The 111368-nt window shown below is 39.0% G+C and overlaps 2 protein-coding genes across 2 annotated transcripts; one reads left to right on the top strand and one right to left on the bottom strand.

Moving 5' to 3' along the window:
- The first annotated feature begins 9413 nt into the window (after nucleotides 1-9413).
- On the top strand, nucleotides 9414-71280 carry LRRK2 (leucine rich repeat kinase 2). The gene is made up of 51 exons (XM_059472360.1): nucleotides 9414-9759; nucleotides 9849-9934; nucleotides 13888-13994; nucleotides 16279-16367; nucleotides 16765-16899; nucleotides 18528-18662; nucleotides 22086-22217; nucleotides 24647-24766; nucleotides 25899-26023; nucleotides 26585-26664; nucleotides 27412-27518; nucleotides 29150-29279; nucleotides 29837-29961; nucleotides 31621-31754; nucleotides 33288-33432; nucleotides 33723-33862; nucleotides 35204-35332; nucleotides 35419-35589; nucleotides 36829-37084; nucleotides 37316-37504; nucleotides 38907-39028; nucleotides 39773-39842; nucleotides 40291-40511; nucleotides 41041-41291; nucleotides 42442-42590; nucleotides 43346-43439; nucleotides 44480-44666; nucleotides 45051-45232; nucleotides 45750-45979; nucleotides 46986-47113; nucleotides 48161-48379; nucleotides 50445-50646; nucleotides 51263-51351; nucleotides 51920-52107; nucleotides 53038-53192; nucleotides 54028-54174; nucleotides 54328-54519; nucleotides 55265-55411; nucleotides 55750-55850; nucleotides 56022-56212; nucleotides 56864-57024; nucleotides 57841-58011; nucleotides 59357-59457; nucleotides 59940-60134; nucleotides 61121-61314; nucleotides 61603-61675; nucleotides 62498-62682; nucleotides 63427-63579; nucleotides 64285-64493; nucleotides 67594-67668; nucleotides 69563-71280. Exons 1-51 carry the CDS (start codon nucleotides 9600-9602, stop codon nucleotides 69682-69684), a joined length of 7599 nt encoding a protein of 2532 aa, XP_059328343.1. The 5' UTR covers nucleotides 9414-9599; the 3' UTR covers nucleotides 69685-71280.
- Nucleotides 71281-79283: 8003 nt separating this feature from the next.
- On the bottom strand, nucleotides 79284-99804 carry ERGIC2 (ERGIC and golgi 2). The gene is made up of 14 exons (XM_059472129.1): nucleotides 99623-99804; nucleotides 97357-97502; nucleotides 94508-94616; nucleotides 93009-93055; nucleotides 91924-91994; nucleotides 91318-91358; nucleotides 90511-90612; nucleotides 88969-89064; nucleotides 88168-88223; nucleotides 87168-87266; nucleotides 85964-86061; nucleotides 82454-82616; nucleotides 81515-81594; nucleotides 79284-80753 (listed from the first exon to the last, which is right to left on the bottom strand). Exons 2-14 carry the CDS (start codon nucleotides 97460-97462, stop codon nucleotides 80688-80690), a joined length of 1134 nt encoding a protein of 377 aa, XP_059328112.1. The 5' UTR covers nucleotides 97463-97502; nucleotides 99623-99804; the 3' UTR covers nucleotides 79284-80687.
- Between the last annotated feature and the right edge of the window lie 11564 nt (nucleotides 99805-111368).

The raw sequence follows: 111368 nt of genomic DNA, 5'->3' as shown, positions 1-111368 counted from the left end.
TGGGGCATCATTGCTTATGTGGACAGGGCAATGACCAACACAAGTGAAGACTCATTTTCCCTTCTATTTAAGAACTCATCTGGAAAAAAGCTTATTAAAATTAATATTTTTCCATAGTGAACATCTGGCTATTTTTTTTTCTCCTTTAACAACATGACTGGAAAAAGGGCCCTTCATTTATTGCAAATAAATATTTTGGTCCCTGTGATCATGCAGAGCCTATTGCACAGTTCCCTTTTTAGTAGGTCCTACTAGAAGCTGGTAGACAGACCCACTACCGCTGTAGGTAACCAGTTCCTGATATGCCTTAGAGGACTGTTCGGTGGCTGAAGTGAATGCCAAATCAATTCTGAGAGAGGCTTAATTACACTGCAATACTGACTAAAATAATAAGGACTCTTGTTAACAGACTGCAAGGGAAAGAAATGAAATTGTGCCCTTTCATTTCCAGAGTTGGAACATCACCCATGGATGTGGTAGGAAGCCTGCCGGGAAGCCAACCACAGCCAATACTGAAAACACCAAGATAAATGCACATTACAGCAAGCAGCTGTGCCACTGGGTGCTGCACCCCTGGTGCCACAGGCTCAGTTGCCTTTCTCATGGGCACTTTGATACACATACCTTCTTTGGAAAGAGGCAAAAGCGTGGAGGACTCGGCACACTTGCAATGAACATTAACTGAGATATTTGACTTTGTTGTGGCTCATGGTTTTTATCTTACTGCTGAGATAAGAACAGCCAGTGTAAGCAGACTTTGTAGTCTATCACCACAAGTACAGGAACTACCTAAGTGTGCTCTGTTTACATGCTCAGTGTCAGTGACAGCATTCTCAGTATCAGAATATACTGTTCACATAGCAATGCTTTTACTGAAGTGATTGAAGTAGTTTTCTAGCAATTGCAATGCAATTTCCATACTGCAATCATTTACACACAGTAGATGGAACTGTACCATTAGGAAGTTTATACACCTTAATGCTTTTCAAATCAATTCAATAATGCTATATCAGAGTATTTGACAGTGCCATAATATTTCTTGTATCAGCATTGTGTAAGATCCAAGATAATCACTATCAGGAGTAGCAACAGGGATGGCAAGGACTGTGCCAAGCAGGAAAAGGAGGAGACTGATGCTGCAGCCAGATGTGGCAGTAGGGCTTGACCATCTTGCCACATGGATGCCTGGCAAGAGTCCTGGAAATGGGGCAGGCACCACTTGTGCCTGCAGCAGTCTGGTGAAGGACCACAGGAAACAAACATGCCAAAGTCAAGGAAAGTCCTCTGAGGGACTAGAATAGGAGTAGAGAACAAACATGGGAGAATCTGCCAGAAGTTGGACTGAGAATATGCAGAGTATTTCTTTGAAGAAAAGAGGGATGCTAACATACCCTTGCAAAAATATGAACCAGGGTTAAACCAGAGGACTATACCCTTCCAGTCCTGTTATTTGCTTCACCCTTGATTTGCTACTGGTGATAGACATTAAGAATTACTGTGAAATTAGAATAATGATATTGCTTAATCTGAGCAGCATGCTGGTACACAAAACCTTGCAAAAATAATTATTGTATTTGATACAGTAGGTAATTTGTCAAAAGATTCATGCAGTTAAAGTTATTTGTACTAAAGCTGTTCCAATTATGAAGAGAGAAAATATTGATTAGAAGCCTCTTGCAGTGACAAGCAACAAGTTTGAAGCACTTAAATTCTCAGTTTCTCAAGAAAATTAATAAAGCCAACATTAGCCCTGCTATTTTAACTGAGGAAATAATGAGGACAGGCCTTGCCACTGTCATTGTTTACAAAGGCTAAACCAATTTTAATATTTTCATAAAAGTACATGGCTAACTGAGAGCATTATCAGCTAGTACTCCTTTATGTTGCTTTGAGAATGTTAGTAGATTGGAATTTTTTTCTAGTTTGAAAAAGGCAATAAATAGATAAACAACTAATTCAGAAAAATGTCTGAATTTGTCTGCTTGGTAACAGGAATGGGAAGTTTTATGCTCTTTCAGTGATAAGCTAGGACTTGCTATAGGATAGCTGAGCTATCATGTATCAGTTACTTGATACAGCACCAGAAGGCTTGAACAGACACAAGAAAACTGATTGTCCAATTGTCAATCAATTTAGCTACTTGCAAATCCAGTGAGTGCTACTTAGAATAAATTTTACATTTAAACTAATGAAATCATAGAATCAGAGAATGTCTTGGGTTGGAAAGGGACCTTAAAGACCACCTAATTTCAACCTCTCTGCTGTGGGACACCTTTCACTAGATCAGGTTCTCAGAGCCCCATCCAACCCAGCCTTGAACATTTCCAGGGATGGGGCAGCTAAAGCTTCTCTGGGTAACCTGTTTCTGTGCCTCACCACACTCACAGTAAAAAATTTCCTCCTAATATCTAATTTAAATGTTTTCAGCCATTCCCCCTTGCCCTGTCAACACATACTCTTCTAAAAATCTCTTTCCCACTTTTTTGTAGGCTCCTCTCAGGTACTGGAAGGCTACAATTAGGTCACCCTGAAGCCTTCTCTTCATTCTTATAAAGAAAATTATTTTCATTCATAACCAGAGCAAAAACATGTACTGGGCAACAATGACTTCTCTGGAAGAACTAAAAACATCTAACAAACCTAAAAAGCTTTGTAGGAATTAGAAAGTTTCTATTTTATCACTGCAAACTCAATAAGAATTTGTTTCTATAAATTGCCAAAGTAAATAATTAACCATATGAATAACAGTCCATATAAGAGCCAAGAACCTTCCTCCTTACTAAAACCAGTGTGATCAATCCACTAATAACTGAACAGACAGAGAGGGCAAAAAAATATATTGCTGGATTATGATTTACCTCAGTGCCACATTCTTTAATTCTGCTTCAGGGATTTACACTCATTTGCATCCCCATCTTTATTTGTACTCTTTCTAAAAGCTGATGACAGATAGACACTATGGTACAATCAAAGAGACCCATAAAAATTAAATTAGAAAAGATATACAAAACCCTAGACATAAGCAAAATGCCTCATACATGGCCCTGTAAACCCACTGGTGCTGTATAGTAATAGCTGCAGTTATTAAGAAAATACTTTAAAATTAAATAAGAAGCAAAATAATCCCAAGATGAGCAGTGCTGCCCAGGTCAGATACAGTGCTGGCCTCTATCTGGTGAGCAAATTCACTTCTGTAGGCATTGTAGTGTCTGTGCTATAAGGAAGTAGCATGAGTAGAGGCAGCACTTTCTAGAAGACCTAGCCTTATGAAGTTCACCATATTTCATAAACCAATGGCTTTATATGTCCTATTATATCCAAGGTCGATATGTTTCAGCCACTCTGAAAGGGATGATTGTTTCATACTCTTTTTTCCAAGCAGTCAGTGCTGTTTTATGCTCAGCTATGGAAGTCTCCTTTTTAAACCTATATCACTTTAGTAGTGTCATGGCCAAGTGCTGCATACTCTGGACCAGGTGGCTCCTAACCCTCCTCCTCACAGCTCTCTTTAACATAACCTTGAAGCCAGTGATCCAGAAATTTAGGCTTTCTATTACACCCTCTTAGAGACCAGCCACAAGTCCACTTTATAATTTTTCAGTGGAGGAGTTTTTTCCCCCTTAAAGGCCAGATCAGGAAAGTAAACACCAGCTCTTCAAGAAACTCATCAGTACAATCCCCTTGGAATCTTTCTTCAGGGTCAAGGGAACAGGACACAGCTGGCACATTTTTAAAGACATCTTCATGGAGCACACAAATTAGTGATCCCCAGACACAAGAAATTTGGCAAGGAAGGCAGAAGATGGGAATCACTGAGTCTGCACCTGCTGGTGAAGCTAAAGGGCAAAAAGTATGTGCAGAGGCAAAGGAGGCAAGAGCAGGTAACCTGGGAAGAGTATAGGGATACAGTCCAGTTGTACAGGGATGGGAGGGAGGCCAAGGTGAAACTGGAGCTGGACTTGGCAAGGGATGCAAAGAATAGGAAGGGGTTCTACAGGTGTGTAGGGACTTTTTACAAGAGCATGTAGTGACAGAACAAGGGGGAATAGCTTCAAACTGAAAGAGGGCAGGTTTAGATTAGATATTAGGAAGAAATTCTTTCCTATGAGGCACTGGAGCAGGGTGCCCAGAGAAGCTGTGGATGCCACATCCCTGGAAGTGTGCAAGTTGAATAGGGCCCTGAGCAACCTGGTCTAGTGGAAGGTGTCCCTGCCCATGGCTGGGGGGTCAGAACTTGATGGTGTTTCAGGTTTCTTCCAAAGCAAACCGTTCCATGATTCTGTGAAGTGAAAGCTTCATGGAAGCTGTCCCTTTAACAGAAGCTGTTTAATCAGCTGGATACTGGCAGAAAACATCCTGAACATCTCCTTCAGTTTCTAATTTAGAATCACAAAGTGCATCATCAGCTATTCAGCAGGAAACAGCAGGAAAGCTTACTTGGGCTCTGAAGTACTCATCTGCTCTGTTAACATACAGACCATATTGAGTATACAGCAATGCAGTGTACCCCAAATGATGATGAGAGGAGAAAAGCAGGCAGAGGGAAGATGATTTTCAGAAAGATCAAGGGCAGGAAATCCAGGGACAGCCATTCTTTTGAGGAAATCCAGGTTTCTCTGGCCTCCTCTAAGAACAGCATAGTTTTAAGCTGCCTTTGTCTAACTTAAAATACACACAGAACCAAAGGAACCATAGGCCACGTACTACTGCATTAGAAGTGTTCCCACCACTAGGTGTCAGCCCAATTTAACATATGCACAAATTTCTTTAAATTAACTTTTATTTTTCTTATACTTAAATACTTGAAAATGAAAATATTTTTGAAAGGCAAGTAGATTACCTGCTTTCAGAAAGGTACATTTCATAGAATCATTTAGAGTGAAAAAGTCTTTTAAAACTATCGAGTTCAATCATTAACCCAGCCCTGCCAAGTCCACCATTAACCATGACCCTAAGGGCCACATCAACATGTCTTTTAAATATCCCCAGGGATGGTGAATTAACCACTTCCCTGGATTGCCCATTCCAGGGCTTGGACAACCCCTTCAGGGAAGAAATTTTTCTCAATTTCCCATCTAAACCTCCCCTCACACAACTTGAGGACATTTCCTCTTGTTCTATCACTTGCTGCTGGGGAGAAGACATTGACCCCCACTTGGCTACAGCCTCCTTTCGGGCAGTTGTAGAGATCAACAAGGTCTCCCCTGAGCTCCCTTTTCACCAGGCTGAACAGCCCCAGCTCCCTCAGCTGCTCCTCATAAGACTTGTGCTCCAGACTCTCCACCAGCTTCACTGCCATTCTCTGGACTTGCTCCAGCACCTCAGAGTCTTTCTTGCAGTGAGAGGCCCAAAACTGAACACAGGATTTGAGGTGCAGCCTCACCAGTGCCGAGTACAGGGTGACAATCATTGCCCTGGTCCTGCTGGTGTATTTCTGATCAAGGCCAGGATGCCATTTGCCTTCTTGGCCATACACAGGCTCATGTTCAGCTGCTGTTGGCCAGTACCTCCAGATCTTCCACTGGGTAGATCTCCAAACACTCAGCTCCAGCCTTCAGCACTCCATTGTTGAAGGGTTGTTGAGACCAAGGTGCAGCACTCAGCACTTCACCTTGTGGAACCTCACACAATTGCTCTTGGCCCATCAATCCTGTCCAGCCTGTGCAGTGTCCTCTGCAGAGTCTTCCCACCCTCCAGCAGATCAGCATTTCCACTTTGGTGCCAACTTGTCACAAACTTACAGGAAGCACTTGATCCCCTTGTGCAGATCATTGATAAAGGTATTAGACAGGGCTGATCCAAATACTGACCCCTGGGGAGCTTCACTTGTGAGCAGCCACCCCCTGGATGTATCACCATGCACCACCACTCTCTGGGCCCAGCCATCAGCCAGTTCCCTACCCAGCAAAGAGAGTGCCTGTTCAAGCCCATCCATTTGGAAGCTGTGAAGATGATGGACCTTCACTTACAGAGAGCAATGAACAAGTATGGGCCTATTCACAGTACTTAATCTTTTTAAAATTTAAATCCCTGATAGCTAAAATGAGAGCTTAAAAGGTTGAGGTAGAATACCTGCTCTGCCACTGTTTTCTGAAGCAATGAATTCATTAACACCACAGAGACCCTGCTGGTTACAACATAAAAACAGAGGGACCATTTATCAGCATTTTGTCCAGGGGTGAATCAAATAACTGTCATATCACTTCTGAACAGGCTCTGTATGAGCACTTTCTGTCATTCAAATTAACACCACCCCCTCTCCAGCTGCAGGGTTAAAACACACAGTGTGGGGATGCAACAATGAAAAGAATATTTATTCAGAGTATTATGCCTTCAGTGATAAATATGCATGGGCTCTTCAAAGCAGATTTCAAAACCAAAAAAAGGTGGTTATAAAGTCTTGTGTAATTAAATTTTCATTCTCCTCTCTGGGGGAAGTATGATGAGACAAAACTGAATGTGAAAAAATGGACCTGACTGACATTGCTCTCTGTCAGAAATGGCTTGCAAAGGAGAGTCCCCAGGCAATAGCTAACACAGCTCCTGCAGGCTCACCAGGTGATGTAAAGCACTGCAAATAAAATAATGGAAGAGCAGGAAGAAGGAGAAAAAAACCAACAAAAGACAAACAACAACAAAAAAAACTCAGGAAAAAACAACCAAACAAAAAAACATTCAGAACCTCCCCCACAAAATCCCAAACTCACTCTCACATATGTTCCTTCCCACAAAACCAAACAGAAAGAAAATCCAAAGAGAGTTCAGCCCTGAAAAAGCCCAACTGAACTAGCAATGATCCAAGGAAAAGAACTGTTCCAGAAAAACACCTTCCTTCCCAGCAATGCAGAAACAACAGCCTACAGTCTTTCCTTGCACACAGCCTCCCTCTCCTGTCAAAAATATGAAGTTTCAGTTCTGAAAAATACTTGTATCACACTGCAACATACAGTCCTTTCACAGCTGACCCAGAATCCCTCTCTGCATCCTGATATCTGACCCTATTAGCACCATAGCCCCTTAACAACTCAAATCAACCTGGAGCTCCAACCTGGATTTCATTTCTAAAACAAATCTTAGGAACGGGATGAGACTTAGGCTCAGACATGGGCCATAACTCAGACAAAAAGTTCCTGAGGGTCTTCTAGCGTGTTCTCTAGCAGCTTGCCCTTTCCTTTGGAGTCCCCTTTTCAGCCTTATACCAACAGAAGCTCCTATCCCAATCAACTTCTACATGGACCTAAAACAAAATACAGTTTTGTTACAGCCAAATCTAACATTGTGGTCACTTAGAAATTTCTCTAACTGTCAATGCATCCTCTACTCACATATGACACTGATTTCAAGAAAATATAACAATATGCATTATACATTGGATGATGAGGCCATGGAAATTGCTAAATCAAACCAGAAGACTGTATGATGTGGAATTTCACCCTGTTGCCAAAAAGAAATGGAGTCCCTGTCCTTGGAGGTGTTTAAAATAAAAAGATGTGACACTTAGTGCCATGGTCTAGTTGAAAAGGTGGTGTTAGTCATAGGTTGGACTCAATGATCTCAAAGATCTTCTCCAACCCAGTTAATTCTGTAACTCTGTACGGTCTTTTCAAACTATGTGCATAAAACAACACAGCATGCTATAGGTGATAGAGAACAGAAGATGTGGAATGAACACACCGAGACCCAACAAAAAAAGAAGAAATTGTTTAAATTAGTTAAAGAACTGGTCATCATGTAAGCCATCCATACTCAATGATGGAACATTAGAAAGAGGTCAGAAATATATGAAACTTCCAGAGCAGAAACATATTTAAGAGGTGCTCCAGAGATAAAAGTCTTTTGCCCTTTCCTCATGCTAAGAATGACATTCAGACAACTACATCCCTTTACTATCAGACCTCAATTTTCCTGCCAGACAACAACACAAGATAGCTCAGTCACAATCTCTAACCACTTCTACAGATTGTACAATGGTTTGGGTTGGAAGGGGACTTTGAAGACTATCTCATTCCAACTTTCCTTCTGTGGGCTGGGATACTCTCCACTAGACCAGGTTGCTCAGAGCCCCATCCAACCTGGCTTTAAGCATCCCCAGGGATAGGACATCCATTACTTCCCCAGGCAGCCTGTTAAGAGTGCCTCACCACCCACACAATAAAGACTTTTTTCCCTAGTATTCAACCTAAACCTTCTGCTTTTGAATTCTCCCCATTCATTCTGGTGAAGATACATTAATATCTTCACTGGATTTTCCCAGAAAAATCCTGGAAAACTACAACGGAGATGCTTACCAAGATTACCTCATTCTTTCCATTCTCCTCTTATCTAAGTAATTAATATGCTTCAGAAGACTTTTGCCAAACTCTACCAGACCTCCAGAGACTTAGCAGAAGCTGGCATCGTCTCCAACCAGCACTCCAGGGAACTGCTACCTGCAGAGGAATGAACCTTGGGAGACATGTTGGAAGATCAGGGTTTGAGACACCTGATCTCTAGAAGTTAGTTCCTGTATTTCTTCAGGAACCTCAGAAACACTAGCACAGTTTTTTATTCTTTGCCAACATAAGTGGAAAGAAGAGGAAACAATAACTCAGGCTCAAGCTGTCTAGCTCAGGAATCTATAATTGCAACAAGTTATTTACTGAAGGAACTAAGAGTGATCCAGGACTTTGAGCCAGCTGTGAGCTGGAACAAGCAGAGAGACTTCAACTACACAATAGTTACTATCAAGGTTCACAGAAGATACACACTGAAGATTTCAGGCATCTCTGGGGTCAGGCAAGAGCAATGTGGTGGGGGCCAAAAAGGACTGTGGTGAGTTGACCTCACTGGGCACCAGCTTCTCAGCAAAACCACTCGCTAATTCACGTTCTTATCTAGAGGAGGAAGAGAAAACATTGTAAAAGGCTCACGGGTCAAGATAAGGACAGGAAGAGATCACTCACCAATCACCATTACAGGCAAAACAGACTCAGCTGGGGGAAATTAGTTTATTGCCAAACAAATTAGAGTAGGGCGATTAAAGATGGAAATGAAGTCTTAAAACACCTTCACCTCACCCCTCCCTTCTTCCCAGGCTGCGCTCCACACCCTTCCACAGGGTAGAGCCTTTCAGGAACAGACTGCCCCAGTGAAGGACCACAAATCCTTTCCCCCACCAAAGCTCACCCAACCTAGAAACCAAACCCACCCGTTCCACAGCGCCCCTCGGCCGGTGTTTACAGCGCGGGGCTGCTGGGCGGACCCGGTCCGGCTCGGCAGCTCCATTGGGCGGCTCTCTCGTCAATCACTGTGAGGGGGAGCTGCCCGCGGGTCCGTTCTGCTTGCCGGGCGCTTGCGCGGGGCCCTCGGGCGTTTCCCAGAGGTTACCGGGGGCCGCCCGCCCGCCCGCGGGGCCGGTCCTTGGCCGTGTCCATGGAGCGGCGCCGTGGGAGGGGCCGGAGGCCGCGGCAGGGGCGGCTCGGCAGGGCCGGGTGACGGCGGCCGGGCGGCGGCACTGCGGGGCTGCAGCAGCGGGACGGGCCCGCACCGCCCAGCCCAGCCCAGCCCTGCGCTCGTCCCGCCGACCGGCGGATGGGCACAGCGAGGGCAGCGGCTCGGCCATGGCCAGCGGCGGCCCCGAGGAGGGAGAGGCGGTGGCGGGGGAGGAACAAGCCCTGAGGAAGCTGGTCGTCCGGCTCCAGAACGTCCAGGAGAGGAAGCGGCTGGAGACGCTGGTGCAGACCCTGAGCGACCTGCTGGAGCTGGCGGCCCGGCAGAGCGGTGAGCGCCCTGCCCTGCCCTGCCTTGCCCCGTCCCGCCCGCTGCCGGTCGCTAACGCGGTCTCTCTGTCGCTCTCTGTCCCCTCACAGCTCCCCGGCTCTTCAGCGGCAAAAACGTCCACGTGCCCCTGCTGCTGGTGGTGGATCTGTACCCGGGAGCGGCCGGCGTGCAGCAGGTCAGGGGCCGGGGCCGGGGCCGCTGCCCCGCTCCGGCTGCGCTCCGCGGGATGAGCGAGCGCCGGGCCCTTCCCGGGATAAAAGTTCTTGTTCCGCTTGTTGATTTCTCCTTATCTTGCCGTGTGTCTCCTGGGCCGCTTCGTGAAGTGCTCTGAGCTGTAGAAGGGCGGCTGTCACCGCTGGCATTTAAAGGGACCAAGCGTTCCAACTTATTGCAGACGCCACTGGCTGCGTCTCTGTTTTTACCGGCAGAAGGAGGCGAAATAGGAAATAAGAATTAAGCCATGTGAATGCTGTGTAATGTAGGGTTCTAAATTACCAGTGTTATCTAATATAATTTTGACGTGTGCATATTGAATCTTGCCATGGTTAGACAAACTTCTGCAAAGCATGATTTTATTCTCTGAATTTGTATATATGTAGCCATGTCCTTGAGACTTGTGCTAGCACACGTTTTTAAAGGCGGGAGGGAATATTTTAGCTAAGAGTAAGTTCTGCAATTTAAGGTTCTGCCTACCTGCTCCTGTAATTTAACATTGGCCCATTTGGACTAGGTGTGGCACTTGGACAATTTGATGTTATACTTATGGTACAGCTGCCAGACTTGTCAAACAAACCAGCTTCTTCCTGGCAGGCATATATTAATATCTGACTATACTATGCATAGAGGATGTTTATAAGCTCCAGATTTCTGTGCAACTCACTTGATGCTTTTTTTTAATTGTTAAGCAGTATGAATATGAAGCTGCAGTTTTTTTCAAGATAAAGCTCATTAGTTTAGAAAACCTCTGCCCAGAAGCCTAAACTTGGAAGTAAAACATCAATCATAACAAGAAGTAGATGTGAAATGATAGCACAAGACTCTCATAATTGCATAAAGAAGACACTGATTAACTTTCATTTTAACTCTCTTAAAATACTTTATTCTAATGAATAATTTTAAAATTAATTTTAATCTTCTACCTGCCTACATTTGCAGTCATACAGTGTTTCAGTTCAGAAGTTCTGGACCTCCTTTGCATTACTATGTTGTGTTGCAGTGGGAAATTCATAGCCAGTGCAAAGCTCAAATCCCATTCCTCATAAAATGTCTTGGGCAGCTCTTCTTTCACATTCAGTTCTGATGTTTACAAACATTAACACTATGTAAGTAGATCTCTGTCTTCTTGCTTCATTCACTGCTATTTCTTTGTAATCTTTGTGAATAAATTCTCACTTTACAGCAGTGGTGAAGTAATGAGGTCCTGATTTCAGTGCAGTCTCTTTGCACTTCTAATGATATTTTATTGAATGAATAATTAATCATCCTTCTTTTACTTTTGGTATTTAAAAAAAATAGACTCACACAAGAGAATAAACACAGTCAGAGACATACCTGAAGTGAGAATTTTCTTCACTCCCCTCCTTAACAGGTTACAAAGCATTGTGGGTTGATGTTGGAACCCTGGATGCTGTTCCACTAACTTGTACAGGGTTAATTTAGTACATCAATATTGCAAGTCTGGCCCAGGTCAGACTGCAGGCATAAACCCTGCAAGCTCCTTCAGCAACAGGAAGATACTGGTGTGGAAAGCCAGTAGCTCCTGTAAGTAAAATATATATCTTTAAGTAAATAGGATAGTTTTCTGCAGTTTCTCTGGCAATGATTGGAGCAGCTTAGAAACTCTAGAGCAAAATATGAGTGCACTTGAGTAAAGAGCAGTCAGCAGTGCTTTATTCTCTTACATGGGTGGTACCCAATGTAATATAAATTAATTGCATGCTAACAACAAAAAGGGTCAGATTTAAAAATAATGAGTCTCATTGCTGCTACCAACTGTTTCTGTACATAAGGACCTGTTTAAGTCTTTATAAGGACATCTTCTTTTGCTTTATTTCCCTTCCTTGTAACCTTTAGGGTTTCTGTTTTTTAAAAGACCCTTGCTTTCTTAGTTAATCCTCAAACAGCTAAAAAGCTCTGTTACCTCAGGTTGTGATTTTAATGTTGTAAAATAGACCACATATCAGCAGGTCAGATGTTTCCATTGGTCTTCTCTGGATCCACAGTTCTGACAAATGTTGTCAATACTTGGAGTCCTGACAATCCAAATAAAAATATTCAATGGGAATATAAAATTCATCAGAAACAGTTAATACAGAAAGGAATTTCCTAAAGTTATTAAGCAAGTTTTCATCAGATTTTAAATTTTATGGGAACAATTAGCATGCTCTTATAAAGTGGGACTTGAAAAATAAAATGTTTTCTAAGGAATAAGCAATTTATCAATTGATAGTTACCTCTACAAAGTTTTTGAAATTTGTACCTGATTGACTGTCACCAATAAACTCTGTTTTGCTTGCAATATGGAAAATTAAGGAATTTTATATCTTCATCTTGGACCGATGGTTACTAAGACCTACATTTTGTACCTGCAGTTAGTTAGGACTCAGTTATACAGACCACTCTGAATGTCCACAGTAAGTGATTTGTAGTCTCATGGAGGGCAGCTTGCTGTCCAAGGAAAAATGTATGGAAACTGGCTCATAGTCAAGCTCAGTCTGCAAACATTGAGGTTGTATTTGGCTTAAAATGTTTGTTTCTTCAAATCTCAACTGAAACAGAAACAAAAGTACTGCAGATTTGGGCTGTGCTAACACTGCAACCAAGTATGTGAAAGACAAAAGTGGAATTCTGGTCCCCAGGGAGCTGCCTCACCTTTGCACACTCTACAAAGCTGTCAGGAAAGATCTCTAAATTCAAGCTTATGCTGTTCCTGTGGGTGACTCTACACTACCAGGCTTGTAATTCCATGTCTCTAATCTTACTGATTGCAGGGTTAGGGATTGTGCACTTTATATGAACTTTGCAGTTAAACTCTTTGGAGGTAGCCATTTACATTCCTGTTGTTGCCTGTCCCATCTTGACCTCTTTGCTTTATATAACTCTTCTGTGAAAAAGTGATCCAGTTTTGTATAGAGTCTTTGTGACATATTATCTTCTGCCTTGACTCTATTCTTAAAGCACAGAGGCCTGCTTCCACCTTTTTATTTACTTATAGGCTCAAGGAAACTCACATGCCTTATTCAAATTCCTTTCTGTAAAATCTGCCTCATCTTGACTTTTGACATTTCACAGTTCACTACTTTTCTTTCAATACAGAGGGATTTTCTTTCATCAGTTGTTTCTTTGTACAGATTTTGCTTAGTGCTTCCTCACTGCAGCCTATTCAGTCATATGAGCCTGTAAAAATTCATAGGAGAGCAGATTTCTCCAATACAGAAGATCAAAGAGGAGCATTTTTAGCTTTTGGCATTATTTACAGATATTTGAAAGTCAAAGAATTTGCATTGGATGAAATAGGTAGATATTAAGAACAAATACATTGGGTTTAGTTGTCTTTCACTGCTTATGATCTTAAAACTTCTACTGCCTTCATTACAGTTTGAAAGCACACACTACTGAGGGTTGATGGCAAGAATATGAAATGTGTAGTAATTGTTTATGCATCTCATCCCCATTTAAAGGATTGAATGCCTTTAAAAACCTATACTTTATCCTTACAATTTGCAATTAAATTGCAAGTTCTTACGAAAACACACATTTTTTATTAAAATACACCTGAAGTCGTGCAGGGGTTTTCCCTGACCAATGATAAAATGCTATGGATCACATCACATCATATCTTTCTGTCTGTCAGCAACTCATTTAACTGTATGCCCTTTATCCTCAAGCAGTGCTGAAGCAGATTGAGAGTGATGTGTTCCTGCAAGCAATGCAATCAGAATCATTAGCATATGTTTTACTTCCCTCTTTTAACTTTCCATGCCATTTGTTTTGTGTTAATTAGTTTTCCCTTACTGATTTAGCTAGGTAACAGAACAGCTGTCTTGCAAAAGCTAAGGATATTAGAATACAATGTAGAAGTTCCAAGCAGAATATTTATTCTAAAATAGCTGCATTTTTATTTTACAGATGGGCTGGTCACTTCTTTGTAAATTAATAGAAATTTGTCCAAGTACTCTACAAAACATAGCTCCTAAGGATGTTGGGAAGGACTGGGAAGTACTGGGTGTTCACCAGTAAGTATTTTGTATGCAGAGTCTGCCAGAATGCTTGGTCATTTTGGCATCATATATGTGCAATGAAATATATAAAGTTATTACATCAGCTTTTTTGGTGCATTTGCAAAAGTGATTTGGGTTGTTTTTCATGAGCAAGAAATAACTGAGCTGAAGCTGCACATGCTGACTACAATTTCTTTGGCTTGTTAATTGACTGAAAGTTATCCTGAGAGCTGGAGATACTCTGCTCATTCTCAGGTCCCAGAAAAATTACTTTCTGGGACTGATCTTTCCTACAGCCTCCTCAGCACCCACACAGTGTGTGCAGTTAACAAAGCATCCGTTTCAAACTCAAACTTCACTGAAGATCTGATGATAGCACTGCTGTACATGATTCTTTCTCAGTACCATCATTTTAGCCAACTGTGTATCCCTGTCTGACATGTTGACAGTTTTCCTTGCTGTGGAGAGGCTGAGTGGGGGAGTGGACCCAGGCATTTCTGTTAGTGCCAAAGGCAGAACAAGCCAGCTAAATTATGTCTCATGTTCCTTGAGCATGGTTTGGACTGTGGGAATCAACACCATAACCAATACATGCTGTTTACAGCAAGGCAGGAAATAGTTACAATAGAGAAGAAAAGGTCATTTTTTTATCAGGAGATTTTCCCTTTTGTGTGTGTAGTTATTTTGGGAGAATGGGAGTATTAAACTAGAAAAAGCATTTCTTTCTTTTGTCTTTCAGCTATGATCCAACTTGACTTCACCACAGTTATGTTTACAAATGGTAGTTTGCTATTGATTTAGGTGTTTTTGACAGACAGTGTAATGAATAATTAAATAGTTGCTGTCACTGTGAAAGAAAGAGAATTTCCTTCAGTGTATTTGCCTTCTTTCCATTAGCTTAAATAGACTTCTTGAGATGCTTTGTAATCTCTTATGTGGAACTTTTCCTACAGCAGAAAAAATTTAGAAAGGTTTACATCCTTCTAGGTTATATTTGAAATGGGAGGATACATGGGAGGGAATTTTCTGAAAGTAAATTTGGAAAATGGATGTTATGCCTGTAACTGATGTTATACCTCTCATCAGATTTTGCCTCCCATGTCTACTTTGGTCATCATAGCTACAACACTAGTGCTACAACAGAGGAAACTGGCAGCATCATAGTATGAAGGGAAAACAGTGATTCATTCCCCCTTAGAAATTTAGACTTCAGCAAGGCAAACAACATCACTGCCAGAGCTGGAGTATGAAATTTGGATGAAACTTCAACTGCTGCTTATGTTTTTCAAGACAGGTCAAGAATATCAACTGAAGTATTACAAACTACTGCATAGTCTATTTTTAATATTAGATATTATATATGCAAAGATTCACATTTGAATATTAGTAAAATTGCTGAATCAAGCTCTCTAAAATAAGGAAAAGTAAAAAAAAAAAGTTTCTTTAGATTTTTGTGTGTAAGTCTATACCTTTTAATTTAGTTTTTAATTACAGTTCCCCCCTGCCCCTGATTTTGATATAGGCTTCATTTAGTGTGATATCAATGCTTTTAATTTATTTTTTAAGAGGTGTTACAGATTTTTAGTCATTATTTTACAGATTGTTATTTGAGTAAAGTATGTTGAAAATATCTACTGATTGTTCTGTGCCCAGTTTGATACATGACCTGAATTTTACAGTACTTGGCATTGTTTGGCTCTCTGTTTAACAAGTCAGAGCAGATTACAGAAGGTACACAGAGTGCAACTGGCAGTCTAGGAAATGTTTCTTTTTAGTGGTTTGTCCAGCATCATGTAAGTGCTGTAGGGCTGAAACATAGGATAGAATGCATCAAGATGCTGTTCAAGTTCTTCAGCTGGGAAGCTGCTGCCTTGGTTGTTCAGTGTAACTGAGCTCTTGCTGCAGGCAGAGCAGTGCTGTGCTGTCATCAGTCTGTAGTGAATATTAGAGAGCACTCTAATAATCTGCACTCAGACTGGTGCTCTGCAGGGTAACCACCTCCTAAATGTCCCTGCAGAATTAATTCATATAACTGACTAAAAAGTAAATTGGATGAGTTATACATCAGTATTTTAATGAACTATGATAATAGTTGAAGTTCTAATATTACTTCATCAGTAACTTGAAAAAATATAAACTGAAATAAAAGTTTTTTTAAAAATTATTTGAGAGCTTTTTAATGTTTTGCTGATTTTTATAACTACTTCTGTTTTCAAAGTAAATGTTTGATAAAAAATTGTATCAGTATTTCTTTAGCTATAACTCTTTTTCCTTTTTTTTTTTTGTCTTTAATTTTTAGGCAGATTCTTAAAATGCTTACAGTCCACAAAGGAAATGTAAATCTTTCAGTTATAGGACTAAAAGCATTAAATCTACTCCTCATGTCAGGTATTGTGTACTTTACCTTCCTATTTCATCTAAGCCTTTAAAACACAGAGCTGATTTGAAGTGTGTGATTGTCCATGGCAGACTGGACTTTTTTCTCTGTTTTACTCCATGAAGTCACTTGTCATTTGTACTTGTATACAAAATAATAAGAGTACTATTTTGAACCTTTTTTTAACCAGGTAGGTATGAACTGTCTATAGGTGGTAAAGTTTTAGAACATCAGTACTATTGTAAAATACTGCCTTAAGAGAAATCTTTGTCATGAGTTACACAAAACTGGATTTGAACTGTCAGAGTAAGCTTTAAGGACAATATTAAAGAATTTTGGATTTTATGGTGTTTCAATGAAAATATTGAGAAATAATTAGTGCAATATGTAATCTCTTCTGCTGTTCAGACATAATTGCTTTCCTGCTCTTGGAAGAAGAGGTGGATGTGTTTTCCTTGGTGTTTAATGCCATGCACACCTTCCCTAAAAATGAAGAGATCCAGCAGCATGGATGTAAAGCGTTACACAAACTTTTTGAGAAAGGTATTTTATGATGTTAGAAAAATGTATAGATTGGGAGGGATTACAGATTTTAATTTAAAGGCAATAAATGAATTTATGCATTCCAGATTGGTTTGTGAATTATGGCTGTTCTTAAATGAGCTATCACAAAGCAGACTTTCCAAGAAATTTCACAAATTCTATAAATTAGAGCAATGAATATGACATCTTTTAAAAAATAAAAATGTCCCTTCATTTCTAAGTCCAAAATTAACTGAAAAGATGGGATTTAATGTTAGTCAGTAACTGCAATAAAGAAAAGTGCCATTTGATTTTAATTCTTAAAAACAGGATTGTGTATTTAAGACTGGTAAATTTTAGTAATGTGAACAGTTCTAAAATCAAACAAAATGTTTGTACTTTAGAAAAATACTTTTTTTCTGCTTTTTACCCTGTCAATGCTAAAAAGTGATCATGTGTCAATACAATATTCCCATTTATTCTGAAAAATGAACTCACCATGTATTGAATTTTTGCAGAAACCTCAGGAATTGTGCAGGTTACAGCCAGAAGTCCCCTTGTTGTAGTCCCCTTGCTTTGAATTGAGTTTCTTGATTCAAAATGAATATTGAGAAATGCTATCACTCTGCTGTACTCCTCTGCTTCAAAGATAATCTTCAGTTCTTCAGATTGGCTCTTTTTGGCACCATTCTCTCTTGATTTTTTAAGTCTTTCTCTCACACGTGTGCTTGGAATTATCTTCTCTGTTCCTTTTCCTCTTCCTGTCCCTAAATACTTTTGCCCTACTGTATTTTCTCTTCAGTCTCCACAGCAGTCTGAACTTCTTATGTTTTTTGTAAGTGCCAGATTTTCACAGATCTAGCTGCAGGTACAGACCTGCATACCTTCTTCTTGATGGCAACACCAATGTGACAAGTTCCTAGGATGCTCCTGCCTTGTTTTCTCTACCTCTGAGGCACCTTGTCAGTTTTTGTTATGTGGATCTTTGCATAACCTCATCTTTAACAAGATTCAGAAAACAATTCTGCTTGTGAAATTTAAGAGGTGCTCTTTCTCATCCTGGGTCAGTTCCCTTACCTGTGTCATTGCACAGCCACACAGTTATGTCAGTGTGAATAACAGAGGCCAGGAAGGGAAAAAACTTTAAGCCATTAAGGTAGGATTTTATTAAATGTGGTTTTATGGAAAAAAAGTCCATTATAAAAAAAATTAAAAGAAAAAGAAAAATTAAATCAATTCAGAGTATGCAAAATGGCATTCCCTAAATTTTTTTTCCTATTGTATGCTTAGCTTTTCCCTCACTTGTAAACTGTCTTGGTTTGGACTGTCTGTGGAAACTTGATTTGGACTAGCATTCTGTGAAAAAGGCTAAAAGACTTCTAAAATACAGATTCACAAGGTAGCATTTAAAAGTCAGAACTCAATTACATAAAGTGTAAGCTAGAAGAAGGTGTTTATAAAGTAGCTCAGTTTTTAGTTTAAAAAGCCATAATCATGGAAGATTATGTGTATGGACAGTACTTTACTTTCTGTGAAGCATAGAGAATAAATACAAGGAAACTTGATAAAAACAGTTGTCTTTTCTCATGATGCATCAGGATAAGAATTATTTCCTCAAAACATACTGTATCTCTTGCCTTTCATTTTAGTTCCAGAAGAGCAGCTGACTGAATTTGTTGAAAGCAAAGATCATATGATCATACTGAAAGTTTTTAAAGAGTTTCCAGAGAAAGAAGAGGTGATCCTTCCTGCACTTTATTCATTACATTCCTTAGCTGGTCCACGTAAGTATTAGAAGTTATTTTTAATTCCTTTTCTCCCACAGTATGCATCAGCTCTTGCTTTCTGTAAGTGTAAAAAGTAATCTTTGTGTGATTGCAGAAAATCATTGAGAACTGGTTGGGAGTTGCCAGACAAATCATCTTCCTGTTTTCTTTGGGAAGTACCCTTTTTTTAAAATGGACTATTTTTTATATTTAACCATTGAAGCATAAATCCTTCCTAACAGAAAGATACTTCCACTTGGACTAAGCGGTAGCAAAGATGTTTATCATGGTTGTAGAGACTTAAGTTTCAAGACCCTGTCCTGTCATCTTTTGTTACTTGAAAAATAAGATACATTTATTGACTAAAAAAATCTTCTATGAGTTTGGGTCACAGGTAAAGAATATCTTGGCAAAATCTAATTGTACAAATTCAATGGCCAGGCCTGGGGAAAAATATCTGAGTTCAGACACCTGCTGTGGTCATTCAGTGGTGGCTGCAGTGGTGAGCACTGGTAGCACTGTGCATGTGGTGTCTTACAGTGTCCTCAGGTGTTGTGCAGTAAGACTGGAGGAAAATGTCTTTGTTAGCTCTTGTCTTCCAGTAGCAGCAGTCCCTGTTCTATGGAAAATCAGGTCCTGACAAATGTGTGTGATGATTTGGGTCAATTTGTTGACAGCAATCTGATCTTGTTGACACAGAGGCAGGTTTTGTCAGCTTCCTGCTGACAAATTTGGGGAAGCACAGGGCAGGGTTCTGCTCTCTGTGTCTTTCATGAGGTGCATAATGTTGTACCTCCTGCAAGTGTGTTTACTTACAAAACCTCGCTTGCACATCCTGTCTGGCTCTATAGGAACTGTGCTAGCCCCATGAATGCCCACTGAACAAGAACTAGACTGAAGTGTCCTGCATTTCATCAAACTCCAAGGTATCTAGTTCCTGTTTCTTAAAATTCTTACTCTTCCAGTTAGAATTTAAAAAGTTTAGTATCCCTTGAGTCAGAAATAATTTTACCCTAGCCCAAAAGTTACTGCTGTTGTCTAAGGAGGAGGATGCCAGATTTTAAGTCCTTTTCAAAACAGTAAATAGTTATACAAAGAGAAGGCATGAAAAAGACCTGCTCTAAAGCAGGCATTTAATATTCTCATTTCTAATATAAAAGATTGAAAACAGCCAGAAGAACAGAGACTACTTGCACATGAGTGTGCAAAGCTGGTATTCATACTCTTGGTTGGTGACATCCCTCAAGAACTCAACAAGATATATTACTTTGAGACCACTATGGAGAAGATAACTCAGTGTTAGGTACACGCTGTAACTTATCCAGTAGCAAATGTCTCCCCTTAACCTGAAGTTCAAGTCTCTATTCTGAATGAGTACCTCACTATGCCTTCTTTCATTAATACATACTTGCACTTGGGTTATAAGAAATTGTAGGATAAGGGTGTACAAGAACTCTTTAATCTCAGTAGTATTTGTGGCATGAGAAAAATGCTTTGCTGCTGACTGTCCTCCAGAGTGGAGTGGTGGATCACAGAATGTTACCCATCTGAATGGCAGGCACAGGGAGCCAGCCAGGCTTGGGCTCATTTAGTAGGGAGGAACAGTCACCTCCAGAGGAAATTTACCTAACCCTAAACCAGCTGGGATGAGTCTCCATACAGAGTGCTCAGATCTCATCATCAGTTGTTGAGAGAACCTGGATGACCAAGTTTTTGTGGTTAAGATTAAATGAGATCTGTTCCACCTTTTTCTCTACCTTGTCCTGGGACATGGTGACTTGCTGCAGATGTGCCATTGCTTGGATCTTGCAGATTTCGACATGCACTTCATTATGCCATCTCTGTGGTGATCAATTTTGGAATCATCTGACTATTTTACTATATTCATAAGTATCACCTTTGAAATCATAACTTGCTGTGGAATTATGCAATACTATTTTGTGGAATGTGTGTTTTCAGTTGAGAATGACATGATAAATGGCTATCCTATTAAAGCATTTTGAAAGGTTCCTTCCTTCACTATCAAATAGAGTGTTTCAGAAATGCTTCCCATTCAGAGCTTGTTTTTTCATCCAGTAGATTGTCATGATTTAGTATTTAGAGATGTATTATTTTAAAGCTTTGCTGCTCTTTTAAAAAGGGTGATTATCTTTAATACTACAGTTGTGAATATTTCTCTTATTTTGTAATCAGGGAAGCCAAGCTGTTGAAAGAGCAATTAAGAAAATTTATAGACCTCAGCAGAGTAATGCAAACTCCCTTGGAGCTGGTGACAGGACTCCCTTTCATTCATTTGGGCCAGGATTTTGGCCAAGATTTCTTGGGTTCATATTCTGTCTCATACCCTGGATAGAAATACTACAAGGATGCTTTCATACACTGTGTTTTAACTACTATGATGCTGTTTTGCCTGAAATCACTATATGTAGGATCGCTCTGTCCTCAGTTGGAATGGATACATTCTGTCTTTGTACAGGGTCACATGATTGTCCTATTGGTTTCTGTATCTGGCCTGAGTAATAAAACATAAACAGGGTGAGAGTGACCAAGCTCTGGCGCAGTTTTCTTGGAGGGGCTGTGAAGTTTCTATCCTTGGAAATACTCAGAAGCCATCTGGACAAGCTGCTGTAGGCAGCCCTGCTTGAACACTTGGGTTGGACACAGCGACCTTTTAGCTGTTCCTTCCAATGTCAATCTTCTGCAATTCTGTGAAATACAGGGTGTGCGATGGCTTTCAAAATATTGCAGGAACATTAGATGAAAATTTCAGTACCCTCAGGTACTGAACAACAGGTCTACGGTAGAACTAATTCATATGAGAATAATAACTTCCTAACTTGCCCCCTAAAAAAGAAGGAAAACTCAAAAATACATGATTAAATCAAATAAATTACTACAGAATAAATTTTATAGGAAAAAAATTCTAAATTTTTTCTTAATTTTATGCCCCTGGGAATATTCCTGAAATACTGTAAAATGTGTGCTTGTTCACATTTATGTTAGAAACACCATTTATAACATTGCTATAGTATTTATAAAACAGCTTGTTCACATTTAAGAAAAAAGCTACCTAAGATTAGTTTGGGAGGAGGTTTCTGTTATGTGGCCTGATACAGAATGGGAAAAAACCAGAAATGTTAATCTGAATTTTGACTGCACATTGAAAACCGTTGGCTAGATAGGAAGAAAAATCCTAGCAGTCAATTACCATTCTCTAGGTGAGAAAGCATTGTTTTAATGAATAGTTTCCAAATGTGCATCATCATTTTATAACCATATCAAGAAATAAAGCCACCTTTCTTTCAAGATGCAAGGTAAAAATTGCAGTATATTCACAGTTCCCTAAATAAATCTATTTAGCTAAAGTCTGATTTAGAATCCAGTCAGCTTTTTTTCCCCTCTGTTTTAAGAAGCAGTTTTTGTTTCTGTTTCTTTCTTCAGCCAGCAATGTTGAAGTGCTCATGTCGGGAAATGTTCGCTGCTACAATGTTATAGTGGAAATGATGAAAAGTTTCCCCAGCAGTGAACCAGTTCAGGAAGTGAGTTGCTGTTTGTTGCACAAGCTTACATTGGGTAAGTTCACAAAGTTGTTTATGTAAAGTCAGCTTACTCTGACTATGTAAGAGTTGGAGTTAACTGGGAGTGTTTACAGACAGCAACTGCTATTGCAGTAATCCTCAGGGTGGTGCATGGATCCTTGTGTCTAATGGTGACCCTGACCACAGCCAATGTGGTGTCCTTATGTGGTAAATGTAACAATGAGCAGCTGCCATAAAAGACTCAAGTTAGGGGGGAGCAATGAGACAAAAAAGGGTGAGAAGCACAATAGGAGAATGGGAAATCAGTAGGTCTGATTCTGTATAAAGTTACTATAGAAAAGAAGAAAATTACTTAGAGACTTCATTTTTTTAAGTACCAGTGGTGAATGTGTAAGAAACAACTGGTACTACAGAATTAGTTGAAAAGTATTCTGTAAAACTCTAGCTTTCCTCCTTGCAGTGCATTTATCTTCAGCGACCTGTGCTGCATTCCTGACAGTGATGATGCCTGTCTTGGGGTCCCCCTGTGCTGCAGCAGTGAATGAATCACTGGGTTCTGGACTTGCCTTGACTTGAGCAAAAGTACTTCAGTTGTCTGTGCTAAAATGGGCTGGTGTCACATCAAGAGAAATTATGTCAGTGGCAAAAAGTTGTGCCTCTTAGCAGCTCTGTTCTCACACTTGTGACTAAAAAATCCATTTGAGCACTTGCCAAGAACCACATAATAGGAAGTTCAAATGAAAATAAATATATTGTTCCCCCTGCTGCATGCAAGCCCACTGTGAGCAGCTGCCTGAGCAGCCCTCACTCCATGGCTGGTTCTTCTTCATCAAGAGTTAGACTTCCCAATTTTTGCAGGTGGTGGTGTGAGGCTACTGCAGATGCTGGTACCAGTGCATGACTCCCCATAATAAAGTTGGTCCCATCCTTTCACCATGTTTCCACTTCGTCATGCAGATTTGGTAGAAAATACAGATCAGACCTAAGTGCAACCTGGAGCAATTTCCCATTCCCCTTCAGAAAGCCAGATGAGATTTTTATGGAAATGTGGCTGCTGAGGTGGTAATTGCAGTGGTTTTTTTGGCAAGAGGTGATGCTGACCTTGAACAGTTTGCTGTGCAAGGCTAATTGAAGATAGGCAGGGAAACCAAGCACTTGTGGGAGCACAGCAGCTTGGTTGAGAGGCCTTGATCTTGCTGTGAGTGCAACCAGCCTGATTTCAATCAGATGTTTGCCATGAGTTTCTGCTGACCAACAAAAAAGAGGGGCAGAAAAGCAGCCACAAGATCAATTTCTTCTTTGAGCCCTTCATCTTAATAAAGAGCTGCTTTAGTAGAGTTATGGAAGAGGTGTTCACAGCACCACCCAATTCCGGGAACAGATATAAAATTGTTAGGTGCTCCTGGAAATAGTCTGAAAGTGTTGTTTCCCAGATTATTCTGATGGACGCTGTCTTCCTGAACCCATGTTAACTGGCAGTGAAATGGTAAAGTTAGCATGTACTAGCTTCCAAAATCAACATCATGCATTCTTGCTAATCTGGTAATGGCTATCCTGGACTGTCTTTGGAATTTTAACTGGCTTATACCTGTTTGGCCAGCCCAAGTCCAACAGAACTACTCATCACATGGCCTAGGTTTATTAATTTCTTTAGGTAAGTAATGCATTTACAGAAACATACCTTTTCCATTAAAGTATGTTAAGAAACAGGGATGCTGATATAACATGACCACACAACTGATCTTTTGCATTACTACTCTAATTCTCATTTTTGCTTGTCAAGATTTAAATGAAATTGAATATCAAAATAGAAGCCATAGCTATCAAACCATATTTGACAGACTGATGGTCTGTTATTTTCTGCATATTACTTCCAAACAAGGAAGTTATTTGGGTTTGCTTGTTTTTTGAAGAGTCCCTCCTATTCAGCCTGTAATACAAAATGCTGTACAACTTAGAATAATTGTTATGCTTTAAATATATTTATTATCGTCTTCTGTTCCAGAAGGACTCTAGTCTATATTTGTAATGCTGGCCTTGATTTATTTAATGAGGAGGGCCAAACCAGAGAGTAAACTAGGGTTAAATTACTTGTGTCAGAGGATAAATCAAATCATTGCAGGAATTTAGGACCAGGACTGAATTTGCTTCCGGGCAGGAAGTCTGCAAATGATACACCAATTGTATTTTTCTTATGTTGATGACAGTGTGTGTTTCATTTTGCATTAAACTTCTGCCTCTTGTAAAAAAAAATTCAAAAAGGCCCACAAAGAATGCAGATCCCAACTATTTTTTATCCTTAACCTCTTCTTTCCACAAATAAAATTTTGATGTCAAGCCCTGTAGTAAGAAAAACAGCATTTGTTCCAAAGTTTGTGCATTGTGTGCTGGGGAATTTATGTTAAATGCATGTAAAGCTCTAGATATATGTTTGTATTAATTTGATATCTTATCTGGTTTCAGGAAATTTTTTCAATATCCTTGTATTACATAAGGTTCCAGAAGTCATTGTGAAGGCTGTTACAACATATCCTGAAAATGCAAAGTTACAAGCTGCAGCTCTCAGTTGTTTAGCTCTTCTAAGTGAGTAAATCTTTGTCTACTTGTTAATTTTTTTCACTCTAGTAATTTCCTGTTATAATTTCGAACTCCATTTCTTTAACACAAAAGCCTCAGGCAGGACAGCTTCAACAAAGCTGGATTTCCTACATGATTGCAGTTTGCTGTTTCACTATGATAAGTCTGTGTTCATGTCATATGCCCAACATCTGCACTGTGTTCAGAGCTGGTAAGTTATGTTGACTGATCTGAACAGAGCAAACAGAGCAAACTGTTTATTCATAGACAAATTTTGGATAATTCCTTCTTAACATAAAGTCTCCAGTGATAACAACACTGATTTGACATTGTGTTTGCCAGGTATGACAGTACTTGTACTGTGGCAGTTGATAGCAAATCAGTGCTTGTGCTTGAGTTCTGAAATCAATTAAAAGATGTAAACTTTTCCTTGAATACAGTTCAGACAGAAATTAGTTAGCTAGTGGGAAAAAGTTAAGAATCTGATCTTCTTTGTCCTTTAGTAATTGTTCCATATAAAAGTCAGTAGAAATGCTGTTTAAGAGGCCCCAAAATAGCAAAGATTAGATACCAGTAGACATTCCATTATGCCTCAGATATTATGCCTCAGTGTTGGTATCTCTTTCTTTCCCTTAATTGCTGAAAATCACAGGTAGAATATTTCATTTTTCAAAATCTGTTGCACTTTCTCAGCTATTTCTCTCTTAGCAACTGCTGTTTGCATTTGTTTTAAACAGCATTGCTTCAGAGTGTAGATGGCTCTGTAATAAGTGGTTCCATGCAAATGATTCACAGTTACATTTTATGTCTGTGGTGTTCTGTACATAAATATGCAACAAAAAGAGGTACATGCAGAGGTCTTTTCAGAGCCAAAGCCTAGATTGATCTGTAACTCTGTGACATTTACTACACTGCACTTTAGTTTTTCACTCCCTTTATAACCTTGAAGACATTTTTCAAGTCTGCAAGTCTGTCTTAAAGTTTATAGCAAAAGATTTCTCCCTTCTCAGAAAAGGCTTATCTTCCCACTGATTTTCACACATTGCCAGTGCGAGTGCCTGCATGACTACAGAAAGGTTAAGACAGAGGTGTTTTGTTTTCACAGTAAGAATTTATTGTAAATATTTTATATTTCCAGCTGAAACAATATTCTTAAACCGGGACTTAGAGGAAAGAAAAGAAGAGGAGGAGGAAGAAAAGTTCTGCTGGTTGGAAGCGTGTTACAGAGCATTAGAACTGCACCGAAAAAATACAGATGTGCTGGTGAGAAATTATGGCTGATGGGAACATGAAAAGATCGTATTATGTATTGAATAAAATGTTTAGAAACATGCTTTTCTCATCTATATCCTCAGGCAAAAAAAAAGGCCTTAATGTCTGGGTTAGATTTAGAGTAAATCTTACCTTTCTTGCCTTTCTTTGTTTGTATTAAGAGGTTTTACTTTTTCAGATCAAATGTAGGTAGTTAAGATGAGGCTTATACATGAAACTTTGGCCATGCAAAGATTGTTGTTTATGTACCTCTTCTGTATCCAACAACCCATCAGCAGGAGAATTAATCTTGTCCTAAAATAGATGTCAAAAGGAAAATCAAATAATGAGACTGTCACACATTTGTATCTCAGGCCTATCTAAGCTATAAAGAATATTACTGTGTACATTTTGTTCTATTTCATAAAGTGAACATATTTCATAAATAGAACATAAAGTGCCTTGTACCTCTTTTGTGAACTGAAAAGCAGTCAAACTATTTAAGTTTTTTCGTATGTTGTTAATCTTCTAGAGGTATATTTTCTTAATCTTTTTGTTTTGGTTTATATTTAGGAGGCTGCGTGCTGGGCTTTGAAAAATCTGTTTCTGTATCAACGCAACCTTCATGAGAAGATTGGAGATGGAGATAATCAGTCAGTGTTGTCTTAAACTGGATTTTTGGAAATGAAAAAAAAAGAGTGTCTGTTGTTAAGCTATTTGATGTTTCACTTTTCAATTATGTTTAATTTTATAGTAGATGAAATGCATGATGATCAACCACACCTGGGAAAGTTTCTTCCAAAGTGTGCTAACCTTGACTCAGGAAAATCTGCTAGTGTTTTCCTAAAGGGTCAGAACACAGCCTGTTAGAGCTAATTTTTACAATTCATGAGGAATTTTGTCTTCAGTTGCAATAGGGATAAAGAATGTAAGAATTGGGAAAACAGACAAGATTAAGATAGCATGTAAGGGGCATAGAAAAGCAGTGCTCATTTTCCCACAAAACAGATGAAAAAGCATTATAGAGGGAATGCTGCCTCATTAGGGAAAATCTACTGGGCATGGATAAGACACAAATTTCCATTTTACTTAAACTGTTTCTCAGAGTTCCTTAAAATTTTGGTCACTCAATTTTTGTAAGCCTGTTCATACCCCTTCTGGACCTTAGGTCCCTTGGAAATCATGGTTCCAAGGAATTCAATGACACTCAGACTAGACACAATTGCATAGGTTAGAAAGGGTTTTCTGTCAGCTGTTGCTCTGGAAACATATTGGAGACCAAGAGCAATCACCTGAAATTTTCATTATGTTATGTAATGCCTCTTTAAGAAACTGAACTGCAGTTCTGAAGTAACTGCTGTAATACAGTCAATGTGCAGTGATTTGTTTCTCTCTGAAAGGTTCCCAATAGACAGAGCAGTGATGCTGTCCATGCTGATGCACTCCTCTTCAAAAGAAGTGTTTCAGGCAGCTGCTAGCACCTTGGCAATTTTGTCACAACAAAATGGTAAGGGACTTTAATCATCTTTTCTTTCTCGTTCAGCAGAAAGTTTTTGCAAAAATATTAAATAGAATTTAGTGTACTGTTGAGTGAATTCAGTACTCCCTGTGATTAGAATATTATGTTGTTGTGATAAGTAGGAAGTTTATTCCTTGCTTTGAAAAAGTTACTGTTGGCTAGTATCAAAAAATATGAGGAAATGAAGAGCTCTCTGCACATTGTGTTGCAATTGCTACTTTTTGGAGCAGGAGACATGAAAAAAACTTTGCTCTCTTTGTATGCTTGTTTAAATACTTATCCCATGTTTGAATTTCGTCAAGAGCAGCATTTGTTGAAAAATCACGTGAATGAGGACCACAGCCCAACAAGTATCACCTTCTTGCTTAACACAGTCCTTTTGACTTCAGTGGATCAAATTGTGTAGAAAGTTAAGCATGTGCATGACAGTTTACAAGACTGCTTTACTCCTGATTGTGTCCCTAACATGGTTTCCTAACTTTTTTCAATTTGCAGACCCCCTCAAAATTTTTCAGTGGAGATGTGGACCCCTGTGTAGAGTATTTAAGCCTACTGACAGTTGGCCTGCTTTTATTAGATAACTTTCACAGAATCCTTTGAAATGGTTATGGACCTCAAGTGGTTTGCAGACTGCACATTGAAAACCACTGGCTAGATAGGAAGAAAAATCCTAGCAGTTAATTACCATTCTCTAGGTGAGAAAGCATTGTTTTATCACCAGTTTATTGAGCCATCCAAGTACATAAAACCTAACACAGAAAAGGTTTTATAATTATTTATGAGATCAATATCTTACCTATACTGAAAAATGGATCTCATAAATGTATGCATACTATTGTCATATACCAGGTATTTTCATAACATGTTACTGACAAGTGGGCCTCTGGTTCCTTCTGGAAGTCTAAAGCAAGTTTTTCTTCTTTTTTTTTTTTTTTTTTTTTAATTATTATTATTTTTGTTTTCCCCCTGAATGGATGTGCTTACAGCATAAATGATAGACATAAAGAAGCTTAGTAAAAGCTTCTGGCATAATGCAATATTGTTTGAACTAACCATCTGAAATGGACGTACTGAACTGGTAATAACAAGATTTGGTGGTAGTTACTATGATAATTTTAATAATGTTGTAATTTTTATTAATTGCAGTTATAGCTACAATGTGTGCTTGGATATTTGAATTTGCAAGAAGTGAATTAACAAATAAATATGAGTTAATTTTTAAAGTTTCATTTTGGAAGTTAGAAGGTTTTTTTAAGTTTTAAGCTCTAGCTTTCCTACATGATCACAGAATTCAAATACAAGGAAAAAGTTTAAGAATAAACTTTGCTGGAAATATGAGTGAGGCTATACATTCTTCTTCCCATATGTTAACTTTACCTAAGTAAAAATAGCAAATGTATAGAAACTTATGAGACAGTCAGAAATTACGAGGTGTTTTATTAAACTATGCAAACATAAGTCAGCTTCAGCTCAAATTGTTTCCCATTTTAATTTATACTACAATGTCTGTTTGAAGAGGCGAAAACATTGGGGAAAAAAAAGGAGGTAAACCAGTTGTGCTTGAGAATTACACAGAAAGAAAGATTTACTTATAGGATGCTTGCTATTTTGTGTTTTAGTACATATTAGGAAGACACTACTGGCAAAAGGCATACATATGAATGTTTTGGATATAATGAGGAAACATCCACATTCTCCTGAAATGGTTGAAAGTGCCTGCAGGATTCTGAATCATGTTTTCGAAGGAAGGTAATAAAATTAGAAATGCATGTCCATTTTCATGGTGAAGAGTTTTGAGGTTCTGTGCCAAGAGTATTACATTTTGGTTGTTGGCTGGTAGTGAAATTGAGCACAGACTGACCAAATTCCCTGTTTAAGACATGAAATTTGATAAGTCCTGTAGTCAAATGCCCAAGTGGGGTGTGTGTAGGGAGCTGCATGTTCTTCCCTTCATGGTTCTTGAGCAGTGAGATTCAAATAGACAATCACTGGGTGGTCTCCCCTTCTGTTAGCTCCACAGAATTGCATTGAGAGATAAGAAATTTGCCACAAAATTACCTCTGATTATTAAAATAGCATTTTGTTAATATTAATTTCTTGTTGGCTAGGATGCAATTATTTACATAGACTGAATTAATGGAATGGCATGAAAATAGTTTGCTATGATGAAAAAAATTACTACAGTTTAATTTATGTTTCAGATTTACAGTGTTCCAAAGGCTTATCACACAGTATTAATTAAGGACAAATACATGTAAAATTTGGAAATGTATTATTTTTATTTATTTTATGAATTATATTTTCAGTTTCCCTCATCTGGATGTAATGACAGTAGCAGTATCAGAAGTTGTAAAAGCCATGAGGAAACATGAAAAATCACTCTCTGTACAACTGGAAGCACTTCGAGTCCTTTTACACTTCATGATGCCCAGTAAGTCCTCCAAAGGCATACACCAAATCAGAGAATAGAATCAGATAGCTGGGTTTTAGTCTTTCTTATCTAATGAGATAGCCTTTAATGGGACTTCAAAAAATTGCTGTTCTGTACATAGCAGAGAACAGGTGTAAGTCTTTAGGAACATACGAGATGGGAGAAAACATTTGAGGTATTGAAGGTAACAGACCAAACTGATCACTGCTGATGTCCCCTTGATTTCATCAGTGAAGAGTTAGCTCCATTCCTTCTAAGGAACTCAGGGAATGAGTGTGGAGCTATCAGTGTCATTGTGGTTTGCATCATCAATGCCCTTTAGGTGAGAGCAAATCATGATAGTGACATGAACATTGTTGTACCACAAAATGCAATTGTTTTGTTAGTGTCTCTTGGAAGGAACATAAAGACTGGACAGTGATCTGTATATTTAAAGATGTAAAATATACAGTTATATACTACTTTCTATCAAAAAGGAGAAACCAAACTGAATAGTTTAGTTATAAATTCCTTTCTGAAAAAAAAAAACTCTTTATCAGCAATCCAGAGGGTAGAAAAATAATCTTTATTAATTTTAGGGCTTTAGTAGAATTTTGGAAAAGTTTTAACTCTTTTTGTCAATGTACTGCTATAAATCTTTCTTTTTTCCTGTGATATTGAGTGTAGGAATACAGACATGGATACTGATTTTTTTTTCAGAGTAACTTTTTGTAGGTATCTCTCAGCAGTTTGAGCTGAACATTTACAAAACGAATAATTCTGAAAATAGTAACCTGATCAATATGCAGACTGATTACAGGTTTTCAGTTTCCTTCCATTATTTGAATTCTAATCCTAATACTTTCCTCTTTTTTCAATGAAGAGCAAGATTTAGATTTGATATATGTGTTCTAACATGGAGGCAAGGCACTTTGCTTGCCATTATCCTGGAAGTGAGGCCCTTCTAAAGTGTAATCAAGCACAGAGAGCACCAACTGGATGTTGGAACTTGCAGGTTAATTAGAGAATAAAAAAGTAATTCATGGGAAAAATAATAATCACAGTAAATATGTATGCTGAAGTGACTTTGAAAGGATCTCTGGGTACTTTCTGTAGTGTCACTTGACTGCAAGTGCCAAATGCTACAGTGGTTAATTTGAAAGACTGGTTTTCTCTGTTGTTTTTTTTTTTTTTTGTATATGCTCACATTCCACTTAATGTCATCTGAGTGTAAAACTTGTCCTATGGTGTGCTGCCAAGTGAGCAAGAACAAATAGTTTATAGCTTCTCTATAGTGTCTCCTTACCAGAAGGAAGAGGCATTCTGAAGTAGCTATCAGGGAACTCCATAGCTCAAAAAAGTAATAGGTTGCAGTGTACCTTAGAACAGATTCTTTGGCATGGTTTTGTATTTTCCTAGTAATCAGTGAGCAAATACATCATGAAATTTTCCTTTCAAGCACAATGTACTCGTATTGCAATGCAAATCTGGAGGGATTCCAGTCTCTGCAATACAGTGTTCTGAAAGTACCATGAGATCTGGAATATGTTCTCTGAGTCACCTCAGTGTTCATTTAAGTCACCTCAGTGTTCATTTGATTGTTAGATTGTATTATTGGGTTGATGATGGGGAGAATATGAACTCTGCTGTTCTGAGGAAGGCTGTTTTCCATTGTTGCAGGTACAAAGAATGAACACCAGAATGGTTCTTCCAGAGATGTGGGAGATGCTGCTTTTGCACTTACAGGAAAAGTCATTAAAAGCCAGTGTCTGTTGGAGGGAACTCACTCATTGGTGCTTAATGCTTTAAACAGGGTATAGTTAAAGCTTTATTCTAATGGATTTTGTCATTATTTTACACTTGAAGCAGTGAATCATTTGTACATTTTAGTTCTGCATTGATTTTCCTACTGATTTAATAGAAGTAATCTTTACTCCCAAGTTTCATGAATCTTGTAGAGTTTCTTCTTACTTTCTTTTCTGGAGTGTATTAGATGATTCTTTATACAGTAATTCCAAAGGATATTTATTAAAAAAAAAATGTAGGGTCTTTTTCAAGGATGCAGTTTATTTGGTATTTCTATTTTCTTAAAACAGACTAGTGTATATATGAGTAGTGTCCTCATGCCTACACCTCAGCTGCACATAAAACTGAGTGGACAGCTCAGTTGTCTGCATTCTTTTCACTGTTCAACTTTTTCCAACCCCTGTAAAATAGAATGATCACAGTACCTTGAAGGAGAAGCTGAAAAATGAAAGGCTGAAGCAGACTCAGTCTATGCCAAGGAAACACTGGGAACTTTGGGAACTGGGAACTTTGCACAGCAAATTAACCTCAAATCCTAGTGATTGGAAATGTTTAACTTCATGGCCTTCAGAAGAATCCAGTCTCTACAAGATTTTCAAGGTTCACATGATCACAATCAAAATGTAGCAATTCCTAGTTTTTAGAAGCCCTCTCAGGAATTTTAAGCTTGCCAAATAGATTTGGTCAAGGAAATTTATGTCTCTTACTATAGAAGTCAGAGCAAGTAATGTATCAGTGAAACAGTTCTAGAGTGTCTAAAGGACATCTTGACCTGAAGGTATCAGATAGAGAAGTTAACAAAGGAGGTAAAATAATTTTTGCTCCAGAAGGTCTTCAATATTTTGTTATCATCCTGATTGCATTTTCCAATGCAGCTGGTTTGTGGTTTGGGGTATTACAATATCAGGCAGAAGGGCTAGAAATTGACACATTTAATTAAAAACTAGAGACAGAATAAGGAGGAAGAGGTGGACATGACTCCATTGAAGTAATTTTGCAGATTTGTGATGGCTGTGACACAGATCTAGGCCCTCATCTAGGTTTCCTCCATCTCAAGGTGGGGGATGGTAAGAGATATGTTGCTTCATATCTTTTTCTTTTAATATTTTTCAGTTGCCAGCATGGTTATCACTTTTTCCAGTTATCAAAAAAAAACCCAAAAAACAAACCCTGTATTTTTTCCTTTTTAACCACAAAGGAAGTAGATTTTCTCCCTCTGCTTGCCCTAGAAAAATGGTGTAGACTTATCAATGAGAATTTGAGGGGGAAGAATCCAATTTTTCATCAGAAAAGTAGCTAGGGAATATTTTCAGAATCAAAGATTAAAATCTGGGCAAGTTATGAGCAGCTGAAACTGATGTTTGATAAGAGAATCTTTTTGGAATTGTTGATTGTTGTTATTTATTGTCACATCAGCTGTAACTTCACTTAAGATCAGCATTCACTTGTTATTACAGAGCAGCTTTAAGAACAAGCAACTCCTCTATTGCCATTGTAAGCAGGACAATCTTGATCTGATTTTATCTTCCTTTCTCCATTAGTTTATTGGAAATCCTAGCATTCAGAAGTGTGGATTAAAACTGCTTGGTTCTGTAGCTGAGTGCACTGGTGCACTGGAAATTTTAACCCAGCAAGGAGCTACTGACACTGTGCTTCACACCCTACAGATGTATCCAGATGAACAAGGTAGGGAAGGTGTTTTGTCAGCAGAATGAGAATGGCATGGTAGGAGGTTTGTACCAGATCTGCTGCTCTCTTTAGTGCTGGATGTGATTTTGGTTGCATGGCAAGAGGAGGCTGCAGTGTTGCACAGTCCTCAGATTCATCATAACTGCAGTTATGCCTGGTCCTGTAATGGCTTGTGCACTCCAGAAGTAACTTTCTGGAATGTTACTGAAAGACTATTTCAATCATGGGCTTATTCCATCAGAATGTCTGAATGATCAGTGTCTGAATAATATTTCTTTTTCTTCTAGACATACAGTGTTTGGGTTTGAGTCTTCTGCGCTCTTTGATCACACGGAGGAGTTTGTGCATTGCCACCATGCACGTCCTGTCAGCAGTTCTGGTTTCTACCCTGCGACGATTTAAAGAGGTCACTGAAATCCAGATGCATGTATGTGTCATTTCTGTCTATGAAGATGAAATCAAAACTCAAAACCATAATGAATTATTTTAATATGTCATATTTAAGTATAATTCCTTGTTTTACTTACTTGATTTTGATTTTATTGAAATTACTAGATAGTATAAACCTTTGTAATGAAACTGGGACATTGATTGTAGAGGTGGTTTTCTTGCAAGCATATATTCAATCCAGAATGTGTAAGCATAGGTTAAATGTTTATCTAAAACTTATGAGATCTGCAAACTAGAACAAATTTCTCAGTCATGATCTATCATTCTGTCAATCTGTAACCATTTCATGAAGTAGCCATCATTAGAGTACTGATTGCCCTTCTTTGAGAAGTCATAGAAGATAGCAGTTCCCAGCCTTGTCACCAGGAATAAACTTAGTGTAGGAATGTTGTATTTAAGAAAATATATTACTGGAATACTATCAGACTTTCACATCTGTATATGGAAGGAGAGTTCTTTGTCTGTAAACACACATTTAATCCTTGTGTAAAGTTTTGTTTCCTCTGCTTCAGAAGTTTTCCCTGTTTGTTACCAGTTTCATTTTTCTAGTGGGATAGAATGTGCATGTGACATCAGCTTTCTGTGAGAATTTCTATATTTCTCTTTCATATGAATATGAAAATATTGCAAATACAGTCTCCCTTCTCTGCTGCTGTTTTTTGCCCAGCCTTTCCACATTTACCTTACCAACCAAAATAGAGAGAAATAAAAACAGTATGCTGAAATAAGGAAGTTACTTTAAGTGATTTAGTTTCAATTGGGTTTGGACAGAGTCCATAATTTACCCAGTTCATCCTTCTGGGTGAACTTTACTTGCAGAATCATGGGATAATTTTGTATTTCTTCTTAGTTATTAGATGCACCTGTTAATTTTTTCATTTAGTCTAATAGTTCTTTTAAAATTCAGGGATTACAGAGCAGCACACTGGAACAGAGGATGTATCTTCATTCCATGTCGTTAGAAGGAGATTGTTTCCTCTTTACATTTTCAGGAAATCACAAGTACATTTGTCACTGCCAGGCAGGATGTTGTCAGATATAATGTTGCATATTTGACTTTTCAAAGTGTCAGTTAATATCTGTTTAAGTGGATCAGCTAAATAAGTATGAGACTACAGCTATATAAACAGAGACACCTGCTATTTCTGCCTTCTCTCCCAAACTTTTCCTATTTGTTAACTATTACATGTTTAAAAGTAAGACAAAAAAAAAATAAAGCACAAATTTTTTGGTTGAAATTTCATTTTGTTGCATGACCTGTTTTAAAGTAACACTTTTTAACACTGTACTTCTTTCAATGTTCTCATTGTGTTCTTAGGGATTTCATGCAATCTTGGCAATTCTTGGTTTGTCACCTTGTTTTGCAAAGCTGCTGGTAAATGAATCATTTGACACAGTCATTTTCTATCAGATGTCTATGTGTTTCACTGACCAGCGAGATCAACAGGTATCTTTTTCTCTGACAGTTCCACAGCTGAAAAATGTTGGTGCTTTTTTGTCCTAACTTTTATTTTTTCTTGTCTTTCCATTCAGTTTCAAAGCCTGTGTTGTAGATGTTTTGCTAAAATAGCTGAAAATGATGAGTTAAAAAATACAATGCTGGAAAAAGCATGCATGGAGTACAATAGTATTATGGCTGAATGTTTACTTTTACTGGGAGCTGATGTTAATAAGAAGACAAAGACAAACTCTTTGATCTATCAGGTAATACATGGAAATATATTTATACCATTTTATTGCTTACAAGTTCGTGCTTTTGGGTTCCTTTCTGTTGTTGTGTAAATATTTATTTGGCTGAGCACAGAGAACAGAGATGCTGCTCCCTCGTGCTCACCAGTGCTTCTTGCTAACTGTGACCACCTTTAAATTTAATTTTTTAAAGTGATTTGCATAAGCACTTCCTTATTTTGGCTCAGTGTCAAAGTTTTAAATAGTCTGAGAGAACTCCACCTATACTGCCTGGAGGGAATTAGGAAGTAGAACTTTGTGGGTGATGAAGCACAGCTGGGTTTGGAACTGCCGTCCATTCATAGAGTGTGAGGTAGGCAAATCAGTGTAGGTGTAGGAAACCACAGTGCACTTATTGATGTAACTGAAAGTATTTCTAGAAAATGTTTTTAATGTTCACAGTCAAGACTGGTCTGTGTAGCAATGCAGACTTGGAGATTGGGAGGAGCTGACTGAACCATAGAAACATAAAGGTTGGAAAAGACCTCCATGATAGTGAAGTCCAAATTTTGGCTGAAACTGCCTTGTCCACTAAGCCAGAGCACTAAATGCCACATCCAGTTGTTTCTTGGACACTTCAGGGATGGGGACTCCACCACTTAGGGTGTCAATGCTTGACCAGCCTGTCAGTGAAGATATTCTTCCTGATGTCCAGCCTGAGCAGCCCTGGAGCAGCTTGAGGCCATGTCCTCTTGTCCTGTCACTGGCTGCCCGGGGGAAGTGGCTGATCTCTACCTGGCTGCACCCTCCTTTCAGGTAGTTAAAGCCAGCAGAGCTGAGCTCAGAATCTTTAGACAAGGCTTGATGAAACTGACTATTGTTGCCTGTTCATTAAATATCCAGATGATAACCCCTAAATGCCTATTTTCCACTAAACAGATAAATAAGTGAAGTTGCAATAGGCCACATGCAATAAACAAACTAGATAAAAATTATCATTTATTCCTGCCTGAAAATTGTGTGCACTCATGACAAGAATTACAATTGCAGATCTAAAGCATTTGATACATTTGGGCAAAGCCTTCATGAAAGTTAGAGTTGGTACTCAAACACCTTAGGCAGGCATATGCTCAAAGGAGTAAGGAATTGCATAATTGAGAAAGAGACACAATTCTTAAAGTCACTCTGAATTTGAGACACACATCTTAATGCAGTCTGAGCTGTTACTTGAATGCTTCACATTCTTGGTTTGTTTTATTTGCTTTTCTGTATTAGGTTTGTGAGAAAGGAAGTAATGCTAAATTGGTGGAATTGTTATTGGCCAGCGGTGCTCGTGAGCAGGACGTTCGGAGTGCTTTGACCATCAGTATAAAGAGAGGAGACAGCCAGATCATCAGCTTGCTCTTAAAGAAACTTAGCCTTGATGTCACCAACAGCAGTATTTGTCTTGGAGGATTTGGTTTTGGCAGATTAGAGCCTTCCTGGCTCATTCCTTTGTTCCCAGATAAACTTACTCAAACAAGAAAACAGAGTGAGTATATGTAGAAATTGCTGTAAATATAGAAAATGTGTCAATATCTTCTGATGATACTATGAATGTGTTTTGGCTGAAGATTTTCAGTTGAGAATCTCTTCATAGCATTCAGCTTGCTATGAAAAGTTTGGCAAAACTTGAAAGCAAATCAAGTTATTTCTGTTATTTTTTGAAGGTACTTGGATTTCTTGGAGATTATTTTATCTTTTCCATTTCTTGTACATATAGATGCAGGTTCTGCACTGGCAAGGATGGTGCTCAAATTCCAGATGAAGAATATTTCAGAGGATAGATCAAGAGCCTCCTCTGATCCAAACTTGTCTGAAGATGGAGTGGACAGAAACTATGACTGGAATTTCATACCTGACCCGTTAGTGGACAGTATTTTTCCTTTGAGTGATGATATTGATAGTGAAGGTAATTGTTTTTATTTTCTTTTTTGCTTTTTATAATCCAAATCTAATGTACTACGGCTAGACTATAGCCATAAATCAGTTATTTAGTTGTATTTGAGATTTAACATCTCCCATGAAGAAAAAAACTTCTATCTAAAATTTTGTTTGAGGTAGCATTGGAAAATAGTTTGTGGTGAGTATGTGCTTCATGTACAAAACTAAGACCTTGAAGAATTTTACAGTTATACATTTAGAATTAGTTTGTCATGCATTCAGTTTCTTGTAGAGAGAAAGAGTAAGATTCTTGCAACTGAATTTCGATTTTGACTTTTTCTGTCTTTTTCTGAGCTGCCTTTATAGTCTATGACAAAAAGCAAGAGCTTCAAGAGCCCAGTTTGTCTCATCATGAAGTCAGTCATGTATTGTGATCTAGAAACTCCTCTGTTCCTTGGGTAGTCTGTAAATAAAGTTCATACAACCCGATCTGCCATAGAGGACTATGTTATTAACAAGTAGGTGAAACAAGCTCATCTCAAAGATAACTAATTGATCTGAAAGTGTAAATGACAGGTTTATGTTCAGCCCAACACCATTCTTTGTAACCAGGACATTTGAATGCCTTTAACTTATAGAAAGGCAGCATTTGTGTCTATAATACCAGCAACTTAATGATGAAAGTAGCCTTAATTTTTAACGTATCTTTTTTGTTGTTCAAATGTTGCTCTTGTTTTAAACCAGCTGGCTACTTAAAATCAACACAGGTGAAGAATTTGAATTTTGGAATTAGAGAATCCTAAGGAACATTTTTTTATTCTGCTTTGTTGTTTTCCTTATATCATTCAGCACCACTTTTAATTTCTGTAGGTCTATTTGTTGCTCCATGTAGAAAAGTTGTTATCATTAAAAAATTCAGGAGTGATTTGGGGAGTTTTAAAAGTAGCTTTGAGAAGCGGAACAATCAAATATCTCCAGATAATGACACCAAATGTCTCTTGATTCACCAAATTCAGAGTGGCATTTGATGTTTCATTCTCAATAAGTGTGGGAGTGCAAATTTATCTATTGAAATACAACTCTTTTCAATTTAAAAAGTTGTTTACACTGAAGTAGCAGAAACATGTGCTATGAAACATGCATAATAATCCCAACCCAATGGAAATTTTGTATCATAAATTATCAGTGCAGGTCCTGCAATCACCTGTAGGTCCTACTTGAAGAATGTCAAGTGAGTCTGGCCCCTCTGCTCTAAAACACACAGACAACATTCTTGGCCTATTGCACACAGAATTGGCCAGTGAGATCCTGCCAGTATTGATGCTTTTGAAATGCATCTCTTCTTTGTATGTCAGCATCTATAGCACAGTTGAATTCTGAGCCTCATCTTTAAATACATTTTCTTACCTATTTCTGTTCTTGTGTTCAAGGAAGTGAATGCTCACTTTTTACAAAAAAGAAGTCCAATTCCATTGCAGTTGCTGATTTATATTGTAGGGAAATGGCATGTCAGAGAGGTTCTCCTATTTTGATGCGACATTCCTACTCTGTGGTAAGTCAGATCCATGCTCATTCCAGGTTTTTAAGTCCATCTGCGTAGCCTGCTCCAAAATTGTTAATAATCAAGTGATAGGAAAGGTCATGTAACCATATGGGCTTTGTCTCACTGTTGCCATTCAGTGTTTCCTTCTGCTGTGGTGCACTGTGTGGATGATTTTGTCAGCAAAAATTTACGATCACTAAAGAGTAGACACCCTTTTGAAGTGTTCAGATTTCCAGTCTGGTGTTCAAATGGAAATACAGGGATCATGGGCCCAGTCACAAAAAATTAACTTCCCCTTAATGAAGCTGATCTTCAGTAATGATCAATGGAGAGAGACTGATTCCCTAAGGAGACATAAGAGGACAAATTGGTGGAATAGAGGTCATGTTCCTTTGGAAGGACCTTGTCTCTTTCCATTAACTGTAAAGGTAAACTGGAGAGACTGGCTTTCCTAGAGAAAGTTTTGTTCTGTAATACTCTGCTCCATCCTATTACTGCACCCTAGTGAAAGTCATTCTGGGTTGCCAGAAATGCACGACTTCCATTGCACTTTAAATCTACCATCCTTTCATATTTCATGGATAAATATATTTTTTAAAGATGTGACCTGTTGTTATTTTGAGTTCAAGTGTATAGTTGTTTTGTCTTCTCCCTATAAGCTCTGATAAAAAGAAATCACAATAAAAAGAGTTTTACTGAATTTGGATGATTTCAGAACATGTTCCTAAATGCTTTTTCTCTTGGATCTTGCAGGGACCTGGTTCAGATTATGAACCATTAATGAAACAAAGACGAAAATTCTTGCTCTCAGATGAATCCTCCAGTAAGTAAACTGTACAATTATATAACAGATTTTGCAGCCTTAATGCTTTCACAAGCATTGCATGCAAAGATTTGAGACACAATATGTATTTGTTTAAGAGGAGGCTACATTTTGGAAATACTACAGTAAAGTACAAATAATGCATGTATGGAGATTTTTATTTCTTGGACTCCACAAATAATTTATGTAGCAATGAAATTTAATGAGTGCCCTTATTAGCTTTCACAAGCTCCTTCTGTTGTGCAGTGCATAAACATTCACCTCTTCCCCTTCCCTACTGTCTTAAAAATTTCTGTCTTAATAGAATTCTTCATGGATCTGGATGTTAACCAATATCCAAACATTAACTCTTTTCTGCATCTTTAGATCCCAAGCTAAATGATTGTAATTTTACCTAAGTGATAGTGATAAATTAAATAATGTTATTTTCACTTTTTTGTTTTAATAGAAGGCATCTCAAAATTGTCATCACATATAAGATCATCAGACAGTCTTTCTTCATTGATCTCAGAGAAAGAGTATATTAAATCACTAGATCTTTCATCAAATGAGCTGGAGAACATTGATGCCATCAGCCAGAACAGCTGCTTAATAAGTCATCTGGAACACCTTGAGAAACTGGAGCTCCACCAAAATGCTCTTACAAACATTCCAGAACAACTGTGTGAAGTAATTCTGCGTAATTTTATGTAACACTAGTTGAAATTAGTTAAAATAAAGTGTTGTTCTCTAATAATGTAATCCATATATATTGTAATAATGTATCCATAGCAATATTACTCAAGAATATGGGTGTATATTTTGGTATGCCTCATACATTTACTCAACTTCCATTCAGTGGATTCGTGTTCATTAGAAAAAAAAGTGTTTTAATGGGATTGTTTTAAGTAATTTACTGCAGAGAACTGCTGTAAGATGTGTGATATTAAGTAGCATAATAATGGCAATGGAACTGCAGGCAATTAATATCTTAAATTTTATTAAATGGAGCTAATTGTTTTTGAATAATGCCCTATACTTTATTTTTTTGTAGAAACATTATAGGTTACATTGGTACGATTGCTATTTTCTCCTACTTTTCCATAGTGAGATAAATATAAATAAATTAATAATTTGTATAAAAATATAACTCAATTGCAAACACATAAATTCATCTTTTCTTTTAACTTTTTTCAAACAAATGATCCTTTTCTTTCAGAACTTGAAATGCCTGACTTACCTGGACTTGCACAGTAACCGATTCACGGCTTTCCCGCCGTACTTACTGAGGATGAATTGTATCACAAACCTCGACATCTCACGAAATGACATCGGCCCTTCCTTTGCTCTGGATCCCAGCCTCAGATGTCCAACTCTAAAGCAACTCAACCTTTCATACAATCAGCTGGTGTGCACTCCTGAATTTCTTACAAGTGTTGCTGAAAATCTGGAACAGCTCTCGCTGGAAGGGTGAGTAGCATGAGTAAACAGACTGCAGCATAATAAACATAATAGGAAATAATAGATTTGTCATGCATAATGATGACTCTTCATACCATGTAAAGAAAGGATTGTTTAGTCACCGGTGGAACACTGCCATTGTCTTCCACATGTGTAAATTGCTACAGTTTTTGGAGTTGGATTGCAAAGTACAAGGCATGGGAATGACTTTGGACCTTGTTGGAATCTAGATTCTGTTGGAATCTGATGAAACAGCATTGCTGTTCCATTACCATACTAAATAAGTTGTAGTTCAGTTTCTTTCTGCTCCATCCTATTAATCCACAGGGCTGTGTAGTCTGACATATTCAACTAGGTTTTCTGTATACACAGTACAGTTTCCACGGTATTTCACATGCATAAAAGCTTTTCTGGAAGTAGTAGTAGTAATATAATTTTAGGTATTGGTATGAATATGTTTTAAGCCACAGAAACAGGTTAAAACATGTAGCTTTTTGTTTGCCAGCACTTATTACCATATTTCTTAGTAAGGTAATTCATACCCATGTGGAATTCTTAAGAATGCAATTGGTGATAGCACTGTAAACTGCAGAGACTGTCTCATTCATTTCCTACAGCTCATGCTAAATCAGATGGTGAACTTTGTTAGTAATAGTACCCTGGCATAACAGTGGATGGATCTTTTATCTCTGTATTTTCGGGATCTTTCTCTTCCCCTTTCTAGTGTTTTTCTCCCTAGAATACATTGTGTAAAATTATATACTCATCCTGAATTGCATTCCATACAGGAATTTTTTTTTTAAATTTTGTCGGTTGTTAGTAATTCTGTAATATTGCAAACACATAATTTTAGTACACAAAACCTCTCACAAATGCAGCAATCCTCTTTGCATAGGATTGAGCTCCAGTATGTAATCAGAAAATTAAACCTTGCAATACATTTTGACACTTGATCTCCAAATTAATTAAACTGATTTTAATACCAGTCATGTTATTCCATGCTCCCACATGTTCTAGTGGTTTTGCTGACTGGTCAGTCTTTATATAGATAAAGTCTTCTTTTTGCTTTACTGGTGTAAGGATGACTTTGTCAGATCAACACTACTTTTACCTTTTACTTAATAGTTTCTAAATGGATTGTTTTTTCTTGTTCTCATAGAAACAAGATTTCATGCTTATGTTCACCCCTATGCTTGAAAGACCTGAAAATTTTAAACATTAGTAAGAACAATATTTCATCCCTTGCTGAGAATGTCTTCATGGGCTGTACAAAACTGGAGCAGTTCAATGCCAGGATGAATGTTCTTGGTAAGTATCTGTGAAAATAGGATTCAGCTTCTAGGAACTATTCCAAGTCACAGAATTCCTCTCCCACCAATATTTGGAGTCTTGGGAGAACAGAAAAGAGTAATACAAGTACTAGTCCTTGTTTATGGAGTTTCCTAAGCATCAGCTTGTGATGACTGAAGCACAGAGCATGCTTCCAGTCATTTGATCTGACTCACCCAACTCCTCTTGTTCCTGCATTTGGAGTGGATGCTGTAAAAATAACTGAGTGCACTTGAGATTGTACACACTGCTGAGGAAGGTTCAAAGAAGAGAAAATCATTGAGATTTAGCTTGCAAATCTAGTACTAATGCAGGTTTAATACTGTCCTGTAATATACAGATGCATCCTGGTTTGTATAAACAGCAGTGTGACCATCAGAACCAGGGCAGGGATTGTCCCCCTGTGCTCAGCACTGGTGAGGCCACACCTCAAATCCTGTGTTCAGTTTTGTACTTGCAGTACAGTAAAGTATAAGTAAGATTATTTTGGTGTTTAATGCCACCGGGAGATGAAGGATAACAATGTATAATTTGTTAAAAGATGATATATTAATTAATTTTGGGACTTTAAGTTTTTAATAAGCTTTAAGAAAAAGGATTTGAACTGTGCCTTTGGTAGGTGATACCTTTGTATGAAAATGATAGCCTGACCTTTTAGTCTGTGTAAACTCCAGTCTTTAAAATAATTTAAACCATTCTTAAAATCATAGGATTAACCCCTTTTTCTGCTCTAGAAAAGATACCTGACTTGTCATCCAGCATAACAAGTTTAAAATTATCACAGAATTGTTTTATTAATGTTCCAGAAGCTATTCTTCTTCTACCACAGTAAGTTGCTCTTTTATTCGTTGATGTTAATGTCAAGTTCTTGATAAAGAAAATCTGATGACAAAATTGTTGTTCTGCAGAAAATTCTGCATGGTTTACTGATTTTCAGGGAATCCTCACTGGGTAAATCCAGAACTTGGTAGCTTTTAAACTGAAGTCTAATTTGTCACATTTTCTTCATGTTTCTGAAAATTCTGTTCCTCAGATTCAAATTGCTGTTGTTGAAAATATATTCCTTGACAGCTGAAGCTGACAATTCTTTAATTGAGAATACTAGAATTCTCATATTTCCTTGGAACCAACAATAAAAATATATCAGCAATTTTTTTAGTTCTGCAGACTTTTGCACAAGACTACTGAGATTAGTTTTTCACTTCCTAAATAACATGATATACTTATTCTCAAAGAAAAACACTTCCTCCAGAAGGAGTTGTGGTAAAGAAGCATGTGACATTTATTTTGTCATACATTTAAAACATTGCTTATGTGAAAATTGGACTTTTGCTTTTTTTTATAAAAGTTGCTGACCTTAAACAGATCACTAGAATGAGATTGTGGAGGGAGTGCTCGGAAGGGGTGATCCAATAGGTGTGAGGAGATGTGAGTGCTGATGGCACCATAGAGAGAGCAGATCCACAGATTGGGAATTTATATTAATGAAATTACCATGATATTGCACAATTTCAGCATGCTGACATTCATAGTTGCAGATTTAATGGATGTGTTGAAAAAATGCAGTTTTCAGGTTCTACATCTCACAGCTCAATCAAATCAGGAAGGTGTTGCATGCAATTTTGTGTGGTTCATCTTTCATAGCAACATAAACTTGTCCAATAGGTCTAGGTGAACTATGTAATTTCTGCACATACATGTATTTGCATACAAGTGTATCTACTTTATTTGGATTTCAGTCAGAAAACCATCTCTTCTGATAGCTAATCAACTTGTTTATTAAAAATTAATACAGCTTTGGTTTCAGCTAACCTGGGTTTTATTTTTTCTTTTGCTGACTTCTCTCTTTTTCATTTTCACGTTTTTAGTTTGAGATCAGTAGATTTAAGCCAAAACAAGATCACAAGCCTGCCTGGACCAATGCACTGGAAATCACTAAATTTAAGGGAGCTGTTATTTAATCATAACCAAATAGATGTCTTGGACTTGAGTGAAAAGGCATGTGCATGGTCTAGGCTAGAAAAGCTACACCTCTCCCACAACAAGTTAAAGGAGGTAAAGTGTAAAATTCTACCTGAAGAAAATTTAATTGCTTTTCAGTTGAATGCAGTTTTTCAATGTTAATTTGATTTTTGTGTCACCTCTCATACAATTGCATTGTGTTAGTGAAATGTTATGTAAATGCAAATATTTCCTTCCTCTGTGACGGAAAATTGCTATATGCTATTCAGCTTTTCTGCCTGGAATGTGTCATATACTCAGTTTGTATGCTGAATTACTTATAAGGTCTTTTCTCTCTTACTGTAGGATATTAGGCCTGTTTATTACAAGAAATGAACTACAGCAGTAAAAATAATACCTAGTTCTGTTAAATAATTAATGTATTCATGTTCCTCCTTTTTTAACATTTAATTGCCCATTAAATGTTCTTTTATTTAGATTCCTCCTCAGATTGGCTTCCTAGAGAACTTGACTTCTCTGGATGTAAGTCATAATCCTGATTTGAGGTTCTTTCCTGATGAAATGGGAAGACTGTCCAAAGTCTGGGATCTTCCTTTGGAAGGACTCCATCTTAATTTAGACTTCAAGCATGTGGGATGCAAAGCCAGAGACATTATCAGGTTTGTTGCCCTATTGTTCTTGAATATTCCTGGTTTGCTTTCTTGGGATTTGCAGTAAGCATTGAGGAAATACCATGCTGGTTTGTAAAGACATGCTGGTTTTTCATATGAAATCCAGCCTGCTGTTGTGTGGGAGGTTATGATAACAACACACACAGATAACAGAGTGGTTTAGACTATACTATTATTACCTCTTGAATTTGATGCTTCCACAAACTGTGCAATAAGTGATGCTTACCAATTATTTGTAATATGTTTATTGTGTTCTCCAGTTCCTCTGTGCACTGCACAGAGCACAATTTTGGGATAATTACAAAGCAAAAAAAGACATATTCTGAATTAAACTTTAGCTTTCAAATCAGAAATTAGAGTAGACAGTTAAAAGAACAGTAATATCAATCAGATACTGAAAATTTGAAGAAAATTGTATGGTTCTAGATTTTTCTTTGTTCTTGAGTTCTGTTCATCTTTTTCTTTGTTATACACTTCTGTGAGTTTTGCAAACTTTTTCTACCAGATTTCTTCAGCAGCGACTGAAGAAGGCAGTGCCTTATAACAGAGTGAAGCTCATGATTGTTGGGAACACTGGCAGTGGGAAAACCACCCTGCTGCAACAGCTCATGAGAAGCAAACGAACAGAACTGGGCTCTCCAAAAGCTACAGTAGGCATTGATGTGAAAGACTGGATCATTCAAGGGAAAGGCAAAATGAAGAAGGAGCTTATATTAAATGTGTGGGACTTTGGAGGTATTTCCTGAGTTTATTTTCCTTTCCTATTGTCTTTTCTAACATTTTAATGCATTGCTTATTCTTAGAGTCAGCCTGTGGTAATTCAGACTGGGGACAGTAGAATCACAAACATACACCCAAAGTCCAATGACCACTTATAAATTAGTGGATTCTGTAAATTAGCAGCTAATCCCTCAAATTTAATATAAAGCCTCAGGAATTTCTTATCACCAAATGTTGTTTGACCACTCATTTAAACTATAATACTTAGAACAATCATTTCAGAATAGTAAGAAATTGCTTGTAATCACCAGAAGAATCTTTCATTAAACTCTGTTTCTCCATTTTGTAGTCCAGGTCTCTCTAGGCTCTGCAATATCACAGGTTTGTAAGGTCACAGACAGCAAAGCACTTAGGATGAGTCTTTGAACCTTGTGTTTCTGGAAACCTTTCTGAGTCTGGAGGAATACAGAAGCACTTCTAAAATCCAGGGCTATTTGAGGGTATAGAAAAGTTATTTTTAAACAGATGTCTGTCATCATTTAAATACAGTCTATCACAATGCATAAGCACAGGTCAGTGCCATTCAAGCTGCATCTCCAGCTTTAGTTGTAATTTTAAGTGCTTAGTTATGTGAATTTATTTTGAAGTTGCTGAAAGTATAGGAGAAAGGAAAGGAAGGAAGTAAAAGGAAAGGAAAGAGTGAGGGAGAAATTCAGTATTGAGGTTTTAAAAGAATCACAACCTTTTAAGTTGTCCATGCAGCAACCATGTTTATCCAGTTAAATCTTACATTGGTATAAAACCAGTGTGTTTAAACATTACACTTCAATCTGTGAGCTACCACTGAGTGCCTTCCTAAAATTCGTAGTTTTTATGGTTTCCTGTCAATTTATATAAAGTTCTGCAAACATTAATTTCACTTCTGAACTCGTGGTTTGGGGACATGTGTTCCTCTGCCTTTTTGTGACCAGCAGATGTTCAGTCAAGGAAGTACTAAACAATGGAAATTTTTGATCATTAGGACAAGAGGAGTTCTACAGTACCCATCCTCATTTCATGACCCAGAGGGCTTTATATCTTGCTGTTTATGATCTCAGCAAAGGACAAGCAGAGGTGGATGCTATGAAGCCATGGCTTTTTAACATCAAGGTAAGACTTACAGAATGGAATTCTCCTTTCCAGGGAGCTGTAGGTGAACAGCAAATTAGCCATAAATATTTATATAGGGGAAGAAGAAAAAAAAATCTTCTAAAAGAAAGAACAGTAGTATTAAACAAGAGCTGAAATACATCATGTATTGGATATGACAGTAATTTTAGACATAAAAAGACATGATCAGCACCGTTTGGACTTAAAATTGTACAAAGTACTGTGAAAAAGAATAGTTTGTATATTCTGGCAATATTTTGAATTTATTGATAAAAATAAGAAAGGAATAGTATTAAAGAAATAATGAGTTAAATTTCATTTTTCTTTTACACCAGTGTAAATTTTGGGGAAATCAGAATTAGCCTAGTTTAAAACTCTTAAATAGATACAGGCCTGAAACCATGCTATTAAGTGTATGCTTAGTATCCTATTATTAATAGGAATTGTTCCAGAACTATGGTAGGGAATTGATCTGAGAACCTGCCTGTGTATTTGTCTTTTTTTTTATAAGTGTTTATCTCCATTTATGGAGCTATTGCATGGTGAGTGAGCATTACTTTTCTTTTATAGGATGCTTAGCCATGACTGGGCAATACACTCACAGAAAGAGTTTGTTTACTGTTCCTGTTAATGAGCTTATCTTTTCCACTCTTTTCACCTTGGACAGTGATACAGGACACAGCAGTCAGTTTAGTGTTGGTGAAAATAATTTCTGATGTGCTCTCCTTTGCTGTGCAGTACCTGCTGATGTTTCCCTGCTGCCCTGTTCCAAAGACAGCTAGCAAAGTACCATTTCTTTTGACTATTCCATTTTGTTGGATGTTCTTAAAAAAAAGTCCCTCTATTTTACTGCCAATAGTGTTAATTTGCGGAGAATGAAATACAGATGTACACTCCTTCCTTTTAGAAAAAGCTGCTTTTTTAATATTTCTCTTTTGAAATAGCTCTCTGAATGTTTGACTAAATTGCTCACATTTTATGTGAATATAAAAATCTAAAATCAACATTTGCTGTTGAGTTAATGAACAGTATGGATCTCACTATCAGGCTCGAGCATCAACATCCCCTGTGATTCTTGTTGGCACTCATCTGGATGTTTCTGATGAAATGCAGCGTAAGGTCTGCATGAGTAAAATCACCAGAGAGCTGCTGAACAAGCGGGGCTTCCCAGCAATCCAGGATTACCACTTTGTCAATGCCACAGAAGAATCTGATTCCATCATCAGACTTAGGAAAATCATCATAAAGGAGAGTCTTCACTTCAAGGTGAGATCCATACTGTTTTAATGTTGAAAACACCTTGTTTTACTTAAGTGAATGCATTTTTGAATATCAATGCGTAATTAAATAAATTACTGTGTGATACCAAAGTCATCTTGCCGTCTATAAAATGTTACAGCAAAATAGTGAAGGAAAATCACCAGGTTTGTTTTAATTTGATTTTCTTCCCAGAAAATTAACTTGAAATCCCAGCAAAGTTCTCTTTTCAAGCACTAGGCCATAAATCAAGTATTCAATGAAAAACAAGCCATCTTTGTCTTACAAAGAAATTTAATTAAAACCTTGGTTTCTTGGGCAGCATCATGTAATTACAGTAAGTATTGCAAGATTTCAGGGGACAGGAAATAGGATGTTGTGGTGATCCTGTGGACTGAGTGATCCTCGTAGACTGGAATATCTGCACTTGTAATTCTGTCTCCAAAGTCATCCCAACTCATTCCCTGCTCTATCCTTAGCCACAACATGAAGCCCTGAGTGTGATGAAGATACCTACTCAGGCATGGAGCTTGTAGAAAGACAGGATCTTATCTGTAACAAAAAGAATATACTTTTTTTTTTAATTTATGCAACAACACATTTTTCATTTTTCATTTATGTCATAGCACATTAAAGAGAAAAAGTGATGTCCTGTGCTACTTAAATTAATGGTCAAGAGCTTCATAAATTGTACCAGAACTCAATTTTCTTCCAAATGACTGTTTGGAAGATTTTATAGAGCAAATGATGTATTTATGATTAGCCTCACACCCGTGGTGCTACAAATGAGTGTAGCACCTCTCTTAAAGCGTACACACCTCTCTTGTTTCTCTCAGGAATTAGCAGCTTAGCCATATCCAGATTGTCTCTAACTTCATTCCACAGTGCAAGGAACAGCTAACCAGTCCTAAATGTCAAGGAGGTGCCCTCTCAAGTGAAATGGGTTAATTCCTCCTCTCATACATCCAGTGGGCATGAATTGAGCTGGTGCTTTTATGTGGCTCTGTGTCTCACCACACTTAGTGAACACCCCAGAGCAGTTCTGCTTTTTGAAAAATGTTGTTCCTTTAATGTCTGCATCTCTTGAGACTATGACTTAAACTGATGTTTAAACTTCTACACAGATGTAAGATGGCCTGAAAGGAGATAATTACCATAAATTATGTAGGTAATTTGTGAAAGGAATGTTACAAGGCTGCAATCTCTAATCTGCTTAGAGATTAGACCACATTAGTTTAATATTCAGCATTGTCATCAAGTACTCCAGAGTCTTTGAAATTACACAAGGTGCTAATTTCATCTGCACAAGGTACCAATTATATTTTTGACACATCAAAAACGTCACAGTACATTGGTGAGAGAAAAATTACAGTTATGAGGCAAGTTTGTAAATATTGGGAAAGTTGTTTCCCATTTCCTCAAAAAAGTTGGTGGGTCAGCATGCATGGAGAAAGGAATGCCTGACTGGGTACTAGTGATTACCAAATACCTAAGGGTGTCTGCAGGAAGGAACAGAGGCTCAGGAAACAGGCACAAGGTACCCATTTGAGTCACTCATTGTGGCTAAATTTATTTCATTCTATTCTCTTGTCCACTGACTGCCAGGAGTGGAGACTTTTAATCAAGCTACTACCCTCTTCCCTCCCATTTATCTAAATACATGGCTAGAGATATTACATACTACAAGAAGTATAGGTTTTTATTCTTAATTTGTATATTGCTCTGTATTAACTGAAGATATATGATATAATCTGCTCATATAGTGAATATTTTCCTTTGAACCAAAGCTTCTCTTTGAAATAATGTCTTCTGAGAGACCTCATTTATTAGTTTTTTATGTACAAGTAATATGGAAATATTTTCTTCTCTGAGTAGTTATTTACAGGAATACATTATAATTCTGAAAGAGTAATTATTTACATCTACCTTTCAGAAGCCATGTTAGTCAATAAATGAGTGTTCTTTGTCCTTTCTGCTTCTATTGAGTGGACATACACTTTATATCTTAGTTTTATCTTCTTCATTTCACATGAATAAATGAATACATTTAAGATTATTATTCATAATTTTACAGATCAGAGATCAGCCAGTGGTTGGTCAGCTAATTCCTGACAGCTACCTGGAGCTGGAAAAGAGAATTTTGCTGGAACGTAAAAATGTCCCAGTGGAATTTCCTGTAATTGATCAGAAGCGCTTGCTGGAACTGGTGCAAGAAGGCCAGTTACAGCTGGATGAAAATGAACTCCCTCATGCAATTCACTTTCTGAATGAATCAGGTAAAATATTCTCTTCTATGTATGTTTGTTACCAGTTTGCTGTAAGTCTGCAGCTGACAGATCTGTACATGATTTTACATCTTTCACAAGGTAGCCACACGATGGTAAGCTGAGGTGTCTAAGCTTGGGTAACATCAGTTTGTTAAACCACATTATTAGGAAAGGACTTCCATGATGTGAAGGATCAGCACTGTAACAGTTTATATCTCTTTCTCTCTTTTACCCCTCCTTGAAGACATTCTACTGCTGGTTAGGCAGCATAGTTGCAGAAGAAAGATGCAATTGCTCCAATCACTCAGAATTGTGGTTAGAGAAACACATGTAACAGTTTATCTCAGTGCAGTACTGACTTCATAAGATTAAATAATAAACCACACAGATCATAGCAAAAAAGCAAGTCAGATTAAAAATCTAACAAAAATTCTGAAAATAAAGGTAAAGCTGAGCATGATGTGCTTGCACTCTACTGTTCTAAGATACTGACATCAATAAAACTGTATTTATTTTTCAAATTCTTTGTCAAGTAATATAATAAAAACAGCCCAGAGTGGAGTGCTTACTTTGCTTGATATTGATCTTGTGCAATGCATTGCTAATTACAGTATTCTTTGTGCAGGTGTTCTCCTTCATTTCCAAGACCCAGCACTTCAGCTGAGAGATCTGTATTTCGTAGATCCAAAGTGGCTGTGTAAAATCATGGCACAGGTCAGACTGAACACTTTTTGTGTATGCATTTATGGTACATTTTCCCCTGTCCAAAATCACTGTAACTCATCAATGTTCCTTCTTCACCATTTCTTTACTGTTTCATAATCTAGAATTTTCTCAAGGACCACATTTTTTCACTTTGCTCTTTTCTATTTCTGTTGCTTTCTGGACAACTGTGTTGTTGCTTCTCTGTTCTTACATTGTAATGTCCTATATCATTTAAACTGCAACAGACACAAGAATACATGTAGAATAGAAAAACCCCATGGATGCAAGGTAATCCTGCAATATGTTGCCACAGGTTGGGATGACAGCTGGAACTTTGGGCTAAAGGCTGTAAGAATGGGGAAGAATTTTAATTGTATGCCAGGTACAGATGGCAGAGACAAGTGAGTGGATATGAAGTTGGATATGAAGCAGACTGACTGCTTAAGTGAGACCATCATTGAAATGTTGATCTAGAAACACTCTCAAAATTTATTATATATACTCATATTTTCTAACCTCTGAAACTTTCATCTAATTATGAATGTACACCTGAAATTGTTTCACTTTTTTTTTAAAGATTCTGATGGTGAAAGTGGAAGGCTGTTCTAAATACCCTAAGGGAATTGTGAAGCGTTCAGATGTGGAAAAATTCCTTTTGAAGAAGAGCAAGTTCCCTAAAATCTATATGTCACAATACTTTAAGCTTCTGGAAAAGTTCCAGATTGCTTTGCCATTAGGAGAGGACCAACTACTAATCCCAAGCAGGTAAGCAAGGAGCTAAACCCAAAAATTACCTCCATAGAGATAGATCAAAATTGAAACCTCCCATCAGGCTAACTAGTTTCACTGATCATCAGAGCTTTTGGTACATGAAAACATGACATACTCTTTGTATATTACATTTTAGTAAATGCTTTCAGAAGAGATATGTTCAACTGATCTTGTAGCAGGTAAAGCTTATGTATCAACATGGTGGGTAAATGGAAACTATAAAGGATAGAATATTTTATGAGGATAGTACTTCTTTTACAGTTACCATGCTTCAAGACTACAGCAAGGAGGTTATAATTTAGTTTCACAGCAGTGTGCCAGCATTAAAGATATTTATTGAAGTTTAAAAGATAACAAAACATTTCCGTAACTTATTTGCATGAAGTGAGAACCACTCACAAGTTACTCAGAGGCACTACCTCCTTCAAAAATTGTACATACTAAATGTGGTGACAAAAATTGTCATGATTTTGAATGTGGTATTTTTGTTTTATCTGAAGCAAATAACTCAGTTTCTGTGCCTCAGTTACAGATTTCCCTAATGTGTTTGGTAATGTTTATGTTGCCTAGTGGAGAGAGTGTTGCATGGCTGCACTGATTAGGATTTTTACGTCCTTCAAAGCCCTGGGATAGGAAGATTTTATCTGAATATCTTACCTGCCTTATGTATGTCTCAGATTTTTCTCATATTTGCATTAAATATCTAATGATCCATTAGCGAGCCACTGTTGGGTTTAAATTACAGTCAGAACTTCACTTTGACACAAGCAAGCATAATAAACAAACACACTATCTGGTAGCTCCCTGACCATCTGAATCATGCACTCATTAATAAATCATGCATTTTACATTATACATAATATATGTCATAAGCTCAGATATATTACATCATCAAATACTGTCTTAATATTTTTCTTCTTTCAGCTTGTCTGATCACAGACCTGTTATAGAGCTTCCCCACTGTGAAAATTCTGAAATTATCATCAGGCTGTATGAGATGCCATACTTTCCCATGGGATTTTGGTCCAGGCTCATCAACAGGTTGCTTGAGATATCTCCTTACATGCTCTCAGGAAGAGGTACAAATCTTTATCTTCAAAAGCAATAGTGTGCAAGTTTGCCTTGAATGCCAACACCTGCATGTTAAAGCTTTAGTCCCCAACACTGTTTTGCTTTAGCTAAATTCTGAACTGTAAGAAATAGACAGTGGTCGTTTTTGTAATTTCGAAGTATCCAGGATCAGATAGTGCCTGATCTCGCAGTTATGTGTAAAAGAAAGTAAAGGTTTTAAGTGGTCCATTTCTCTCCTTCACATGCTAGAGATAGGGGAAATCTTTATGTTTGCTGCTATTTGGTTCCACAAAGAATATAATAAGGGATATGTCTTCCACACAGAAAAACAAACTGTTTTTCTTCAGGTTCATTAATTCTCTCTTTATTTAAGTCTCAAAGCTTTGCTTTTATCAGAAAGAGGGGATATGTCTTCGCTTTTTTCCCAAGAATTCCATGCTTTCATATGGTAATACTCTACAAATATCATTTGTAAATGCCTGATTTCCTGGCATTTGAGTTTTTCTGAGCATCAAATTCTAGTTGCATCCTGCTATTTCATGAGTGTGTGACAGGAAAAATTTAAATCACAGCTTCTTTTCATATTTTGCCTGAGATACTCTGTGCTTGAACCTGAACGTACCTAAGCATTTCTGTAATGCCTTCTAGAACTGAACACAAGTTGAGATATATTTAGTTTTCGTGCTGCCTGCAAGGTTGTAGCCTTTATTTTATTTGTTATTTGGGTAATTATAACTCTACAATCATAGTTATATATTCAAAGTACCATTAATTATTCTAAATATTTTTAAATTGACATTAATGTTAGAGATCAGACTTTTAATCTAATTTTGTGTTTTCTAGAGCGAGCTCTTCGTCCTAACAGAATGTACTGGAGACAAGGCATCTACTTGAACTGGTCTCCTGAGGCTTATTGTCTAGTGGAGTCAGCAGTATTTGACAACAACCCAGACAGTTTTTTGAAAATCACAGCACCTTCTTGCAGAAAAGGTTAATTATTTCTGAGCCTGAATTTTGCTCCAGTTTGATTGCAGCTTGTCATTTTGGTTTGTTGTGCTTCTGCCTTTGGAATATAGAGTTTACCTTTGCAATTAAAAGTATGGCAGACTGGGTCTGTAATTCCCCTCTTTTTGTTTCTTAAAGGGTGCATCCTTTTGGGGCAAGTTGTAGATCACATAGATTCTCTTATGGAAGAATGGTTTCCAGGTTTGTTGGAAATTGATGTTTGTGGTGAAGGGGAAACACTGTTGAAGAAATGGGCTCTGTACAGCTTTCAAGATGGTGAAGAACACCAAAAAATACTACTTGATGACTTGCTTAGGAAGGCTGAAGAAGGTATATATTTATGCCATTTGAGGTATATAGAGGTACACTTGTATCTACACAAATACTGTGCAACATCCCCTTTATAACATTTGGGTATTTCATGTTATTTTAAAATGTTTCATTTCTGTAAGAAAAAATTACAGTGGAAGTCAAAAGCAGCTTGGGGATTTTTTATGTCAGAGCTATCTAGTATAAATAAGAACAGAATATGAGACAGATTGAATCTACTCTGTGTAGTTATATAAAAAAAACAATAATGGAAAGAATAATTTTGTCATAATACTGATAATGCAGCTTCAATCTTGGAACCGAATCCAGCAGATAGTAAAACTAATATTTGATGTCTTGGTTGGATCACATAGCACAGTAATTTAAAAGACAATATTCAGTATGGCATTCTACATACTGACAGCATTCTTTCTTTTTACAGACAGAAAATTATTATTCTTGGTTAGTGTTATGTTGTAGCCATTTTTTTCACATTTGATAGGTACATATATAGAACCTTGAAAATACTTAAACATGGAAGAGCCAAGATTTTGAATGGGAAACTTAATTAGTATGTATGTCTGTGTGCATGCATATGCGCATATATATATATACACACATATAAGTATATATATAAGCACATATATTAATCTTATTTTAGGTACATTGATCTTATGCATTCTAATAGGTCCTCATGCCTTTCAGTGCTTTTTCACTGATACCTTTCTTTTTCTTTCTTTTTCATTTTCTCGTTTGTTTTTCTTAGGTGACCTTTTGGTAAATCCAGATCAACCAAGACAGACCATTCCAATTGCTCAGATTGCTCCTGATCTGATACTGGCTGATTTGCCTAGAAATATTATGTTGAACAATGATGACCTGGAATTTGATGAAGCTCCTGAATTTCTCTTGGGTAAGCATTATTTTGTAGGGTGTGGTTTTTTTATGGAGATTATGTAAACAAATCTATTTAAGTCAGTTCTGCAACATATGAAAAGCATTTTAGATATTTATTTTCTGAAGAAATGTATTATTTTAAAGTATTCTGAATTTCAGGTTATTGAGTATTGAATTTTCCATTAATTTGTGCACTAGGACGCTGGGTTTTATGTGTTTAGTTTACTGATCATGAATCTTAACACAGTAAAATATGTGGATCATATTTTAAAACTGAACCCTTTCAGCTATTATTTTTGAGAAATGGTTGTTATCCCTTTCCTAATAGTACTCTTCCATGTTATTGTTCAACAGGTGATGGTGGCTTTGGATCTGTCTACCGTGCATCCTATGGTGGTGAAGAGGTTGCTGTAAAGATTTTCAATAAACATACTTCCCTCAGGCTCCTAAGACAAGTAAGGAATCCTGCCTTTTTTCTGTAGTGCTGCTCTTGGAATACCAGCCCTAGCAAAGAGTTTTAGAAGTTTAAATAAATTGCAAGTCCTCACTCCAAAACATTCCTCTGTTTACTTCAGATGTAGAGATTATGCTTTTGGCACTATTTCATCTGGTTTTACAATTTGCAGGAGCTTGCTGTGCTTTGTCACCTCCACCACCCCAGTCTGGTGTCTTTGCTGGCTGCTGCAATCCGTCCCCGGATGCTGGTGATGGAATTGGCCCTCAAAGGATCTCTTGATCGTTTGCTTCAACAGGAAAATGCAAGTTTGACTAGAACACTGCAGCACAGGATAGCTCTACATGTAGCAGATGGCTTAAGGTAAATGGGACTTCTGCATTGCTGTAAAAACAGGATATAGCTTCAAAGATGATATACTGCAAATGAAAAGCTTCTGTTCTCTCACATCTCAAGCAGAATATTTCCTGGCTCTGACAAATTCTTGTATTTTTATGGTTGATTGGCTGATATGTAATGTGTACTTTCATTACCTGTTTTGTTCCTGCTAACAAGTGATGTCCATATAAGTAGAGAAATTGCAAGACTCCATGTGGCTGTTGATTTCTTACTGAAATGTCAAAGAAATTAATTTAGTGCATATTTCAAGTTCTGAAAATCCATTAATCACTTTACCTCATTGCAGCGTGACTTTAAAAGGACAAAACCTGCAAGAGGGTTAAGCTTAAGGTTCTAAGATGCATTTTTCAAACTATCAGTGACTCTTCAGATAAAACTTGGTACTAAAATACTGCAATGTAAATAGTAAAGTAGTAAATAGTAAATTGTATTTTTGAACAATTATAAAGTCATTATCCAGAAAGGCTGTGTCTTGGTGGTGATATTTGACATTTTTAACACAGTATTTCATGTTTGAAAGCACAATTTACTGTCCAAGAATAATGCACTCAGTGTGTGTGTACAGATGCATCCCTAACTTGTGAATGCTTTCAGTAAATATTTTTTGATTACTAGGTACCTGCATTCAGCAATGATCATCTACCGTGATTTAAAGCCTCACAATGTGTTGCTCTTTACCTTATATCCCAATTCAGCTGTTATTGCAAAAATAGCTGACTATGGCATTGCCCAGTATTGTTGCCGAATGGGAATAAAAACCTCGGAAGGCACACCAGGTATGGAAATAGGATTTGATTTAAAGTCCATTATGTCCAAAAATAGCTAATATATTTTTCATGTAGTCTGTAAGAAGTAACTCAAATCTATATTCTAGTCAAAAGTCACAACAAGTAGTCCTAATCATATTACAAGTTGTGATGCCAGATTTATACCTCTTGGCCATTCCTCCTGTTCATGTTTTAACACCTTTTAGAAGACTCAAGGAGTATATTAAAGGTTTAAAAAGAAGAAATTAAATTACATGCATTCATATTTTTTGTTGTCTGATTTTAATATGGTTATTGTGATATTGAAATTATACTAAATTATAACTATGCTAAAATTTTTTGCTTTAATTTCCAGTAAAGTGTACGTAAGTCTTAATTTTTTTTAAGACAATAAATATCTTCACTCTTCCCCAACTTTAGAGAGAACCCATTAGCATCCATTCTAAAGCCCTGAACAACTCAATCACTTTGAAAAGTTCCTTTAGGTCTTTTAAATTGTGCTTGGGAGAGTCACTTCAAGTGTTAAATGTTAGTCCATCAAAAAGACTGCAGACTTGCCCTTGATTTTCAGCATTCATTGAAAAAGTAATTATTTTACATTAAAAGGGGCAGGAGCTCTGTAACTGATGTTCTGTCCCCTTCTTTTATACTTACTGCTGATATTTTTGGACATCTGCCAAATACAAGCTGTTGCCAGCCCAGAAATAGTTTGTTTTGCCTTGCACTTCCTGTGCCATTTTTATCAATAATTGTTTACTTTTTAAAGTACAAAGATAGCTTCATCTTGACATGAAGCATACTTATTAATGAATGATTTATTTGCAGGATTTCGAGCGCCAGAGGTTGCCAGAGGAAATGTTATTTACAATCAGCAAGCTGATGTTTATTCATTTGGCTTGCTGCTTTATGACATTTTAACAGGAGGAGGTAGAATAATGGAAGGCTTGAAGTTTCCAAATGAATTTGATGAATTAGCAATACAAGGAAAATTACCAGGTATGCCTTGTTTCTAAAAGTTTTAGCTTTTGTCCTGCCTCCTCCAGAAATAGCATATATTATGAGTTATGTTGTATCTAACAGATCATAGAAGGAGACTTAGAAAAATACATTCTTCATATTCCTTCTGCATTACAATATGGAATTATTAGCTGCTGGAAGGAAGATTAAACAGGCTATCAGGCTGGACATGATGTAGTCATCTGGACAACATAACTTGGGCAACTTCTACCAGTGTTGAGAGCTGTTTAATTTTTATAGCACTACAAGCTGAATGTCTGGTGTTCTTATTTACTGCCCAACAATAGTGGGCGTACTCATGAAACATTCTTTAAGGAATGTTTTGCTCCATTTAGGAAAGAACTGCATCACTCAGTCTGGCATAGCTTCTCCATTATGAGAGGCAGAGTGTTCATGCATTTTCTGCTCCTTAAGGAAAACAGTCCAGTTGTAAGCTCAGACAGTTTCTGCCCCCTTCCTGAAGAGGATATCCCAGGAACTGATGACTAAGTATCCCTTAAATGCAGCTGTATTGACTGTACTATAAGCTCTGTGGAATAATTGAAGTACTAGTTTCTGGAGATAGTACAGTTCCTTCCACCTATGCTCACAATTTCTGTATTTCCACCAAAAGAGGGGCTGGCTGATCTCACAAGCAAACAGTGCCTGTCTTTTGCTGCACTGAATATGTTCATTTGCAGGTATTCATCACTAATGTTACCTCTGTCTGAGGTAGGACTGGAATATTTGCTGTGGATTATGATAAACTAAAAGAAAAAGCAATACAGGCACCATCATGAATGATTTATTCTCAGAGAGCTCAGCAGCTATAGTCATAAGAGACATATTCCAAGCACTAAGCGGGAATTTAAATTTCCATATCTTGTAAATGCTTTATGGAGTTGTTTATCTATTTGCTGTATCTTGTATTGGAAGTTCATCTGTATTCCATATACTCAGAAGAATAAATGTGGAAAACAGTGTTTACAGGAATTGGAAAGACTGTTGACTGAAGTGCCATAGTCTTGAATGGTCAGCATTAATGGAAGCACAGCCCATGTATATCTGGGATTCAGTCCCAGCCACAGGGACATTAAAGAAAAAGATAAAGCAAAATCCATTTCCTTTAACTGCTATTAATTAAAAGGAGTCTAGTTCTAGCATTTTATGCTCTAGCCTATAATGGTAGATGAGCAATTCCAAGCTGTTCATGCTGACATTTTACCTAAGAATGTGATATTTCTTAGAGCAGCTCAGTAAGAAGTTAGATGAATTCTAAAAATAAGAAGGTTAGTTAGAACTATGGTAAATGCTGGTTAATAAGTTATGTAATTTTCCATTCTAGATCCTGTCAAAGAATATGGGTGTTCCCCGTGGCCTGAAGTTGAAAACTTAATTAAAAAGTGTTTGAAGGAAAACCCTCAGGAACGACCAACATCTTGCCAGGTATTACTTAGTTTATTTGCTTTTTTATGATAGATGGCAAGTGTAAAGTTGTGGTTTCTGAAAAGGAATCAGACATTCAGTTAATGAGAAGCACAGGTTTCTTTGTGTTGTTCTTTTCTGGAATGGAAACTGCCATGAAATATTGCCTGCTCTCACCTTCCAGAATAAACTATTCCATTGAAATCTACTAACCACATGTTCTAGCTTGCTATTTTCCTGTGTTGCTGTGTAGCAATTGGAGTGAAACACAATTCAGATTACTTCTGATTTTTTTTACAATTCTGATTACTTTACTGGAGCTATGCAAAAAGCCTTTGTTAAGTAATATCAGTGCAGTTACACAGTGTTCTGTGCCAGTACAAACGACCAAGCCTGCTGAGATACTGTGTCCAAATCTAAAAAATGCTGTTATCTGTTGCTTGTTATTTATTGCTGTACAAGCCATTGTTGTCACCATGGGTGTGCTGTGCCTTTCTTTATAGGTTTATGAGATCCTGAATTCTGCAGAGCTGATCTGTTTGATGAGATATGTCTCCATACCTAGCACATCTACAGCAGAGTGCATGGTGGCTGCCAATCAAAGCTGCAAGAAGGCAGGAGTCTGGATAGGAAATGGGAACACAGAAAAGGCCCAGCTTTCATTTGTTAACCTAAACACAGATGGACATACTTGTGAGGTATGTGGGAAAGTTGACATTTATTCTGTTTTTTCTGGCAGACAGATATATTTCAGAAAAATTAATTGCATTTTTACAGCAGGATATTACTTCTGGAAAGCTAAGCTTTGAGAGGACAAAGATTGCTCATAAGTGAGTCATCTTTGTATCCATGAAATGAGGTAGAAGAGCAGTTGCTTTTTACTCTCTTCTTGTTATCCAGCCTGAACTTTCTCATAATACTGTCTTTCTACTGCTGGGTTACTTTCTTCTACTGAGATGGAAACTATTTCTAGCATGGAGACTACAGAAAGGAGTTAATAGTTAGGCAGACCTTCATATCTCTACCTCCTTTTTACCATCCAGGTTGTCTCTTAACAACTTCTCACTTCCCACAAATGCCATCTCCTTGTGCCACTTTGGTGATGCCCTCCAGTTCTTTTCATTTGATTTTGTACATCTCAATCCTATCCCATCAGCAAAGAGGAAAGGTTTTACCAAGGACTGATGTGCTGTGATGAACATGTGTGCCAGAACTGAGCATGATTCATCATCAAAGTTGTTTCAGTTCTATTTCCATCTGCCATCTGTTGACCATGATACATCTGAATTGCCAGCTTTGGTATAAATTATATGGGTTGTTTTTCTAAAAATAAAATGAGAAAAAGAAATATTAGGCCACTATTTTCATTGTTAGCAATTAGTACTGCAAGAGTTCCATTTTTTCAATTCTAAATAAATAAAAGAGTATCTCTTTTTGTCAGCATTCAGCTGAGAGATTTTCCTGTGTACTGTTTGAGGGGTCCTTCCCAGCACTTGGAAGATAGGTGGCCCAGTTGATGATGTATTCTGCTAATAGGGAATTAGATTTCTTAAAGGGGAAATTAGGCCATGGGTCTGTCCAGAGTCCAAGAAGACTGTGCTATATTTTTATCATCAGTAATTTCTAGCATTTACCATTACTGAAATAATGACCAAGTTGTTTTTCTTCTTCTTTTCTGACTCAGGATATTGCAGACAGTAAAATTATAAGTTTGGCCTTAGTGACTCTTCCTACTGAGAAAGAAAACTGGATTGTAGCAGGAACCCAGTCTGGTTCTCTGTGGGCAGTTAACACAGAAGATGAAACAAGAAGGCATCGTCTGCAGAAAATGTCAGATTCTGTCACCTGTTTGTACTGTAATTCTCTTTCAAAGCAAAGGTATAAATTAATTTTAAATGTTTTGGGTTACATTTTGAAAACACTGCTAAACTGAAGTGTTCAGAAAATGACATCTGTACACACTGCACTTTTGTTCTGACAGCTACTTATTTTGCCTGTTTCCACTTTATTTTGCACCCAGTGCAACTCGGGACTACATTCATGATCACAGGGCTTGTGTTTGCTTTTAGTGTTTAATTGAATACTTGAAATACTAGAGACTCCTCATTTTAATTTTTCTTACCTGATTAAGGCACTTCTAGAATTAATTATTTTATTTTATTTCAGCAAACAGAAGAATTTCTTCTTGGTAGGCACAGCTGATGGCAAACTGGCAGTTTTTGAAGACAGAGCAGTAAAGGTAGACAACTTTGCTGTCTGTTCTACAGAGTGTTATCATTAATGTCTAAAGCAGCTACCAAGAGCTTTATTTCATGCCACTTATTTTTAGCTGCTTCTCTAAAACTAAAATTAATTGCTTCTCTAAAACTGAAATTAATTTTCTATTGCAGTCTGAGAGGAACTTCACTCTTTGCAATAACTGCTGTAAACAAAGGAGTTAAGAGGTGGACAATTCCTTTGAAATGCCTGGCAAACTATCTAGAGACTGACATTACTGGTTGTTGTTAAGAATATTCTAACAGTTTTGACCTCCTTTATTTATTGCTGTAATAGCTCCTTTTTCCTCTCATTTAGTAAATTTTTATATAACAGCTATGTTCAAAAATAAGATATTGCTTAGATTTTCTGTAGATCAGAGTTCTCCTCACAGAACAGATGAAGAAATGCTGGGAGCTGTTTATATCATCTGGCACCTGAAGGTTTAGTTCCTGACCAAGCATTTAGAGCAGTTATGGAGTTGCAGTGCATTTCAGAATTAGAATATGGTCCAGTGTAAGATGTCTTCAGAGACACAGATGTATCTTTCCAGCCAGTCCTTGAATTGTGCCAGGGGTTGCAGACAGTGTCAGTCCCTGCTCTGTTTCTGCTCTCAGGCTGTCTCCTATGGCACGTCCATAATGGGAATATGGTGCTTTTCAGTCAGTAATGTTCTGGAAATGTTCTGGGTCATCAGAAAATCTGGATGAGTAAATTTAATTCAGCAGACTGTGTGGCCTTGTTTTAACAGCATTCTGAGTGTCTGCATCCTCCTTGTTTCTAATACAGAATATATTTTTTGCAGTGTAAGGGTGCTACACCTTTGAAGATACTGACAATAGGAAATGTTAGCACACCCCTGATGTGCTTAAACGAATCCTCATGCTTCTCTGAAAAAAATGTCATCTGGGGAGGCTGTGGAACAAAAATCATTGCCTTAACCAGTGACTTCTCTGTTCATAAGCTCATTGAAACAAAGACAAGTCAACTGTAAGTTCTTGAGTTTTATAAGTGATGTTATTTGTCTCATTTGTTTTCATCAAAGGTTTCTGACAGTACTTGGATGTAATGTCTTGTTCTAGAGCTCATTCTTTGAGTTTGCTTGTTTCTCTTCTTTTCTTTCCATAATGCAGATGGAGTATCAGTGAGTAATGTTGAAAGTGTTGCTGCTTTTAAGCAAGGAAATACATTTTTACTCCATAGAGAATGATGAAGTCAATATCTATGCAACTGATCAATTTTCATCTCCAGTTGGCCTAGTCCAGGCCCTGTTTGTTTTATTTAGAATTACACATACATATTTATCATAGTATTTGTCCTTCCATGTTTGTCAGTGTATGCGTGCATATCCTTGCCCTATATATATTTAATCATGTCTGATTGCTGAATTGTCACTATTTAGAAATTATTGACTGAGGGTTTGGGAGTGTTTGATGTAATTCTCACATGGACAAATCCTACTCTGAAGTTAAAGGGAATTTTTCCTGAGCAGGGAAAACAGTGTTTGATGAGAAAGATTTATTAATAGACTTAGAGCATTTATGTGCCTCCAAGGATGTCAGCAGCCTAACTCTGTTGCTATGAGAATTTATGTTGAACTGTAGGAAGATTAAAGCAAAGCCTTTCAATTGTGTCTTAGCCTAATTTGATTTTAGGGCTGAATGATTCTACAACATCAGAGGGAAACTAATCCCATTCAAAGTAGTATCTGACTGGAGTTCTTCTCTCTTCTAGGTTCTGCCATAATGCTTACAGTGATGCAAACATTGTTTCAATAGCAATAGACAAATCCATCTACTTGGCAAAGAAAAACAGCCATTTTGTGGAAATCTGGGACAAGAAAACAGAAAAACTTTCTGAATTAATTGACTGTGCACATTTTCTGAAGTAAGTGGTTTATTTCAGATTTTTGGCCTGGTCGATAGGAAGGGGAATATCAGATTGCCTTCTCTAGCAGGTACCCTAACCTGCCAGAAGTCAGGCATTTATCCAGTTTGTTGGATTTCCTATCCTGTCTTTTGGCCCAGAACTTCAGAATATTCCATGCAGAATCCCACTTTTTAAAGACCCTTACTGTATTTCCCAATTTCTCTATAATGTCAAGAAGGCTCATTTAGCTCAAGAAAGAAGAAAGTCTTTTGCTGCCCTTCAGGTACTAAGGCTAATCCAGCTACTTCCTGCATCCCCTGAACAAGAATGTTTTTACAGTGCACAAATTCAGTAGGAAATTAGATTTTTATTAATTGTGACAACTTTTTCATTTGCATTTAAATTGTTGCTCTGCCTTAACATGCCACATCCATTTATTTTTATGGTGAGGTTAGGAGCAGGTGTAGGTGTGCTTTGCTGTGCCATTAACCTCCTGCAGACTGGGGGAGAACTGAGAAGTGTTCCTGCCTTCAATTTAAAGGTCTTCTGAAGCAGACCAGATGGCTCTTTGGAGTCCAGTAGTTTTCATCCCAGTTTGTTTGCATGAGAATTTTGTGATTGGCTTGGTGAATATTTGCTTAAAATCTCGTATTCAGAGTGTCATTTAGTAGCTGCAGAATAGGTGCCACCAAATTCCAATGCAAATTCTTTCCATACTTATAGGAACAAAATGGAAAAATTAAATAAGGAATCAAAACACAAACTGGCTTATTCAGGGAGAGTGAAGACCATTTGTCTGCAGAAGAATACTGCACTGTGGATAGGGACAGGAGGAGGACACATCTTGCTGCTTGACTTGTCGACGCGTCGTCCTGTACGAGTTATAGACAAGTTCTGTGATTCTGTTCGAGTCATGGTAACAGCTCAGCTGGGTAAGTAAAACCTTCAAGTGATGAGTACTTTGAGGTTTGCTCTGTGCTGCTTGTTGTGGTGTTCCAGGAACAGATTAGCATTACCCAGGATTTGTTCATTCATGCTACTCCACTGCTGTCCTCTTCCATCATTGTCAGACTCTAGGGTGCAAACTGAGCAGGCTGAATACCTGAGCCCACATAAATCAGCAGCTCTTCCCTGGCTGGTCACTGGTCTGCACATGAACTCCCCACCTTACCTGCATCCCTATGCTGTGCTTCAGCACAGCTCTCACCATCCTGTCACAGGTCACTCTGTCTTCTCTTACATGTGTCTGCCTTTGTTCTTTCTCCATCTCAAGTGTTGCACTTATGGCTTCTCTTTCTGTGGACTATACTGGATTTTAATAATTTTTCTTTCATTGCTTATTGGCTAGTTTTCTTCTTCTGTCCTCATTCAGGAATGGTTCTTTTAGATTTGGGTCACAGGCAGATCAGAGCAGAGCTGGTAAAGTGCTACACACCTGGACTTGGGGTGTGGACTTGTACAGATGTGCTGCTGCTTTCATCAGGGACAGTTGTTTTGAGCTACTGTAGGCAGACAGGAGTTGTGAGGTTTCAGTGGTGACCACCAACAGCCACAGGAATGCAGCTGAGGAAGGGACACTCTTTGGCTGTTGAAGCTTCCTTCACCTGTGCACTGTCCTGCACCTTTCTCAAAAGTAATAAAAGCCATATAAACTCAAGTTTGTGGTACTGCTGTGGTGAATACAGTCAAAATACACATAGTTCAAAAAGTACTTTGTGGCACAATATGTGGATTCCCATCCCTTTCCACCGTGTTTTGGAAAAAACTCTGGAGTTTCCTTGTCAGTGTTATTTAAAATGTGTTTGCTGTCCAAAAAAAAACAAACAAGCAAACACTGAAGCTGTTGTGAATTCAGCAGCACACTGTAATTCTGCTAGTAAATATCACAGTTGTAGGCTGTGGATGTTTTCTCTGTACCACGAGGAACTTACTCTGCAAGCTGTTTCTTCCTTTCTGGCACCAGATGAATCCATAGACTGCAGTCAGGTCATAGTTCTGGCAAGGCTGTATGAGTCAAACATACCTCACCTTCCTCTGCTTTCCTTTGCCTGAAACAGCAAGTGTTACAGTCTGGTCAGAGCCCAGCTGGTAATGGTGCCAGCTACAGCAGAGCATTATCATTCCATCTAGGCCTGATGGCTACAGTGTTAGTGTCTTAAAGGGACATTTTATTTTCAGCACTTTGTAAAGAATAGTTGCTATGAAAACATAATAATTTTTGCCTTGCTGCTGTCATTGATTGGGAAAATATATAGAATAGTGTGATTTAAAAAGCCTTGAGGCTCAGTCATGTCAAAATTTTAATCAACATTTTATTTATAGAAAAATTAATATTGAGGAGTTTAGCTTCATTTGCACAAATCTCAAGAACAGAAAATAAGATTGATATATGCAGTTTGATGTGCATTTTTTTCTTTTGATCATCTTTTTGCAGCAATTATTTATAAGGGCTAGAGTTTTTTTCCTAAATTCAAGGACTTGGTTTCTACTGGAATCCCTGAAAATGGCACTGAGGCTGCTGAGCAGTGTTTCAACAGTACCACATTGCTTATATGAAATAAGAGAAGATAGAGAGAAATATTTTTTATAATATTTGTGTGAAATAGTTTCATTTAAGGTTAAAATATATAATGTCATGGAGAGGTAAAAAAGGAAAAAGAGATTGCCAGACTTTGAGACATTAATTTTATCTGTACTTCATATATGAATATGGAAATACAATGTTGTTTTCCAACTCTGTTACCTAACACATTGATGTTCAACAGGCATGAGACTTACCATAGAGAATAATTTAGATATAAATTTCTTGTTTATTTTGCAAGTGCAAATTTAGATTTCTATACGGTAAGACAGGACCAAGGTCTAAATAAGAAACATTATACTTGAGTTCCAATCACTTTTGTAAGGAGTATGGATAGGACTGGCTATAGGAAAAAATTAAATTTATGAAAAATCTGAGCATGGAGCACGAGTGTGGTTTCTACCATCCCTCATCTACTATAAGCGGACTTACATCACTCTCAGAGGAGAATATAGTGCTGAACTCCTTGGGGCAGGAAACACCTCTCTCTACCTTGCAGAGGTCCCAGGCATGTTAAACTTCCCAACTGCAGCTTTCACACAAAAAGTTAAGCCATATTCCAGACTATTTATGCCCCAGGAACTGCTCCCCTGCTCATGTTTGCCCTGGGAGCATCAGGCTCCATGCTTGAAGCTGCAGTGGGGTGTCTGCACAGGGGGGCTGCTCCTTCCCTGGCCTGCTCCTCTCCAGGGACCCAGGCTGGGCCCTGGATTCCCCTACCAGCTGAAAGCCAAGGGCTCTCCACCCTCATGTGCTGCCAGTAGGAACAGGGAGCTGCTGTGGCAGGAGAACATGTGACAGCTTCTGTCTATCTTTGCAAGACATTTATAGACATGACTTGTTGAAAATAAGCAGGAAGTTGATATTGAAACACTGGCACATTCTGTTTATCCTTTTGTGATCCAACCACTCCTGTCTTCCAGGTCTTTTTTTTTTTGTGTTATTCATTAGGCAGCTTCTTATGATCTATCTCCTATTTCCACTTCCCACCCATATGCCATCATAAGTTTTAGTTCATAGTTTTTACTCAGTTTTTTGTCATATTTGGTTGGTTTGGTTTTTTTCATAACTGAACTGGTACGTTTGCTGTGCACTGGGACTTCACTTGCAGCCTGTCCTTTTGCTGTGACATGTTTCCTGTGACTCTGCCACCTCTGCCTGTGCTGTATAATAGGGTGCTTTGTTTTGGGCTTGTTCAGCAGGCTGGTGGGCTGATCCTGTGCTTATGCCTTGGAACCCTGATAAACCCTGACATTAAATGGAGATGGGAACTATATTGTCTTTGTGTCTGGGTTTTTCATGGTTAATGATTTTGAATAAAGGGTCTGATTGATTGAACTCTGCTTTCTGTCCTCTTATGCTCTTATGCCTTGATGTCATTTACTCTTTCTGTATTGAATTACAAAGTTCACATTGAAATTAAGATTTGACATTTTATTTCTTTGTAAAAGGGAGTCTCAAGAATGTGGTCCTTGTTTTGGGATATTGCTATAAAAGTGACACTGAAGACAACAAATATCACAAAGGTATCTGCATTGTGTTTTACTAACTTGTATTATTAGTGGAGGAGACACTATTGTGCTTGACTACTCACTGAGAGTGAAGAGTTGATCATCATTTGACGAAATTTTATTGAAACACTACTATTAAGTAGTTTTTGTTTTATTTTGCATATCTGGGGTCATACAAACTGAAAGTAACTTCCAAAAAAGGATCTGAGGAAGCCACTGTTTGAAGGATTTAATACAATTTGTTTCAAAGCTGTATTTGGAGAGTAAATGTCATTGTCCAGTTGGAGAATGTATCAAATGGATTTCCAGAGGTGTCTGTGCTAGGTCAGGAATCCCCGGTGCTTTCATGAGTGATGTGAATGAAAGAATAGTGAATGTACTTTTTAGTTTTGCAGACAACTCACAGCTAAGACAAGCTCCCCAGAGGGCAGGATTAGAAGTCAAAGTGACCCTGACAAATAGAACTAATGGTCTGGAAGGAAATAGGATACAATTCTGTAAGGACAAATGCAAGACCTTTATTTAATTAGGAATAATCTGCTGCACCAGCATGAGGAAATGATCAGCTTAAACAGCAGTGCTGCAGAAAATGGGTCAGAATTGATCAGAAGCTGGTCATGAATCAGCCCTGTCACGTGGGTGCAGATGAGGCAAACACCACTCTCACACCATGAAAGTGGTGTCTATAAGGCATGAGCTAATTCTTACACTCTGCTGGGTGCTAATGTGGCCTTCTCCTAGAGGACCCTAACCATTTATTGCTGAATGATCTGGACTATTAGGAATAATCCAGAGGAGACAAATGCAACCTGTGAGGAAATGTTGAAGGGAATTAAATTGGTTAATATAAATAAAGCTTAGAGAGGACACAATAATAGCCTTCAAATATGTAAATGAAGAGCAAGAGAATAAAGACTTCTCTATATTCCCCGTGGGTAGGATAAGCACTAACAGGTTTCTGTTACAGCAAGGGAGATTTCGGTCAGACATCGGTAAAAGTTTCCTGATAATTAGGACAGCAAAGTGCTGGAAGATAGAAGAGCTGCATCTTTAGATTTTTCTAAGAACAGTTAAAGTTGATGCTCTGATCAATGCCCTTCTTCATCTTTATCTCATCCCTGTTTCAGTGACCCCTAAAAATGTGGCAATGACAGTATAAAGTTAAGGAGGGCAAGTGTGGGTGAGCTGACTGAAATGACTGAAACTTTAGAGCATTGGGTTTACATTGTGGTATTCCCCAATTTCTGAACCATAAGAACCTTTTTTGGCTTGTTAGCATTTTTATTTTATTTAAGAATGACATTAATTACAGAGAAGAATCAGGGACTCCAGAATGCTTGGGGCCTTAGTTTGTAAGCCTCAGTTCATGTAAGTGTTCTCAGTTGTCCCTATTCCACTAAAAACAGTGTGAATTTTTCATGAACAAAGAGTTGTTTGCATGAATGGAGACTGAGGAAGTGACCTTTTCTTAGTATATTCACTACTTAAATTAAATCAATTTTTATTTTACAGTGAATGTGGTTTGAGTCTCATAGGCATTGGGGTATATCTGCTTGGAAAGACAGATGAAATTTTAGCAGCACCTCAGTATTGGCATTAGCTGTAGCTCAGGTCAGTTCCTTAATGCCCATGGGCACCAGAAATGGTTTTTTTTCAAGTACTTTTAAATGGTATAGTCTAAATTTAGGAACTAGAATGCAAATCATTGTGCAAATACAAACAGCTTGTAACACATAACTGCATCACCTCACACACAAAGTGTCATGGAATTTGTCTTCTGGGTCTTAATGATCATGCTTCATTGGGTAAATTTATGAGTAATTGAGAACAAGCAGATAAGCAAAATAATTTCTAATTATGCAGTAACTCATCTCTGTTGCAGTTTTCAAATTCTCATTTTTTTCCCCAGAGTTACAATCCTGCGTGTCAGTGTGGGACATTAACCTGCCCCATGAAGTGCAAAACCTGAAAAAACACATAGAAATGAGACAGGAATTAGCAGAAAAAATGAAGAGCTTTTCTTTGGACTGAAAAGTCACCCTGCAAGTGCCATTTTTTTTCTAGTCTTCCATCCTAACATACTGTGCAATATTTACAACTTCTTCTTCCTGTTATTTTTAACCTAAAGCAGGAAGAAAATTACCATGAAAGTATTCATAGGATGCCAAGAAGAAAGAAGTTATTTTTAATATTTGAAAGGACAGAAAACTGTTGGGAATTTCTGATTCTAAAATGCTATCATGGATCTGTTGTTTACCTGTGAAGTTCTGCTCTCTGCAACTATGGCTCATCTTAGGTATAACATCGTTCATTCAGTTTTTGATCCCAGTTAAACTGGGAATAAGCCAGGAGACTATAAGTGGCTCTAATTTACTTCATTATCTCTATGAGTTGACACTCTAATAAGAAGCAAAATTTAAGCCTCTGTGTGCTTACTGCACTTTGCATGTATGAGTTTGCTCCTGTGATTCATGCTTTAGTAATGTCAGAGCTCGTGACCCTGTGAAAAAACGTCATCTAACAGCAGTGTTTAAAGGAATATGTAATTACTACATTACTGTTTAAAACAAAAGGCAGAATTGTCTGTGTTTCTACCATGAATAATTGACTTTTTTTTTCCATTATGACCAGAAAAAACCCCATTGTGCTACTCTAATAAAATAGCTCCAGATTAAACACACGGTGAGGCCTCCGCACGTCAGTGCCCTCGTGCAGCGCTGCAGTCACAGCACTGGGCTGGGAACAGTGCCAGGCACAAAACTCCCTTGGGCAGCTCTCTGGGAAGAGAGAAGAGAAAGCACGGGGTCACTGCTCTGGTCTAAATGCTGCTATGACTTGCTCTTAGTCCAACTTGCTTGTTTGCTTACCTCAGTCTAAAAAAAGGGGAACTTTTGCTTTGATTTTTCTAACATGCAAAGTTTCTACTTATTCTTGTTGGAATTTGTGTTGTTTTGGGGGTAATCAGGGGAACCTTGAGGAGTGTAAGAACTGGCTGCCTCTTCCAAATTTGTTTCTACACATCATCATTCAAGAGCCACTTTTTGCTGCTTTCTGGCTGTAAGTGCAAGCTGCTGCTTACAGCCCACACTGACCTGCTCTAAGGACGTGCCTTATTTCTGTCCTCCTGAAGACAGGCACTTCTTTTTTTGATACCACAAGAATCCACAGGGTGCTCCCAAAAACCTCAGGGAGTGGAGCATCCAGAGCCATTCCTGAGTCTATGGAGCTGAACAAGGTTGAGCAACCAAAAAGTTCTCAGTTTTTTGTTTGGGGTTTTTTTTGTGTTTTTTGTTTGTTTCTTTCTTTTTGGAAAATTACATACTGGGACAACAGCATTTCTTATGTCCAACTCTAGCATTGATCTATTTTCTGCCAGTTGTGGAATGCATACTCAGGATTCTTTTCAGATATGCATCCCAGTTTCTATGAATTCTTGTAATCTGTGTACTGAGAAGAATTTGCTATTTATATGGGCTTTTATAACTCAGAAAATATATATTATGTTAGAATGAATATGGTTGGTTTTTTTAAAAAGAAAAGAATATATACATTGTGATTAAGTTCATTTGTAAGTAATTTTGAAATGTAAGCCTAAACATTTCTATTAAAACTGTGCTTTGTTAATAATGTAAGTCTCCTTTCTCATCATTCAATTTTTAAGGAGGGGCTTTTCTGTGCAGCTTTTGTGGCATTTATTTCCTTCAGGATGATGCAAAATCCTGGCTCTGTAAGTATTATTGACACAGCTGCATTCCTGCTGCACACTGCTCTGTTGCAGTGCATGTCTTGAGCCCTTTTCCCTTTCCCTGTTTCCCTTCTGCGTGGTGTTCCTGCAGCCTTCCCCAGAGATGGGAGGTGACCTGTAAGGAGAATTGTCCCTGCAGTCATTCCTCACCTCTCCAAGGCTCTGGATAACATTGATCCATAGATCAATTGGGTCATGCATTCAGTATTACAGGGAGGGCAAAGAACAAAAGAAACAGCAGCCAAAAGAGAGTCAGGAGCTCATTGCAAACCCAACTCAACTGGCCACTGCTGATTTATCTGTGGCTGGAGAGAAAAATTCTGTCATGGTGGTAATTCACTGGGACTGTGAGCACAGTGATCCCACTGCATCCTCACCAAATACTAAAAATAGTACTGCAAGAAAATATTTAGAGAACATCTTGTGTTGGTGCTTCTTGTTCAAAGTGCTCAGGGCCTGGCCTCCCCTCCCCAGCTGGCACCTGCCACCAAGGGCAGGAGCAGCACCATTGAAACCTGCACTAAAAGGAAACCTGTTCCCAGAACATGTCTACTGACAAACTATTAGGAAAGAGGGAAAAATAAATATCCATCACTTCGTGTTCACTCTGGTTTCAGTGGAGCTGTTTGAAACCAGTGCAAGCTGATCACATAAGAGGGCAAGTTCTGTCAGATACAGTTTCTTGCATGCTTAGGATAACATCCAACATGTGAAAACAGATAACCCTTACTTCAGAGGAGAGCCTGTTTGCTCATGGGAAACAAGCATGTGGTGTGGTGTGACTCAACACCTGAGCTGGGACAGGTGAGTAACCCCACGTCCCTCACTACCCTAAAGGGTACTGGGCTTAAACCTAAAGGCAAGGAGACTAAACATACACAATGCTTGATTGGATACTGTTGGGGGTTCTTTAGAGTATCCTTCCCCTCCTGTGCTACTGGCTTTAATTAGAGTAATTCTTTTTTATTGGTTGCTTGCTCTGATAAATTACATATGCAGATTCACCTGGTCATTAATTTTAACCTCATTTCTTTTACAAGCAGTTCCTGTCAATGTCACTATAAACAAGCTGTGCAGCCTGATTTAATGCACTTTTGGAATTATGTCCTGGCATTCTTCTGAACACTCACACTCCCTCCAGTGTCCCCTATTATTATTCTATTACTACTTCATGCACCACTTTGGGGCAAACATAAGGGAGGAGAGAGAATGAGGCCTCTCAGGTGTGGTTTAACCCCAAAACACGGGCATTTGCAAGACAAATAATCCATTCTACAATGAACACTTCAGATACCAGAGACATGAGAAAGTAGTCAGGGAAAACTATGAGTCTCAGTGAATGACAGTGACAGTCATATTTTTCTATTAGTCTTTCAAGTAGAAAAGCATATGAACAATTTTTCTCACTTTCTGGCTTTTGTCATTAATTTAAAAAATATCTGGAAAGAGCTCCCCTTACCTGTCTTAAGAGAACCAAATTTCCTCATCAAAACTAGCAAGTATTCTGTTATTTCTCTCTCAATTAGTTCTTCCTCCCAGGACTGTACTGACCTGCACACTCTCTTACATAAAGCCTTCTTCATGGCCTTTGAACAGGTATAACTCACTGGCTGCCAGCATACTATTTGGTAACTTCTCTTTTTTTTTTGTTCTGTTTTGTTAGGTAGGCATGTGTCTTTGCAACAATTAATTTATAAATACAGAATAGCATAATCACATGAAAATGAAGAATCATACTTATTGCATATCCATATTTTAAAATTCATTGTTTTAAGAGGAAGAAACTACAAGATGTATTAGTTATTGTTGTATTAACAGAGGGAAACATCATTTACCAAAAATTTAGAAGTGAACCCAGGTGAAATTTCTAACAGACAGTTTCAGGAATGTTCTTTGCTGCTCCTGTGAGATGTGCAAGCACTGTGAGGACAGTGCCTTGACCTTTAGGCACCTCAGCAAGACTCCTCAATACTTACACTGGTCCTTGTTCGGTTAAGCAGCAGAATTAAAATAATTATTAAATGGTGATACAACTTTTTTCCCTGCAGTCACCTTGATGCTGACTGCTACCCACCTTTTTACATGGGTTGTTTGGACTGAGCAGTAAACTGGAATAATTTTTTTAAGGTAATTCAAATTTATGATACACCAATAGATCTATTTAAAAAACAGTAGCTTTTTTAAACTATGCCAGTATGATTCTAGTAAAAACATGATGAAAGTCAGAAAACAAGCAAAGGTCTTTTCTTTTTTCCTTTTCCACTGTGTTGCTTTGCCTTCCTGCTGCCAGAGGTTTTAGTGCTGCTGTCAGTCCCTACAAAGGCCGTCACTAATTAGTGAGGAGAGACTTAACACTCAATGCGCTGTCTTTGGCGGAGGTGATTATTTACTTCACTTCACCACAGCTCATTAATGTTACTGATCTGAAAAGTTAAAGCAGACAGAAGAAGGGAAAGAAATTAAAATCTCCTGGGGCCATTTTAGTGTTTTGCCTTTTCTGAACCATTTTTTCCCGTGCCGTGTCGTGGCCCTGGCTCCTGACGGCACAGCTGTGTCTGGGAGAGGGGCAGGCTCGGCTGGGGGGGCTGTGGCACCGCTGCCACCCAGCCGAGAAGCACTGAAACCATTCTGCAGGAAAGCGGGGCGGGAGAGAAGGGAGGAAAGAGAGATAAATGGAGAAATAAATAACAAGCAGAAGCTGGCAGCGTCAGTGCTCAGCAGCCGAGCCGGCAGCGTTGCGGGGGCCGGGGCCCGGCTTTGGTGCTGCCAGTGCCGCCTCACGGATCCCCTCAGGGCCCTCCTCCCAGCGAGGTCAGGCAGAAAACGCGGCCAAATGCTACCCAGTGCTCAAGGATGCCTGGGCAGGAGCGAGCAGGCTGGAATCCCCTCCAGCGACATCGGGCTGCATCCCACCGGGAGCTTCCAGCGCCTCCTGTGCCAACACCTCCCGTGCCGGAGCAGCCCGGCCTGCCCCGGCCGCGGCTCCCTCTCTGGGGCACGCCCGGCCGCGCTGGCCCCGCGCCACCTGCAGAGCTGTTTAACCGGACTGCAAAGGGAACACAACCCGCCACTGCAAGCTCCCTTTTTAAGGGAAGAATGAGCCACAAGCAGTCCCAGCAGGGAGGGACAGGCCCCGCTCAGCCCCACGCAGTGACCGGGGAGCGGTGCCGCAGCCCACGGGGTCCCACGGCTGCAGCATCGCCGCCTCCTCCCCTGCTCGGGGTCCGCGCAGGGCCCAGCCCGCACAGCGCCATCGGCCCTGAGGGCACAGCGAGCCGCGACAGGCCACGGACAGTGACCCGTGTAGTGCCGACGGAAACAGCTGGCACTTTTCACTAGAGATACACCAGCATAAGGTCGGAGAGTCTCACTTCTGCTTTTTCTTGCCACAACACCTCTGCAGTTGCCTTGAACACATCTGTTTTCTGTGGAGTTACAAGAAACATCCACCCCCACCCCCATCTGCCAGGCTCCTGGGCTCTGCAATTGGGACTTCAAATCAACTGAGCTAAGGCTGAGGCCCAGAAATGACAACTTTATACCAGTATCATCAGAGATCACAAGAAATAAATATTTTATAAAAGCTGCAGGATGCTCTCAAAGCTGTGAGCCCTTGGATGAGCAGCAGCAGAGGCTGCAGTTTGCCACACAGGTGCTGCTAGTGGAGGAATGAAAGCCAGCCCATTCCCCCTCAGGTGATGCTGGCCATGTAAAAAGTATTTCCTCTCTCCACAAGCCTCCAGAGACTGTTACAGTGACCACTCCTTTGCATTAGTCAGGTTCGAGTGAAACTCAAAGGATGCTTTTAAACCGCATATGGTAAGTAAAGGTTTAATGAGCTTCCTGTTTTTCCAAAGAAGTTCAGAATTTGCAAAGCGAATTTCTAAACTTCAAGAAAGGTGCCCACTAAAGCCCACACTACCGGCTGAAGCACGGCCACCGCAGCACCTGATGCATGCAGAGCCAAAGGTGGGGGCACCCTGCCCTGCTCAGTTTAAATGCCACTGTTGTTCACAGTCACGTTTAGTAACCAAAAGGAATTAAGCTTTGCTAAACAGTAATTTTCAAATGTTATTCATGAGTCAAAACTCAGCTCCCCCTGCTTTTTTTTTCTTTTCCAAAATAGTCCTACGTGCTGAGCACTCTACAACTGGACAATCTCGTGGCAAAATACACTCTCACCTTGTAATTACAGGAAAATTTTTAAGGGTAAAACCCAACCCCAAACCCTTTCAGTTCCATTTTTATGGCTATTACAGCTAAACCTAGCAATAGACACCAACACCTGGGCTCTGCAGGGACTCAGAAGTGGCTGCTGCAGAGCAACTGGTTCTGCTGAAAGAGTCTGAAATCTGCTTTGCTGCCCAGCCTGGCCAGCAGCTGTTTGCCTCTTGTCCCCAGACCATACCAGGGTTCCCCTGACCCCAAACCAGTCTGGCTTTGTGTTTCATTCTTTCACAAATAAAATTACTGGTCCTGCAACTCTGAATATTTCTATATATATATGCAAAGCAAAACAAAACCAAAAACCCAAACCACAAACAAACAAAAAACCCCAAACCAAGCCACAGTGAGATTTTGCTTGAATTTTGGTAAGTGGAAGCCCCACTTGTTTTCAGAGCATGCCTTCAGCTCTCACCCAGGGGAGGCTGCACTACGCAGCCTTAAAGGTTCATGTTTTGATTAGTTCATGTACCAGCTCTCACAAAACTCCTCTGGAAGGCAGGAAAAGGTGACACTGCCTTTCTCCTGGGCCAGCAGCAACCAGAAATGCTTTGGAAATGATGCTAAGCTATGGCAGAAAATATGAATTATTTCACATGCTTTTAACTAAGTCAGCTCAAATGCATGCCAGTGATCTCGCAAGCACTGTGTGGAAGGGCAGATGGTGGACAGACCTGCACCATCAAACCCTTGCCAGTGCACAAAAGGCAGTAGGCAAAGTCCCTTAAGGCTCCTTGAAGCATTAATTGCTAAACATTAACGTTATATTGCAAGCATGGACATTTTCTCTCACCAGCAGGTCCACTGCCAAGGCCAAATATCAGACATAATTTGCATTCACTGGGCATTGGCAGAAAAATAAAAGTATCTTTTTTACAACAAGTATCTTTGCACCAGTCTGAGTAAGGAAGGTGCAAATAAACCCCAGCTTTGGGGATGCCTTTTAAAAACAGAGGTCTTAGCAAGTATCCCCAAACAAGCTGTTCTTTCCCATCTTCCCAGAAGTAAGCTGCAGCACTTGGCTGCCTCTGAAGAAATAGGGAGCAAAGAGTTTTAGTATCACCAGAGCCACTGGAGATGCGACAAGGTGATCACAGCCTCCTGCTTCAGGGTCACTGCATCATTACACAAGACAGCCTTAGCAACAGATGCTCTCACAGAGAGCTCAGCAGCAAAAGGACAAGGCAACAGCTGCCTCCCTGACCTTGGTTTTGTCTGCTCAGTTAATCACAGCTGCATTTATACACCAAGTATTATCTGCCTCTGACCCTTGCTAAGCAACTACACCCTCTGCTTAGGGCTTGGTTTGTCAGATCAGTCCCTGAAAAGCTTTAAAAGATCCTGCAAGGGCAGGAAGGAAGGTTGTTGCTCAGTTCCACGCAGGACTGATTGCAGCAGCCCATGTCCCTGTACTGCCATGGACACCCCAAACAGGCACCCCAGGCAGAGCCAGTGGCTGCAGAGAAAGGCTGAGCCCCCTACCTGCAGTACAGGTCCTCACCACAGAGCTTTTGAGAGGGAAAGAGGTGAATTTTCTTTCAAATTACTTACCTGTTTCTAGGATGAGAATTTCAGGGGAAAGCAGCTTGGGTTTGCTTTTTTAAAAAATGCCTGCTACATCTCTTAACCTAATCCCTTTCCAGCTATAGACAGACATTCATTTCCTCCCCATCTCTCCACTAGCAAGAGTTCCAGAACATCTGCTAGAAAAGTCAGGGAAAAGAACGAAAAGATCCTGATGTAGAGAAATTTCCATTCCTTTACCCACTTGACTGTGTTCTTGTGGTGTGTCCTGCAGTAGGCACCAATGCACAATACAGAGGTGGTAAAAAGATGGCAGCCATAGAGTGGCATCCATGCCAGCCTGAGTCCCACACACAGCCTCCTGTCCCACTGCCCAGCCACACCCACCACAGCCCCTCATACACAACTCAAGAGCACAGCACACTCACCTAGAACACTATTATTATGGTAAGTTACATTAATTTACCCCTTCTCTCAGCCCACAATCGATTTTCCCCAGTGTTCTCTCACAGCTGCAGGTTTGATCACAGCCTGTCTCTGCCCTGCCAGTTTGCTTTTGCTGCCCTGTCCACAGAGCAGGTACCTGCCCCAACAGCCTCCCTGCACACTGAAATCTCACCCCACCTTCTGCTGTACCATACCAGCAACCCCTTACTGAGGGACCCCTGCAGTGCCAGGGATGGCTACAGTCTTGCCTTTTCCTTTCTATTTTGTGAAAGGCACCCAGGAAGTACCATCACAACTCAAGAGATTTTATAGTAACTTGTCAATGCTGCGTGGTGCTGGCTGGCAGGTGACATGGCCAAAGATGGCCTGTTCTGTTAAAAACCCAGATTGGTGCTTGCCCTTGAGCCATAAAACCATCACTGGAGCAGGATCTGTTCCCACCCCTCCCCAGCCCTTGGGTCTGGCACCAGCTTCCCACAACACTGGGGTGCACTCAGGAGATACCTCCACCCAGGCACAGCACCCCAGGTCTGAGGCAGGCACGGTGACAGGGCTCTGCTAACACAGCCTCTCCCTGGGGGAGCAGGGCAGCAGCAGGACACAGCCCAAACCACCCTGCCTGGGAGTGGGGAATGGTTGTTGGCCAGACAGACCCTGGTGTGCAAATGGTGTGCTGGGAACACACCTGATAAAGGTTAAAACTGTCTTCCCCTGGGCTCTCTCTCCTCACCAGCCTGTAAGAGCAAAGGATAAAAATACATCATTTTGACCATCTTTCCTAACCCCAAAAAAAGTATTTTCATCTATTATCTCCCTTTCAGAAAATACACATCACATTAACTTCTGGGCTTCTGTTTCCCTTGGGACACCCATTCCTCCCATTTTTTCATCCTACACTCACTTTTGCGTAATGCAAATAAATGTTACCCAAAAGAAGCCCCTGCAATAAACTACTGTTTTCTCCAGGACTTCTCTGCACTGACAACACATGGTAGCAGGGTCAGCAGTACTGCTCCAACTACCAAACTCACTGTGGAGAGAAAGCAAAGAGCACAGGGTCAAACTGATCCTGCACTCACTTTGCAGTGCAGCACCTCACATCCGATCATAAATTTTCTTCCATTAGCAACCAGCCCTCACACAAACTTTTTTTAGATAAAACAACATGAATATGCCACACAAGGATTTAAGACACATGAAGCTGCTTGGCTCTTTTATGTGAGAATAGAAAACATTTAAAATTCTGCTACAGAAAGTCAACTGAGATCAGTTTCTCCCACCAGTACAGTGTGTTCCAGGCAGATAAGAAACAAGTGTTAGGAAAAGCCTAAATCAGAACCAGTCTCAGCAGAAGTAGGAAAGGAACCTCAGAAGGAAATCCCAAAGAGAAATGGGAACCAAAGAGTTTCTTAAGCTGCTGGAGTTTGATTAATCAATGTTAAAAAAACAAAGCACAAAAGAGAAAACTTCAAACCTAGCTGTCATCCCCAAGGACCCAGCTTCCTTGAACTTTTTTCTCAATAGCCAAATTCAACACGTCTTTCCTTATTTCTCCACATTTTATTTACTATTTCATTTCTTTTTAGGAAGCCCTTCACTTTGCATAGCAAATCAGCTGTGTTATTAACACTATGCTCATCAACAAAGTCCAAGTGTCCTAGAAAGTACATTAATGAAAGTCAGTCAAATCTGACAATTCCACAGAGATTTTTATTTTTCTGTAATTAGTCCTCTTAATTAAAATATTAATTCCATGGTGAGTAAGGCCAGGATCAGCATCATCTTCTAACATATTATTAAATCAGTTTTACTGAGAAGGAATCATATTAATAATTTTTTACACTGGCAGAGTAACTGTTCAACCACAGGTGTACACCAGTAGTTCAGCAGTAACATGATGTTCCATTTCTCAAAGCACCATTTGCATTAATAACATTCTTTCTCAGTAGCCTATTTACAATACAATATTGCTCTCTTCATTAAATTTACAAAAACCTTAATGAATAGCAAGGATCAGTTCTGCCGATCCTGTCTCATCACCTGTCTGCAGCAATATGATTCAGGTTCCCTGAAGTCACACCACACTGTGCCTGGCCTAGCAGACCTCCCAGGCAGCCTGAACTGGCAGCTTCCTGCCCCCTTCTCCCTTCCCCTCTCCATTCCCAGGATGTGGATGCTCCCATGGCTCCCACATGAGCAGCACAGCTACAACAAGGATTCCATCAGAGCAGTTTCTTTACCAAGAAAGAGGCATACAAAGATTTCCTGACTTTTTACTAGGGGTCTTGCCTTCTAGCAAGACCACAGTCAAATGCCTTACTTAAAGAGCTTCTTATTCCAGTTCCAAAAGCTGTCCAGGCTGGAGCACATTCTTGGAGTCCTTGGGTGCTTCTGCACCAATGCCAGCTGTGACACTCTCACTGCTGGCACTGTGGCTGTGTGGAAGCACAGAGGAACTCCTCTGCTCCATGTCTCTTCCACTAAGGAATGGTGGGGCTGCACAAAGGCAGTGGTTGTGACCAACATCACAGCCTGGGCTCCACCTTACTTAATCTCTTGTTCCCATCTTCGCAAGGATTTTCTAGGATCACTCCCCAGCTGTATGAAAGACATCTTAGCCCTCAGCCCCAGCATTATAAAAAAACAAGAAAAGCCAATCCCCCATTTGCACACTTAAGAGGAACTCCAGCTCTGTTACTGTCCCTCTGTGGCTGCTGCCAGCCCTTCCACACATCCCACTTGTACTCTTTTCTCCTTGGGGCCTGCAGCCTTCCCAGGGATCACTAAGATGCTTCAGTGGTCACGGGCAGCCACCACAAAGATGTTCAGCTTGACCATGAATACTGTGCTGGCAGCAACACTCCTTTGCTCTCCAGAAGATCATCCACCTCAGTGGTCTCACAGTTTCCTATGTCTCCATGTGCACTCAAAGACAAAAAATTACACAAATTGTTTTGTTGGAGTTTTTTTTTTTTTTTTTTGTAAAGGCTCCAATTTTTGCTGCCCATCAGCACTGTCTCATGATATTGCACAATGTTTTCTTTATTATAAAAAAGTCTGTATCAGGCAGGAAGAAAAAAATTTTCTCAGGAGGCTAATGTGTGTTATTGTCTGTAATTAGAGGTAAGTGGTTGCTTGTGTGGCCATCAGGAAGGGGAACCTGGTGAAAGAAAAACAAGGTGTTATTAATGGCTTGACCAGAAACAGAATCTCCCTCCTCAAAAGCACACATTTCTTTATCCTTGCACATTTCCTGGATGCCTTTTACCCAGCCTCTCACAGAAATATTATACAAATTTGGTTGCCTTCTTTCCTCCCCACTCACATAACCTTGCCAGCTGGCAAACCTCAACCAAATTTGAGAGAAAGGCAGAGGTCTCAAAGGTATCTGCAGGCTTAAATGGGAAAAATAAAAGTAATGTAAAATCACGTAGTTGCTAGAGAAGCAACTCTCTTATTGCCTAAAGAAGGGAAAGGTGAAGGCTCAGCTCTTTCATACTGCTTGGCAGTAACCTGCAGAGCAGTAAGGGGCAGCACTGAACCCCTCCAGCACACAGTGCCCCTTCTTCCATGTGCATGCTGAGCAAAAGGAGATGTGAAACCAAAACCTGGACAGGGAAACTGACCTGAGCTGGGAAACATGTAATTTTTGGAGCAATATGAAAATAAAAAGAATATAGTAAGGACAGTGAAGGGAATGATTCAGCTGCATTAATTCAGTTTGTTAGAGAAATCTACTTCCTTTCTTTTTAAAGTTTTCCACCTATTTTTAAAAGCTGTTGAATCTCTGCTAATATGCATGTCAAGGGGAGGGTCTATTGCAAATATCTTAAATTCTACCAGGACCAAATCCCAGAGCTGTCCTTATCATCCATCCTCAGCTGTATCACTTAGAGAAACACTTAGAGAAGTTCTCCTTACCGATGTGGATTTGTAAGAGCCCAGTCTGAAACGGCAAAAAATAATTTCTGCTACAAATCTTCCAAAGCCATGTAAAATTCCTGCAATATCAAACAAGATTTAAACAAACAAGTAGTAAAAATCTATTATTTATGGAAGCATTGCAACAAAGCTATGTACCATACTTAGACAGGACACAGTGCAGTAAATCCATACATGAAACACTGAGAAATTAACAGGAATAATGGATATATCAAGGCCAGGGCAGGAGAGAATTCTAACATTCTGAAATGCATCAAGAAAGCAAAGCTATCAAGTAAATGTAATTCTCTCTGCCAGCTCTCATGGGTGAAAATACATTGTGTGGGACAGAAAATCTACTTGGAAAAGCAGCTCTTGGTTTGAAGCCTCTTTACTGAGCTCTCTTCCAATGAGAGCCAAGGAAAGAAATAACTCATAATCCAGAGTCCCTATTATGTCTTGAACAGTAAGTGAATTGTGCCTTTTCAACTTAGTTTTCTTTCTTTGAAGAAGCAAATCCAGCACTACACTGACAAGCAAAATCTTCCTAATTCCTTCAGATGGAAATTTCATCTCAACTTTTGTCACTGATTTAATCACTGGATCCCAATAGGGATAGGAAATACACAGAGCATCAGTATGTGCATGTGTAAACACATATACATAGATATCTATATATCTACAGATATAGCCTTGCTTTTCCAGAAGTAAATTAACTTTGCTGTAGTTACCAAAAAGGAAACAACAGGCCCTCAGAACACCAGAAATGCCATACTGGGACATCAGAACTGAGTAGCATTTATGGCACATTTCAGTGCACACAAGTGAGCACTTTGTCTAAAACCTATTAATAGGACTCCCTGTAACTCATCCATAGCAATCATCATGATTAAAAAAAAAAAAAAGATAGAACTTAAGAAGGAAGGCACTGATAATCACCTGTAGTTGAAAAAATTCCACCAATAATGCCACAGAGCCTCACTAAGAACTGCCAAAAAGGCATGTGTTCTTCTGTCACCGTCACCATAAGTGAACTGATGTCATATTTCATGAATATTCCTGACACCCCATGGCTGCCAGCTGCATGGTTAATTACTCTTTCCTGAAAGAAAAGACAGAAACACTTGTTAGTTACACTATTAGTCACAAAAAAAAATCAGCGTTACAAATGGGATGACAGTGAGTTATTTAATCAATGAACAGAAGACTGGGGAGTATCAAGGCCACTTTTATCAGTACCTTCTAAAAGTCCAACACCATGAACTGAAAATTTACTTTCCTGGTCCCTGGTCTGCTGTGCTGCATATCAATATTCACTATTGTGCTCTGGTACTATTCTCTCAAGACTTGCTCACGTGGTCCTCTAAACAGGATTTTTATAACTGGATTGGTGTTGGTACCTATGAGGATAATGGCACAGTCTTGGCCTAGCCTGTGAACTCAGGGGAGTGCACTGGTGTAATATTTGCCACAGCTCTTCCTACTTTATCAGCCACTGAGAATCACTTAACTCAGTGTGGGACCTTAATGAGATTGACTTTGTTCAACAGCCATAGCAATGGCAGAGTCCCCAGAGGATTTATATAAATCATAGAATACCAGGTTGGAAGGCACCTTGAGGAACACTTGGTCCAACCTTTCTGGGCAAAAGCCTCTTTTCAAACTTTTTGTCAGTTACATCATATCAGACAACAGTCACACAGCAAGAAATACATCACAATAAATAAACACCCCAAACTCACTATGACTACCCAGCACCTCAGTCCTAATCTGAGAAATTTCTAGTTTCTTTTCATTTGCCAAATTCTCAAACCAAAAGACACCAAGGACGAGAGTGTGGCTGCTTTGTTAAAAGGTTTCAGGACAGAACACAAAAACACAAGCTTCTTTGAAAAGTCTGATGTCATTTTGTTGTTAATGAAAGGTGCTGATAAATGCACTGCCAGGTAAGTCTGGCTGAAAATACATAAGGACAGCAGGAAAGAACATAATGGATTGAAGACAAACTCAGCCATGCCTAAGCAAGTAAGAACCAAAAAGACAAGATAAACAGGACTGAACAGAAAAACAGTATATCACAGCTCCATTTCTCTGTATATGTAACAGTTTCTGCTCAAAAAACACACAGAATATGGTACAAAATAAAAAGCAGAATACCACTTTGGAAAATGCAGGTTAAGCAACTTCTTCAGTTAGCTAACGCTGTCAAAAACCATACTGCTTTTTATGCTACCACACCAAAATTAAAAGGATGCTGAAATAATGGATCAGTAATGATAACAGGTCCCAAAAACCTTGCAATGGTTAAATAAAACAAACCAGTAGGAAATGCTTTCCTTATTTCAAACCATGACAATTGTCAGCACTTGGAGATGGATGATCAGTCATACTAAAAAGGAAGAGAAGACTAAAGGTAATTAAACAGAACTTTGCCACTGGCAAAGTACAAAACTGTAGTTTTGTTTGTTTTTCCTCTGTTATTTCCCTAAGCCTTACTGGTCTTTTGAGGTCAAATGGTGGAAGAAGAACATGAAGTTAAATAGAACACACAAAACTCCACCCTTAAAAGAAACAGAACTCTTTTTCTGCAAACCATTTTGATCCGCTTCCAGCTTCTACTGCTGCAGAAGATTTAACTTCTAAAAGTCTTGCTAAAATCTGCTAAAAATTACTAACCTTGCATCAGATAGCTCAGTGAAGCCTTGCTAGAATTAAATCTTTTTAACATAAATAACTACAGTATTTCAATCATCAAGAATAGTGGAGAAGATTCAGCCCACATCTCTCAAACTCTGCTTCCCCATGTGCCCATGTGGCAATTAAACCTCACTGCATTTCAGTTTGAACCATGGCTGTCTGACCACCTTTTTCCACGTCTGCACATGTGCTTCTCTTTCAAAATAAGTGCACAAAGGTATTCAGTGAATTGTTGTTCTTAGGAACCTTTCTCACCTCATCTAATAGAAGTATTTGGTTCCCTAAGAGTAAACACAAATAAGCTCTGGAAGCCACAGGGTGGCCTACTGAGGCAGCAAGAGCAAACAAGTACATTATGGACACTTCATCTCCATTATTTACAGGATCTTCTCCAAAGTAATGTGTAGTTTTAGCAATTTTTATAAAAACACACCTCCACTAAAAACTGAAGAGCTAACTTAGACTGCACAGTTAATTGAAAGAACCACTGTTACATAGGAAGAGAAAAAAACTGAATACAAGATGAAAAAAAAGGAACAATAAGACAAGCTGTTGACTGGCTTACAGAAGTCTAAGGGATGCCTTAGTTGTTGAAGATTGTGCAGAGAAAACACAAAGCAGATTGCTAAACCAGCAGGAGGTGGGAGTACACAGCATGATGAAATTCCTCTTCATTCTCTCCTTAGCCAGCTTTCATGAGCTCTGGAGCAAACCTTTCCCTTCAGTGGCCTGCATATCTGAAGCTGAACATCAAGACATTGCCTCTATCCTACTTCCCCTACCTCAGTATTTTTCAGAAGCACAGCATGGAATTTCAAGGAAATAAAAAATTATTCTCTCTTAGAGAACATCACAGGCTGTAATACAGTGAATTTTCATCCTACTAATACCCACATTTTCTTACAACCCAAGGCTCTCTTCTCACCTCTCACTTTATCTGCCATTTTTAATTAAACTTTTCACAAAGATTTCTTTCTTTGGCTTTTGAATAAAAGATGAAAACAGAGTTCAGTATCTGAAAAGAAGACATCTAGCCAGTACACACAAGGATTTTTTCCCTATTCACAGCAGTCTTTAAATTAGTACTTTATGATATATACTATGCTGCATTAACTGCCCTTGTTATGGATTCAGAATTAAAAGCCTCTCAAAACCCACAAGTGGAAGCTCTCTGGTCTTGAGAGTAATTAAATTTGGTGGTTCAACAAAGGTTAAACAAGACAGCTGAGACACTTACTGTGTGATCAGTTCTTCATACAAACTACCTGTTTCTGTTTCTTACACTCCACAACCAAGTTCAGGATATTCAAGTGAGCAGCAGGTTTGTTTGCTTCCCACACAGATAAAAAGCTAAAGGTGAATTAAATATTTGTGAAGCTACACACTAGGTTACAGATCTAAAATTTGGAGGATTTCACCACCACCACCATTCCAGTGAAGTGGAAATTACTGTCTATCATTAATTCTAATATCAGACTCCAGATCTATAAATGCAAAACATTAACAGAAGAAGTTTGCATGTGTCACCAAGCATATATATATATATATTTACCATCACTGCTGTATGATAAATTTAGTGTACTAGAATATTCTACAAAGATAAATTTAGTGTACTAGAATATTCTACAAAGAGTCTCTTCATGCTAGAGTACTTTTCAAAACCATGGTACTATTTTCACATTTGAACTTTTGTTATGAACAATCACTTTTAGACTTTTTATCTCTATGGTTTTTTTTCTTTTTTCTACTTACCCTTTCTGTCACTGAAAATTGATGAGTTTCTGCTGAAATTTTGTATGTGTGGAGTTTGGTTGGCACAACTGTGATAAAATATTGGAACATCTGATTGTCTAGAAGAAAAAAAAATCTTAGACTGTTGAATCAGGAACAGAGTCAAAGGCCATCTGAGATATTCACAAATAAATCAAAGAAATAATAAATCAGCAAAGTCATCTGCACTAGAGACATTCTTCAAGGAATGCCAGCACTGCCAAAACTGCTTCAGCACCATCTGCACAAAGTTAGTTTCCATGGCAAAGACATATATCCCATTTATACTCAGAAATTTACATTTTTCCACGTAATGAAAAGACTCACTAAGGTCAGGCCACTTAAAGCTTCAAATGAAACACACAGGTCGTGTTTGCCAGGGCTCTAGAACAAGTTTCACAGTATCACATGTTTTGTGATGTATACAAATCTCAAAGTGGTCTGATAGATTCTGGCCCTTCTAAACTGGTTACACATTTTCTCTCCATTACACTTACAGAGAATTCTTCTAGAGCCATCATCAGCATGCTCATGTGCAATTCCCTAAGGGAACAAACACCAATAGACTGAAGCAATTTATTTCAACCCCATTAAACCATTGTGGCTGTAAGAGCCAAGGAACTGACTGGCTCAGAGACAACAGTGGCTGTAGAAGGTTCTGGGCTTCACCCTCACAGGGAATGCCAGTGCTGGGATAAGGCAGGTTACTACTCTCCTTCATTTATACATGAGGAAACAAAGTGCTACACAAACCCATCCTGTTTCATCACAAAACACACTTTGGAAGGGACAAACCAAATACAGGAATGGAATCCAAGACTCTGGTGCTATTTTTTAAACCAAATCAGGCTTATTTTTTCCCCATCATGACAACAATCAGATCTATGATTCTCCACTGTAACATACTGCTGCAATATGATCAGACATAGTGTAACTTCAACATAACAAACCTGGAAAAACCCAGAAATCACCTCCAAGGAAACAGCACAGAACAGCAGTTCAGGTATTAGAAAGAAATGACATTTAAGATGTCATGTAGGTAACTGAACAGGGCATTGCTCACTACCAAATTTAGCCTGACACACTGCTGGGCAATCACAACATTTATGAGAAATGATAATACTTTAAATGTAACTATTGGGAAACTCAACAAAACAAAATGTTTTTTTAAACACACAGCACTTACGATCTGATGCAATTTTTTCTGTTCCATCCAAGGGATTAATAATTCCTGGAATAAGCTCTCCAAATGACAAATGATCTATTCTATGGGAGAAGTTATAGGCTGAAAGACAATATAGAGAAATGAAGCATTTTTAAAGTAAGAGATTCTGTACTTAGAGAAAAAGATGCACCCTTTTCCAACACTGAAATATTCTAATTAATGCATTTACCAAAAAACACTGTACACATCATTAGATATACCCACACTTCAAAGAAAACTCAAATCCAAAATATTTTTTAAAAATGGTGGAGCTGAACAGAGTTATAATTTTATAACAGAGAATTTCTAGTTGGACAAATACTTCTATGATTCTACAGTTCATGTTCTTGTAAGCAACTGCATTAAAAAGATGAAAGTTTAGCAAATCAAATGTACAGAGGAAGTATTAGGCAGCTGCCAAGTCACTACACTGCCTATTTGGCAGGTACTTAATATGTATAAAATTATTAAAGTTGTGTTAACATAAATTCATGGGCAGACATTTGGAGGCTTAACCAACTGTAACTGGTTTAATCAAGTTAACTTTTCACAATAAGTCACCTTTGCTTCACATTAAGTAAGGCAGCAACACACATTTAATATCTAGACTCATAATCCAAAAATTAAGTTTTTAAGGAAGAAGGTTAGAAATTTTTAACCTTTTAAAAAGGTCTTTGAGGAAAGAGGTAGTTTGGACTGAAATACAGGAATTTCATATGGTATCTATGCTACACCAAAGTACATCTGAGATTCCAGTGTTATCATTACTATAGAAGCAACCTAAAGATAATCTTAATAATGTCAAATGTATGAAAGTGAATTGTTATGGAGTCCCATCATTGCAAAGAATATTCTTCACTTTGTTTTTGCAATGCAATTGCAGAGCCAGAACATCTTTAAAACAGCAACCTAACAGGAACTAGGAGACAGCAGTCTGACTGAAATGAATCATGCTGGTATGGAGATGACAGAAGGAACTTACACTCATGGCTTACAAGGGCTGCCAAGTGTGCATGGCCTCGGGGGTGTGGTATTGCCCTGAAGAAAGCAAAAAATGGTTTATCAATCCACAGAGGACTATGTAAAAAAATTACCTTTCCTCCTCTATTTGAATAAATACTTTATAAAATATGTACATATCCTCACATGTATAACATATATATGCTTAAATATATTTTACATACATATATATATGTGTATGTTTTAAAGACTGATATCTATTGTGTATATCTATATAAAACCTAAATATGGTATTTTTATTAGTATCCATTACAGACAGACTGAGCAGTAAGGTCAGGAATCCTGGACTCACAAAAACCCTCTTACACAAAACTATTGTCTTGCATTTTTAGAAATATCAAGAACTCATCAAGTCACTACACTTCTGTGAAGAGTCACCAAGTCCTATGATATGAAAAGCTGCAGAACTGCTTAAATGATTAAGAAAAGTTTGACCACATTTGTTCTATGAGTAAGCAAGTTAACTGCACTCTGTATCTGCTCTCTGAGGAAGCATTTGAAGAGTTTCCACCTTATAAAACACTGAATTCATAATGACTACATCACATGTAACAATGCACTGCATGGTTTTAGCAATTTATGAAGAAAATTAACAGTGCAAGAATAGGTATTACATAGGAAAAAATACCAAGCATGAGTACAGGAAGGTCAATCAAACCCAGTTAACTGAAGCACAAAAGCACACACACATATACAGACATGCACTATATAGAATGTAGAAGTTAAGGGATTTTTTTAATTTCAGGAATTGGACAGAACATACTTGCCCACAGTTATGTGAAAGTTCCCTGCCACTTTATTGACATAGAGATGACCATGAATTCTGCATGCATCTGGAGACTGTAATGAATTATCTTCCCTGTTTAAATAAAAACAACATAGAAAGTACTTGAGAATATCCACTGTCTTGCAGAAATAGCAGCAGTACAGTTAGATCTCTTTTTCCTAGCATAAAGACACAGCATTATCATCTACCTGTCCTTATTGCATTCTCCTGGAATTACAGCAGAGATGGTGGAAGGGAGGGAAACTAGTAAAGGTCAATTGATGAAACCAATCAGCTTTCATTCATACTTGTATTCAGAGATCTGGCCTACAAGGCTGACTTATGATATCTGAACATGCCAACAGAGAACATTAGACCATCCCAGGGATTTATATTTTCCCACTTCCTTTCACCAAAAATGGCTCCTTGGGAAAATTTTAATGCTACAATGAACAGAACTAAGTACATTTTGGTCACATGAACAGCACTGTAGCAAGAAGAGCTTTCAGCTTTATTCTTTACAAAAGCTTCCACTCCTTACTCATGTTGTGATGTTCACAACACCAAATCTGTTTCCAAATCTGCTCTTTAGAGGGAGATGAAAACCAACTGTTTTTACACACATCTCAAGCATAAATACCATTTCAAATACTGCACTAACAAGCAACACAGAGGCACAGAATGATTTAATTAATCTGAAGACATCAAGCAAATGAAAAAAAAAAGATTTTTTGAGCCATCTTCAGGCTTGCCTTAGGAAGGAGGAACACATTTGATCCTCAGAAGGAAGATTACAACACAGGAAGTGTGTGTGGCAGCTTTGGTGTTTGCTTTGTTTTATTCAGTATCTTTTTGTTTAGTGCTGTTTCTAAGCAGAGAGAATTTCAGCTTTCATGTAGAAAGTGTTTTTCCCTTGAGGGGAAAAAGAAAATCACATAGCATCTAGATTCAGCAGACTAAACATTCTGTGCACTAATCTCTTAACATTTCTGAGTGGCTAGAATTAAGTGTAAACAGCAAGCTTTCTCCACACAATCTTTAAAGTGTCATCTTAGACACAGGAATTAATTAACAAAACACATGTGCATTCAAAGGCTGATTCTTTTAAAATTACGAAGCATTATGACACAGGTAACAGCAGCACTACTTTTAAAAGCTGTGGACAGAAAGGTAGGTTTTAAAAAAGACTCTTGTTTAGTATTGCTGTGGCATTACTAATTCCCATTCCCAAACAGAAGAAGGAGGCATCAAACCACATGGAATAAAAAGGTGTGTGCATATATTTAGTCATGTCTCTGTATGTATGTGTAAGCACACACACAAAACCTGGAAGCCTTCTCCAGTTTGGAAACCCCAGAGGTTTTCACAACAACAGCTCTCCAAAGCAAGTATCAAGTACACTATTGTAAAATTCATTAAAAAGCAGCAAGATCTTTTCTTACAATAGGAGGTAGGGTGGAATCATAACCACAATAAAATGTTATGTCTAATTCACAGAGTTGAAGAGCAATAATTTCACAAAATCCCAGTTTTTCTTACCGTGGTGGCAGTGCTGTAGAAGCACTTTTAAATGCACTTTTGAATATCACATCTTGAAGAGAGTGTTCTTCCTGCAGCCTACTCTGAATTAGTTGCAGCATCCTAAAGATTAGAGACAAGTGTAAAAGCATGCAACAGTAAAACAAAATCTAGCTTCATAATTCATCATTGGCTTCAATTGCAGGCTGCAAGTCAGGAAGTTAGCAAAGTTGACTACAGTAATAAAGCATTACATTAAACTTTGGGAATAATATGTTATACAGAATTTAAAGCTCAGGTGTTAACAACAGTGTGTTACCAAAATAGTAAAACTAGCCAGACCCCCAAAAAAGCTTCAGTACTATTACAAGATTATCACTATAGTGGGCACACACACCAAGATATTAAAATGGTAAATACTGTGTCAATTATTAAAGGAAATAATTGATTTGTTTTTGCAAGAATGTGCCGATTTGTTACAATGGCTCAGCTCTGACATTAAGATAAATTTTACCCATTTGTATCCGTGACTTTAACTTGTGCTATCAAGCATTCATTTGGAAACAGAAGCTGAGCAAGTCCATTCATCTTGGCTTGCAACTACAGGACCCCATTGAAGTCCTAAGGCAATTTTCTTTTTCCATAACAGAGATCTTAAATGATGAGGAAAGCAAAGTAACTTAGTATCTTTCTGCAGGTTTGCATTCTTAAATTACAAGCAGGAGGTATCAGACTCAAGACACAGTTGTGTCATGTACCTCTGGTGTACTTCAAAGTCACTTCCAGTACAAATAATACAAACCATAAACATGCCTCTCAGTGCTTTACCTTTGCAACTCTTTTTGTTGTGGGGTGAGCTCAAATGGTACCTGAAACAAAAATAACACATCTATTAAAACACACAGAATGCATCCCTTCCATGAAACCCAGAAGAGAATTAGGGCGTGGGTATAGAGCTATAATCAACTTCACACAGGTACCACAGAAGAGTTTATGAAAGGACTTTGCAGCTTAAATAATACATTTTGTACTCAAGTATAAAAGGTTCTGTCCCTTCCTACCCAGAACTGCAAAGGAGCAATCTTTGAAAGACAAGGCTCCAGGTGCAGATTGCATATTTCTAGGCTCATGCCACATGAAGCACTACAGACAAGCCACCAGGCCTGCTATGCTTCCTCAACCTTACAGGATCACCAGTAACAACTGTTCACCAAGTTCAAACCCAAATATTGGTTAACACAACTGTATTCAGTAAATTCAACTGCAGTTGATGCTCAAATGTACCCAGAAGCTATGGCAAACAGAGATCAACTACAGAATGTTCCTCTAAGAGGTTGGTGGAGAAAAAAAAAACACAAGCAAGCAAACCAGCCCAGTAGTGCTTTGCACCAAGAGGAATTCAATTTTTAAATAAAAAGGTCAGAATCAACTTACTGGTTCATAGATTAACCCATCTGCAGAGGCAACCATTGTTTCTGCTAAATCCAGAACATCAGCCCCCACATCTATTTTAAACAGGGAGAAATATTAAGTCACACAGACGATCAAGGACAAGGAAAAAAAATTCAAGTAGAAATGATGTTTCACAGTGATAAACTTTAGCATATGTTATTGTTCCTTCAACCTATTTAACCTTCAGCTTCAGCTGATGGACATTGACCAAAAACTCTTCAGATCTGCAGTATTTTCTCACTGATTTAACACCTACAGAGAAGTTGTATGTACCACACATACAAGCTTTCTAGGATCTGCTATGCATAAATATTCTCTCCTGTTTTACAAGCACTGAACAGAGTGCTTGTAAGCGCTTGTCTGGAATTTGACTAGTCAAATCAGAGGATAAAAGTTTATTTGCAAAAAACAACAAAAAAAACCCGCTGACATACAATTAACGCTAATTTCACTAATTACAATTAATGCAAGGTTTAAGCTAGGCGACAAAAGTGTGTCCTGAAAATTTGCTTGCATTCCTGGTAGAAGTAGTATTCTCTCTTCTCTCAGTCCAGGACAAGCAAGACTGAACACAATTAAAGTTCATTACCTAAATGATGTCAAAATAATACTGACTGTTGCCTTTAATAAGGAAGGCATCTCTCTTATGCTCACAAGCAGGATTAAATTACATGATGGTTTCAGCGCTGTTAAACAGCAGACCAGATTAATATATCCCAAGTTCATAAACAAATAGAAATTGTTATAAATTCCTCTAGCTGATTTGTGTCTCACAATGAGCTTTTAGAATATTTCAGCTAGTGAGAGACTGAACAACAGATCCTGTTCCTGCTAACTGACAAAGCAAGGGTTCTGCAAGATAAGAATGAGATGGCACAGATGTTCTTCTTTACATTTCTCACATTTCTTCAATGAGTCATATGGCATCAAGATCACTAGATGCCATTAAGATCAGAAGAAATGACACTGGTAAAATATTCTGAACAATATCCAACTATATTGTGATCAAGTGTGCTCTCTGAAGAGGCTTTAAAGTGTTTAAAAACTTTCATTGATGGAATACTTACATTGACACCTCATGGCAACTGTAATATCAATATTGATCCTTAATTTACTGGAAAGAAAAAAAAGGCAAAAAAACATTAAGTAACACTGAGTACAAGTATCAAGAGAAAAATCTCAGACCACTTGCAGAAATACAGTAAAGTACCAAAATCTATACTAATAAATATAAAGCTGTTTAAAATTTGGGTGAAGCAACATGGATTTTGAGAGCACCTTAAAGCACTTGTGACTTGAGAGATAACCTCCATCACACCACAAATCTGATTGTGTGGCATTCTCCAATATTCTGGGCATTTCCTATTGGTTTTCATGTTAGTTTCACAAAAGTCATTTAAACTATAAGGAATAAACTCCCTCACTATAGTCACAGGGTTCTGTTCTCAGGGAGCTTCCTCTGTGACTTAGCTGACCTCAAGCAAATCACATAAGCAAGGGATTCAACACTGGCTCAACTTGGGTCAGACAGGGTCAGTAGAGAGGAGAAAAGCAGTTAAAATTATATTAATCTCCATTGGTTCAAACTGAAGAACCACAGGCTGAGTGATTAACCCACAATCAAACTGGGGAATCTGTAGTAGGACATACTCCAAATCTCGTAACAGTTTCTGAACTACCCTTCCTGTATTGCTTCACTTGGGATATAGCTACTTCAGCAAAGGCCTAAATGTGAAATCCCAGCTGTCTGAATGGATTTACTATCATTTGAGGTTTTGATGCAGCTCCTTCAAATTTTTCATTTTTTGTTTTTCATTACTTATTTCTGATGTGCAAGACACGCAATAATAGATGTATCTTTAGCCTGTTACCACAGCAACTACCCAAACGGCTCTTAAGGTTATTTCAGTTCCGTTTCAGACAGTTCAGTCTGTGGGTGCCATTGTCAAGCCACGACACTGACACATAACATTTAAAGGTGTTCAGGGCACAAAATCTGCATTAACTTCACAGGGACTCCTGGGTGCCTGACCAGCTCTGGAAGAAAGGCAAACAAGTCCTGACAGGCACATGAAACCAAGAGCAAACACATCTTTCAGGAGAGCTGTATCAGGAGACAAAATTAGTAGCAACCTTTAGATAATGCTGTCAAAGTTCTGAGTGCTTCAGGCTCACCTACAGCAGCACAAAGTACAAAGGACATGTACCAACCACATGAACTGGAGAAAGCCTCCAGCCACAGGGGTGGGTTTACCTACCTGATGAGGAGTTATATCTTACAGTGTTCTCTGAATTGTTACCTAGTCATTCCTAAGAGAGCTCCTTCAATAACAAACCTATACTATTTTGACTTCTTCATTGCAGTAATCTCAATTTATCTTATCCATAGATTACATAGTAGAAAAAGCCCCAAAACAATCAACACATGAAAAATCAAATCCCTGCATTATTTAATTTGCAATTTCAATTATGAATTGTTTTCAAGTCACATGAACATTTTAGATCTATTCTTTCCTGAAATGCAGGCAACTAACATTTTAAAAAGAATTCTAACAAATAACGTTACCTAGTAAAATCCTTGTCTACTTCATATTCATATTTCATCCATGTGTCCCGGTACACCATGAACTCCATTATAGTCAGGAAAGCTATTGTTGTAAATGCTATCAGAGACACTGGTCAGAAGAAAAGGAGTAGAAATTCAGACTGTGAGAAATATTATTCAGAAACATAAGCAGAACAAAATTTTAACAATTCCAGAATTTGAGCATTACCATTACAACACTGGTACCTTTGATTTAAAAACCCAAAACCTGCTCTTAGAAAGTTGTTTCCATAATGATAGTATTTGCTTGCAGACAGGAGTGGAAAAGAGTAAGAGATCCTACCTTTGCATCAAGAAAGAACTTTTTAAGTGCAGTCAAATACTGGAATGATTAGGAGGCTATGACATCCCTGTATGGAAAATCTAAGAACAGACTAGATCATCCTCCACATATAAAGCACACACAAATCACTGTCAGGGATAGTCTAGGAAAACTCAATCCCAGCTTCCAACATGAAAGAAGAAGGTAGTGCATCGTGAAATTCCTTCAAGCCTCCACTTGTCTACAAGTTAAGTTTTTATAACAATTTTTTATATCAAGTTTTAGACTCAATAAGCTAGCAGACAACAGAAATAAGACACATTATATTATATATTTGTGTATAGCTGCATAGTCATGACTCCCACCCCAACATTTCAAACAAGTCTCTCTCTGGCAACAAACAACAGGCAGCTATCCATTCCACCAATAAGTGAAGGACTTGGAATTATTTTTAGGATAAAACTAATTGGTGTATTTTAGTGGTACATGTAATTCACTTATCTCCAAGGCAGCCTACTCATCACATTTGCAAAGCTGTACAGTGCAAGGGGAAGATCACCCTGCTGCACAGTTGGAAACACAGTAATAGATGCACAGAAGCACCTGCTATGCCCCTTTTATTAAATTGTGGCTTTTATAAGCTTGAAAACACTTCAGCTATGGAGCATAGTAGCAATCTGTACAGCTTATTGGCACTGTAGGTTTTTTCATTTACGTTCTGTGGAATATCTCTATGGAATCCATGAAGGGCAACCTGAGAAAACACGAGCTCACTGTTGACAGGCTTCAACTCCCTACACGGTGGTCCCCAAGGCAGGGGTGGGAGCAGAGAATAAAGGCACTGTCCTTGGGGACCAGGACAGAAGCTATTGGCTGCTGTATGGATCAGCAACGTTTCCAGCTCCAGCTTTCAGCTGGCACTATGTAACAACCACACACATGAAACCCTTCAGGTCCACTGCACTAATCAGTTAATTACTCTGGCTCTCAATTTCTTTCTGGATCCAGTAGGTCAGGCTCACCCTGGCTGTGCAACAATAGGACAGCTGGAGCCATACCAGCTATCCAGAGCCACATGAACACAGTGAGAGCCACAGCTGCTTTCTGGATCATTCTGAGCAAATGTATGTGTACATCTGAACAGGAAAAGAAAGTCTTGTAGAATTTTCTTTCCTGAAGGATCTCCCAGCCCCAGAGCTGGAGTCGCAGCCTGTTTGAGAGACCAGTGCTTCTTCTGCAATGGGTTTGAAGGGCACGAAAGTCTGAGAGGAGAGTCTTGGTATGTTTTAGATCCCTATCACATCAGAAAGTTAGCCTGACACTTCAATCCTGAATCAAACAGGAATACTATATTCAGATTTCACAATGGCACAGAAAAAGACAATCCATATTGTCATTTATAAGGTTACTGGGATAAAACCAAAGAATGTTAAAGTAACTTCTGGTGCTGAGAACTCCTTAAGGCACCATTCAGCAAAGCAAAGGTCTCATGAAGGATGGTGCTGTACTACAAAAAAGTATTCTTTAAGCATTTGGTGGTTTTATGCAAATTACAACATAGAAACAATACACTTGTTTCCTCAGGAAGTGGGACGAACATTAACAAAGAATTATTTAAATACTTCTTAGAGATTATTTAATATACAATAATCCTTTAATTATTAACAGTGCACTTGAGGAAACAGCAAAGTAATATAGAACCTTGTGATATTTCCTATTACACTATAAGAGGCATAACAACTTCAAAGGCTTATCTGTAGGTTGCAATTGCTTCCTCAACTTTTTATTCAACTGAGTTTCAGACATAATCACACACAAGAGAGATTTCTGTCCTCCACTTCTAAGTGCTGGCAGTTTCCTATCTGCAAATAATTCCAACAGTCCAAGAGATGAAGTCACTATTTTCAAATCAGGGTACTCAGCTCAACCTAAAGGCAAAATTTTATGATCAGATACATAAAGAAAGGTCCTTTTTACAGCTCCAGCTTTTTCAGAGAAGCTCAAGTAACTAACAGGGAAAGTACAAGCACATGTCCTGGATTAAAGTGTTTTGTTCTCCAAATGGCTTTCCTTACTCTTAAAATCTTAGTACACCTTCAAGAGAAAAACTTTAGAAAACTACTCTTCATCCTGATGCTCAACTTATCTGTCTCTGGAGAATATTTTTCTACTTCTGCAAAAGCATAGTATTGAATCCCATCATCATTTCGGGTCATGCTCACTCAGTCTCACCCAGAAACCTGATACCAAGAAGGTGAGACAACAAATGAGAAAGTTTTATTACAGCCTTGGCACAGTGCACATCCAGTTGCAACTGGTTAGAAGTTTTTATTTCTAACTTTTACATTGGGTTCAGTCTCACCAGCTTTATACAAAAATCTCCCTTCAGCAGCTTGCATTAGATATTATGTCTTTACTTGAAGGGATGAGCTCAGTCAGTCCACCAAAGCACTCAAGGAACCAATTTTGGCTAGTTTCAAGGGAACACAGATGCCTGTCTTCCTCATGCTGAAGTTTCTATCAGTATCAGCATCTCAGCAAGGCCTACCTGTGCCTCCACTGGCTGAAGTCTCCACATAGCTTTCAGGAACCTTTGGAAAGGCATCCAATTCTTTCATCAAACTCAAGGTCTTCTTCCGATTCAGTCGCCTCATCTTCAGCACACTCCTCCACCTCCTCCTTCATATATTCCCTCTAAGGTGAGAATAAATTGTGATTAAAAGACTCAAGCAAGATTGCTCAAACTGACTGGCTTTAACATAAAGCAATAATAAGGCCATTCAAACCCCAGAAATATGTTTTCAAGAAATACATGCTAGACAACTGGATAGTCACTCTTACTTCAAGAAAACTGTTAAGATTGTCCTGAACACTGCTGCTTACAGTCCAGCCACATCCAGCACATTCACCATTTAATTATTACTAATTTCTTTCTCAATTAAGTTCTTATTGGTAGTGAATATATCACATTTTAAATTTAAAACAAAAAAATTCAAACTCAGTCCTGAAGCAAATTTGCTAAACAGACCTGAGAGTGCACACAAGTCACTGACTTAGGAAGGAACATCTAAATAGGCTGCATAAACTTCAGAGGATGTCAGACTGCTCTGGGCTCCTACATTCAGCCAATGTGGGCACAAATTATATCTTAAAGGAAAAAAAAAAGGTGCATTTCACATTTTTACAGGTGTAGAATATTATGATCATAAAATGATCATTTTTCTCCTCTATAAAAATACTTCCCAAAGCAAGTCATGGATCAAATCCTAACTCCATCCTTCAGAATAATGTTTGTACATATGATCTCTGCTTGGAGTCACATTAAGCAGCAAGATGCTGAGAAAAGCAGCTTGCCCTGGAAATGCTGTCTAAAACCATTTCCAAATCATGCAGATATGCTCACAGCCTGGCCCTTGCCAATACACTGCAAGTTTTAACAAGTTGACACTGTTGTTTTCCTTCTGGGGAACTGCTGAACTTCACCCTGAATTTCTGAAGCTATGAAAACCATCATGCCACCATTTACTGTATTCTGAGAATATGTCATTTTATTGTTCCTTATTTAAACACTATAAGGTGGGCAAGCTAACCTACAGTGCCAACACATGAGACAGCTCTCATCATCATTTTGTAGAAAAATCTCTGAACTCATCTACCCTGTTTCAAGAGAACATCAAGTCTCTGGCACGTCCTAGTGAAATTACTCAAGATCTATTCTCTGCTCTGCCCCTTCCTGGTGCTGAGCAGGCTTTGTACCATGTCATAACAAAGCAATAGGCTCTACTGGAAATGAAAGTTCACACAAGAAAAGTCATCTATGCCTCCAACTTTCTCATTACACAAATTGACTTCAGACAGTCTCTGCAATTGGTTGGGCTGCAGAGATCAACAAAATGGTACCGTGTGCATTGCACAGGATCCAAAGAAACCCCAGTTGGAGTGGGCAGAGAAGATAAGTGCTGGAACAGGCTTTTAGCTATACAGCATTAAAAAAATAATCAGGAAGCACAGATAAGGCAAAGCAGCTGCTTGGACACAACTGAAGTCATAACATTACTTTTACAAAGGAAACACCAGTGGGGCTTGCCTGTTATCCTACAGATATAGCAAGGAAGCCAACACAGCACCATTTCATCTTCTGCGTATCTTCCCTGCTATCGCATGTGTATGAGCACACCGCAAAGAGGCACAAGATAAACACAGGGAATTTGAGAGCACTTTACTAAAAAACTTTCTAAATCACCCTGCATCAGTAAGTATGTGGATTTTTGTAATCCAGCTAGAAATATACAATCTGTTCACTGGTTTCAATCCCACACAGACTCACTTTCAGCTACAAACCCAGATGGAGACCTGATGCCTTCCCCCAGCCCATCTCCACACATGTACTACAGACACACCAAAATATGGAGTCCATCGCTATGAAAGTAAGGTATTATGAACCAAAGAGCCAATTGCTTTAAGAAATATCATTAGTATTATTATTCACGATAAATAAGGGACGAAGCACAGCACAAATGCCACTCAAGACCAGAGGCCCGCTCGAAGGCAACTCCGTCCCAGCCGAGGGGCTCGGGCAGTTTTCCCTTCCCCAGACAACTTGGCAGCGAAGCCGCCCCGGCGCGTCCCGACACCCGCGGAGCGGACCCACGCCTGAACCCCTGCCGGGGGCTCGGGCCCGGCTCCCCACGCCGAAGGAGGCCCCGGCCGCCAGCTCGGAGCCCGCACACCTGTGCGGGCCGCGGGCGCTCCCCGCCGCCGCCACGCACCGGGCACCGCGGGACGGGACAGGCCGCGCCCCCGTCCTCCCCTACCTCTCGCTTCTGCCGCCGCTGCCCAGCGCCGCGGGCGAGGCCACACGGGGGAGACGAGCCGCAACGCGCTGCCCGGCGCCCGCCCCGCTGAGCATGGCACCGCCGGCCGGGGCGGGCTCGCTCCGCCGCCGACGCCCGGCGGGAGCCGCGGGCCGACGGGAGCGGCGGAGCGCCCCGCCCGCCCCTGCGCGCATGCTCGCAGCCCCCCGGGCATGCGCCGGCCGGGCTGGGACGGGCGGGAGCAGCCGCGCGTGGACACGGCGGGGGCCGGAGCCCGCGGGCTGAGCCGCCCGAGCCGCAGGGAGTGCGGGCCGCGCCGCTCGCAGGGACCCCGCACAGCCTCGCAGCCGGTCCCGCAGGCGCGTGGGCTCCCGGGCATGGCAGCGCCACCCCGGGGAATCTGTGACCGTGCGAGGTACTCAGTGATCTTCTAAAGCGATGGATGACAAGTGCCAGCCGAAGCAAACTGATTAAGGGCTGTCACGCGGCTTGCAGTGTTAATACTGATTTGGCCACTATGGATATAGAAGCAGGCAGTGTTTGACAAGAGGCAGCATCTTGGATTAAGAAGAAAAAGGCTTTAAGACAGTGGCCTGTAACAGTGAGGGAGGAAAGAATTTAAGCTCACAAGCCAGTCTTGAGACTTGAAGTGAAAAAATTAAGAGGGCTCGCATATATCCAAAATCTCAGTCCTTTTCCCTGTGCTAGTGGAATTGACTAACAGGCACTGCCTTTCCACAAGCTTTATGCCTTAGTAACTGCAGCATTAGTTTATCTCCAGATTTTTCCTTACAATCCTAGCAAGTCACATCATGCTACTGCCACCCTGCCCACAAGTAGCTGACGCAACCTAGACTCAGTTAGAAAGGGAGCTCTCCCAATATCTTCCAGGCAGTAATAAGATCTTAGATGATATCAAAATGATTTTTTAAAATTCCTCAATATAAGGTTTTAAAGAAAAATAAATTAAGAAAAATAAATTATACCAGATCTTCATAGATGTGAAAAAAAAAAGACTGAAGACTCCAGTGTTTTTGATAATGAGGCAAGCAAATAAATCCCATACCCTAGAAACACAAATAGTGGTGAATTCTGCAGCAGTAATTCAGAATTTCTCTTTTTAATGATTTAGAGGAAAAAGTAGATCAGTGACAAAGGAGTTTCAATAGCATGCCAAAGTATACACAATTTGAATTAAACAACTCTTTAGGTATCTACAGAATTTGAGAATAAAAAGAGCATGAAATAAGAAAGGAGTATGAACAGATTTAGAGTATTCTTTACTTTTTAGGGATAGGCAGGAAGGAAGGAAACAAAATGCAGCAACATGTGAGTGTTCTCACTGAATTGTGATCAGTCTATTTCCATCATTTTAGGAACCATAATAACAACTGGATCAGACAGTCAAAAAGAAAAAAAAAAGGAGGGGGGAAGTAGGATATTACAAGAGATAAATAACTAGGCTAAAAATATGCTTATTGTACATTTGTTCCCTCATCTCAGAAAGAGCAAGCAGCTTTAGGCACATAAAGCTCTTACTCTGACATGCCTAGGTCCTAGGGTATAATTCAGCAGCCAGGGATTTTTCTGGCTAAGCCCTGTTTTCTCTTGAAATGCTCTTGGCACTGAGGCTTGGAAGGAGAAACTGATAGATCTGGTTATTAGCTGTGCAGCAGACATGCCCAACAGATGTTCTCACAGGCAATCTCATCTGCTCACAGAGAAACATGGGCTCAGCCTTAGTGCTCAACATCACTCTGAGATGCCTCTTACGGAGAAGTGGCACAGGACAAAACTGCTTGCAGCTTTGCACCACTATAGTCTTATTCATAACTACAGATGTCCCCATGAGATTTTATGGGGGAAAACACTGGGAAAAAATGCAGAATTTAGGAAAATCAGAGAAAATTTATGTAGTGTCCATTACACTAACACTATGTATTTGCACTGTGCTAAAGAAAGACAACAGTAATTGCACTGCACCCATCAAGTACCAGACTACTCCAGTTCAAACTGTGCTCCTTTCCTCACACCCGTGTGTTTTCTGCTCTCCTGATCACACCTAAGTCGTGGCAGCCTATAAGTGTTGCCAAATAACCTCAGGGAGCCTGACAAGGAGGAAGAAATTCAGCTGCCAAGAGCAAACCACGCAGGTGAGCCAACAGGCTGCCCCTCAGCTGCTGCTTTACACATTTGATTCGGTTCAGTATTTAACAAGATCCCAAAGCACCCACAGACTTAAATGTGGCCACCTATGTAAAAATACAACTGTCTTCCCAAAAACCCCAGCACTTCTTAACCTGGTGATTTATGAAGTCCTTGATGTGTGCAGAGAGAGGAAACCACATGTCATGCCCGCATGGTTTAGCAAACCACAAATTACCTAGGACAGAAAAAAAACTTCGCAGGAGTATGGGCTACGAAGAACATTGATATCAAAAACACTAACAAAGAGGACGGTAGTAGACCAAACAAGAGAAACAAATGTAAACATTCACAGATATCGCCCACCTGCGCTTCAACACACTTCAGCATTAGTTAAAAAGCTGGAAACCACGTGCAGGATATACAAACTAAAATCAAAACCTGAATAAAGCATGTCGAGACTACACACAAGCCCCCATCGTTTACTGCTGCTACAGTTGCCTGCACAGGTGGTTCACGACAGCTGAAAAAGCGTTTTGTTAGCGCGAAAGGGCGAGGGAAAGGCTGGATAGCACGAGTGGGATCGGCCGGGAGCGCCTGCAGGGCGTGAGGCGAGGCAGCGATGCAGAGAGAGAGCAGCCGCTTTACCGCAACACGGAGGCATCGAGGTGGCATTTGGGAAGGAGAAGGAGGGGCAGAGGAAACAGGTGCAAAAGAACGAATATGGAGATGAACGGTGGGAGTGGCTGGAAAGGGGGTGGAGGAGAAGAAAGTCCTGGAGGTTGAGAGGTGAGGGCTGGGAAGATTAGAAAAGATATGGCATGAGGGAGGGGCAGCGAAGGGACGACGAGGGCGGAGACCGGCGGCCGCAGTGTCTGTGAGGGCGGCCATAGTATCTGTGAGGGGCGCGGGCCGCGGCGCCTTGGAGCGGGGTGGGACGGGAGCGCCCTCGGCCAATGAGGAAGATCCACGCTCCAGGAACCGGGAGGAGGCGAAGCGAGCCCGGGCCGCCCTCGGCCCCGCCCGGCACGGCCCGGGGCACGCCCGCTGCCCGCTCTCCGCGGCTGAGGCGCCGTGTGCAGGCCCGGAGCCGGGAGAGTGGGGTGCACGGCGGTACCGCGGGTGGTGACTGCCGCTGGGTTTACTCACGGGCTGCCATGTTCTTCGTCTGTCTAGCTGCTGTCAACAAAAATAAGCTGTTGATGGAAGTCTTGGTCTCTCTAATCTATAATATCAGTTTTTCTACTCAACCGGACTTCTGGTCTTCTGAGACATCCTTTTTAAAATTATCCTAGTAAAGATTTCATGTCATAGGGTCTCAGAAGAACAATCCTGCTCACCGAAAGGAGGACGATGTTAAAACTACTGAGGCAACCTGAAGCAATCCTATTCCCCATTGTGTAAATAGAATGGCTTTGTTCTACATAGTTTCCCCTGTTTTCATACATTATAATTTACCACTACAATTTTTTAAGATAAATAATCCTAATTCTTATATTGAATATTATATTCAATATAAGAATATAATATATAATATTCACATATATATTCTTATATTGAATATATCTGTGACTTAGCTAACGTTTAAGATGCAATTATGCATTGCATATATACAGCATATAAATATATATTGCATAAATATATATTGCAGCAAATACAGCTGTTTCATTAAGCTCACGGGGAGCTCACAAGTCAGCTAAGAACTGTGTTGTGTTACAGCAAAGTATTTTGAAAGCTGTTGAAAAATGTTACCGTGTAATCTTCCTGGGGTTTTTGTCCTTTTTCTAAGAGTTTAAATTGTTAGGTGCAGACAGATAACCCACTTGAAGTTGTGTCTTTCATTCAGCAGAGATTTGCTGTATGCTGTTGATAGATTGTATGGTATCTGTGGGGAGGAAAAGAGCATTGCTCACTGAATTGAATTCCTGTCCAGATTAAAAATGTCAGGTTGTAATAAAACCTGATCTTTCATTACTTGGCCTATTTTTAGTAATTAGATCATGATTACAAAACAGAAATATTTTGATAATTCATTAAGTTACATAAAAACACTAATCCTTCCACATAATGTTCTTGAATAGTCTAAATATAGCACAAGGCCATGAGCAGACAAAGACACACTAGCATATGTTGTGACCTTCAGTATTTCTTTTATTTTAATGTTCTATTTTCTGTTCTTTGGAACACAGTTTTCCTGAAAAAAACACATGACCATTAATAAACAGGTTTCTGAAAATTTCTTGGAAGCTGTATTCACAAATATACTATATTTTACTGCTTTGCTACAAGCTTGCTCAGTCCTAGCATAAACTTATTATTGAAAAATATCTTAAAAAGTAGTCTTAAAAACATGTGTGGTAGGAGGTATTTGGCCTTCTGCAGGGTTAGCTGGTTGAGAATGGTGTTAGCTGGCACAGTGGAGGGACAAGAACTATTTGCCTTGATAGACAGAAGACATTGCTATTTGTTAACTGCATTAAAGACTCTAAAGTCTTTCTCAGGGCTTGGGAGAGGTCTGGATAAGCTGTATGTGAGGTGATAGTGGTACTGGGATATTCATAAATAGTATGACATGGTCTTGCTAGTGTTTTATCCAAAAAATTCACATTGCTGTGACACATGTGGTGTTAGAATTATATACTAGTAGTATGCCTATAAGGTGATGCTTAGTCAGCAGAAATCAGCGTATTTCCCCCAAGTTATTGGAAACTCTGTGTAGTATGCACATTTATCTGTTTGGGCTCTGTAAGTGTCGTGTAGACAGGTAGGATTATAAAAGAAAGGCCTTATGAAATCAGGCCTCACTCTGCTAAAATTGCCAAAGCTGGCCTGTCATTTCGAGTAAGTGCAGCTAACAAGCAATTTGCAAGTTCCCATGTGAAGCTATGTAGAGAATGAGAAGTTTCTTTAACAGCAATCTATTCTGAGGATGAAAAACAAATACACCTGTGTGAATAAGATTTGTCTCATGGGAACCCACAAAGGAAAAATGTGAACATATCTAGAGAGAGAAAATTTGATAGACATATATATAATAATCCTTAGTAACCAATGAACTGAGTTTCACTGTATTGCTGACCAATTAGGTTGAACACAGTGCCTTCTGATATTTCCTATAAACATGAGCTTTGTGAATAAAGAATTGGCTTTCTGCATGAAGAAAATGGAGTCTTGGCTGATTTATTCTGACATATGGTGACCCTGAAAATGTGATCAAAGTGAGAGAAACAGCCTGTCATGAAAGAAGAAGATGAAATGAGCCAAGCTGACCACAGGACTGGGTGGCAAAACAAGACTTATAGAGAGAATATAGTTAGAAACAGAATTTATATAGAATATAGATATAAAGTTATCAAAGGAAGATTGCAGCTGGCTGTGAGTATGGCTGAGGTAGTCACGAACAGCAGCCTGAAGCAAGATGAGACACAGCACACAAACACAACCATTGGCAGCATTGCTGGCTGCAGGATCAGCAGGAAAAGAAATTTAAGCAGCAAATGTACAAAGTAGCAAAAGGCTAAGGCTATAGTCAGCTGCAGAATCAGCGCAGAACAAGCAAAGACAAGAGACAGCCTGTGAAGAGGAACCTGGGCAGTGAATGCAGGGACTGCAGATGGTGCAGAACGCATAGAAGCAAACACAACTTCCAGGAGGAAGTGTGCACCCTGTGAGGGCAAAATTGCAGTCAGAGAAGGCAAATGTGGTCCCCCCTCACATTTGTGGGGAGGATATGCAGCTGAAAAAGTCAGGGAAAGTGAGGCAGCCTAAGAGTGAATGGTTGTCCTGGTTTGAAAGACAGGTGTCTGCTAGGGAGGGCAGGAGCCTCCCTTGGAATGGAGAATGTAAACCCCCTCCCTCCAAATTATTAACTTTTGAAATTAAGGGGCTCTCAGGCAAAGATATGGGAATAGGAATAATAGTTCTTTACTAGTGTTGGAACCCTGGTTGCTGAGAATTTTAGACTTTCTGTGCTGACAAACAGACACCCAAGCGAACACTACATTTGACCTGAGGCCATGGAGAAGGCTTCCAAAATTCATGATAGAACTGGATTATCAGTGTGTAGTTTGAATAGAAGTGTGTAATATCTCATGGTGGAAAACTTAGAGCTTAAGGTTATAGAATATAGTAATATATTTAAAGCAAGATGGAGGTTTTAGGGTGGAGGCTGGTCCTTCTTCTTTACCTTCTTCTTCATGGGTTTGGGCGGTATTGTGTAATTGGATAAAAAAGTCCGCATTGCAGAGCACAGGTGGTTGGTTATTGGGTTAAAAGTAAAAATAATTTAGGTGTCATTTCTTAATTGGTCAGTTGCTCCTTAAAAGACCTTGTAAAGAGAAAGATACATCTCCATTTTTACCTTGTGAGAGTTAAGTGCTGTAGGACTCACAGCTTGTGAGACTGTAATATAGATAAGAACTTACAAACATCTGAGTCCAAACAAGAAATACCATCTAACAATTTAATCCCGACCTTGGCAGAAAAAAAGAAGCAAAAGAATCCACATTTAGTGGTGATCCCATGTGAGGAGGGCACCTATCAGGATTGGGACCTCCCTGAAGAAACAGAGATAATGAGCAGCTGGAAGGAAACTGGAAAAATTGCCAGGGGAAAAAAAAGGAAGGAAAGGAACTCAGAAATCCCTAGAGGCTGTTGAAGTGGTGGAACCAGGACGCATGACTGCTGGACAATCACCGAATGGGGGAACTGAGGAGGAAAAACTGACGGCAGAAGTCAGGTATGCTTTATGCTTCAGGATTATTGAGATATAATGGGAAATGTAATGTCCAGATTGCAAAGACACACAGGTTGAGATGTGCCCGAAAAAAAGGGATGTTTAACTAAAGACTCTGATAACATTAAATTCTTGATTGAAAAATTTACTACTTTGAGTAATTAAGAACTTCTCTGAACTCTGGGACTCTGTTGATATTCGGCTTTTTTATCTTCCTCCTAAGAGAGATAAGATTGCAGCTGTTTTCCTTCGAACATGCCGTGTAATTAATGACATTCTGTTAAAATGCAAAGCTATTAATCTTATCTCTGGAATTTTTCCTGGTTAACTGTAGGTGCCATCCTTGATCCCGACTGCTCACGCCACCTGCGGCCGCTTGTAATATTGCACGGAGGGAGAGGGAAAAGCCCTGCCTCGGGGTAGGGAGGCTAGCTCCATGGCACTCGAACTACTGATATGGAGCCCACGGGTAACTCCCTCGACCCCATGCGCGAACCTGATGGCGTCGGGAGTGGCGGTCCTGGGGAGGGCAGCAGCCCCCTTGAAGTTTGAGTAAAAACTCGGGCGTCCAGGTCTTAAACCCAGAAGGCCGTACCAAGAGCTCTTACATCCTTACTGAGCTCTCTTTGGACAAAATGGCGGCGCCCTGCAGGGAGTTGCCGTACAAGATGGCGGCCCCCTGTTGCGGAGCATGCGTAGTGTGGCAGACGCCATTTTTTAACCATCGAGACTGCCGACCTCCTCCTGCAGTGCCACCGCTGGTCACTTCTATTATTGCAAGTTAAAAGAGTTTTACACAGGAACACAAGCAGAAGAAACGGATTCACAGGATGTAGCTCAACTATATCCAGAGAAAGAACCAAATTTATTTCATCCAAATACCAGAGGCTTTTTGAATTTTAAATCAAGTGTTCATTGAGAAAAAGCAACCCTGCAAAGCCAACATACTGGAAGCCCAGAGGGCACATTTACAGAAATAAGACAAGGGATATCTGAGCCGTTCATTTAATCTATGGACTGCCTCACACAAGCCATTGCCACAATGCAAACATATAAGCAAATATTGCTCAGAGCTCACAAGAAATATAATGCAACCTAATTAATACCCTAGATGTAAAACAGGAAACCACTATGCAAATCAGTGCCATTCTAAATATGATATAGATGTAAATCTATAATCTGTTATTAATAATACATGAATGTTTAAAAAATGTTGTCTTAACTTGTGGGATCTCAGCACCTCAGGATGGAGGTGCAGAGAGGCCGAGACCACCCTTGGGGGGCTCGGGAATCCTGGAATGTTGCCAGAAGTGTCTGGTGGCAGGATTTTGATCCTACACAGGAGATGAGACCTATATGAGGACTGGGAGGAATTCACTGGGTGAATGGTGAAGGGATAAGTTAGTTAAAGTGTAAAACACAGGGTTTAGGATTTTGGTACAGGGGGGTCTAAAGAAGTAAGATGGAGGAATTGGGGCGTGTCCTGTCCTTCTTCTTCTTCTTCTTGGCCTCCATCTTCTGTGGTGGTGGTGGCACTTTGGGATTGGTCATTACTAAAAGTGCACCGGTTAATAAGGGTAGAAGGTATTGGGGAGAAATAATAAATATTGTATACGTAACTTCGAGTATAAAGATAAGTGACCGCCCTGGGGGCTCGCAGTGTGCCCATGGCTGACTTGCTGTGCAGACCTCTGTCGGGCTGAAAGAAAATCTTTTAGATAAACAATTAATAAACACCAAGACCGAGACAAGATCAGAAGTCTCTCCTCGTCCTTTGAAGCGTCGGCTCTCCAAGGCCATCCCTGGGAATTCCCTGAGAATTCCAGAACACCTAAACAGCCTAAACAGCAACACAGAAAACCTTACATTAACTCCTTCAAACATTTGCTGCTAATATATTGATTGTATAATATGAACTCACTGATTTTTGTGATAAGCATTATTTATAAGGTATTGTTATAGTATTTACAGCTGGCCTTCATATGCTTTACCATCTCTTTGTGTGATCACGTACAAGACATGTCACTTCAGGATCCTCCTTTTGTGTTTTCTAGCTGCTTATACATCTCCTTTATCCCGACTGCTAGTCTTGTGGCTTTCTTCAGTTATTATTACAGAAGCACTCCAGTAGAGAGTCCAGCTCTTCCCTTTTTTTTGGGTTTCGTGCTGGGTAATCAGTCTCTCATTCAGCTGTATTTCCTCCACCTTCACACTTTCAGTGCCCAAATCCAGACTTGTAATCCTGTCTGTGACCACTTTAAGATCTTTGAAGAAGAGGTTTGCTGTGTTCAAAGAATCTCTGTCCTGAAGGAAACTTTGGAGGAATTCAACTACTAGATAGTTTGATTCGTTTTTGAAGCTAAGGTTTTTACTCATAAATGCTGTTCTTAAGAGCCTTGTTTAAAAATATGTCAAGATCCACCATTTAGAGTTTGGGCTATGACCAGGCCCTAGCTATACCTGGATGGGATGATTGATGACAAATTTATATGTTTTCTGCATCAAAATAAGATTCAAGTTGCTTTGTCTTGGCAATTTGACCTTATCAATATGACAGCTGAACCTACTTTTAAAGTGAGCTTGGAGAACCATTATTCGGACATGATTTTCCAATTCTCTACTGATTTGTGTCTTATTAGCTATTGCAGACTCTGCGATGACAGTTCAGTGTTATAGATCTTACTAATTATATAATAAAGTGTTATTGATTGTGTGTATTATCTGATTAACTCCTAACTGCTGTCAGTTTCTTCTTCACTACATGCAGTGTTTTGCTCTCATTTTTCCTCATATCCATAACTAAAGAATGATTAGTAATGCAACTTATGCTGTTATTTTACATGTCTCTATACAATTTTGCAAAGGAGAATTAATCAATGTTTTGTTTCTCATATCGAGACCCATTCTTCACTTCCAGGATTTTAAGAAAACCCTCCAGTCCCTGGGGGAGGGTGGGGGAACCCGACACATGACAGTGTGGGTTTGCTTGTATTTTAACAGGTACAGAGTCTAGGAGGATTTCAGTGAAGAATGTGAAAGTCTACAGAATACAAGAAAACACTGACCACTCCACAGGCAGATAGGAGGACACACGAATGTGGACTGTGGGGAGTTTCTGACATCATGTGTTTTGCCCACAGAAGATTGTGAACTTTGGGTTTTATATGCCAATGCAAAAAGTGTGGGAATTTTTGGTATGCGCCTAGTTAACAAAAGCGCAGTGTGGATCATGTTACAATTCAGAACTTCATAAGAGGTATAAGGCCATTGAAACTTTACTTACATTTGGCCTGTCCTAGAATGGAACTGGGAAAAGAAAAAAAAATAGAAAAAAATGGGTGCCCATGAGTCAACCAAAAACCAATGTTTGGGTGATCTTGGACAATGCATCAGGCTTGGATACCATTTGTTTGTCTTATTCAATTCCAGAAAAGCCATTTTCAACCTGCTTGGTCAGCTTGCCAGTAGACAATTGGCCAAGACCAGAAAATGTCTCTCCAGATTTTTCACAATTCATTATCAATCCCACTGAGGGATGGGTGTCTGGACCAAATATCTCCCTGAGACACCATATGAATGTCAAGAATTGGAACTCTTCGGCTCAGAGAAAATGGATTTTTGCATAATATATTACTTACCTGGGTCAAAACAAAGTAAAGACAAAATTACAAATGTCACTCCAAATCACTGTTGTACAAAAATGCAACATCTTGCTGTAATTTCACCTCAGTGTTGCACACAGCACCCAACCATATCCCTTTGCAGTTGCCACAAGGGATCCTTCTCATTTGTGGAGATAAAGTTTGGCCTGCCATTCCATCAAATCATGAAGGTGGTCCATTGTAGCATCGAGAGATTTACTTTACTGACACCTAACATAAAAATGATAAAAAAGCACAAATGTAGGGAGAAGAGGTTCATCGATCAGTATAATCCTGACTGTGATGGTAACTTTAGGACTTGGGATTTTGGAAAGAGTTTTACAGCAGCTTTCTTTCTGCCTCAAGCTGCTTCAGGGGCAGCCTTGAAACAAATGAATTAACTATGTTGTTGGCTAAGTGTGACCGTGTTCACAGGGGTCTTAGGATGAGGGAAGAGATGAGGATTTCAGAAGGCTTGATTTATTATTTTGTTATATATATTACATTAAAACTATACTAAAATAATAGAATAAAGGATTTCATCAGAAGGCTAGCTAAGAATAGAAAAAGAAAGAATGATAACAAAGGCTTGTGGCTTGGACTCTCTGTCCAAGCCAGCTCACTATGATTGGTCATTAATTAGAAACAACTCTATGAGACCAATCACAGATGCACCTGTTGCATTCCACAGCAGCAGATAATCTTTGTTTACATTTTGTTTCTGAGGCCTCTCAGCTTCTCAGGAGGAAAAATCCTAAGGAAAGGATTTTTCATAAAAGATGTCTGTGACATATGACCCTTTTTATTTTAATTAAATTAAAAAGAAAAATGTTTGTAATTTTCTCTGCTATGCCCATGCAGAGGAAAGAAAAAACACTTGACAGGTTATCTATTGCCAATCAAAACCTCATCAAATGCTGATGTGGAATGATCAGGGAAATTCTTCACCTGTAGAACATAAAATTCTATCATATCACTAAAACAATCCTACAATATAAGAAAATGCAAAAAACCATGCAAAGAAAGTTCATTGCTTCAAGTTCAAACAGCTGAGTTTCAGGAGAAAGTCCATGGAATGAAGATGTTCCTCTTTAATATTTCTGAAAGTCCCTTTTGGTCCTGAAACAGGCTTGTAGAATCCTGAAACAAAGAACTGCTGAAGAAAATCATCAACAGTTATCAAAAATCCATTGATAATCATCAAACAATTTTGAGACAACTTCTG

The sequence above is a fragment of the Ammospiza nelsoni genome, chromosome 5, assembly GCF_027579445.1.
Source record: "Ammospiza nelsoni isolate bAmmNel1 chromosome 5, bAmmNel1.pri, whole genome shotgun sequence".
Lineage (NCBI taxonomy): Eukaryota > Metazoa > Chordata > Aves > Passeriformes > Passerellidae > Ammospiza > Ammospiza nelsoni.
The sequence above is the reverse complement of the archived record's forward strand: the minus strand, read 5'-3'. Positions and strand labels throughout refer to the sequence as shown.

Bases quoted from the DNA above. Each gene is read 5' to 3' on its own strand.
- LRRK2 (XM_059472360.1), top strand. From the start codon at position 9,600: ATGGCCAGCGGCGGCCCCGAGGAGGGAGAGGCGGTGGCGGGGGAGGAA. The intron at 37,505-38,906 runs GTAATTGTTTTT...CTTGTGTTCAAG, and splicing joins TGATGATATTGATAGTGAAG to GAAGTGAATGCTCACTTTTT. The intron at 60,135-61,120 runs GTATGTGGGAAA...TTTCTGACTCAG, and splicing joins CAGATGGACATACTTGTGAG to GATATTGCAGACAGTAAAAT.
- ERGIC2 (XM_059472129.1), bottom strand. From the start codon at position 97,462: ATGAGGCGACTGAATCGGAAGAAGACCTTGAGTTTGATGAAAGAATTG. The intron at 94,617-97,356 runs GTAGGCCTTGCT...TCTTCTGACCAG, and splicing joins TTCAGCCAGTGGAGGCACAG to TGTCTCTGATAGCATTTACA. The intron at 86,062-87,167 runs GTAAGTGCTGTG...TTTTTCTTCTAG, and splicing joins AGAAAAAATTGCATCAGATC to ACAATCAGATGTTCCAATAT.